Genomic DNA, 144,179 nt, shown 5'->3' with positions numbered 1-144,179 from the left:
TTTGAAAAATACTTGGGGGAGTGGTATAGGAACTGTACAGGATATATAAATGTGTACTTCATTTAATTTTGTAAATAATTAATATAAGCTATAAGGAGTATCTGGAAATAGAAGAATACTTTTGATAGTCTTCACAGGTGGTTGAGTGTACAGTAGTTTAGTTATTATTTTAGTTTGTGTGTGTGTGACCGAGCCTGGGTATGCCCAATAGGCCCTGTATTGTATTTTTTTTTACCATGAAATTACAATAAAAGCAACTTAAAAAAAAAAGGTTAAGGGACAAAGTACAGATAATCTGAAGGCCTTGGTGAGCACCTAGTACAGTCGCTATTGGTTCTCATAAGGTGTTGGGATTTAAAGCTGTAAGTGCTTAACCACTTAAGCCCCGGACCAATATGCAGCCTAAAGACCCAAGGTGTTTTTACAATTTGTCACTGCGCTGCTTTAACTGGTAATTGCGCGGTCATGCAATGTTGTACCGAAACGAAATTTGCGTCCTTTTCTTCCCACAAATAGAGCTTTCTTTTGATGGTATTTGATTGCCTCTGCGATTTTTATTTTTTGCGATATAAACGGAAAAAGACCGAAAATTTTGAAAAAAAATGATTTTTCTTATAACAAAAAGTAAAAAATATCGAATAAACTAAATTTTAGTCAAACATTTAGGCCAAAATGTATTCAGCCACATGTCTTTAGTAAAAAAAATCGCAATAAGCGTATATTTATTGGTTTTCGCAAAAATTATAGCGTCTACAAACTAGGGTACATTTTCTGGAATTTACACAGCTTTTATTTTATGACTGCCTATCTCATTTCTTGAGGTGCTAAAATGGCAAGGCAGTACAAAACCCCCCAAATGACCCCATTTTGGAAAGTAGACACCTCAAGGAAACTGCTGAGAGGCATGTTGAGTCCATTGAATATTTTTTTTTTTGGTCCCAAGTGATTGAATATTGACAAAATTTTTTTTTTTTACAAAAAGTTGTCACTAAATGATATATTTCTCACACATGCCATGGTTATATGTGGAATTGCACCCCAAAATACATTCTGCTGCTTCTCCTGAGTACGGGGATACCACATGTGTGGGACTTTTTGGGAGCCTAGCCGCGTACGGGGCCCCAAAAACCAAGCACCGCCTTCAGCATTTCTAAGGGCGCAAATTTTTGATTTCACTCCTCACTACCTATCACAGTTTCGAAGGCCATAAAATGCTAAAATAGCACAAAACCCCCCAAAATGACCCCATTTTGGAAAGTAGACACCCCAAGCTATTTGCTTAGAGGGATGTTGAGTCCATGGAATATTTTATATTTTGACACAAGTTGCGGGAATATGACAAACTGATTTTTCTTTTCACAAAGTTGTCACTAAATGATATATTGCTCACACATGCCATAGTTATATGTGGAATTGCACCCCAAAATACATTCTACTGCTTCTCCTGAGTACGGGGATACCACATGTGTGGGACTTTTTGGGAGCCTAGCCGCGTACGGGGCCCCGAAAACCAAGCACTGCCTTCAAGATTTGTGTGAGTGAAATCAAAAATGTATGTCCTTAGAAATCTTGAAGGTGGTGATTGGTTTTCGGGGTCTCATACGCGGCTAGGCTCCCAAAAAGTCCCACACATGTGGTATCCCCGTACTCGGAAGAAGCAGCAGAATGTATTTTGGGGGGGAATTCCACATATAACCGTGGCATGTGTGAGAAATATATCATTTAGTGACAATGTTTTGTACATTTTTTTTTTTTTTGTCATTATTCAATCACTTTGGATAAAAAAAAAAAAATCAATGGACTCAACATGCCTCTCAGCAGTTTCCTTGGGGTGTCTTCTTTCCAAAATGGGGTCATTTGGTTTTTTTGTGCTATTTTGGCATTTTATGGCCTTCGAAACTGTGATAGGTAGTGAGAAGTGAAATCAAAAATTTACACCCTTAGAAAGCCTGAAGGCGGTGATTGGATTTTGGGGTCCCGTACGCGGCTAGGCTCCCAAAAAGTCTCACACATGTGGTATCCCCGTACTCAGGAGAAGCAGCAGAATGTATTTTGGGGTGTAATTCCACATATAACTATGGCATGTGTGAGCAATTTATCATTTAATGACAACTTTGAGCAAAAAAAAAATATATATATATATATTTTTTTTTTCCCGCAACTTGGGTCAAAATATAAAATATTCCATGGACTCGAGATGCCTCTCAGCAAATAGCTTGGGGTATCTACTTTCCAAAATGGGGTCATTTGGGGGGGTTTTGAATTGTCCTGGCATTTTATGCACAACATTTAGAAGCTTATGTCGCACATCACCCACCCTTCTAACCACTTGAAGAAAAAGCCCTTTCTGACACTGTTTGTTTACATAAAAACATATTTTTTTTTTGCAAGAAAGTTAAGTTGAACCCCCAAACATTATATATTTTTTTAAAGCAAAGGCCCTACAGATTAAAATGGTGGGTGTTGCAATTTTTTTTCCCACACAGTATTTGCGCAGCGTTTTTTCAAACGCATTTTTTGGGAAAAAAATACACTTTTTTTTTATTTTAAAGCACTAAAACACACTATATTGCCCAAATTATTGATGAAATAAAAATGACGATCTTAGGCCGAGTACATGGATACCGAACACGACATACTTTAAAATTGCGCACAAACGCGCAGTGGCGACAAACTACATACATTTTTAAAAGCCTTTTTTTTTTTTTTTTTTATATATTTATTTCGCTTTTTTTATTTTATTTGTTAACTGTTCCTTCCATTTTTTTTTTTTTTTTTACCATTTTTATTGTTATCTCAGGGAATGTAAATATCCCTTATGATAGCAATAGTTAGTGACAGGTACTCTTTTTTTAAAAAAATGGGGTCTATTAGATCCTAGATCTTTCCTCTGCCCTCAAAGCATCTGACCACACCAAGATCGGTGTGATAAAATGCTTTCCCATATTCCCAATGGCGCCGTTCATATCCAGGGGGGGGGACATTCCCTCCCACTGAATGTAAAAGCAGTCTAGAGGCTAATTAGCCGCTAGGACTGCTTTTACATGAAAGCCGACCGCTGGCTGAAAAAAGGAAAATTTATTACCAAATACTTACCGTAATTTTCCTTTCCTGATAGGCTCCATGGCAGCATACGTGTGGGGTTAGCCCCGCCTCCATAACTACCCAATAGGACCCCTCCCCTATAAATCTTTAGCTGTGGGCTCTCAGCCTTGTTCCGTAACTATCCTACTCCACGCATTTTGGGAGGGACTCCTGCTGCCATGGAGCCTATCAGGAAAGGAAAATTACGGTAAGTATTTGGTAATAAATTTTCCTTTTTCCTGACTGGCTCCATGGCAGCATACGTGTGGGAAATAACTCACAAAAAGAAACCCGGGTGGGCAAAAATGCTGAGAAAATAAATTTATTTAACACTGTCCACCGACAGCACTTGTAAACCAAAACTCAAAGAAGACAAAGCAGCTGGTTCAATACAGTAGTGAGAGACAAAGGTATTAATTGAAGACCACGAAGCCGCTCTGCATATAACTTCAGGTGCGACATGACGTGAGGCTGCCCAAGAAGTCGAGATGCTCCTAGTTGAATGTGCAGTTACTGCCTCTGGAGGAGCCAGGCCCTTCTCTTTATATGCCCTCTGGATGGTTTGAACTATCCAAGTTGAGATGGATCTGATTGATGCCCGCTTTCCTTTGTTCTTTCCATGGAGAAGGACGAAAAGAAAGTCTGTTTGCCTGAAGGATTTTGTCATTTCTAGGTATAGATTTAATGTGCGTCCTACATCAAGGGGATGAACACTTTGATCTTCAGATAACCCAAAGGTGGGCAGGACAATTTCCTGATTTTCATGAAAAATGGATGTCACTTTAGGATTTGAGCCCAGCATAGGAATTAATACTGCTCTGTCAGGAAAGAAGGTCAGGAACGGTTCTTTTGAGCCCAGATTTCTTATGTCGGAGATCCTCTTAGCTGAAGTGACTGCAACTAGAAAGATGGTTTTGAGAGTAAGATCCCTAGCTGAAAGAGGCTTATCCGGATTAGAGCTGATCGAGGTAAGATAGTACAGAACAAGAGGCAGATCCCATTTGGGAAACCTCGGTTTTCTCTGTGGCCTGAGCCGAATGGCACCTTTGAAGAACTGGCGAACCAAGGGATGGTTAGCCCAAGAGATCCCCGTAAACGCAGAGATGGCTGAGACTTGCACCCGGAGAGAACTGACCGCTAAAGGTAAGACCAAGCCCGTTTGTAGGAAGCTAAGAATATCTTGAACCTCTGGGGAGCTAGAAGAGTTGGACCTCGAAGACATGTGGTCTGAAAATTTTGACCAAATACGTTCATACACTCTGTTAGTACTATCTCTCCTGGCGTTAAGAAGGGTTGACATGACTTCTTCTGGACAACCTAGTGCTTCAAGCCTTCCCCTTTCAAGAACCACGCCCTGAGGTGCAGACGAGCTGGGCATGGGTGCCATATTGAGCCTTGGGAGAGAATATCTGGTCTGGGGGGGAGAGGGATTGGGTCCCGATAGCTGAGGAGCGATAGGAGAGAAAACCAGGGCCTGTTTGGCCAAAAAGGGATCACTGCGAGGATTTCCGCATTCTCTGATTTGAGCCGGTGAAGGAACTGAAAGACCACAGGGACTGGTGGAAAGGCGTAAGCTTTTTGAAATCTCCATTGATCTGTGAGAGCGTCTATCCCATAGGCTTGGGGATCCCTGCCCCTCGCATAATACTTCATCAACTTGTGGTTGCACGGGGACGCAAACAGATCCACCTCTGGGGATATTCCCAAGGTTAGAAGCCAATTGAGCACATCTATGTGTAGGGACCATTCGTTGTTGTCCAACTGGACTCGAGATAAGAAGTCCGCTTGAACATTCTGAATCCCCGGAATGTATACTGCCGAGATGTTGGCCAGATTCTTCTGGGCCCAATTCATAATTGGTTCCACTTCTCGAAGTAGGGTCCAGCTGCGAGTTCCACCCTGTTTCTTTATGTAGGCCACGGCGGTCGTATTGTCCAGCCTGAGCATCACTGAAAAATTTGTCAATACATGGCTGAAGGACAGGAGTGCCTGAAAGGCGGCTTGTAGTTCCAGTATGTTGGAAACAATTCCGTGAGAGGGTGTGCTCCATCTGCCTTGAGCTATCTCTGAAAGGCAATGGGCGCCCCAGCCCAGATTGCTGGCATCTGATGTTATTGTGACCCAAGTGATGGGACGAATTGAATGGCAGTTGCGGAGATTCTTCCCCTGAAGCCACCATAGAAGAGATCCTCTCATAGATTGAGTGATCATGATGCGTTGACTCTTCCTGGAGGAGACCCATTGTTGGAGAAATCCTTTCTGGAATGGACGAGTATGCCACTGGGCCCATTTCACCATTGGAATGGTGGCTGCCATGGTACCGATTAACTTCAGACAATGAAGGGCAGATAGCTGAGGAGCAGCGAATGCTTTGCGGATCCTGTCTCTGATTGTGGCAACTTTTTCCTCTGGCAATGAGATGGTGCCTATTGATGTGTTAAAGAGGGCACCCAAAAACACTAGGGTTTGTGATGGGACTAGATGACTTTTCTCCAAATTTATCAGCCATCCGAATTCTTGAAGAGTGGTAATTACTAGATCCCTCTGTTCTATCAGTTGATTTCTGTCTTGGGCTAGTAGCAATAGATCGTCTAAATAGTGATGAAGACGAACTCCTTTCACCCACAGAAGGGCTACTACAGCTAGCAGGACCTTGGAGAACACCCGGGGTGAGGTCGTGAGACCAAAGGGTAGGCAGGTGAATTGTAGGTGCTGGTCGCCTACCGAGAAGCGGAGGTATTTTTGAAAACCTGTTGCCACCGGAACATGAAAATAAGCGTCTTTCAAATCTATTGACACTAACCAATCCCCTGGATGGATCGACTGTTGGATAGTTAACAGAGATTCCATCTTGAATTTTTCTTTCCGAATAAACCGGTTGAGATGAGTTAGGTCTATTACTGGTCTCCAAGTACCGTTCTTTTTCTGCACTAGAAACAAAGGGGAATACATGCCTTCGCCTCGTTCTGTTTCTGGTACAGTGACAGCTGCGCCTTGATTTAATAAAGAGTTCACGTAGGCCAAAAGGATTTGTTTTTTCTCTTCTGTGCCTGGAAGGTTCGTGGGAACAAACCTGAGCCTGGGGTCGCTGTTGAAAATCCAAGTGTGGCCTGACGAGACCGTCTTGATGGTCCAGAAGTCCTGAATAGAGGCCGCCCAAACATGCCGAAAGTGGGAAAGGCGAGCCCCCACCTGAAATGTTTGGGCGGGCCCAACCTCAAAAAGACTTCGTAGACTCCTGGCTATTAGAAGTAGTGCCTTTAGTTTGCTTCTTAAAGGGAGGTTGTCTGGACCTCCATGGCCTAGAGAATTCACGACTGGGTCTGTAGTTGCGTGTATCCCTCCAGCGATCTGTATTCTGTGCTCTGAAGAAGGTGCGTTTTTGATTCTGTAAACGCCTGTCTTGAGGGAGAAACCCCGACTTACCCCCCGTGGCCCGAGAGATGGCACTATCGAGTTTATTGCCAAAGAGGGACCCGCCCTCAAAGGGAATACGGCACCAGGCCTGCTTTGAGGCTGCATCCGCAGACCATGGACGGAGCCACAAAGCACGGCGGGCAGTGACTGCCGACAACATCACCCTGGCCACTAGGCGAGTAATATCAATAGAGGCCTCCCCCAAAAAAGCGGACGCTAGCCTAATTTCCTGGATAGGAGAGTTCTTAGCTGTATCTTCAGAAATGCTTCTCAGGGAATCATTAACACTGTCAGACCAGGCTTCTAAGGCTTTTGAGGCAGCTGCTACAGCCAAAATGGGTTTACAAGCAGACCCTGCTGTCAAGTAGATTCTCTTCAGGTCTGAATCGATCCATCTTTCCAAAGGATCTTTAAAAGAAACTGTGTCTTCCAAGGGAAGGGTTACATACTTCACCAAACGCATCAAAGCTGCGTCCACTGAAGGGGCAGTTTCAAGATGTGTGACATCTTCCTGTTTAAAGGGATATAATTTTGTAATCTTCGACTGCATAGAGCCTTTCTTATCAGGTTTACTCCACTCATTAGAAATAATGGCGCCTATCTCCGTAATAAACGGGAAGTAATGTCGCTCCTTGTTGAGCTGCTTAAAGAGTTTTCTCTGTTTAGGGGGAGAAGTAGCTGGATCCTCCAAGGAGAGGCAGCCGAATGGCTGGCCTGAGTGGCTGCGAATACTTCATGTAAATGTCCCTGATCCAATAAGGGAATCATTGGGTCTATAGGAGAGTCCTGCTGTACTCTAGTATCTCTCTCCTGCAGGGATTCGTCCACAACCCTTTTAACAAGAGCTTCCAGGTGTTTATCTGCACCTCCCCTTTCATTGGCTACTTTAGAGAAACAATGATCACAAAGGGATTTGTTAATAGACAGCGAAGCCTTGCACCCCCAGCAAGAGTTTTCTGATCTTTCATCATGGGGGGAGAGATGAGGAGTAATTCTACTAGAATGACCAGTTCTGGATGAACTATGGTGTCTGGAAGATGAGTGCCGGTGGTGTGATTTAGAAGACCCGCTGCGACCGTGGGACTCATTATGCTGTTGGTCAGACCTAGAAGGGCTGAGATAAAGAGAAAGAAGAAAGACAAATAGTCACACTATGCCCCTATACTCCACTCTCTTCCCCCCCAGCAGGTGCAGAAAACATAGTTTTCCCTTTAGCCATACCTGTTGAGGGAGGGCTGGCCACTGAGAGGCAGAGAAATGTCCATGTAGCCTTGAATAGACACTGTAACAGGAGAGTAAAACGTCAAGCAGAGAACATGAGCAAGGCTTAGCCAAGACTGAACCAGAACACTTACCCAGATATGAAAAGGACAGTACACCGGGAACCGCCGTACGAACGCACGCCCCCAGTGTACACATGTCTCTCCTAGTTTTTAAGGCCTGGGGCGTATGACGCCATGACAGCGTCAGCCGCAACCAGTGCGCGTGCGCGAGTCGAGCCTCGCGCATGCGCTAGCCAGACCTCGCTCGCGTGTGAGCCAAGCCTCGCTTTCAGTCCGGGTCTGTCTGTGCAAGGAACGCAGACAGAACCCGGAAGTCAGAGGGAGCAGCGGCTGGAACGCAAAGGGGACCAGCCACTCACAGGGCAAGTAACAAACAGGAAAAAAACAAACTACAAACATACACACTGCTGCCATGAAAAACGATACTGCTCACCATCACCGCCATGATCAATTCGGCCAGGGACACACACCGGTCTTTAGTAGATAAGGGCTACCTGCACCGCTAGGTATACCAGTCTTTGCGCAATAGTCTCCATAATCCAATCTTCAGCGCTACTCCATGCATTCCATACCCTGCTTAACAGACAAGGCTTATTGGAGAATTTAACCAACAATATTGGCCGCGCTTGATCAAAGGGATGAGTTGTGTGTTTTTTTTTTTTTTTTTTTTTTTTTTTTTTAGGTAGGAGAACCAAACACATGGTCCTACGGAGGAGGACAAAAAAGGAACAAGGCTGAGAGCCCACAGCTAAAGATTTATAGGGGAGGGGTCCTATTGGGTAGCTATGGAGGTGGGGCTAACCCCACACGTATGCTGCCATGGAGCCAGTCAGGAAAGAATGATACCAAGATGATGCCTAAACCCGCAGGCATCATTCTGGTATAACCATTCAAAGTCCAGCAACATACCAGTACGTTGATGGTTCTTGTTGGACATGTATTGTAACCTTTTTTTTTCATGCAGCCTGTTGGCTGAACGAAAAAAAGATTGATTGGTGGGTATGCCCACCATTAGAATACCTCCCTTCATCCACCCACTTCTAATGATGGGCATACATGCACCATTTATATATGCCGAAGCATGGGGGCATCCTCCCGCAAAAAAGTTATGCCGCGTACACACGGTCAGACTTTTCTATGCCGTGTACACATGGTCAGACTTTTCCACGGGAAAGCCTCCGTAGGAATGTCAACCATATGTACGCGGCATTAGGAGCAAAATCGCTCCTCCGCCCCTAATGCCCCCATGGTTCGGCATATATGCTCTTTTTTGAACTGTGGTGGTGAAATCAGCTCCTACAGCATTGGAGTCGCGGCTTTATATATCGTTGGAGCAAACGCTGTTGCTGTCAAGATAAATAAGTCCGCGCAACAGCTGAATGGCGTACCTGAAAACCGTAAAGTAAATTAGATACCTGAAAAGCAAGCATGAAAAAACATAACAACAATAAAACTTTGCAGAATAGAATACAGTAAAAAAGAGAAGAACAATAGAGAGAGAGAATAGAGAGGGAGAGAACAATAAAACAACAACAATTTTTTTTTTTTTTTTTTTTCCTTTTTTTTTTGTTTTTTTTAACACTTTTTTTTTGTAACTGTTCAACTTTTCGGTTCCAGGTTTGGGTCTCTCAAAATGCGATGGCATCTTGGGAGACCCTGTGTAAGTGAGCCTAGCCTGTGAAATGTTTTACCCTACGCTAATACTTCACTAGTGTGTGAAAGCGTTCAAAACATTCACCAATACAAAGACCAGGATCGGCAGGACATTTGGGACAAAAATAACGCGTGTCATGCCTAAATCCGCGCTTGGTACAGACACGACATCTTCTTTGGGGGGCTCTTTGGGCAGGGGTACTCTCGAGGGCATATGAAAAATGCCTCTCATGCAGTCGGCTTACTGAATTTGGTTGGGGATGGTGAGGTACAGTACCGCCTGGATCCAGGAGTTCTGTGATGCTATCCTTCTGGAATTGAAGGAAGGATCCATTCTGTCCTGAAGCTCTGTATAAGACATGAGCATTCAGTAGAGTCAATTGGAATAAATGTAGAGACACTTTTTTGTACCAGCGTCTCGTCTTGCGGGCAATATGATACGGCGCCATCAGCTGGTCGTTGAGGTCCACCCCTCCCATATTTCGGGTTATATTCGTGGACACAGAGGGGTTTCTCCACAACACCAGTCGCCGTACGAATTTGTACTGTCGTGTCTGCGTGAAGGGTGGTAAGAACGAAAACATTCCTATTGTCCCGCCACTTCACAGCGAGCAAATTTTTACATCTGAAGCAGGCTCTCGCCCCCAGCCTTAGATGAGAATCTACAAGCCTCTGGGGAAAGCCCCGGCGATTAGGTCGCACGGTGCCACATGCTCCAATCTGTTGATCAAACAAGTGACTAAAAAGTGGCACGCTGCTGTAAAAATTGTCCACATACAAGTGGTACCCCTTTCCGAATAAGGGTGACACCAAGTCCCAAACAATCTTGCCAGCGCTCCCCATGTAATCTGGGCATCCTTCCGGCTCTACCTGACTATCTTTTCCCTCGTAAACCCTAAAGCTCCATGTGTAGCCTGTGGCCCTGTCACAGAGCTTATAGAGCTTGACCCCGTATCTGGCACGCTTGTTGGGAATGTACTGCTTGAAAGACAAGCGGCCAGCAAATTTAATGAGGGACTCATCAACGCATACAACCTGCTGGGGATTAAACAAGGCTGCAAAAAGTTTGTTGAAATGGTTTACGAGGGGCCGAATTTTGTAGAGCCGGTCAAATTCAGGGTCTCCACGTGGACGACAAAGCGCATTGTCACTGAAATGCAGGAACCGCAAGATCGCCTCGTATCGTTTCCTGGCCATATGAGCAGAGAACACGGGCATCTGGTCAATTGGATGTGTGGACCAATACATCCGAAATGGGTGTATGCCCATGTTGAGGGTAAGGCCCAGAAAGGTCTTAAATTCGGAAACCTCAAGAGGTTTCCATTCTTTGGCAAGGAGAGACTGGGGATTAGCGGCGATGTAGGTATCAGCATATAAATTAGTCTGGTCCACAATAGATCTATAGAGATCTTCCGTGAAATACAGCGAATAGAAATCAAGTGGCATAAAATTCGCTGTATCCACCTGAATACCGGGTTGGCCAGTGAATGGGGGAAGTACGGGTTCTGCAGAAGTGGTGGGGACCCAATCAGGATAGGCGAATTCTGCAGGAAGGGCACTATGGGCACGACGGGCCTGTCTTTGTCTTCTTTTTGGTGGCAGCGGGACACTACTTGTGCTTGCCACCTCGCCAGCTTGAACTGCACTTATGGGACTCGCCACGTCTTACTGCAGTGCTGGATGAACGACCAGGGTGTACTAGGCCGCTGGTGCTTGCCAATCCACCAGAAGGAATAGCGGCGCTAGTACTGGCTCTCTGCTCCATACAAGGGTCCTGCGGTTCTTGCTGCTCAACAACATCAGAACGGGATCGGGTACGCCTGGCCTTAGCAGGGACCACAAATCCGTCGTCAGAGCTATCTGACATGGAGCCGCTGTCGTAAATAGGATCGTATTCTGAGCCAGATTCTGTCAGATGCGTGACCTCCTCTTCTTCACTATCTGACATGCTCAAGATCCTGACGGGCTCTTCACCAGTGTACATTCGCTTTGTCATTTTGGACTCTAAATTTAGTCGTACACTGGTGATGATTCACAGGTAAAAAAAGCACCTGACTATAGAAAGGAAAATGTAGAAAACGCTTTGAAAAAAACTGTTAGCGATCGCAGGGATCAGGCCTGTCTCTGCGAACGCTGCAGTTATGTGTCTTGTGTTTTTGAAGTGACAGTGATCGATCGATACTGCACTTGGGTGGGTTGGGCTGGGCAGAGGGGGAAAACGCAGGTGCTAGCGGGTATCTGGGCTGATTCCACTAACAATGCGTTTTTGGGTACCCTAAACTGCTGGGTACGCTAGTATAGATCTGATCAGATCAGGTATCGATCCGTTCAGATACTATACCACTAAGGGGGGTGTATGCTTTGCGAGTGGGTGTAAGCAGTACTGGCACTAACCTAACGGTGCCTGGGGCGACGCAGACCCTGACTGACGCTAAAATTTAATTTATATCACCCGCCGGGTGATCAGGGGGTTAAACCTTTATTGGGTTATATACGGCGGGTGCCCTGATGCTATAAACAGCAAACTAACTAACCAGCGTCAACCGTAACACTTATACGGTGATCACTGGTGAAAGGGTTAACTAGGGGGCAATCAGGGGTTAAAAACTTTATTTATGGGGGTACCTAACGCTATAGAACCTGGCGGCGAACCTCAAAAAAAACTAACTGCCTAGCGGCAACAGTGACACTAATACAGCGATCAGAAAATCGATCGCTTAGTGACACTGGCAATAGGGGGTGAAGGGGTTAACTAGGGGGCAATCAGGGGTTAAAAACGTTATTTATGGGGGTACCTAACGCTATAGAACCTGGCGGCGAACCTCAAAAAAAACTAACTGCCTAGCGGCAACAGTGACACTAATACAGCGATCAGAAAATCGATCGCTTGGTGACACTGGCAATAGGGGGTGAAAGGGTTAACTAGGGCGGTGATCAAGGGGTTAAACCTTTATTAGGGGGGGTAGGGGGCTACCCTGGACCTAAAGGGGGCTAAAACTAATTGCCCTAACATTTTTTTCTGTAACACTGACACTAAATGCAGTAATCAGAAAATAAATGATCACTGCATTCAGTGACACTGTTACAGGAGACTGGGGGGGGGGGGGGGTGATCGGCGGTGGCTGGAGGGGTTAAATATGCCTAATGTGCTGGTGTCAGTGTGCTGCTTGGTGGAACTTACTTTTGTGATGTCTTCTCTCCGCAGCGGTGGTCGATATGACCACCACGAGGAGAGATCACACACTTCCTCCTTCCTGTGTTTACACTAAACACAGGAAGAGGAGGGGGGGAGCGCTGGCATTGGCTGAGAGCGATCTCAGAGGGGTGGCTGAAAACGGACAGCCATCCCCTCATCCCGGATCGCTTCTGCAGCCAACGAAACCGCCGCATGTACCGGGGGGGGGGTCCATTCGGACCCCCGACCCACGTCAAGCAGGGCACGTATATATACGTTGATGTGCCTGCCTGTGCCATTCTGCTGACGTATATGTACATGCGGCGGTCCTTAAGTGGTTAATATGTGCTCTGTATTTAATTCTTTACATACGTTTATTATAATTGTTTTATGGGAGCTGCATTGCAGTGCTGAATGTTGACCGTTTCTGTTTGTAATGGTCTATGGAATTCTAAATAAAATTAATAAAAAAAGTAATAATAAAGCACAGCATTTTTTCCAGCTTTCTTTCACATGCTTACAACTGCGCCAGCGCAGCCTTTTCGGTTTATTTACTATGCACTAATTTTGCTTAACACTTAGTTGGCACCTGGTCTTCTAAGGTTGTTGCTGGAAACAACTCACTGATTGGCATACCTTGTCCTGATTTTCTATATGACCCCCCCCCCCATCCAGGATCTTCTTCCCCAGAGACAAATGTTTCACTCCATTCACATGCCTGGGCCTTGCATCCCAGGGTTAGCCCTCAATTCCTGCCTGTACAAGGGTCTTTGGGCTTTATGGTAGCCTCCTCTGTTGAAGCAGTGTCATGCTCCTAGTTTCAGGAAGCCTGCAGATGCAACATTGATTGCAAAACACTTAGCGCAGTGGTCCTCAACCTGGGGGTCAAATGATGATTTGCCAGGGGGTCACCAAATCCTGGGCTGTTCCTGAAGCCCGCACTGTTCTCGAAGGAATGGAGGAACAAAGAAAAAGCGAGAGAAAGGGGAAAAAAGAGAGAGCAAGAAAGACAGTTAGGGGGAGGGATGGGGGAAAAAACAAGGAATTAGGATAGAGAGAGATGAAAGGGAAAGAAAGAACAAAGAGAAAGAGTGGTACACCCTAAAATGTACTATAAGGGGTTTTAATACTGTACGAGTGGAAGGCACTCAGGAAGAGCTAAATGTCTGTGGGTTAGGGGCAAAAATTACTTGTCTTGCCTTGGGTGCTTTCAACCCACGCTATGAAAATAATTTTACTTTTAGGGGTCCCCACAACTTGGGAAATTTTATCAAGGGGTCACGGCCCTAGAAGGTTGAGAACCACTGACTTAGAGGCTTCTGGGTAACAACAACATCACTTCCTGCCTATACCCAAACAATAGCGAGGCTTGGCTCGCCCACTGACTTATCACCCCCATATATATATATGTAGTGCTACCCCCGCAGGAGCAGCTGATTTGGTGTTGGGATAGGCATATTGAGTTACCTTAGTGTGGCGTATGGGTGCAGTTGGAGAACAAAGCAGTGAGCGAAGGTCCAGACAGTGAATAAAGGGTTTTCCAATGCTTTATTCCAGGCCAAACACGGCCAACATCAACATCAAATGGAAAGAGCAGGTTGATGAAGAAAAGGGAGAACCTTGCAGTGTCAGGCCTGGATATTAATTGAGCAGTCTTTGCTCAATGGAGTACCAAAATTATTATTCGTCGCCACTCTAGTTGGAGTGGGTAAAGTGCCCCCGGACAGACCCCTCTCACAAGCCTGGCAGCTGAAGTGTCACTTAGGATTTGCTAGGAGGAACAGATCTCTCTCACAGACCTGGCTCTAGGGCCCCTGCCACAGGCCAATTACTTTAGGTGAGCTAGATGGATAAATGGAGCGAATCCTCCCAGCAGGTTTTAGCATAGGTCACCAGATGACAGCAAAATGTACCTGTCGACATTCCGGTCACCAGATCCCCGATTGGTTCACTCAAGCCCTGTTGGACAACCTGCCTCCGGGTTCCCCTCAAGCCAACCCCCCCCAATCGAACGGCACCCAGCCTGGGCTCCTCTCAATAGAACTGGGGACCCAGCAAGTGACTGGAGTCCCTTTTTACCTCCGGATGAGGGTTTGTGTAGACTGCAATTCCGGCCTGGTGGGCCGCGCTGGCGGGGTCCATGGAATGCGCGCACCCCGAAGGTGGATGCCGCACCTGGAACCGGGACCCCGCAAAAACTTGCCTAGCACATGACACCTGTCACAGATATACCCTCCCCCAGCATTCCCCATGAGGGAGAAGCTCCTCTAATTGGCTGCTGGGGAAAGTTGCTTTGCCAGAACCCCTCTGGTGCCAACTGCTGGCCAGGGACGGTATTGCATCCCTGGAGCACAGACTGATCCAGTGGACATTTCTGGAGTGACAGAAGTCCCAATTTTAGCAAATTGTGAATGGGGAAAAAAGTAACTCTCCCATTCCCCACTAACTTTAGCATAGTGCCCATACTGAAAGTAAGGGGGGGCGCTATATATATATATACTGCTGGAAAGGCTCTGTGCCAGCCTCCTAAGAAGTAATTATTGGCATACCGATCGGAAAGAGTTTCAGATTGAATCCCTATGAGTGGTTATCCCTTATATAAACCAAAGGCGTACATGTAGCTTGTTTCTGGTGAGTGACCATTTCAGAAGGTGGTGTCTTGACAAGTTGGTAGATAAATAGCTTTGTTCAGCCACAGATGAGGAATTGAGCACATGGCAAATAGCACTGGGACTGCATTTCTCTTTTCTTGCATTTAATGTTTTTTTTATTTTTATTTGGCATCATAATTGTTTTGGTTTATATTTTACTATAAAAGTTGCTGCCAAAATGAGCATACAAAGATGCAAATACATAAAAATGGTAAAACAATTGTAAAGGTGTACAGATGAACAGGTAGCTGCCTCGCAAACCTGAAACACGGATGCCAGAAGGGACCAGTCTCCCTAGTGGAGTGTGCCGTCACGGGGGAAGCCCCTTACTAGTGTACGCTAGGGGTGCAACGGATCAAAAAACTCACGGTTCGGATCGTTCCTCAGATCAGGAGTCACAGATCAGATCATTTTTCGGATCGGCAAAAAAAAAAATCTCCCCCACTGCAATATCCAAAATTCCCCACCCCCACCAACTATAGTACCCCCTCGGTGCAGACACCCGCTCCTCCTCTTAGTACAGTGACCCCCCCTCCTCTCAGTACAGTGACCCCCCTCCCAGTACAGTGACCCCCCCCCAGCTAGTACCGACAGACGAGCGGTGTGTCCCACGAGTGCGGGCGGAGGGCCGCCGCCGGGTGTACCAAGATAGCCGCGGCTCCGGAGCTAGGCCGAAGCCACAGCCTTTCCTAATGTTACAGCGGCGGCTCCAGAGCTAGGCCGAAGCCACGGCCTTTCCTAATGTTACAGCGGCGGCTCCGGAGCTAGGCCGAAGCCACAGCCTTTCCTAGCATTATGGTCGCGGCTCCAGCGGTAGGCCGAAGCCACGGCCATAACATTAGGAAAGGCTGCGGCTTCGGCCTAGCTCCAGAGCCGCCGCAACATTAGGAAAGGCCACGGCTTCGGCCTCGCTCCGGAGCCATGGCAATCCGCAGATCACAGTGTGTTCCGATCCGAAGGGGGTGACCCGTTCGATCACGGATCAACTGTGATCCGTTGCACCCCTAGTGTACGCCCGAGCAAGCGTCAGCCAGGGCCAACAGAAGAACATGGCAGAGGAGGCCACAGAGCCCAAAAAGTAGAGGCTGCAGTGGACAGGAACTTCCAAGGAGTACAACACATCCTGAGGATGCGACAGACACAAGGAAGGCAAGAGAAAAACTGATACCACCTTGGTATAAAGGCAGGGCACAGATAAGGAACCACTTTATCCTCTTGTTGCACCAAACAGGGAGACGTAGAAGAGAAGACCACCAGCTCAGACACCTGCCTTGCAAAAGCAATGACGACCAAGGAGGCAACTTCTTAATAAAGAGTAAGCAGGGAAATAGCCTGCATACTCTCCAAAGGCTTCCACAGAACCAGAACAATCAAATGCAATTCAAGTTGAATATTCGTAACGGGGTGCCAGACCCCCTGAATAAAGAAGCAAGTACATGACCAAGGGACGCTGAAGGAAAAAAAAAACCCACGACCAGTAGTGGCACTTGAGGCAAATTGACCAATGCCCTAAAAAAAGCAACACCCAGCCACTGAGAAGGCATGTGGACACCCAGAGCCCCACACCAGACAAAATAAGCCCTCCAGGTGCAATGATATATCGCTCAAAAAGCAGATTTGTGTTCCCCCTTATTGTTGAAGGCCCACCAACCTCAAAAAAGCCAGCTTGCAAGAGCCATGCCAACCAGGCCAGTAGACCGAACCCTGGGACTGGTTATCCTCCAAAGAGGCATCGACAGGGAGTGTCCATGACCAGCTGCCCCACAACGGAATACCACAGACCAGTCTGAAACCACTAGAAAGACCAGAATCCCAAGTGAGCAGCCAGGAGGAAGAAAGGTGTAAATGATACTATACTTATACCACCACGCATCTGTTGCATCCGCATGGAGGACCCACACTCACGCCTCAACCACGGCACCTCCCCACTAAGGTAGGACAGCAGGAGATCCCGATCTGATCAAAACACATCCAGACACAGGGATCCCATCGCCAGACAGCTGAGGAAATCTGCTTGCCAATTTACGATGTCAGGAATGTGCACAGCGAAAAGCCAGATTGAGCTTGTCTGCCCACCATGAGAAGCCTCCAGCTTCGCCGCCACACTTTCCGAGCCTTTTTGGTGGTTGACATATGCCACTGCTATGGAATTGTCAGATTGGCTCCTGACTGGGAGCCCCCAAAAAGCAGGTTTGTCCAGTGATTAGAGTTACACCCTTGAGTCGGTCTGGCTTGGGGATGCCCTCAGGGGGGAAAAAAAAACACTCTGATTCCATTCTGTGATCGGACACACTCCGGTTAAGGACCCATTTATCGGGAACAAAGGGAGTCCACAGGCCAGAGAATCAGCAAAGACAACTTAGGACCTATACTGAAGACTGGCCAGCAGCCAAGGCACTGAAGGGATTGGAAGGCACGGCGCAGGATCCAAGGATAACTCATGTACGTACAGCAGGCCCTGGACCAGCTGGTTCACCAGATTCACATGCACCCGATTCCATGTCCAGTGTTCAAACCCTGCTGCAGAAGCTTGGCCCATCAGGTAAATGGCTGAGACACCAGGGCCAGGGCCATGGCCAGGCCAGGCCGCAATGCTGACCATGCAGCGGTTTAAAAAAAAAAAGGGAGTGACAGAGTCTGCCCCATGGTCACAGGATTCATAAAAGAGGGCCACTCTGCTACCGAAAACACAGTTGCTTGTCAAACCATAAGCTTGTAAAATAAGCTGATTAATTCAAATAGACTCCGAAGCTGTGCGACCTCTCGTTGGGCCTCTGGGAAGCACAGAGAGATTCCCATTGCCAAAGCATGGCAGTTGTTTTTCAGGTGAAGCCCAATACCACAAAAAACATTTAAACTGAAGTGCTTGTCCCCCAGCATCTTAGGACTACAAAAAAAAAAAACAGTAGAAGGTTCCGTTTATCTGGATGCAAAGAAAGCAACACCCATTGTTGGCAGATCTGGAAGAAAACGGCAGGCTGCAGGTACCATTCCCCTTTGCACTCCAACATGGATAATACTCGCAGTCCAAAATGCGTCAAACATGTGACTTGTAGTGCTCTAGCAAAGTGTATTTACGTGGGAAGATGAAGTATCGCTGACCCTTTATTGATCTAGGTGTCGTCAGCCAACGCAATGGAAGAACCTGGTTCAACCGATGCACATGCCCTCCAAGAGGTCGCATCCTTTCCTGCCACTTTGTACAAGACAGATGCGGCCGCTATAACCCCGAGCAGCAATCATTGTATTCTGCTGGCCGGGAAGGCTCCCAGCGGCACCCCGTCAAAAGGACACAAAAGCGATGTGGAGGAAAATAGGATTTTTGGACTCACCGTAAAATCCATTTCTCTGAGTTCATGGACGGACACAGCATCCTTTGACAGTAGGGTTATATCTGCTTTCTTTAGGAGAGTTTAGGCAGAAAAAAAAAAAAGCACTTTAAGTGTTAACACATTCCTCAGTGCAGCTCCTCCCAGGGGGGGCATGCCCCCCCCCGGGTATAACCCACACCCTGTGCAAACAGCCTCAGTTCGTAACAAGCAGTACAAACAAGGAGGGGTGGGTGCTGTGTCCGTCCATGAACTCAGAGAAATGGATTTTAAGGCGAGTACAAAAATCCTATTTTCTCTTCCGTTCATGGACAGACACAGCATCCTTTGACAGTAGGGACGTCCCCAAGCAGTGTCAAAAATGTTGAGGGGTGGGAAAACACCACAGCAAACCAGGTTACACCCCAAACAAAACCAGCGTTGCTCAACGGAGGAACTCCAACCATAAACTGCCGCCTGTAACACCTGCGGCCGAAGGAGGCATCAGAAGATGCACTCACATCCACCTAGTAAAACTTTCTAAAAAGTGTGGACCGACGACTAGGTCGCTGCCTTACACCCCTGTAACACAGAGGCATGATGCCGGAAAGCCCAAGAGACCCTGATCGCCCGCCCTGGTCGAATGCGCCGTAACCCAAAAGGGAGGCGCCCGCCCCTTCAGGGCATAGGCCTGAAGCACAACCTGTCGGATCCACCTAGAAATGGTGGCCGACGAGACTGCCAGGCCCTCTTGTAGAACCAGCCACCAACACGAACAGTGAGTCCGACTTCCGGAACAGAACCGTAGCAGATAAGTACACTCGTAGGGCCCGAACCACATCCAGAGGATGTAAAGTGGCCTCCACCTGGTATTTCGGCTGAGGACATAAGGATGGAAGAACAATGTCCACATTAAGGTGAAAAGCCGAAACGACCTTTGGGAGAAAAGACGGCTGCAGCACCACCTCATCCTTATGGATGACCAAGAAGGGAGCCTTGCAAGACAAGGCCGCCCGTTCAGACAGACACTCGTCTGATCGAGGTAATTGCTACCAGAAAAAATCACCTTTTGTGACGTCAACAAAAAACCTCCTGAATGTCCTCAAAGGGAGCATCCTGAAGCACCGAAAGGACTAAATTCAAGTCCCATGGGGGTAGTGGAGGGCGCACCAGAGGAGCCACATGCCAGACCCCCTGAACAAACGTACGCACCAAGGAGTGCGATGCCAAGGGTCACTGAAAGTAAACAGCCAAAGCAGAATCTGACTCCTAACCGTTCTTAAGGCGAGAGCCTGAACCACTCCCTGCTGTAAAAACAGCAGAAGCCTGCACACCATGTACGAGGGTGCCAATTCATCTCCTCACACATAGAGATGTAGGCCTTCCACGTATGATGGTAAATCCTACGTGAGGTAGACTTCCGTGCACGCAGCAGGGTAGAGACCACCGAGCCCATAGGCCTCGGTCCTTCAGCCCCTGGCTCCCAACAGCCACGCTGCTAAAGCCAGCGACTGTAAAGCAGGGTGGATGATCGGACCCTGCTACAGAAGAACTTCTCTCAGGGGAAGACGCTAGGGGGCGTCTGCCACCAGACGCACCAGGTCCGCTTACCAAGATCGGGGTGGCCAATCTGCGCAGCAGGCAAGAAAGAAGCTTCAGAGGAGGGAAGGCGTAAATTAGGCGATAGTGACCCAAGGCACCAACGCTTCTGATGCGTTCGACCTGGCCACAAACCGTGGCACCTACCGATTGAGATGGGATGCTAGAAGGTCCACGTCCAGAGTGCCCCACTTTTGGCACAGACCCTAAAACACCTGCAGGTGGAGAGACCACTCTCCTTGGACTAGTGCAGTGCGACTTAGGAAGTCGGTGTGAAGAAAATAGACTTTATTCTGGACTTTCTCATAGGTTCTGTTTGTTTTTTAAGAACCCCTGGACCGATCTGGGTGAAATTTGGATATGTTGATCCCCCAGATCGGAGCTATCAGGGGATATGTAATTGTAGGGATACCTTGTGTGGAAAGGGGTGCTCCAACTTTTGGGAAACTTGGGGTGCTCTCTGCCTGGAGATAATTGGTTTATTCCTTAACTGATATCAATATCTCCCAGGCAGAGCTTGCTGTGATAATATCGTCTGCGGTGTCATGTAAATGAACTTTGGTCTGTCTCTCAAGAAGCATTTATTGTGTGAATTTCTATTGTTTAGCAGGTGAGAAGAGCTTATCTCTGCATCACCTCGTCTGGGTAACTGACCAGTAATTAACACATGTGGATTACATCGGAGATAGGACGTCTGTTTCCTTAGAGGTCGTTAGTAAAACCATTGTATGATGTTGTGTGAGGAGATTGTCATTGTTCATCTGATTACTTCAAGTATTCCTTTTGCTGTATATAAGACCTGCCTCTCATTAAAGCTTTTGCATATCTGGACACCCTTCATGAAGTCTTGGCTCATGTTTGGGGGGAACATTCATCTTGGAAACTGCATTCATCTCCACTATCCCCCTACCTTCTATGGTAGCGATAATCACTTATGCTCGGCGATTGAGGGACGGAAAGAAGGCCGCAGTACCTTACCCACTGCAGGTCTTAACAACTGGTGGCAAGCAGCGGGGTTGAATGGGACGCATAAAGACAGCAGGTGAATGGCCCAGCATTACGAGAGACTGAAGAGGACTACGCTAAAGGATCTGCTGGAAGCCCGAGGTCAGGTGGCAAGCAACAAAAAGAAAGCTACCCTCATAGCAGAACTAATGGAGGGGGACCAAACCAGCAGCATGGCGAATGTCAGCCAGGAGGAAGCAGAGTTCCAACAGAAGGTGATGTGGAGGCTAAACCTATATGGGCCAAATCCCCCACCAGAGATGGTGACGCAAGTCCTGGAGCAGGTGAGCGCAGAACGCAGAGCACAACAGGCAAGCGTAAACCAGGGAGACTCCGCTTCCTTAGCCGGATCTATAAATGGAGGGCAGTGGAGAAAGATCAACTATGCTGCGTTTAAAAGTTTTTCGGATGGAGAAATGGAAATTGACGCATACCTACAAGATTTCGAGTGTCAATGCGCTTTGGAGGGTCTGGAATCGGAGCAGTGGACCACGATTCTAAGCAGAAAACTCACGGGCCGAGCAGCAGAGGCATACCGAGCAGTTCCTGATACAGCCATACACGACTACGCCAGGGTAAAAGACATTCTGCTAGCCAGGTATGCCGTGACCCCAGAGACTTACAGGAAAAAGTTTCGGGCATTACGGAAAGGGGGCCGAGACTCCTACACCGAATGGGCTTTTAGGATGTATCGGGCGGCCCAAAACTGAATACAGGGCTGCCAGGCCACAACGCTAGAGGAGGTGCTACAACTCTTCTTGCTAGAACAATTTTTTGACCACACACCTGCAGACACCAAGGACTGGGTCAGAGACAGGAAGCCGGCCACAATCGAGGAAGCGGCCAAGCTGGCAGACGAGCATTACGAGGGAAGAAAAGGAGAGGCTAGTGGAAACCGCCCTCTGGTAAGGTCCAGCACCCCAACGCCAGGTACGCGGTACCACCCACGACACCCCCTAATTTTAACCGGAGACCGCCATTGGTATGTCACCAATGCAATCAGCCAGGGCACTACAAGATACATTGCCCTCAGCGGAGCAGAGGCAATTGGGAGCGGCCATCACCACCACCACCGAGGGCAGCCGCCCATCACTATCAGCATGAGCCGCTGGAAGACCACAGTCCTGAATCTGAGAAATGGACCGTACTACATGAGGTGAACCTAGCACAAGCCGAGGGGGACAACCGGATGCACCACAGACAATGGGTCACAGTAGATGGAAAGGAGGCTGAGGCACTACGAGACTCTGGGGCCACCCTCACGCTGGTGCAGCCTCACACCGTATCTGCGAAGGCACGCACCAACAGGACTGTTGCAGTAAGAGTGGCAGGAGGCGCCATCCACAAACTACCCACAGCCCAAGTGCAGTTAAATTGGGGCACCGGAGTCAAGCAGATGGAAGTAGGCATTATGTCGGACCTACCTGCAGAAGTATTGTTGGGGAACGATTTGGGGTGCCTAACTTCACAGCTGCTTACCCCAGATCCCGCTGGAACCTGCCCTGTGACTACCAGGGCGCAAGCCCGCCGAGCTGGACAGATGCACTCCGAGGAACCACAGGTAGGAACCGAAAACCCTGTAGTATGCCCTGACCCTATGCCCTTCTGGGGCACTCCACAAGACTTTGGCCATGCCCAGCAGTCAGATCCCACCTTAGCAGGTTACAGGAAGGCCGTAGGTACCCCTAAGGAAGGTAATGCTCAAGAGAACTTCCACTGGGACAAGGGACTGCTATATATGGTCACAGGGGGAGTGGGAAGTGGGGCAGCACAAGTTATAAAAAGGCAGCTAATTGTACCCCGCAAATACAGAGCAGAGCTTCTAAAGCTCAGCCATGATATCCCGCTAGCCGGACATCTGGGTATCAAGAAAACTAAGGATCGCCTTACCCAGACGTTCTTCTGGCCAGGGATATCAAAAGACTTGCAGACGTACTGCAGGACATGTGACACGTGTCAAAGGATAGGGAAACGGGGGGACCACCCCAAGGCCAAGTTACGGCCCCTACCTATAATAGAGGAACCATTCTACAGAGTGGCAGTAGATCTGATAGGGCCCCTCAACAAACCCAGCGCCTCCGGAAGGCGCTACATCCTCACGGTGGTGGACTATGCCACCAGATCTTTTCTCGAGTAGGATTCCCCCGGGAAATACTCTCAGATCAGGGAACCCAGTTCACGGCAACTGTCACTCAACAGTTGTGGCAGAGCTGCGGGGTGAAACCGTTATTTAGCTCCCCCTACCACCCCCAGACCAACGGCCTTTGTGAACGATTCAACGGCACGCTTAAGCAGATGCTTACAGCGTTCACAGAGTCCTGCGGTCAGTGGGAGAAATTTCTACCCCATCTCCTGTTTGCCTACCGGGAAGTGCCCCAGGCGTCGACTGGGTTCTCCCCCTTTCGAACTCCTATATGGGAGAAAAGTCCGGGGACCCCTGGACCTCCTACGGGAGCACTGGGAGGGCAACACAGGAGAGGAAGGGATCCCGGTTTTGCCGTACGTGCTGGAATTCCGGGACAGCCTGCGGGCACTGACCGAATCAGTTCGGGAGAGCTTACAGGCGGCCCAGAAACAACAGAAACAATGGTATGACCGGGGAGCACGAGATAGGAACCTGGAAGTAGGGCAAAAAGTATTAGCCCTCAGACCATCCAAAAAGGACAAGCTACAGGCGGCGTGGCAGGGGCTATTTAAAGTGGTGGAACGGATTAGCGACACCACCTATATTGTGGCCAAATGTTCGGATGAAAGGATCAGACGAGCTTTTCATGTGAACATGTTGAAACCGTACTTCGAGCGATCCGAGGACGTGGCCGCTATCTGTGCCCCGTCCACGGACGATACTGAAGGACTCCCCTTACCCAACCTGCTGGCAGCTAACCAAGGTAGCCTAGAGCAAGTTGGGTTGGGGGAGAAACTAAATCTCACACAGCAGACGGACGCAAAACAACTGCTGCAGGAACACGATGGGCTGTTCTCGGTCCGACCCGGATACACCTCCGCCGCAGTACACCGGGTGGAGACGCAGGGGGAGACCCCATTACGACAGCAGCCGTACCGTATCCCGGCAGCAGTACGGACCAGCATGTGGAAAGAAATCCAAGAAATGTTGGAGTTAGGAGTTATTGAGCCTTCCCAAAGTCCCTGGGCATCCCCAGTGGTTTTAGTACCGAAGCGAGACGGTACGATTCGTTTCTGTATTGATTACCGGAAACTGAACGACCGGACTATCACTGACGCATACCCCATGCCACGGATCGACGAATTGCTCGATCGCATGGCCAGCGGTCACTTCCTAACTACCCTGGACCTGTGCAAAGGGTATTGGCAAATTCCGCTAGACTCGGCCGCCATCCTCAAGTCGGCATTCGTCACCCCATTCGGGCTATACCAATTTCGGGTTATGCCTTTTGGGATGAAAAATGCCCCGGCTACGTTTCAACGGATGGCAGACCAACTTCTGGAGGGAATGCAGGACTTTGCATGTGCCTACCTGGATGATATTGCCATCTATAGCGGCACCTGGGAGGAGCACTTGACGCACTTGGCTTTGGTATTTAGGAGGTTACAAGAAGCCGGTCTCACCCTGAAACCCGAGAAATGCCATGTGGGCATGGCAGAGGTTCAATACCTAGGGCATAGAGTAGGGTCTGGGAAACAGCGCCCCGAACCCGCGAAAGTAGAGGCCATAGCCAATTGGCCCCAGCCCCGCACCAAGACGCAGGTATTGGCATTCCTAGGCACTGCAGGGTATTATAGAAAGTTTGTCCCGGAGTATAGCACCCTAGCAAAGCCCCTCACCGACCCGACCAAAAAGTCCCTACCCAAGCAGGTAGCCTGGTCCCCGGAGTGTGCAACAGAGTTCCAGGGACTTAAGACGGCTTTGAGTGAAGCTCCAGTATTGGCGGCCCCAGACCCTAACAAAACATTTCTCGTCCATACAGATGCCTCCATGTTTGGGCTGGGAGCCGTACTGAGCCAAGTGGGGGAAGACGGCATGAAGCACCCGGTGACATACCTCAGCCGCAAGTTATTACCTCGGGAGGTCAGCTACGCCACCGTGGAAAAAGAATGCCTGGCTCTAGTATGGGCCTTAAAGAAGCTCCAACCGTACCTTTATGGCCGTGCCTTTACCCTACTCACTGACCACAACCCCCTCATCTGGCTCAACCGAGTCTCTGGAGACAATCCCCGGTTGCTGCGCTGGAGTCTTGCGTTGCAGCCCTACAATTTTACACTGCAATACCGCCCGGGCAAGCAGAACGGCAATGCGGATGGGCTTTCCCGCCAAACCGACTTGGAAGTACAATTTTGACCCGGACATCCCCTAGCCAACCCGGCAGGGTCTAGGCGGGTATGCCGACCCATGGAACTAAGGGGGAGTATTGTGAAGAAAATAGACTTTATTCTGGACTTTCTCATAGGTTCTGTTTGTTTTTTAAGAACCCCTGGACCGATCTGGGTGAAATTTGGATATGTTGATCCCCCAGATCGGAGCTATCAGGGGATATGTAATTGTAGGGATACCTTGTGTGGAAAGGGGTGCTCCAACTTTTGGGAAACTTGGGGTGCTCTCTGCCTGGAGATAATTGGTTTATTCCTTAACTGATATCAATATCTCCCAGGCAGAGCTTGCTGTGATAATATCGTCTGCGGTGTCATGTAAATGAACTTTGGTCTGTCTCTCAAGAAGCATTTATTGTGTGAATTTCTATTGTTTAGCAGGTGAGAAGAGCTTATCTCTGCATCACCTCGTCTGGGTAACTGACCAGTAATTAACACATGTGGATTACATCGGAGACAGGACGTCTGTTTCCTTAGAGGTCGTTAGTAAAACCATTGTATGATGTTGTGTGAGGAGATTGTCATTGTTCATCTGATTACTTCAAGTATTCCTTTTGCTGTATATAAGACCTGCCTCTCATTAAAGCTTTTGCATATCTGGACACCCTTCATGAAGTCTTGGCTCATGTTTGGGGGGAACATTCATCTTGGAAACTGCATTCATCTCCACTATCCCCCTACCTTCTATGGTAGCGATAATCACTTATGCTCGGCGATTGAGGGACGGAAAGAAGGCCGCAGTACCTTACCCACTGCAGGTCTTAACAGTCGGCTTGCCAATTCCGTACTCTCGGAATGTACTCGGCCCACCGAAGGATGTGCGCAACCTCTGTCGCTGCAGCTGAACTCAGTGTGCCTCCCTGATGATTGACGTACGCCACGGCGTTGTCGGACTGGATCCTGACCGGTCGGCCCCGCAGATCCAGGGACCACCTGGCAAGGCACAGCTTGATTGCTCTAAACTCCAGAATATTGATCGGTAGGCGGGACTCCTCCTGAGTCCAGCGCCCCAAACGCCCCCCAACCGGAGAGGCTGGCATCTGTCGTGACCACTGTCCAGTGGCACGGCAGAAAACGACTTCCCGGTCCGAAGCACCGGAGACGCCAGCCACCACACCAGGGGAGACTTGACCAGTTGACTCAATTGAATCTGGTAATCCAGAGATGACGGAAGCTTGTCCCAACGTGACAGCCATTCCCTCTGTAGCACCCTGGTGTGGAATTGGGCATACGGAACCCCCTCGAAAGAGGCCACCATCAGACCCAGAACCCTCATGCAGAATCACAGAGATGACCACTTCTGGGTCGACAACTGCTGCACTGCAGATTGCAGAGTCTGAAGTTTCTCCGTTAGGACTAGTCCCAGGTATTCCAGTCCCTGAGACGGAATCAACACTGACTTCTGGACAATACAGAAGCCAGCCGAACTCTTGGAGAGTCTGACACGTGATAGACACGTCCTCTACTAATTTTGAGTCCAAAGAAGCTTGTAGGAGAAGGTCGTCCAGATATCCCATGATAACAAACCCCCACTGTCACAGCAGGGCCAGTATCGGGACGAGCACCTTGGTGAAAACCCTGTGGTGCCGACACCAAGCCAAACGGGAGGGTCACAAATTGAAAATGGTCCTCCCCGACCGCAAAGCACAGAAATCTCTGGCGCTTTGAACATATGGGAACATGCAGGTACGCGTTCATGACATCCAAGGACGCCCCTGATGGAGTGTCGCTATTACCGAGCGAAACGACACCATCCTGAATTTTTGCATTCTGACAAAAACAAATGAGGGCCTCGAGGTCCAGGATGGGACGGACCCCGTCCCTCTTGGGGACTACAAACAGATTGGAGTAAAACCCCTGAGACCGTTCCATCGAGGGAACTGGCACAATCACTCCCCCGACCAGAAGATCCTGGACAGCCCCTGACAGAGCGAACCGGAGGAAGCCAGAGGTTGGAGGGAAAAAAACCTGTTTGGTAGACAAGAGAAACTAACTCGTACCCCGAGGAAACCACTTCGCAACCCCAACGGTCGGAGAGGAGATACCTCCGCCGAGCCGCAAAGCTGGTCCCCCACCAGAGACACGGGCGAGGGCAGACCTTCAGGCAGAAGCACGTATGTCCACAGACTTGTTGGGCTTGCGGTACCAGGTGCGCTACTGCCCTGCAGCGGGGGTCTTAGCACCTTGCAAACCTTCCCCCACCGCACAGGGCGGGCAAAAAAAAAATGCTTGGGGGTTAGTAAAGAAGGTGAGGCCCCTAGCCCTTCCCAGACTATGGGAACAGTGTGCACTTACCACCCGAGGCATCCTTAATGATGCCATACAGGGATGCCCCAAAAGACCGCTCACCCTAAAAGGGTAAACCACCAAGGCCTTCTTTGAGGACCAGTCCGTAGACCAGCACTTCAGCCACACAAGGCGGCGCAATACCACCGCATAGGCAGAAGCCCCGGGAAGCAAGAGCGTACCAGGACCGACTCAGACAAAATCTTAGACCCAGAACTAATTGTTCAGCCATGTCCTAGCAGGTCTCGGAAGCCTCCAGCTCCTGCAGCAAAAACGTTGCCCGTACAGTCAGAGTCTGACACCAGAGCCCCGGCCAAAACCGGTCTCACAGCCGAACCCCCTACCGCGAAGATGGAGAGGGTCACAGCCTCCATTCTCCCATCCGCGGGGTCCTCAAAGGCAGGAGCTCCATTCACATGGTGGTTAGCTCAACCTGGACACAGGAGGGTCCACGGACGGAGGAGAGACCCACTTTACTAAAAAGGTCCTCCACAGAGGGATAACGGTCGCAATGCAAAAACTGTCTGCGGCGTATCCCATTCCTTGTACAACTGTCCCAAAAAAGGAACACAAGGAAAACATTGTCAGTGCGTGGCGGTTTGCGGGACCCAAAAGGGACTGGCACACCAGGTGCCCCCGCCACATCCTCAAGTACGGAGTACCACGCCTGCAGAAAAAACAGCTCCAACAATTCCTACCAGTAACCGACCCTGAATCAGAGTCGCTCTCACTGTGCGCGTGGGTTAAGCCCGCATCATCTGACAACACAGAGTGTCAGAGATATCCCCAGAAGCAGGCCAGGGAGGGCGGCGCTAATATACCCCCATCCGGCCACCAGTCGCTTCATGGCGAGAAAAAAATGCCACCGACATTGCCATAGCAGATGTGGCAGGGGCAGCAAGGGTCAACACAGGCTTACAGGGGAAGTAGTACCTGTCCAGGCTCCCCAATGCCCCCCTGCTGTGTCACCTAACAGCAAAGCAGAGTCACCCACGGTCACCTCCCGGCCTTACAGAGTATGGGGCAAGGAAAAACGCATATGTGGAGTCCGTGTGCCGCGCACCCCGAAAATGCAAAAACAAAAATGGGAAGGTCCCCCAGTGGGGTTTTTTAGCGGCATGATGTTCTCAATAAATAAGAGTGGTTGGATGATATTGAAGTTAAAATCTTTACTTGGTTTCAACATTAAATTACAATAAAATGTACAACATGGTTGGAGCATTTGTAAAATAATGTAGATAATATACATATAGTACACTCTGATTATACATGAAAATAAAAATGACAGTGGCAAAAATCAACAACAATACAATACACGTTACATCATGATTCAATTGTTTCCATATGAGTACCCCGACGCGTGTCGACCTAAACTGTCACGGTCTTCTTCAGGGAAATTGTACTCACTCAAGGGTTAATGAATTAATATGTAATCAGAGATGGTTGCGGAGAAGTAAAAATGATCCGAAGACCCCCATAGCAAGAGAAACCCCCGTTCCGCTTGACGGGAACCCACCAAACCGGGCTTACAAGGAGTCACAAGTGTGGACCATAGGGGGGAGGAGACGACCGGAAGACACATAGGCTCCATCCTAATGTATGTATGGAGGGAGCTGTCCCAGGATCACATGAGTATGGGGGCCCCCAGGGAAACTCACCCAGGTACCGCGCAGTCTGAGAGAAGCCTAAGTGTACAGAGAAGTCGGCTGTGCTGCGTTTGTCCCTCAGGCAGATTTCATTTCTGCAGCGCTAAAGCGGCCACACAAGGCCAAACGATTTCCAAGATGGCCGCCGAATGTGTAAAAAAACAGTCCTCGACCACAAAAAAATGGCCGCCGAGCTATATAAAGCGGACTCCGGCAAAATGGCGGCCGTTGCGCATTTAAGACAGTGACAGCAAAAAACAGTACAGCACAAAATCACCATAGCACACAAAAAGGCCCTGTAGTGAACCCACTCAGCCCCCGCTACGCACACAGTTCCAGGTGTACCAGAGACCCCAGAAAACCCCCCCTCACAGCCGCTACCCAAATGGGAAAGGAGGGAGAGAAAATAAGAGAGAGAGGAAAGCAGGGCAAGCCCTCAGTCGACCTCCCAGGGGAAAATTCCAGCCAGACCACTTACCTGAGCAAGGGGCCACTACTTACTCGTCCTGTGACCACCGGCTGGAGGTATCCCAGACAGAACCAACGTCCGCTAAACGGCATGGCTGTCGGCCAGACATACTGACAAAGCCATAAAAGACCGGTCATATGTGTGCCCTAGAACAAGATGTTCCCCTGGAGCAACGGGGCCTGCCGTGGACGTCCCAAAGCTAAGCTGAGGGCCGGACACGCTCGATGGCCGAACATGGGGAAACTACAAGTGTCAAGACCCAGCCTGCTGTTGATAGAAGAATCACAGGATTCAAAAATGCAGGAACAAAATAAAGAGCGGAAAAAAAAAAATCGCAAGAAAAAAAATCTCCAGAGTACAGGACTCCAAAAGTGCCTGACCTCTCCTTTTGTTAGGCAGGAAAAAACTGAGGCCGTTAGCACAGGGTGTGGGTTATACGCCCCCTGGAAGGAGCTGCACTAAGGAATGTGTTGTTAACACTTAAAGTGCTTTTTTTCTGCCTAAACTCTCCTAAAGGAAGCGGATATAACCCTACTGTCAAAGGATGCTGTGTCCGTCCATGAACGGAAGAGAAATTCTACCAACACTTACTGTGTTAATAGGGGGATCTTGATTTTTTTTCCTTCCACCTATGGTGAAAGGAAAAAAAAAAAGAAAAAAAAAAAAAGATTTATCTATGGCTTGCCTCAAATACTGGTTGTATGCCTGTTTTGTTAATCTAGAAGTATCTATATACTTTTACTCACCAGATTAGATAGGCAGATCAAAAGTCCTGACTTCACTGGTGTCAAGCTTGGTCAGTTCTTGCGCTTCCCGATTTTTTGCTCACAGAAATTAATTTTTCTAAAACTAAAAGCAATCTACCTATAACTACCTGTTACGCTCCATACAAGACCATAAGAAGTTGCAGACAATCCAGTACAAGTAGTTTTTTTTATTATTAAAGAAAATGTTAAATGAAACAATTTGAAAAGCCAAGTTTATTGTATGCATTTGGAAAAGCAAATCTAAATAACGGCTGTCAGAGGAGTTGCTGGCAAGTGCTTTCCTTGCAGAAGGAGTAATCAGGAGTGTGGCGACAGCATGTTGCTCAAATTTCAATATGACTGCTTTAATTAACCCTTCAAGTGCAAAAAGAATGGAGTGAGGGCTGTAAAATAAACAGGTGGTTTTTGCTCAGTTTGTTATAGAAATGATGTTAAGGCGACCTGCCAACTTGCAATTGTGTGTTCTTGAGTCAGGCACTTTTTGTTTTTGGAGAAATGGATCAGTCAGATGATGCAGTCCCTCCTTGGCTTCACTCCTTACTGCTGAACTATGCATTCTACATAACAAAGGCTAGACATCGACAAAGCAAGAACACAACCACGGCTTTTACCAGAGACACATCCACTCAATACTCAGCAATGAACGGATAATCCTTATGTTTTCTGGCTCTGCAGGATGAGAAAGAAGGTAAATGTATTTTATGCAAGAAAGCAAAAAAATCTTTCAAAATGTAATCTAGGTCAGAGCATTGTGTAACCTAAAAAAAATAAAAAAAAACACAAGAAAATCACTTTAAGCTTCTGTTGCTGGGTAAAGGAGTAAAAACTAAATTTAAGAAAACTGATCAGGAAAACAGAAATAAATCAAACCTTTGATCTAGTTAGATATTCATTATAAACCATGTTAAATATAGCTAGTGTAAGTACCAGAATGCAATTTGCCTAAGGAACATCTGAGCTTTGTGTTATTTGCCCACAAAAGGTGGATGCAAGCATTAGTTGGGCAAGTATTTTTCTTAAAATACATGTCCGATTCCCTTTAAAGGGTCACTAAAGGAAAAAAATGTTTTTGCTGAAATGACTGTTTATTGGGTATAGAGACATAAAAGTTAACCGATTCCTTTTAAAAATGATTAAAAATTGAATTTAATCTATCATATAATGTGCCTCTAGTTTCACTTTCGGTTTTAAAGGTACATACATGAAGTTCCGGGTGAGAGGTGAGTCGGGAAGACTCAGAACAAAAACAAACAAATCCAGGGCAGTGTTTTGTTTTTAAAATGAATCTGATTGGTTCTGAGGAGTTTTAGACACACAGTAATGACAGCTTAGACCACCGTGAAAATCTCCCAGTACCATGGTTATAAGGAAACAGGCAACCAGGAAGTGTGGAGATCACAGCAGAATTACAGCTACTTCAAAGCAAAAACGAACAATGAGGACATGAAACCAGTACTGCAGTAAGGTAAAGGAAGCTATTTAGCTAAAAAAAAAAAATTTCCTTTAGTGACCCTTTAAGGGGTTGAAGAATTTTTACCAGCTTCTGCCTGAACTTCTCAGGGTAGAAGGAAATCCTTCATAGCGCCATGATTGAAAACTTATATCTGTAGCCATGTGATAACCTATCATATGTTTCAAGGATTTAACCAACTTTGCCTCATCCCTCTTCCAATCTATTTTCAATGTTCACAATACACTCCTTCAGCAAAGTAAAAAATGACCAGGAAAAGCAAAATGAATACTTACGTAGACAATGCACAAACCCTCCAGCCCCGATCAAAGCTTATTATCTCTTTCATTTCTTCCTTAGACAGTTTAAAATCAAACACCTGCAGATGATATATAAACAATATGAGGGTTCATAAAAATTGATATTGCAACAGGACAATTCCTTCACTACCCCAAAAATACAGACAAGTTTCCATACCTGAAAATTCTCCAAAATGCGCTGAGGAGTTACAGATTTTGGGATAACAACCAAGTTCCTCTGAATAGGGAAGCGGAGCAAAACCTGAAATGTAAATCATATTAGCCAACTGTCTTCATAATCTTAACAGGACAGATGTCTTTTTATGTCTAGCGGCAATCTTCGATTTTGGTTCATTTAAATCCCTGGCGCCCAACCTGCAGTCCCTCGTCACTTATTGTGCAGGACTCAGGGGCCCTGCAGACAATAGTCTGGTTTTCCTTTGCCAAGGTGCTTATTTAAGGCAGAGATAGAAAACTTCTAGTGGCCTGACCCCTTGATAAAGTTTCCCAAGTTGTGGGGGACTCCTAACAGTAAAATTATTTTCGTAGCGTGGATTGTCGGCACCCAAGGCAAGTCAAGTAATTTGCACCCCTAACCCACGAACATGTAGCACCTCCTGAGTCCCTTCCACTCGTACAGTATTGAAACCCCTTACAGTACATTTTAGGATGTACCACTCATTTTCTTTGTTCTCCTTGCTTTCCCTTTTATCTCTCTATGAAAATGTATTTTTATTTTTTCCCCATCCTTCTCTCTAGTCTCTTGCTCTGTCTTATTCTTTCTTACATGTATTCTAATTTTTTCCTTCTCTTACTACTTGGGGGGGGGGGTAGAATGGGATGAGTGGTAGTGCTTGGGGGGAGTTCTGATCAGCCAAATTAGGTGCCCTTGATCAGGGTCATCTGCTGATCTGAGAACTGTAGTGGGGACTTTTAATGGAAACTATAATCAGAGGTAGTGTTACTCAATGCGTCTCCGACTTTGTGGCGTCTCATAGCAGTGACACCAATGCTCAAATCAGGAGATAGGGTCACTTCCAGTCCCTCCCACTTTACATTCCTCACCAGTTAGCGGACCTCTAGTCTCTACCCCCCAGCCATGCCATGAACTGAATGGGTGGCTGTGACGCGGCTTAGTGGGCGGCCACAGGCTCCAGGGACAGCCCTGCTGGGCGGCCGCGAAAAGTCTAGGAGAGCAGCGCAGGCTTCAGGAATAGCCCAAGATTCAGTGACCCCTGGCAAATCATCATTTGACCCCCAAGGGGGTCCCGACCCCCAGGTTGAGAACCACTGCTTTAGACTTAAGGACCGAGCCTCCGAGATTTGTTGTTTACAAGTTAAAAACATTTTTTTTGTGGTAGAAAATTACTTAGAACCCCCAAACATTTAAATTTTTTTATTTTTCTAACACCCTAGAGAATAAAATGGCGGTCGTTGCAATACTTCGTCACTCCGTATTTGCACAGCGGTCTTACAAGCGCACTTTTTTTTGGAAAAAAACAAACACACACACACACACCACCAGTAAAGTTAACCCTTTCTTTATATTTCAAAAGATAATGTTACGCCAAGTAAATTGATGCCACACGTCACGCTTCAAAATTGCACTCGCTCGTGGAATGGCAACAAACGTTTACCCTTAAAATAAAAAATAAAAAATTCTACCGGTTGCATGTTTTGAGTTACAGAAGAGGTCTAGGGCTAGAATTATTGTTCTTGCTCTACAGATAGTGGCGATACATCACGTGTGGTTTGAACACCATTTTCATATGCAGGCGCTGCTCACGGAAGCTTTCGCTTCTGCACGCGAGCTCAGCGGGACGGGGCACGTTTAAAAATAGTTTTTTTCCTTATTTAATTTTACTTTTTTAGAACAGTGTGAAAAATAAGACACTTTTATTCCTATTACAAGGAATAAACATCCCTTGCAATAAATAAAGCATGACAGGTCCTCTTAAATATGAGATCTGGGGTCAAAGGCCTCAAATCTGTGACGAAGGGCACGGGTATGATATTTCCCCACTGATCTTTTATATATATATAAAAAAAAATATATATATATATATAATAATAATCTTGCCCAAGAAATACCAAATTAAAGTACAAGTATTTTTTAAGGGGACTGTGGGAAGCAAAATTGTGGCAGCCCCGATTTCTAAAGGTGTCAATTTTGAGAGCTGTAATGTCTAGAAGTCTCATATAATGTCTTCAGTAGCATGACCCCAGTCTTCAAAGGCTATAGCATTTTTGCAGTCTCTGACCATCTCTTGTAACATGCCTGTATTTCTTTTTCTAGTCATATATTCACTGAACATTATATGTGGTACCTTTGGTGCTGTCAAGAGCCCTATCTGAAGCCCCCCTATATGAACAAAGGTACCGTCATCATTAAAAAAATAAAATAAATCACCTGGGCAGACGTCTTGTTATGTCTAGCAGCAATCTCTTTGATTTTTGGTTCATCTAAAAGGGATGGATCCTCTGGTTTGGCCCTTTAAAAACAAGATATGGTTCAATTTAGCAATTGTGCTTACTGAAAGAAAATGTAAAGCAGAGAATTTTATGACTACAAACCCAAGTTCTCAAAATTGATAGCAACTATAAAATCGCAAAAAAAGTGATAGCAGCAGGGAAGGGTGTTGATCAACAGGGGGCTAAATGCACACACAGCCCAGAGCATAAAGGCTATTGCAGAGATCTGTGACTGCATTATCAACCTGGAAAGAATCCAATTCAAGCTTAGGGTAAAATGGAAGATATTGCTGCAATAAAATTGAATTCCTATAAGAATTACATTGTATGAATTATTTAGAATTAAAGCTCAATTGCCTTATGTAACCACTTAAGGACCACCCACCGCATATATACTGCAGCAGGGTGGCCCTATTGCATGAAACTACGTACCTGTACATAGTTTTGTGCACAAGACACTGCGGGCACACCCACTGCACTGCAGGTGAGCCAAGAGAGGCAGAACGGGAATCTGCCAATGTAAACAAAGCAGACCCCCTTCAGAGAGGAGAGTACAGTGTGATAGTCTGTTCCTAGTAATCAGGAACAGCGATCTCTCTGTACTCCTAGTCAGTCAACTCCCCCCACGGTTAGAAACACCTCTCTAGAACACACTTATCCCCTTGATCGCCCCCCAGTGTTAACCCCTTCTCTGCCAGTGTCATTTATACAGTGATCAATGGATATTTTTAGCTTTGGTCACTGGTCCCAAAAAAGTGTCCAATCTGTCCGGCACAATGTCGCAGTCCCGCTAAAAATGATAGATCACTGCCATTACGAGAATTTTTTTTTTATATTATATAAATATTATATTAGTAATAAAAATGCCATAAATCTATTCCCCATTTTGTAGACGCTATAAATTTTGTGCAAACCAATCACACACTTATTGTTTTTTTTTTTTAACCAAAAATATGCTTGTAAATGTCTTTATTCTGAGAAATCCTCACTTCCTGTAACTCCACACAGTAATGCAAGGCTTTCTCCCTGGTGTGGAGTGTCATGCTCGCCCCCTCCCTTGAGGGGGCGAGCAGGAGAGTCAGGACGCCCACTAATACACAGCTCTTTTCTTTATCTGCAACGTAGAGAGCGTCCTGACTCTCCTGCTCGCCCCCTCAAGGGAGGGGGCGAGCACGACACTCCACACCAGGGAGAAAGCCTTGCATTACTGTGTGGAGTTACAAACAGAAGAACAGAAAGTGAGGATTTCTCAGAAGAAATAAGGACATTTAAAAGCAAAAATCGAAGGATGAGGTAAGTGAAGGAGGACTGCACTAAGGTAAAGGAAGCTATTTAGGAAAAAAAGGATTTTTGTACTCACCGTAAAATCCATTTCTCTGAGTTCATAGACGGACACAGCCTTCATTGACCTTAGGGTTATGCTTCTTCCTACCAGGAGATTTAGGCAGAATTCTACAGCACTTAAGGTGTTAAAAACCTTTCCTTAATGCCGCTCCTCCCAGGGGGCGTGGCTCCCCCAGGCATAACCCACACCCTGCTCTAGCAGCCTCAGTTCCTAACAAGCAGTACAAACAAAGGAGGGGTGGGTGCTGTGTCCATCTATGAACTCAGAGAAATGGATTTTACGGTGAGTACAAAAATCCTTTTTTCTCTTTCGTTCATAGACGGACACAGCCTTCATTGACCTTAGGGACGTCCCCAAGCAGTGTCCAAAAATTCGAGGGGTGGGAAAAATAACACAGCAAAGACAGGTTACACCCCAAACAAAAACCGGAGTTACTCAACGGAGGAACTCCAACCTTAAACTGCCGCCTGTAACACCCTGCGGCCGAAGGAGGCATCAGAAGATGCACTCACATCCACCTTATAAAACTTTGAAAAGGTGTGGACCGACGACCAGGTCGCAGCCTTACACACCTGTAACACAGAGGCTTGGTGTCGGAAAGCCCAAGAGGCCCCGATCGCCCTGGTCGAATGCGCCGTGACCCGAAAGGGGGGCGCCCGCCCCTTCAGGGCATAGGCATGAAGCACAATCCGTCGGAACCACCTAGGAACGGTGGCCGACGAGACTGCCAGGCCCTCTTGTAGGGCCAGCCACCGACACGAACAGTGAGCCCGACTTCCGGAACGGAACCGTAACATATAAGTACACTCGTAGGGCCCGAACCACATCCAGAGGATGCAAAGTGGCCTCCTCTTGGCATTTCGGCCGAGGACATAAGGATGGAAGAACAATGTCCACATCCAAGTGAAAAGCCGAAACGACCTTAGGGAGAAAAAACAGCTGCGGCCGCAGCACCACCTCATCCTTACGGATGACCAAGCAGGGAGCCTTGCAAGACAAGGCCGTCAGAACAGACAGACACCCGTCTGATTGAGGTAATTGCTACCCGAAATAAAATCACCTTTTGTGACAATAAACAAAAAACCTCCCGAATGTCCTCAAAGGGAGCATCCCGAAGCACTGAAAGGACTAAATTCAAGTCCCATAGGGGTAATGGAGGGCGCACCGGAGGGGCCAACTGCCAGACACCCTGACCCAACGTACGCACCCAGGAGTGCGATGCCAAGGGTCGCTGCAAGTAAAAACAGCCAGAGCAGAAATCTGGCTCCTAACCGTACGTAAGGCGAGAGCCTGAACCATTCCCTGCTGAAAAAACAGCAGAATCCTGTACACAACGCATGTACGAGAGTGCCAGTTCATCTCCCCACACACAGAGAAGTAGGCCTTCCATGTATGAGGAAAAAACCCACGTGAGGTAGACTTCCGTGCAGGCAGCACGGTAGAGACCACCGAGCCCAATAGGCCTCGGTCCTTAAGCCCCTGGCTCTCAACAGCCACGCCGCTAAGGCCGGTGGCTGTGAAACAGGGTGGAAGATCGGACCCTGTAACAGAAAATCAATTCCCAGGGGAAGACGCTAGGGGGCGTCTGCCACCAGACGCACCTGGTCCGCGTACCAGAAGCGACGCGGCCAATCTGGGGCAATCAGGACCGATAGAATCCCTACAGCTTCCACTCTGCGCAGCAGGCGAAGAAGAAGTTTCCGAGGAGGGAAGGTGTAAAGTAGGTGACAGTGACCCCAAGGAGCCACCAACCCGCCTGACGCGTCCACCCACAGGTCCTTAAACCTGGCCACGAACCGTGGCACCTACCGAAAAAGACGGGACGCTAGAAGGTCCACGTCCGGAGTGCCCCACTTTCGGCACAGACCCCAAAACACCTGCGGGTGGAGAGACCACTCTCCTTGGCCCAGTGCAGTGCGACTTAGGTAGTCGGCTAGCCAATTCCGTATTCCCGTAATGTACCCGGCCGATAGAGCCGGAACGGACCCTTCGGCTCACCGAAAGGATGTGAGCGACCCCCGTCGATGCAACAGAACTCCGTGTGCCTCCCTGATGATCAACCTACGCCACGGACGTGGTGTTATTGGACAGGATCCTGACCGGTCGGCCCTGTAGATCCAAGGACCACCTGGCAAGGCAAAGCTTGATTGCTCGGAGCTCCAGAACGTTGATCAGTAGGCAGGACTCCACCTGAGTCCAGTGCCCCTGGGCTGACTGGGTGCCCCAAGCGCCCCTCCCCAACTGGAGAGGCTGGCATCCATCGTGACCACTGTCCAGTGGCCTGCAGAAAAATGACTTTCCGGCCCGAAGCACCGGAAACGCCAGCCACCACACCAGGGGAGACATGATCAGATGACTCAATTGAATCTGGTAATCCAGAGATGACGGAAGCTAGTCCCATCGTGACAGCAGTTCCCTCCGTAGTACCCTGGCGTGGAATTGGGCATACGGAACCGCCTCGAAAGAGGCTACCAACTGACCCAGAACCTTCCTGCAGAATCGCAGAGATGACCGCTTCTGGGTCGGCAACTGCTGCACAGCAGATAGCAGAGTCTGAAGTTTTTCCGTTAGGAGAAAAACACTCCCGCCCCGGAGGAATCCAGGACTAGTCCCAGGTATTGCAGTCCCTGAGACGGAATCAACCCTGATTACAGGACAATCCAGAAACCAGCCGAACACTCGGAGAGCCTGACACGTGATAGACACGGCTCCACCAATGCAGAGCTCGGCTCCACCAATGCAGAGCTCGAAGAAGCTCGTAGGAGAATGTCGTCCAGACATCCCATGATAACAAACCCCCGCTGTCACAGCCAGGCCAGTATCGGGACGAGCACCTTGGCGAAAACCCGCAGAATGGGAAGGACACCAATTGAAAATGGTCCCCCCCGACCGCAAAGCACAGAATCTCCGGTGGTTTGAGGATATGCAGGTACACGTTCATGACATCCAAGGATGCCAGAAAATCCCCCTGATGGAGTGCCGCTATTACCAAGCGAATCGACACCACCTAAAAGTTTGCACCTTGACAAAACAAACGAGGGACTTGAGGCCCAGGATTGACCGGGCCCCATCCTCCGTGGGGACACAAACAGAATGGAGTAAAAACCCTGAGACCGTTCCAACGAGGGAACTGGCACAATCACTCCCCTGACCAGAAGATGCTGGACAGCCCCTGACAGAGCCAACCAGCGAGCTGGAGGAGGCCAGAGGCCAGAGGGAAAAAACCTGTTTGGCAGACAAGAGAGAAACTCAATCTTGTATCCAAAGGAAAACACTTTGCAATGCGAAGCCAGTCTCCCACCTGAGACACGGGCGGGAGCAGACCTTCAGGCGGAAGCAGGTATGTCCGCAGACTTGTTAGGCATGCGGTATCAGGTGCGCTGCTACCCCGCAGCGGGGATTCAAGCACCATGTAGACCTACCCCCACCGCACAGGGCGAGCGAAAAAAACGCTGAGGTAGGCAAGGAGGGTCCTTGCACAGGGTCCCTAGCCCTTCCCATACTGTGGGAACAGCATGCGCTTACCACCCGTGGCATCCTCAATGATGCCATTCAGGGAAGTCCCAAAAGGCCCCTTCACCCTTAACGGCCATCACCAAGGCCACCTTAGAGGTCCTTCTTCCAGCTCCTGCAGCAGGAGCTTCGCCCTTTTAGTCGGGGCTCGACCAGAGCCGGCCTCACCGCCGAACCCACCACCGTGAATACACAGACAAAATTCTCACCGCTCCAGGTGAGCCTCATAGACAATCAAGGGCTGTTGAACCACCAGGGTGCTGGCAATGCTGATGATAGCAAAAATACAAGGACGAAAGCTGGACAGCCGCACTCCAAAATTTCTTAAAAAAGAGATGTCTTTTATTTTCAACTGTGCATACAGTCACTGCAAACCCACAACAAACAGTATGGCCAACGCGTTTCGCACTGGCAGTCAGTGCTTAGTCATGGCTTCTTCCAGCTCCTGCAGCAGGAGCTTCGCCCTTTTAGTCGGGGCCCGACCAGAGCCGGCCTCACCGCCGAACCCACCACCGTGAATAGGGAGCGGGCCACGGCCTCCACTCTCCTATCAGTGGGATCCTGAAATGCAGGAGCCCCTTCCACAGGCAACGTGGTGGCCTTGCGCAGTCTGGACACAGGGGGGTCCACTGGCGGAGGAGAGACCTATTTTTTTTTTTTAAAGCCCCCCCAAGGGGGTAACGGGTTGCAAAGTTTTTTAACAAACTTTTTGCGGTGCATCCCATTCCTTGTATAACATATTGTCCAAATAAGGAACACAAGGAAACACTTCAGCGGTGCGTGGTAGTCTGCTGGTACTGACACGGAAGTGTCTCCGCCACATCCTCAATTTTTAGAGTCTCACGCACCGCAGAAACAAGAGCTCCAACAAATTCTTGCCAGCAACTGACTGCAGCAGAGTCATCCTCACTATCCATAAGGGTTAAACCCGCAGCCTCTGACATAACAGAACCAGAAAAAAAACAGTAATTCTGTGTCATCCCCAGAAGCAGGCTCAGGGAGGGGGCGCTTTTTTACCCCCCATCCGGGCACTAGCTGCTTCAAACCTGGCAAGAAACCCAGGACAGCCAACATAACAGATGTGGCAGGGGAAGGGGCGTTAAGGGTTAACTCAGGCATAGCTTGAGAGGGAGACCTGGCTCAGGTTCCATAGTGTCAGCGCTGAGTCACCCACCCTGCAAGGCAGGACAAAAAAAAAAAAAAACCCACTGGTCACCTCCTTGCTGCTATTGCAGAGCATGGGGGCCCCTGGTATTCACCACCCCACCCAGCTGCAGAGGGAGCTGAAAAAAACCTGAGGTGTGCTCTGATGTGCTGGCTGTGATGTGTCACCTCAAGGAAGATTCACAGCGTTTCACAGCACTAAAACTGTTACAGCACTAAAACTGGTAGAAGAGACCAGAGGCCTAAAAAACTGTTACAGCACTAAAACTGTACAAGATACCAGAGGCTGTGCTGTGTCTGTCAGCGTTACCAAGGAGATTTCCAAGATGGCCACTGTCTGAGGTAAAAATTACCTCATAGAACACAGCAGCACTGGCTGTGCTTTGTCACCTCAGGGAAGAATCACAGCGTTACCAAGGAGATTTCCAAGATGGCCGCCGTCGGAGGTAAAAAATCAACTCATAGAACACAGCAGCACACAGCAGCAACCCCCAGAGTAACAACACAGTCCCCCAACAACACACGGGCCCCGGTGGTAATAAAGAAAACCTAGGAGGCCCCCCTTCACAGCCACTACCCAGTCAGGGGAAGGAGGGAGAGGAAGGGGAGAGAGGAAGGCAGGGCGGACCCTCAATCGACCTCCCCAGGGAAAACACCAGCCAGACCACTTACCTGAGTAAGGGGCCACTACTTATCCGTCCTGCGACTACCCGGCTGGAGGTATCGCAGACAGAACCAACGTCCGTAAACGGCATGGCTGTCGGCCAGACACGCTGTGACACAGCCATAGAGACCGGTCATATGTGTGCCCTAGAACCGAAGTTCCCCGGCCGCCCCTGGAGCAACAGGGCCTGTCGTGGACGTCCCAAAGCTGAGCTGAGGGCCGGCACACGCTCGAAGGCCGAACATGGGTGGACTACAAGGGTCGAGGACCCAGCCTGTCACCCAGTCGGCTGTTGATAGAAGAATCGCAGGATTCAAAAATGCAGGAACAAAATAATAAAAAAGCGAGAAAAATCGCAAGAAAAAAACTCCAGAGTCCAGGAACTCCAGAGAGAGCTTGACCTCCTGTCGTTAGGCAGAAAACAAACTGAGGCTGCTAGAGCAGGGTGTGGGTTATGCCTGGGGGAGCCACGCCCCCTGGGAGGAGCGGCATGAAGGAAAGGTTAAGCGCCTTAAGTGCTGTAGAATTCTGCCTAAATCTGGTAGGAAGAAGCATAACCCTAAGGTCAATGAAGGCTGTGTCCGTCTATGAACGAAAGAGAAAACATTTTTTACCTTTACAACCCCTTTAAACTGAAGAAGACATTTTTTTTTCTTCTTTATTACATTTTATTGGATAGGTATAATGGCAAAAACGGAAAAGAGAAAAAAAAAAAAAGAAAAATTTTCGGCCTTTTATTTATAGTGCAAAAAGGTAAAACCGCAGGAGGTGATCAAATACCACCAAAAGCATCATTACTTTGCAGGCCATGGCGTGCACACGCACGTGAGGAGGAGGCGCGCCCGTAGGTGGGGGGAGTGAAGAGCGGGGAGTTTGCTGGGGATGAGGACGGGCCGTGCTGAAGGCAAAGCGGAGATGACAGCCCTCATCCGCACACCACACGCTGCCGAGTTGAGGGGAGCTCAGTGGGTACTATCTGCAGCGTAGCGGCGGGGACGGACAGCTGCACGAGACGGACCGGCCCAGCCCGTTCTACACCATTCGATTCGGCCGCACCGGGGCTCACAACGGCTAGTGAAATGGACGGGAGAGGAGGAGGAGGAGAGCGGGACGTGCAGCGGGAGGTCTGAATCTGCTTTGGATCACACGGCAGTATACATCTACCCACACCCACCATCACAGGAGAAAAGGTCGGCCCCCACCTCTTATTTTTATCGGCGGAGGTAAGGTAGAGAAAAGTCCCTAGGGGACGAAGAAGAGGAGGTAATGAAATAAAAGCTACTTTTACCAAAGTTGATCAAGGTCTGTTTAAAGGTCAAAAGGTCTGTTAAAGGTCTCTTAAAGGTCTGGTATCACTCATTTGCTGATTACCTACATGAAAAGTAAAATACACAAATGTTCCCTGAGAAGGTGATAAAAGCTACCCTAAAGCATTAAATGGCAAACCCCCCTAATTGAGTAAATGGGACTGTGTTACCCGAACAGACGGGGTGTACTGTAATGTAATGTAATGCATGACACAATGTATGATGCAAGGAATACTTAAGAGGAAATTGGAAGGACAGCAGGAAGATAGGGAGGAGCAATACAGTAGCTTAATAAGAACACATACAAATAACCCTATGAACTTGGAAGGGGTATCCCCCTCTCTCACATAAAGGCTCTCCTTACAGTACCTACAAAGGGATCCTCAGAAACTGGACTTATACAGGAAATGACTTTAAAACGTTAAGGTTCTTCTCGAGCTTCTCCCCCGGCCTACATTATCCGGGTAGATAGCTGGACATACGGAGACATAAGCATTTGGGAAGAAATCTTGGGGGGCCATTCGTACTCACTCTAAAAGGTGAGAGTGGAACTAGTTCATATTGAACCTGGATAGACTGCCATTTATTCTTTCTTTCCCCTTTTCCTTTATGTGTACCCTTATTTTATTTTTTTTGTTTTGTGTGTACCCAGCTGACTTAGCCATTGAGCTATATTACATACTGACACTGACCGGATGGGACAGGGTATGTCAGGTACCGTGAGACCAGGGGGAGCAGAAGACTAATAGACTGAGTGGAGCGGCATCAAATTTTTTTATTTTTTTTTGACAATCAGGGGGTATGTGTGAAATCATGTAAAAGTATGTTGCCAGCTTAGGCAGCTGTTGGTTGTGGTTGTAATACCATAACACTAAACTAGGTGGAACCCCCACATCCCTCTGAGAAGTACCCAGAATAGATAAAAACCGGCATACAGGTTTAGACCTGAAACTCCACTCATAACATATTGGGCGGCTGCTAGCCCGAAGGTCTACCCTGCCACAACGTATTATCTGGCCCTGAATAAGGGGAAATGGTATGTGCCCCCCTCCCGTATCTCACCAGCACTTATAAATAATCATCCACAGTAATCTACTAAGAGAAATTTTGAAAATTATTGGATATTATTAAATAGGGAGGAGGCCTCCAAAAATAGGGATAGGCACCCTGCCGGATATCTCCTAACCACTCCCAACCACTGCGGAAGGAGTGCTGGGGTAAGAGCGGAGAGGGGATAGTAGAAGGTCAAGCTGGGGAAGAGAATTAGAAGAAGGGACAATAATATGAGCAGAATGACAAGCAGATCTACAAAGGGGGGACCCCCGACAACCCCAAGTAACTTAACAACAAGCTCAATTAGACCATTTATGACTAAAGGAGAAAGTCCACGAATTCAAGGTCCCCAGGGAACAACAAAGCAACAACAAGCAAATAAAGACAAGAAGCCGGAAACCAGAAAACACCAGGGGGGAAATACCAGCGAAACATCTATGGAATTAAGAGAAGAAGGAATTATAGAGCGGGGAGCTGAAAGCAGCGGGCCAGAGGTACAACATACAGGCTCGCAGCCTCTAACAAAAGGAGAAATGGCAGAAATGCTGCTAAAAATGGAAATGGCGATCAAGAGTGAAATCAAGGGTGAAATACAGAACCTACGGTCAGATCTGGGCCACTTACTCGGCAGAATGGAAACAATTGAAGAATGATCAGAGAAGCAAGAACAAGAAGTCAAAGCATTAAAGGACCAAATAGACCAGACACAACTACAACAGAGACTTATCCTTTACAAAATAGAAGATCAGGAAAACAGAAATCGAAGACAAAACCTGAGGATAAGGTCAATCCCAGAGGAGAGGGGAGAAGATCTCAGGAAAATAATGCAGAAGATATTTAATCCCCTGCTGGAAAAACCAGTAGAAGACCCCATTAGGATCGAAAGGGTCCATAGAGTGGGGAATCCGCAAAGAGCTAGCTCGGAGCGATCAAGAGACGTTATAATTAGGTTCCGACTCTATGAGGACAAAGAAACAGTGTGGAAGAAACTAAGGGGTCAATCTCCGATAGTCTTTGAAGGGATAGAGTTACAGATATTCTCTGACCTATCAGTAGAGACCCTGGCAAGGAGACGAGTATTGAAACCACTTTTAAAGCGGATGATAGATCTAAACATTAAATACACTTGGGGATATCCGGCATGCCTAATTGGCACAAAAGACGGAAGATCTGCAATATTGAGATTTCCGGAGGACTTAGAAGAGTTCTGCAAAAAATTGGACATTCAGATACCCGACCTACCAGGATGGGAATAGAGGAGTAGGGGATAAGGGAGGAAAGGATGAGCTAATTTATAATAGCCTATTTCTCAGAACTTTTTCCTTTTTTTTCCCCCTGTTATGTCTTCTGTTCTGTTTTTGTTCTCTGTGGTGATTTCTTGGGGTGGTAGGGGAATTCCCCCCCCCCCCCCCCCCGCTCTACGATTAGACCGGAGGGGAGGCAATCCCGGGACCCCATCTAGAGGGAACTGGACCAGACATGGAGGATGGTTCAGAGGTCAATAATTGGCCTAGAGGGGAGGGGGGGGGAGTGGGGAGAGGGCGGGACGGGGGGGAGAGGGAGAGGGGGAGGGAGGATGAGGGAGGTGGGGGAGGGGAGGGTGGGAGGGGGGAAGACGGGGCCTATCTCACCAAAATAATCAGAAAAAAGGGAAAGACCAAAGATGCCACAAATTAAATGCATATCCTACAATGTGAAAGGTCTCAACAGTCCAACTAAGAGACACAAGGTGCTTAAGGAATTGAAAGGATATAAAGCAGACATTTCCTTTCTACAGGAAACCCATATTACTCTAGGATCGAATGTCAGACTATATGCCCATGACTTCCCTATTTGGTACTATGGAGATACTATCTCCAAAAGAGCCAGAGGGATAGCAATTGGAATCTCAAAAAGGGTACGGTTTGAATTAACCGATAGACTGACAGATCCAGAGGGGAGATTCCTTTTCCTGAGAGGAAAACTGGAAGGATTGGAATGTACTCTAGTAAATGTCTATGCTCCAAACGCCTTACCGATAAAATTCCTTCTGGGGATACTAGGGAAACTAACAGACTTCAGGAGGGGAAGAGTAATCATGGGAGGAGACTTTAATCTATGCATAAACCCAAAAATAGATAAAACGTCCCAGACATCGGGTGTTCGGAGTGCACAGTTTAGAAAGCTTAGGGACACTCTATTCAGGAGCCAATTGATCGATGCCTGGAGAGTCTTTAACCCCGATCAACGCGACTACACATTTTATTCCCCGGTACATGGGACTTATTCAAGGATCGACCACATACTGGTTGACCATAGGACTCTAGATATTGTGGTTGAGACAAAAATAGAAACCATGACGATTCCCGACCATGCCCCGGTCAGTATTATAATAGACATCCCAGGAAACCTGAGGCCTGAACAAAATTGGAGGCTAGAGGAACATTTGTTGATAGACGAGACCAGTTTATTAAGGGTAAAAAAGGAGCTGGAAGAGTATTTCAGGTTAAATGAGTCGGAGGAAGTGTCGGCCGCAACATTATGGGATGCCCATAAGGCAGTGATAAGAGGGACCCTGATCTCGGAGGGCGCAAGGAAAAAAAAAGAAAAAGATAGCAAAAAAGGAAAATTGATAGAAGAGATCTTCCTCCTAGAACAGGAACATAAAAAAATAGGGAAACAAAGTGATCTTTATCTGAACTTGGTCAATAAACGAAACGAACTAAAAGAACTTATGGATCAAGAAACCAGAAGGGAATTTAACTTAATAGCCAGGGAAAGATATATGTGGGGAAACAAAACAAATAAACACCTGGCAAGAATGGTGCAGAAAAAGAAATCAAAAAATTATATAGATAAAATTAAAAATGAAAAAGGAGAGATGATGCACAAAACAAAGGATATTGCGGAAACCTTTAGGCTATACTACGAGAAACTTTACTCGGTGGAACAAAAGAACGGGCAGGAGGGGGAAAAAATAAATAAAATGGTGAATTTCCTGAAGGAAGCAGGGCTGCCAAAAATAAGTAGAAACGAGGCATCAGTGATGGACAGACCAATATCAGAAAAAGAGATCAATTTAGCACTAGCGGGTACGGCATCAGGTAAAAGTCCGGGCCCCGACGGCTTTACCATATTGTATTACAAAAAATGCAGGGAGATTCTCCTTCCAAAATTATGCCAATACTTTAATGGACTGGGCAAAGACTTCGATTTAAGTAGGGAGGCTTCAGAGGCCACCATAACAGTCATTCCTAAGGAGGGTAAAGATAAAGGAGATTGCTCAGGGTATCGACCAATATCTCTGCTAAACACAGATACAAAATTGTTTGCAAATGTTTTGGCCGAGAGAGTGAAACAAGAAATGGCAAAGATGGTGCATCCAGACCAGACAGTGTTTATCCAGGGAAGAGAGGGGAGGGACAACGGAGTTAGAGCTCTATTGATAATTCAAAAAATGAAAGTGACAGAGTCCCCGAGTCTACTCCTGTCGATAGATGCGGAAAAGGCATTTGACAGGGTAGACTGGGGACTCATGTTACACACCCTGGAAGAAATGGGGTTCGGACAAAGGATGAGGGAGTGGATAACGACTCTATATCAGGAACCAAGGGCAAAAATAAAAATAAATGGCAGTCTATCCCAAGTATTGACAATGAAAAATGGAACAAGGCAGGGGTGCCCCCTGTCCCCACTCCTGTTTGTGCTCTCCTTGGAGCCACTGTTGTCTAGGATACGCAAATGCCCCGATATAAGAGGGGTTAAAATAGGAGAAGACGAACACAAACTCTCTGCTTTCGCAGATGATGTCCTCTTCTATCTAACAGATCCTAAAACCTCAATCCCAAAGCTATTAGACTTATGTACGCTATACGGAGAAATATCAAATTTTAAAATCAATGTTGCCAAAACCGAGATCCTGAGTATTAAAGTCAATGGATGGGAGGAAAGGGATTTAAAAATGAAATACCGCTTTTCTTGGGTAAAAGAACTCAAGTATCTAGGTATTCTGCTAGCAAAATCAATTAAAAAAATGTATGCGATAAATTTTATTCCCTTGTTAAATGAAATTAGGAGAGAAATAGGGAGGATAAAAAATAGACCAATATCTTGGATAGGACGAATAAATTTTTGTAAAATGGTAATTTTACCAAAAATTACCTACAAGTTTCAGATGATACCTATAAGCTTACCTGGAATACTCTTCTCAGCTCTCAAAAAACAGATCATGAACTTCATATGGAAAAATAAGAAACATAGAATATCTTTCCAGACTTTAAGACAATCTAAGAATAAGGGGGGATTAGCTGTACCGGACATTAAAACATATTACGAGGCTGTGGTATTGTCAAGGGTGGTGGAGTGGGCTAGGGCCAGTAAAGAAAAAAGGTTGGTTAATATTGAAAACGAAATGTCGAAGACAAGGCTGGACAAGATTATATGGAACCCACCCCAATATAGGGCACTTGATAAGAACACACATGAGATAACAAAAAATGCACTAAAAATCTGGGACACTAAGTATAAAAAAATAGAAAAGGAATTTAACTCACCATTATTAGCATTAAAAAATAATGATTATTTTGCACCGGGAAAATCACAGATCGGAGGAAATTGGATAAAAAAGGACACGATGCAATTAAGAGATGTAATTAAAGATGGGCACATAATAACACTACAAGAATTAAAAGGGAAAAAAAATTGTATTGAAATTAACGAATGGAGATACGGTCAGCTAGCCCACTTTATACAAAAACTGCCGCACCCATTAAGATCAGGGGAGCAGCTATCCGAACTGGAAAAAATATGTACGTCTGAGAAGGCCACGGGAACTATCTCAAAATTATACAAGATTTTGTTAAAGGTGGACGAGCGGACTGTTCTCCCATTCGTTAAAAAATGGGAGAGGGAAATTGGATCAAAAGGGGATAGGGCCACAATAGAGAAAATGTTGACACTGGTACACTCCTCGGCAGTAGACAGCCGTACAGCGGAGATGAGCTATAAATGTATGTCCGGATGGTACATGACCCCGGACAAGCTATCCAAATTTAAAGATGGACAAACGGGGGACTGTTGGAGGGGATGTGGGCTCCCGGGAACCATGGCCCACCTGTGGTGGAGGTGCCCTAAAGTCGCGGAATTCTGGAAAAAAATCCTGGGATGCATTGAAGAGATCACAAAAGGGAAAGTCAAGCTGGACCCTTGGGTCGTACTGTTTCATGGTGGAGAGGAAGGAATCAAAAAATATCGGAAAACTCTAGTCCCACACTTACTAAATGCGGCCAAAAGGATAATACCCAGAAAATGGCAGGAGGTAGAGTGCCCCTCAATCTGGGAATGGGTAGACTCAGTTGAAGAAACCTATAGAATGGAAGAACTGAGAGAAGGAGTGGAAGGCAATAACGTAGCTCAAGACAAGAAGTGGGATAACTGGAGGGCTTTTAAGAGATCTTGGAGTTATGCTGAAAAACTTAGGGAGGAGAACTAGAGATAACTTAAAAATAGAGAAGAAGTCATCAGAAGGCATTCAGGATTTTTTATGGTGAGATAGGGGGAGGGTGGGGGGGGGGGGGGTGAGGGGGAGGGAGGGAAAAGGATAAGAGGGGAATAAAAAAAAAAAAAAAAAACTGAATTCTCTTGTATTGGTATTGCTCATAAAGTAAATAACGAAAGAGCAACATATCCCAAAAAAAAAAAAAGGGAAAGGGAAAGGAAAAAAAATAAATAAATAAAAAAAAAAAAAAAAAAATATATACACATTGGAAAGAGAAAAGTAATTAAAGAAAAATAATTACACTAATGATGCGAAACCAGAATAGAGACGCTAAGGGCTGGCAAATCAGAACATGAGCGTATAAACGCACACTCTATGAGGTTGGAGTCTGAAGTGTATATAAAAAAAAAAAAAAAAAAAAATACCACCAAAAGAAAGCTCTATTTGTGGGGAAAGAGGACATCAATTTTGTTTGGGTACAGCGTTGCACGCTCATGGAGACTGTCAGTTAAAATAATGGAGTGCTGTATTGCAAAAAAATGGCATGGTCATTAAGGGGGTTCATCCTTCCGGGGCTGAAGTGGTTAAACCCAGTAATTCCATGCTTCCCTATGCAATGCAGACAGATCATGGCTGATGGTAAGAACTGCACATAGCTTCTTGAAAAAAATCAGAACGCCATAGGTGGTTTTGTGATGCTGAGCCTTCAAGACTAAGTGATGCTAAATTATATATATATATATATATATATATATATATATATATACATACATACATACATATATATACACACACACACACATACACACATATACCTATACAGCCTCTGACTTGCTGCAGCTTCTAAGTCAGCAATTTCAATACAGAAGAGAAACCTGTACAACTGTGCAAGAAAGACTGAAGGAAAAGCTGGAGTTCGGCTTCAAACATTGCCAGCATTGTGAGCATTTTGTTAGAGGGAAACAAGTCTACACTATTACACTACGAGGAGACAAACATTCCTTATATAAAGCCAGGAAGCTGATGACTGACCAAGACATTTAACCCAAATGGTGCGGTAAAAATGGAAAATAAGGAACGATGGGGGAATTGAGGTTTTGAGGGGGAAAAAAAGCCAGTCCCAAACAGCCAACTAATGAGCCTAGACCATTAAATACCCCCAAGCCGTTAGTAACAGTGTTGCATACTATAGTGATATCAATACACTCCTGAGAAACTGGAATCTACTGAAGATATTGGAACCCTACTGGCCTCTGCTGTAGCAGGCTCCACAGCATGGTAAGGATAGACGCTCGAGGCCCTGTTCAGGTCACGCCCAGGGCCTGATTAATGCGTGGAAAAAGCAGTGACAAATGAAAGTTTAAAGACCAAGCTAATTGCTCACATAACCCTAACCCATAATTATGAAAAGGGCATAGCTCTCAGGACAGGCTCTATGCATAAATTCCCTTGGATGTGGATCTCAATGACATTCCCTATTGTTTGATGCATTTATTTGGTACTACCGACTAATATCCTTTCCCCGGTTATTGTTGATGTGATTTTTTTTAAGCTCGATTGCTTGGTTCAGCGATACCCTTGTTGTTCTGTGTCCCTCGCTGTATGCATAACAGCATAACTCAAAAATGTAAAATCACAAGGATTTGTCTTACCAGGGTCGGTCTGGAGATCCCAAGGGGCTGTAAGCAGTCACTGCAATGCCTTTGGACTGGCAGTAATCGATAAGCTTCTGCTGGGTTAGGTAAGGATGACATTCAAACTATTGGAAGACAAAAAAAACTACGTTAGGCTTACCGGTAACGGTATTTCTATGAACCTTCCAGGACGGCACCCGAGAGATGATGGCTCCTCCCTGCAGGAAACACAATCACATGACAGTTTAAAAAGCCCCACCCTTCCCCTTGCTCCCCAGTATGTAATAGAGTAATCCTGAACTGGTTCACAAGGGACGTAGTCCTTATAGGTACTTACCTTTTCCCTCCACATAGGGCGGGAAGTAGGCCTGCCGTCCTGGAAGGTTCATAGAAATACAGTTACCAGTAAGCCTAACGTAGGTTTTCTCTTATCACCTTCCAGGACGGCACCCGAGAGGATAATCAAGTATACACAGGCCTACCTTCAGGGTGGGACCACAGCTTGTAGAACCTTTCGACCAAAGGCTAAGTCTTGCTGTGACAACATTTCCACACGATAGTGCTTCAGGAATGTGTGATGGCTGGACCAGGTAGCCGCGCTGCGGATTTGTTCCCAGGAGGCCCCTGCTTTCTCAGCCCAGGAAGTAGCTAAGGATCTAGTAAAGTGAGCCTTGATTTTAATGGGAGCTGTCGCTCCAGTGCATACGTAGGCTATGGATATAGCTTCTCTAATCCATCTTGAGATTGAGACTTGATGCCTGCAGTCCCTTCCTGGGCCCAGAATGTAGAACTAATAGGTGATTGGATCTCCTAAAACTCTTAGTTCTCTCTAGATAAGTGAGAAGACACCTTCTTACGTCTAAAAAATGAAATTTATTTTTTCTCGTTCTTTGGTTCAGAACAAAAAGGAAGGCAATATTATGTCTTGTGTCCTATTAAATAAGGATGCCACCTTAGGTAAATACAGGGGGTCTGCTCTAAGAGTGATCCTATCTGCCTGTACTCTCAGGAAGGGTTCTTTCATGGATAGCGCCTGCAAATACCCTACCCTCCTGGCCGAAGTAATGGCTAACAAAAAAGTAAATTTTAAGGTTAGAAATTTAAGGGAAACCTCTTCCAGAGGTTCGAATGGGTGTAAAGATAACGCCTCTAACACCCTAGTTAAATCCCAAGACGGACAACTATATTTCTGGACTGGAGAAACTCTTTCTCTAGCCAACAAAAAACGTCTAATAAGGTCCTCTTTAGCCAATCTTTTGTCAAGAAAGACTGAGCGGGCCGCTACCTCGACCCGAAGGGTACTAACTTTTAACCCCATGTCTACCCCATCCTGGAGGAAGTCCAGGATAACCGGGATAGAGGTTAAGGATACCTGTCTTTCCTTACCCCAGGAACAGAAGGTCTTCCACACTTTAAGGTAAATCTTTTGAGTTACTGGTTTCCTGCTCATGAGGAGAGTACTTATGACCTTCTCTGAGCAGCCTTTGCGTTCTAAGATCTGGCGCTCACTAACCAGGCCGCTAGCTGAAAGAATTCCGGCTTTGGGTGAAGTACTGGGCCCTGCCTGAGGAGATCTGCCCTGTATGGGAGTTTTAGTGGTTCCACTATCGCCATGGATCTTAGGTTTGCAAACCAAGTTCTTCTTGGCCACCATGGGGCTATCAGAAGAATCTGGCCTGGAGACCTGTTGAGTTTTTGAAGAACTCGCGGAATAAGCGCCACCGGCTGGAAGGCATAGGCCAGTCCGAAGCGCCAGGTCTGGGATAGTGCATCCAGACCCTCTAAATGTACTTCCTGGGAAATCGAGAAATACCTTTCTACCTTCCTGTTTTGTCGGTTGGCAAACAAGTCTATTTCCGGATTTCCAAAGCACTGGACCAGGGTTTGAAAGACCTCTAGGTTCAGTTCCCATTCCTCCTGCCTCAGCTGGTAGCGGCTGAGGAAGTCTGCTTCTGCATTGTTCGTCCCCTTTATGTGTATGGCTGAGATAGAGAGCACTCTTCCTTCTGCCCATTCCAAGATCTCCTTGGATAGTTCTAGTAGGGGACTGGATCTGGTCCCTCCCTGGTGACCTAGGTACGCTACTACTGTAGAGTTGTCGGAGCTTACTTGGACTTCTCTGCCCTTGATGTCTTCCTGGAAGGCTACTAGGGCTTCCCCCACTGCTCTGAGTTCCCTGTAGTTGGATGACCTGCAAGCTAGTGAGCTGTCCCATTGCCCCTGGGCATTTTTCTTTCCCAGGTGGGCGCCCCACCCCCAGGAGCTGGCGTCCGTGGTAACCTTCACTGGGATCCACTGTGCCCATGGTCGCCCTTCCTTCAGGTTTTGGTGAATTGTCCACCACCCCAGGGAGGTCAGGACCTGAGGGGTGAGCAGTATTTCCTGGTCTAAGGACTGTCTCTTTCTGTCCCATGAAGACAGGAAGAAGAAATGCAGTGTCCTGGCATGAAGCTGAGCCCAGACTACCGCTGGAATGCTTGCTGACATAAGGCCTAAGACTCTCAGAACGTTTCTTCTGGAGAGTCTGGGGTTCTTTATTAGGTCCCCTGCTGCTGAGGCTAGTTTTAACACCTTGTTTTCTGGCAAGAAGAGCCTCTGCTGCCTGGTGTCCACTATATATCCCAGAAAGGTCTTGACCTGTTCTGGCTTGAGGGAGGATTTTTCTTTGTTGACTATCCACCCTAGACTCTCCAGGACTGCTATTGCCTTGTTGGCATCCAATGTGACTTGGATGGCTGACTTTCCTGAAATCAGTAAGTCGTCTAGATAGGGTATAAGTTATATACCCTGGAGGTGCAAAAGTGCCGTTGCTTCTGCTAGGATTTTTGTAAATATCCTTGGGCTGGAAGTTAGCCCAAATGGTAGTGCCCTGAACTGCCAGTGGAGGATTTATCCTTCCACTACGACCGCAAACCTCAGGTACGCCTGGTGATCCACATGGATTGGCACGTGAAGGTAGGCATCTTTGAGGTCTAGGGTCACCATGAAGGCTTCCTTCATGAGGTTCTTTCTTACCGAATAGATACTTTCCATAGTAAACCTTTTGTATTCCAGAAACTTGTTCAGGTTCACTATTAGACGGTATTTTCCGGATGGTTTGCGAACTACGAATACATGGGAATAAAATCCCCGGTATTGCTGATCCTTTGGTACCGGCACTACCACTAGTTGTTCGGCTAACTCCTTTATGCCCTCTAGGAGGGCAGACCTCTTCAGGGTATCCCTGGGAAGATGCGTAACGGTGACCATGGAGGGGGGTGTCGTCAGGAATTCTAGACGATAGCCCTTTTGAATTATTAGGCGAATGTAAGGACTGTTCGAATTTTTTTCCCATTGGGGAAAGAATTGGGACAGTCGACCCCCCACTTTGATCTCGGCGTCACTTGGACTGTTTGTCGCTGGCTTTGGAAGGAGGGAAAAGCAGGTTGTTGTTCTTATTCCCTTTACCAAAGTTCCAACGCCTGTAAGGTTCCTTTTTTGGCTTTTTGTTTACCCTGCCCCTGGGGGCCTCGAAAAGTCTTTTTAAAACCTTCTTTTTTGGGTTTAACTGGACATTTTTTGCCTCTTTCTGATGACCTAGCCAGGACATCATCTAAGCCTTTGCCAAACAACAGGGAACCCTGAAAGGGGATGCCACATAGTTTACCTTTGGATGTTGCATCTCCCTCCCAAGCCTTGATCCAAACTGCCCGCCTAGCTGAGTTGAGGGCTGCTGTTTTGGCCGATGCTCTTGCAGATTCTATAGCTGCGTCTGCTAGGTAAGCAATCGCCTTCCTTATCACTGTAAGTGATTCAACCACCTCATCTGAGCCAAGTGCTCGGTGAGTGTTTCTACCCACATATTGGTATTCCTGGCTACACATGCTGCTGCTAAAGCTGGACTCAGTGCTGCTGAGTTGGCCTCCCAAGCTTTTCTAAGGAGAGATTCTGCTCTACGGTCCATCACATCCTTGATGTTACCCGCATCCTCAAAGGAGAGATCAGACAATTTAGTGACTTGCGACAAAGCCGCATCAAGTCTAGGGAGCTTAAAAAAGACCTCCTCGTCCTCCTGGGAGAAGGGAAACCTTCTTTTCCAGGTTTTTTGTTTGATTATTCTCCTTTCAGGGTCTCTCCATTCCTGTAAGAATAACTCCTTAAGGGACTGGTGTAGGGGGAATACCTTAGACTGGGTGTCACCCAAGCCCCTATAAAAACTTTATCCTGTGCCGAGGCTGGTTTAGGGGTTTCTGGAATCTCCTCTGTGGCGTAAATGGCCTGGAGGAGACCCTCCAGATCTTCCACGGCAAAGAGGTGTCTCTTTAGACGTATGTCTTCCTGAGACTGACTAATGGGGTCTCCATCTGCCTCTCCTGAGCTGTGCCTAGACCTGGGTAAACTTGCTACCTCACTTTCTTCACCCTCTACCTCACCCAGAGGAGGAATTTGTGAAGGTGTAAAGAAAGCACTTGGTCCCCTAGAAAAGGGGGTTTCCAGAGAGGAAGTGCCTTCCCTGGGGGCAAGTTCCTCTGTCTCGGTCTGTGCTGACTGCCCAGCTGCCTCCCAGAAAGCTCTCACTGTTGCTAACATTTCTGTTTGCATGGATGCAAGAAAATTCTTCATCATTGCAGCAGCCTCCTTTCCTGCTAGAGTATTAATACATTTGTAGCAGAAGGGTTTAGAGTAGGATTTGGGGAGCTTCTCTCTACAATTCCCACATTTTTGAGGAACTATGCCCTGTAGCGGCAGGAGACTGAACTGAGGCCTCCTGGGCTCCGCTGGGGGATTCTGAAAGACATGAGGTACACATACATTATTCTGTCTTTCCCCAAGACTGCTGGCTGTACTGGGGAGGAGAGAAAGCAGACGAGAAGGGGGCCAGATCCTGCACTGGCCGTTCCCTAAAAGTTTGGGAACTCACTGCCTTCCTCCTCTCTTTCCAGGGGGAGTAGTACTTACCGACCCCCGACCTGGATCTGCCAGCGGTCGCGTCTGCCTTTCCGTTCTCTTCCATGAGGAGGGTGACTCGGTCCTGGCTGCCAGTACTCCTAAACGAGCTGTCCGCAAGCCGACCTGTCCACCGCCCAACGCTGTTCCACGTTGCCGACAGGAACTTCCGGGTTACGCCGCGGGGAACCGCCCACTTCTTGTGATGCGGTTCCGGTTCTCAGAATGAGGCCTGGAGCGTGGCGTTTTGAGTTTAGAAGACCCGGGAACAGCAATTCGAATGGCGGTGGTTCAACAGCACTCAGTGATGGCTCACCTCCCCGCGGCTCAGAGCACTGGCGTGTGTACTGGGGGCGACCTGTGAGTTTGAACCGAAGTCTACAGGTTAGTTCAGCCCTCCCCGGCCTCCCTAAGACCTGTCTCACAGGGGTACCTTCGACCCTCCCCGGTCTCTAGGTTTTCCTTAAACAAAACAAACGTGTCGCTGTGTTCGGAGAAACACAATCAATACTGGGGAGCAAGGGGAAGGGTGGGGCTTTTTAAACTGTCATGTGATTGTGTTTCCTGCAGGGAGGAGCCATCATCTCTCGGGTGCCGTCCTGGAAGGTGATAAGAGAAACATGAGTTATCCAGGTAGACAAATAAAAGTAATAATCTAATGCTCCCATCAGCGATATCAGTAATGTTCTAATGCTCCTATCACTGAGATCAGTCAACATGTAATGAAATGGTGCAGATAAGTATGTTTAGGCTACAATACTCTACAAGAAAATGGTAACCGATTGCACACAGGACACCAAAACGTACCCAGTTAATGGAAGATGGCTTCAAGCTCTGCTTTTCACCCGCAGAAGAGGTTCCTCAGATGCATTTCACACCCTAGCTGGCTTAATTGCCTCAACAATTAAGTCCATTTGAGCTGAAGCCATCTTACATTGGTTTAGTTTCGGTCACAGTGAGTTAGCATCCTGAGTAATCATTTCCCATAGCATGAATTATCCATGTTTTATTTTTACTGGTGAATTTTGCTTTTGGACAGCAGGACAACTCAAATTCAGAAAACACATAAAAATCAGCGAGTACCTGATGGACAGCTGGTTTGTGTTTCAAGTTTGGCTTATTCAACAACCGCTCAATTTGTTCATGGTTGAAGTTAGATATTCCAATGGCTTTCACCATCCCAGCATCCACAAGCTCCTCCATTGCCTGGGGAGGGAGATAGGAAAAAGTTAAGACAAGCAAACAGGTCTCAGCTCTTAACTTACTTTTAATGTTTTGTCCAGTTTTGAAGCTCCCAAAAAGGAGCATAAAGTATCCATTCATACATAAGCTGAAAATGTACAATTTGAGGAGATGGAAGCATACACCTACCTCCCATGTGTCCAAGAAGTCTGTTTCACTTTGGACCACAAGTCCTTGCTCATCAGTGGGAAATAATGCATCTCCAGCCTGCAAAAGGCATATAAAATATAGACCTTAGTTTTGAATATTGACCCATTTCACTTTTAAAAATACAATCTTTAAGGTTGGCCCCTGCTTCTACATACACTGTCAGGTCTGGTTTAACCGGTTTCCAACCGCACTATAGTCAAAATATGGCTACAGCACAATATATATATATACATACATATACATATACATACATATTGTAATAGTCAGGGTCCCGGTCACCATAAAAACGCAGCAAAAACGGACACAGAGTCTGCATGTCAATGGACTGCAGAACTTCACAGAATAACTTTAAAATGGAGAAAACTGTTTTGGCAGCTTTCTCCGGGTTTTGCTAAGTTTGAATGGGGCTGTGTGGTTTGGAGATCCTGCAGAGACTTGGGCGGGATGGGATCTCTGGCCCTGTGTCCAGGTCTTGGGAATAGCCAGCAGGTTGGGTGTTCAGGTGAAAACAGCCAATATAATCAGGTACTGGTGAGAACAGAGTGGAGAGGAAGGTGGAGTGTGTGCAGCTGGCTGCTGGTTCAACACAGTGTGTGTGGAAAGCTGTCTGCCCTGGAAGACTACATCCCTGGTGTGGGGGGACTTTGTGCCTGGCGGACTGGGAAGGCTGGTAGACCTGAGATGGCTAGCGAGTCCAAGGGGGCTGGAGGAAGTCCGGAAGTCTGGGAGACAGTAAGCTGGAGAATCCTGTTGAGGCCAGGAGTGGGCCAGGTATAGCAGGTACTGCAAGGCTGAGTGAGCCTGGGAGCCAGGAGGCTTGGTATTTTGTTTCTATGAACATTACTGGAGAAGAACCCCTGCGTGGGAATCCTGTATGTGAACTGTTTATTTTTGCCTTTAAAATAAAAATGGGCTGCCATGCCCTCAAACCTAACATCTGACTGCTGTGGACTCGCTGAAAAATGCATTTACCATTGAGTTAAACCCCCAATGTTTACAATATACATACACACATATATATACACACACACACACATAAGACGTCCTTCCACGTGCCCCCTTGGGTGCACTTCGGGTGTGCTCTGCGACTACTGTGTCCTTCAGACACAGCTAATCACAGATCGCGGTAAAGGGCCAATCATAATAGCCATTTGATCCAATCACAGCTGGTCACATGCAAACAGACTAGTCGCCATTGGCATTGCTTTTCTCACATGCTATGTCTGCATAAGGAAAGGAAAGCAGATAGCCGTCAAATTGGACAGGGCACAGTGTACATTGTTTACACTTGTAACCAGGGCACTGATCATCAGTGCAGCCCATCATGAAGAACATTTACTTTTTTGCTAAATTTTATAACAAACTAAGAAAAAAAAATTATAAAAAATTCCCCAAAATGTTTGGTCTTTTTCGTTTGTTTAGAAAAAAAAAATAAACCCAGTGGTGATTAAATTCCACCAAAAGAAAGCTCCATCTGTCTCAAAAAAATTAGTTTGGTTACAGTATTGCATGACCGCGCAATTGTGTTTCAAAGTGCGACAGCGCTGAATGCTGAAAATTAGCCTGGGCTGAAAGGGGGTGCAAAGTGTCTCATATTGAAGTGATTAACAGCCCTCATCCATGAACAGATCATCTTCTGAATTCTAGCACAACAAGACAAATGTTTAACTTCTTTAAAAACCTGAGGGCTGGATGAAAACAGACTTTTTACATCGGACTATCTCTGATGTCATGTTTAGGTCTAAAAAAAAAAAGGGAAACGACCTGAAAGTACTTGAAGATAAGTAAATGGACAAATGTCAGCTTACATGTATGCCTATAGACTTACATGAAGCTTCCAAATAGGTTCACCTGAAAGGGGCATTAACCCCCTTCATGACAAAAGAATAAAACAAATCTAATGCCCAAACAGTTTGGCACCTTTGACTAGGGTTAGTAAAACTGTACAAATCACCACAATTACTTAAGTGTATCCAGGTGAATTATACCTTGTTTTGTTTCAGGGCAAAGTGGGCTTTTATTTGGCGGCAAGTGGTAATGGACATTTTCTGATTTTTATTTATCAAAGAAAACTTACACATATTTTTAAAAAACCCAAATAAGTTTTCCTAACATTATTTGTTGTTGGTTCCCATAGTAGGGACCATAAACTGTATGCATTTTGACTTTTAAATAATTTTTGTTTTATTTTTACACACACACACATACACACACGTTTATAATTTTCTCCTTTAGCAAGAAAAATATATATAGTGCATCTTTTTCTCCATTCAAGGAGGAGAAAAGCGAGGGATGGGGTGGTCTGTACAGTGACTGATCACTGCGATAGCCAATCAGAGGCAATCAGGAATTGGGCCTCTTGATCATTAGAATGAGACCCAAAACGTTTGGCAAGTGTGCACTTTCAACACAAATGCTGCTGTGGATACATAATGACCCACTTCCTTGAGGCCGCAAGCAGGTGCAAGCTCAGCGGGAAGAGGTTAATCTCCTCAGCTAATATACCCCCTTTAATACTACAGTGTCAGAAAACAATTACTTAAAGGGGTTGTAAAGGTTTGTCTTTTATTTTCTAAATTGGTTCCTTTAAGCTAGTGCATTGTTGGTTCACTTACCTTTTCTTTCGATTTCCCTTCTAAATGTTTTTTTTCTTTGTCTGAATTTCTCACTTCCTGTTTCTCCTCAATAAGCTTTCCACCATCATCCGAGCGGTGGAAAGTCATTTAGAACACCTTACTGTGGAGGAACAGGAAGTGAGAAATTCACACAAAGAAAATAAAGAAAAAGAAAGAAAAACATTTAGAAGGGAAATTGAAGGAAAAGGTAAGTGAATCGACAATGCACTAGCTTAAAGGAACCTATTTAGAAAATAAAAAACAAACCTTTACAACCCCTTTAAGCATAAACATTTACTGTTTGTTTACTTTCATGTGATGACTTCCAAGCCATGTTCTTTGAATTACAAAGCTCAATGAAAAACAAAGTTTCCCGTAGCTAAACCAGGTTATAATATAAGAAACAGATGGTGTAAAGAAAACTTGATTGCAAACAAAATCTCTCACTAGGTCTGCTAAGGATCTTTTGAGAGCCTGTGTACAGGTTCATGTATGCTTTAGTACCTCCAAACATACATGCAAATAAATACCTTAAATCCTGTTGGCCAGTGGATCAGATACAGGTCCAGGTAACCAAGCTTCAAATCAGCAAGTGCTTTCTGACAGGCTCCTTTCACCAGAGACTTCTCGTGGAAAGTGGACCATAGCTACAAATAGAAGACAATAGCACTCAGTTGCAGACAGAAGACCTTTCATAAGAGTAACACGAGACTGTCGCTGCTGACACCTCCTTTTGGAATTCCTAGTTGCATAGCTGTCAGTTGACACTCTTCCCGCCATACCTTTAGATCACTGACCCAAAACATTGAAAGGCTTCCAATTTTTCTCTGACCTTCCTGATGGGTGTAGTTGTTCTAGGTGACAGACGCAAAAGTACAAAATGTCAGACAGGCAGCTAGCATTTTTTTGGCAAGTCAGCAAAAATTCAGTATTGAGTGGAATCAGGTGTCAGGCTCTTATTTCTGAAATTCCACTGCAAAATTTTAGTATATTCACAGCAGAAGAGAATTATTCAGGAAAGCATTTGTTGGAGAGTACACAGAACCTGGACGAACAGGAAATTCTGGTGGAATTCTCACAGCTGTCATCTCAAAGAATTCTGAATAAACTTGTCATCAACCCTTTAAAAATGGATACTTTAGGTTTGGATTGTGTGGGCCTCTCGCAGATCAGCAAGTGTGTGCTCCACTCAAGATTAGTACTTGTTGCCCCTTGTTTAACACTTTCCCTACCGAGTCATTGTAAAATGACGTCGGCGGGAACCAACCCTCCCTCCGGGTGGACATCATATGACATCCTTGCCTCTTCCGGGCGGCTAGGGGGGCGCGCGCTCCCCCGCCGCATTGCTTGGGACCCGGTGCGCGTGCCCGAGTTGTCCGCCGGGCACCCGCGATTGCCCGCACCATGGATCTGTGTGTGTAAACACACAGATCCATGTCCTGTCAGCGGTGAGGAGACCGATGTGTGTTCCCAGTACAGAGGAACACATATCGGTCTCCTCCCGTTGTAAGTCCTCCTCCCCCCCTACAGTTAGAACACACTTTAGGGAACATATTAACCCCTTCAGCGCCCCCTAGTGTTAACCCTGCCAGTCACATTTGTTTACACAGTAATCAGTGCAGTTTTATAGCACCAATCACTGTATAAATGTGAATGGTCCCAAAAATGTGTCAAAAGTGTCCGATATGTCCGCCGCATAAAAAAAAACAAAAAAAAAAAACGCAGAGGTGATCAAATACCACCAAAAGAAAGCTCTATATTTTTACAAATCTAAAAGTTTTACCTTGCTGGTGATGAAAAGGTCTTCCCTTTTCACGACACCCTCTTTGATCTTCTTCTGAATGCCCGCTCCGACTTCGTTCTCATTCTGATACACATAGGCGCAGTCCAAATGCCTGTACCCCGCATCTAAAGCTGCCTCCACGGCTGCTGTCACTTTGCCTGGTTCGGACTGCAAGAAAAAAATATATAAATGTCATTCGTGTTTTGCCTCAAAATTTTTATTTTGGGCAAACAAACAGATCCTGGTCCCTTAAAGCAAATTAAACAGCATAGTGCTTGTGCCGTGTAATCTGCCGCCCTCTAAACGAAAAAAAAAAAAAAAAAAAGCTGAGTTAGGCTTACCGGTAACTCCTTTTCTGAGAGTCTTCCAGGACAGCCCATGAGACCTAGGGCTCCTCCTACCAGGACAGAAAACCCCCACCAGATAAAAGGGCGGTCCTCCAGGCCCCATGTCAGTCTTCGAGAACCGTAGGACTACCCTGAAAAACATATGCATTAAAACACATAACTTCCATACAACAAACCGGGTGGGAATCCGGCTGTCCTGGAAGACTCTCAGAAAAGGAGTTACCGGTAAGCCTAACTCAGCTTTTCTCTCAAGCGTCTTCCAGGACAGCCCATGAGACCATGAGCCAGAACTTACCAGTCTAGGGTGGGACAACTGCCTGAAGGACCTTTCGACCAAACGCCTGTTCTTGAGCGGATAGCAGATCCAGGCGATAATGTTTAATAAAGGTCGAATAACTGGACCATGTGGCAGCTTTACAAATTTGTTCCGGTGAAGCACCAGCCCTCTCAGCCCAAGACGCAGCCAAAGCTCTTGTTGAATGCGCTGTAACAAAAGGTGTAGGAACTTCTGATTTTATAGGATTCTGAGATGGCCTGCTTAATCCATCTAGCCAATGTGGCTTTAGATGCACTTTTACCCTTGTGTGTACCTGAAAAAAGGACAAATAAAGCGTCTGTCTTTCTGAAGGCCTTGGTGACCTCCAAATATACAAGAAGGGTTCTTCTTACATCCAAAAAACTAAATTTATTTTCCTGATCACCCTGTGGCGAACTACAAAAGGATGGCAGTACAATGTCTTGTGATCTGTGAAATGTAATAGCTACCTTAGGCAAAAAACCTGGATCAGTTTTTAATACAACTCGATCCTCCAAAATCGCGAGGAAAGGCTCCCTCACTGATAAGGCCTGTAACTCGCTTACTCTACGAGCGGAGGTAATAGCTACTAAAAAAATTGTTTTTAAGGTAAGTAATTTAACAGAAATATCTTCTAAAGGCTCAAAAAGGAAACTCTACCAGAGTTTGAAGTACCAGGGACAGGTCCCAAGTTGGACAACTTCTTACCACTACTGGCCTGGCCCTTGAAATGGATTTTACCGTGGGATTTTCCAAAAGAGAAAACTGGAGGAAAACGCCGATAGCTGCCGCCTGTACCTTCAAGGTACTAACTGAAAGACCCTTGTCGACACCCTCTTGAAAAAATTCCAAAATAGAAGGAACATCATGCGTTGATCTTTGGTTTTCAGACAACCATGAATTAAACTTTTTCCAAACTTTGGAATAAATGGCTCTAGTGACTGGTTTTCTGCAATTTACCAAGGTTTTGATCACCTTGTCAGAAAACCCCTGAGCCTTCAGTATCTTCTCTTCAGATACCAAGCTGTCAAGCTTAAGGAAACCACCTGTGGGTGTGACACTGGACCCTGCGACAGCAAGTCCTCTCTGTTCTGAAGTCTCAGTGGAGGCTCCGAGACCAGAGACTGTAGCAGGGAAAACCATGGTCTCTTGGGCCAGAAGGGGGCGATCAGAATAAAGTCTGTTTCTTCTAGGAGAAACTTCCGGAATGAGTCTGATCGGCGGAAAGGCGTAGCAGAGGTCGAAGGGCCACGGATTCGCCGGGGCATCTATCCCCAGTGATCGATCCTCTGGGTTTAGAGAAAAGAACTCCTCTGTCTTGCGGTTGTCCAGATTTGCGAACAGATCAGCTTCGGGACAACCCCATTTGTTGGTGATCTCCAAAAAGACTTCTGGATGAAGCGACCAATTGTCTCGCTCCACCCTGTGGCGACTGAGGTAGTCTGCCAGACTGTTTTGCGTCCCCTTCAGGTGCACTGCTGAAATTGAGCCTAGATTTACTTCTGCCCAAGACAAAATTTCTTGTGCAATTCCTTGAAGAATTCGACTCCTCGTGCCTCCTTGTTTGTTGAGGTACGCCACTGTCGCAATGTTGTCGGACAGGATCTGGAGATTGTGACCCCTGATCTCCGATTGAAAGGCTTGCAGGGCTCTCTGAACCGCTAGTAGCTCCCTCTGGTTCGATGAAGCTCTCGCTTCCTTCAAGGACCATTTCCCCTGTGCGACCTGGTCTTTGAGGTGGGCTCCCCATCCCCAGGCACTTGCGTCCGTCGTGATCCTCTTGGATATCGAGATGGACCATGGCAGGCCTTTTGTTAGGTGCAGATTTTTCCTCCACCACCACAAACTTTTTTACCTTGGTAGGTAACCAAACTTTTGACTCTAGGGACCTGGCGTCTCCATCCCAATTTTCCAGAAGGAATCTCTGCAATGGTCTCTGATGGAATCTTGCCCATGGTACCGCAGGGAAACACAAGGTCATGAGACCTACCGTCCTTGAAATTTCCCTCAGCGAGACCAACTGTTTGGTCTGTAACGCTGACACTGCTTGTACCATCTTGGAGACCTTCTCTTCTGGGAGAAAAAAACGTTTTGGACTACTGAGCAAAAGTCGTAACCCAGGTACTTCACCTTCTGGGCTGGATCTAGGGAAGACTTTTCCCCGTTTATCAGCCAGCCCAGGGATTGAAGGAAGTCTAGTACAGTCTGAAGATCTGCTAGTAATTTTTGGTGGGATTCTGCCACTATTAATAGGTCGTCCAGGTAAGGGATGATAGTTATCGCCTTTAACCTTAGTGGAGCCAGCGCCTCCCCCAATACCTTTGTGAAGATACGTGGGGATGAGGACAGACCGAAGGGGAGGGCCTGAAACTGAAAGTGCCTGATTTCCGTTCCCATTTTTACCGCTATTCTCAGGAATCTCTGGAATGGAGGGTGGCTCGGGACATGTAGGTAAGCATCCCTTAAAACCAACGTGGCCATAAAACAGTTTGGGTAAAGCAGATTCTTGATAGAGAACACTGTCTCCATCCTGAAGTGCTTGTACCTGATCGATCGATTTAGAGACCGAAGATTCAGAATGAGCCGATACTTCCCTGACGGCTTTCTGATGACAAAAATGTGGGAATAAAACCCTTTGTTCTGATCTGACCGGGGAACAGGAATCAGGACCTTTTGGTCTAACAAATCTCCTACTTGGAGACCCAGAGCTCTTGCTTTCTCCCGATCTTTGGGAGGAGAGGTGATCAAGAGTCGTTCTGGTGGCTGGCAGGAAAATTCTAGCCTGTACCCATTTGCCACCAGATCCAGGATGAAGGGACTTGAGGTGACGGCTGCCCATTGTGGGAGAAAGGCCCTCAATCTTCCCCCCACTGGCAGATGCTGGTCACTGTGGTTTGGCGGGCTGCTGAGGTGTGTTAAACAAAAAACACCTCCTCTACCCTTGCCTTTGTACCCGGTCCAATGTTTCTTGGGCCTATTGTCCTTTTCTTTAGGACCCTGTTGTCATGGCAGGCCTTTGTTTTGGCCACGAAAAAAAAAAATTCTTTCCGTCTGCTTTTTCTTTTCTGGAAAGGCCTTTTTCCTATGGGCCGTGCGTTCCAGAGCCTCCTGCAAACCTGGGCCAAAAAGATGATCCCCGGTCAGGGGAAGCCCACATAATCTTAACTTAGATGCTGCATCCCCAGACCATGTTTTAAGCCAAACACTTCTTCTGGCTGAGTTCACTAAAGCTGAAGTCCTGGCTGTCATTCTTACTGATTCTGCAGAAGAATCAGCCAAAAAACCCACGGCACTAAAAAGGAGAGGAAAGGATTTTAAAATCTCTTCCCTAGAAGTACCTGCCAAAAGATGGGTTTGGATCTGTGTAAGCCATTCTTCCAAATTTCTGGCTACACAAGTGGAAGCCAAAGCTGGTTTGAGATTCCCCATAGCTGAATCCCAAGCTCTATGAAGAAGGACATCGCTTTTTTTGTCCATAGGATCCTTAAGCGTACCCATATCAAACGCCAGGTCCAAATTTTTTGAAACCTTTGAAAGAGGAGCGTCTAACTTTGGGTTCTTGTTCCACGGTAGCGCTGCATCCTCATCAAATGGAAACCGTCTTTTTAGGTTACCAGAAAAGAAAGGTTTTCTCTCTGGATTCTCCCACTCCAGTTTGATAGTATCAAGGAGGGAATCGTGCACTGGAAAGTTTTTACTTCTTTTTGTGCAACCCTTTGTACATAAGGTCATGTTTGGACATTTGTACCTCCTCCTCCTCCTCCATTTCAAGGGTAGTATAGATGGCTTTTAACAAGTTATCCACATCTTCCAGAGACAATTTAAACCTTGAGCCCCTAGAGGATACTCTATCCCTAGGCTCTGTATCTGACCCCGAGTCTTCCGGAGAAGAATGGGTAGATTTGGCTTCAGCCTCAGAGTCTTTACTCTCTACGCTCACCTGCGGGGTGCTAGCAACTAAAGCCTTCATTTTTGAAGATGTACCCTGTTGGGGAGCCTGCATTTTGTCAATTAGATTTCTAAATGAACCAAAAGTAGAAGCAAGCTCATCTCTGACCGAAGTCAACATTTTTTGACATTTTTTGGTCACTGGGTCATCCTTCACTAAACCATCTATACATGTGCGACAAACTGCTTTGCACCAAGTGGAGCTCAGTTTGTTACCGCACACTTTCTTTTATGTGGCTGCGCTTGGGATTTGTCCTGGGTCTTGCCCTGAAAGACATAAAATAAATGACCCCACTAAGTAACAAACCACAAAATAAAATACTCCATCACCACGTGCAGGAGAAAGGAAAGTGTGTCCCCTAACACCAAATCCTATGATTGGGAGGGGGGGGGGGTGAAACGCTCATCAGGATAGCGAAAAAAGTCCATACTTAAAGCTTACCTGAGAGGTGCTGGTGTTGGAGACTGCATCTGCCTGAGAAGGAACTGCAGGAGAATCCATGCCGCCCGTCTGGTATTCTAACAGCCTGTGCTGCTTCTACCAGCGATCACCAGCAAGCCATTTAAAGCTCTTTTTCGCGCCGTTTTGGAGACTGGAACCGCGTCTCCGGTGCCCGATGATGACGTCACGCGACCTGGAAGAGACCCCGCCGGATCTTCCTATGGGCCAGCTTGGAGCGCAGAAGCTCCGCCCCTCAAGCGCCAGTGACTTCCTGGAATCCCAGCACGAGACAGCCATGCTGTGTGCGGGACCTGTCACCACCAAACGGCTGCAGCTTGCGCTATGACGCTAAGGGCCCGACGCCATCCCGGTCCTGGCCCTCTCCAGGCACAGAGAAAAAAGGCAGCAGATTACCACCTCTCCAGTGGACACTGCACATGGCACGGAGGTTAGTTAAAAATAACAAATACCCCTTGAACGGCCATTAGAGCCCCTGCCCATGAGACCTAGGGGACCAGGTTCCTGAAACATGTTACCCCCCGTCCGGAGGAAACACTAATACTGACATGGGGCCTGGAGGACCGCCCTTTTATCTGGTGGGGTTAACGTGTTTCCTGTCCTGGTAGGAGGAGCCCTAGGTCTCATGGGCTGTCCTGGAAGACGCTTGAGAAAAAAAAAAAAGGATTTTTGTACTCACCGTAAAATCCATTTCTCTGAGTTCATAGACGGACACAGCCTTCATTGACCTTAGGGTTATGCTTCTTCCTACCAGGAGATTTAGGCAGAATTCTACAGCACTTAAGGTGTTAAAACTTCATGCCGCTCCTCCCAGGGGGCGTGGCTCCCCCAGGCATAACCCACACACTGCTCTAGCAGCCTCAGTTCGTAACAAGCAGTACAAAGGAGGGGTGGGTGCTGTGTCCGTCTATGAACTCAGAGAGATGGATTTTACGGTGAGTACAAAAATCCTTTTTTCTCTTTCGTTCATAGACGGACACAGCCTTCATTGACCTTAGGGACGTCCCCAAGCAGTGTCAAAAAATTCGAGGGGTGGGAAAAAATAACACAGCAAAAACAGGTTACACCCCAAACAAAAATCGGAGTAACTCAACGGAGGAACTCCAACCTTAAACTGCCGCCTGTAACACCTGCGGCCGAATGAGGCATCAGAAGATGCACTCACATCCACCTTATAAAACTTTGAAAAAGTGTGGACCGACGACCAGGTCACAGCCTTACACACCTGTAACACAGAGGCTTGGTGTCCAGAAAGCCCAAGAGGCCCCGATCGCCCTGGTCGAATGCGCCGTGACCCGAAAGGGGGGCGCCTGCCCCTTCAGGGCATAGGCCTGAAGCACAACCTGTCGGATCCACCTGGAAATGGTGGCCGACGAGACTGCCAGGCCCTTACTGGGACCGGACACAGACACGAACAGCGAGTCCGACTTCCGGAACGGAGCTGTCGCCGACAAGTAAACTCGAAGGGCCCGAACCACATCCAGAGAATGTAAAAGTGGCCTCCTAAGGATGGAAGAACAATGTCCTCGTAAATGTGAAAGGCCGAAACGACCTTCGGAAGAAAAAAAGAGGGCTGCGGGCGCAGCACCGCCTTATCCTGATGGATAACCAAGTAGGGGGCCTTGCAGGACAAGGTCGCCAGTTCAGACACTCGTCTGATAGAGGTAACAGCTACCAGTAAGACCACCTTCCGCGACAGAGTCAGCAAAGGGATCTCCCGAATGTTCTCAAAGGGAGCATGCTGAAGCGCCGAGAGGACCAAATTCAAATCCCATGAAGGCAGTGGAGGGCGCACCGGAGGGGCCACATGGCGGACCCCCTGCACAAACGTGCGAATCAAGGAGTGCGCCGCCAAGGGACGCTGAAAGTAAACAGCCAGAGCAGAAATCTGACTCTTGATCGTGCTCAAGGCAAGAGCCTGGTCCACACCCCGCTGCAGGAACAGCAGGATCCGGGACACCACGTAAGTACGGGGGTGTCAGTTCATCTCCCCACACAGAGATGTAGGCCTTCCATGTATGAGGAAAAAAACCTACGTGAGGTAGACCTCCGTGCACGCAGCATGGTAGAGACCACCGAGCCCAATAGGCCTCGTCCTTAAGCCCCTGGCTCTCAAAAGCCGCGCCGCTAAGGCCGGTGGCTGTGAAACAGGGTGGAAGATCGGACCCTGTATCAGAAGATAATTTTTCAGGGCAAGACACTAGGGGGGCATCTGCCACCAGACGCATTAGGTCCGCGTACCAGAAGCGACGCGGCCAAACCGGAGCAATCAGAACTAATAGAATCCCCACAGCTTCCACTCAGCGCAGCAGGCGAGGAAGAAGCTTCCGAGGAGGGAAGGTGTAAAGTAGGCGATAGTGACCCCAAGGAGCCACCAACGCGCCTGACGCGTCCGCCCACGGGTCCTTAAACCTGGCCACGAACCGTGGCACCTACCGATAGAGACGGGACGCTAGAAGGTCCACGTCCAGAGTGCCCCACTTTCGGCACAGACCCCAAAACACCTGCGGGTGGAGAGACCACTCTCCTTGGCCCCGTGCAGTGCGACTCAGGTAGTCGGCTAGCCAATTCCATATTCCCGGAATGTACCCGGCCGATAGAGCCGGAACGGTCCCTTCGGCCCACCGAAGGATGTGCGCGACCCCCGTCGCTGCAACAGAACTCCGTGTGCCTCCCTGATGATCAACCTACGCCGTGGCGTCATCGGACAGGTGACCCGTCGGCCCTGTAGATCCAGGGACCACCTGGCAAGGCAAAGCTCGATTGCTCGGAGCTCCAGAACGTTGATCAGTAGGCGGGACTCCACCTGAGTCCAGTGCCCCTGGGCTGACTGGGTGCCCCAAGCGCCCCTCCCCAACCGGAGAGGCTGGCATCCGTCGTGACCACTGTCCAGTGGCCAGCAGAAAAATGACTTTCCGGCCCGAAGCACCGGAAACGCCAGCCACCACACCAGGGGAGACATGATCAGATGACTCAATTGAATCTGGTAATCCAGAGAAGACGGAAACTAGTCCCATCGTGACAGCAGTACCCTCCGTAGTACCCTGGCGTGGAATTGGGCATACGGAACCGCCTCGAAAGAGGCTACCAACTGACCCAGAACCTTCCTGCAGAATCGCAGAGATGACCGCTTCTGGGTCGGCAACTGCTGCACAGCAGATAGCAGAGTCTGAAGTTTTTCCGTTAAGAGAAAAACACTCCCGCCCCGGCGGAACCCAGGACTAGTCCCAGGTATTCCAGTCCCTGAGACGGAATCAACCCTGATTTCAGGACAATCCAGAAACCAGCCGAACACTCGGAGAGCCTGACACGTGATAGACACGGCTCCACCAATGCAGAGCTCGAAGAAGCTCGTAGGAGAATGTCGTCCAGACATCCCATGATAACAAACCCCCGATGTCACAGCCGGGCCAGTATCGGGACGAGAACCTTGGCGAAAAACCTGCCGAATGGGAAGGACACCAATTGAAAATGGTCCCCCCCGACCGCAAAGCACAGAATCTCTGGTGCTTTGAGGATATGCGAACATGCAGGTACACGGTCATGACATCCAAGGATGCCAGAAAATCCCCCTGATGGAGTGCCGCTATTACCAAGCGAATCGACACCACCTAAAAGTTTGTGACAAAACAAACGAGGGACTTGAGGCCCAGGATTGACCGGGCCCCATCCTCCGTGGGGACACAAACAGAATGGAGTAAAAACCCAGAGACCGTTCCAACGAGGGAACTAGCACAATCACTCCCCTGACCAGAAGATTCTGGACAGCCCCTGACAGAGCCAACCGGCGAACCGGAGGAGGCCAGAGGCCGGAGGGAAAAAACCTGTTTGGCAGACAAGAGAGAAACTCAATCTTGTACCCCAAAGAAAACACTTTGCAATGCAAAGCCAGTCTCCCACCCGAGACACGGGCGGGAGCAGACCTTCAGGTGGAAGCAGGTATGTCTGCAGACTTGTTAGGCATGCCGTATCAGGTGCGCTGCTACCCTGCAGCGGGGATTCAAGCACCATGTAGACCTACCCCCACCGCACAGGGCGGGCGAAAAAACGCTCGGAGGTAGGCAAGGAGGGTCCTTGCACAGGGCGAGGTTCCTAGCCCTTCCCAGACTGTGGGAACAGCATGCGCTTACCACCCGTGGCATCCTCAATGATGCCATTCAGGGAAGTCCCAAAAGGACCGTTCCCCCTTAAAGGCCATCATCAAGGCCTCCCTAGAGGACAAGTCCGCAGACCAGCTCCTCAGCCACACAAGGCGGCGCAGAACCCTGCATAGACGTAAGCCCCGGAACGTATCCATGGCCGCCTCGCAGAGAAAATTCTGACCCTGAACTATCGTTCAGCCAGGTCCCAAGAGGACTCGGAAGCCCCTTCTTCCAGCTCCTGCAGCAGGAGCTTCGCCCTTCCAGTCGGGGCCTGACCAGGGCCCCGGCCAGAGCCGGCCTCACCGCCCAAACCACCACGGTGAATAGGGAGCGGGCCACGGCCTCCGCTCACCTATCAGCGGGATCCTGAAATGCAGGAGCCCCTTCCACAGGCAATGTGGCGGCCTTGCGCAGTCTGGACATAGGGGGTCCACTGGCGGAGGAGAGACCTATATTTTAAATCCCCCTCAAGGGGGTTAATGGGTTGCAAAGTTTTTTGACAAACTGTGGTGCATCCCATTCCTTGTATAACATATTGTCCAAATAAGGAACACAAGGAACCCTTCAGCAGTGCGTGGCGGTCTGCGGATCCAAACGGTACTGACATGGTGGGGTCTCCACCACAAACTCAATTTTTAGAGTCTCACGCACCACAGAAAAAAACAAGAGCTCCAACAATTTTTGCTGACACTGCAGCAGACATCCTCACTATCCATGTGGGTCAAGTCCGCAGCCTCTGACAAACCAGAACAAGATTCCATGTCAGAGACATCCCCAGAAGCAGGCTCCAGGAGGGGGCGCTTTATTACCCCCCATCCGGGCACTAGCTGCTGCAAACCTGGCAAGAAAACCCAGGATAGCCACAGAAACAGATGTGGCAGGGGAAGGGACGCCAAGGGTTAACTCAGGCCTAGTGGAGAGGGAGACCTGGCTCAGGTTCCACAGTGCCAGCGCTGAGACACCCCCCCTGCAAGGCAGGACAAAAAAATCCCCACTGGTCACCTCCCTGCAGCTAAAGGAGAGCATGGGGGGCCTCTGGTACTCACCACTCCACCCGGTGCAGCGCGGTCCGAGAAGGACAGGGTGTGCTGAGAGCCAGGGCTGGATTAACAATGGGGCTGATGGAGCTGCAGTTCCAGGCCCCTTTCTCAAGATAGGCCCATTTGCCCAAAAAAAAAATATATATATATATTTTTTTTTAAGAATTTTTTTTTTCTAAGATCGAATTTGGGGGGTTGTAGCTCGATGACCAGAGGTCACAGAAACCCCACATTTGGGGGTAGGCATGGGAAGAGCTACCCCACAACTGGTTAAAATATGGGACGGCTATCATTTATGGTTCCGGAGATACGGGCCTGCTTGCACAGCCTGTCAGAAGCTACATTCAGAGCGGCCAATATAAATACAAGCTGACACACTACAGCAGACTGATAGGATCACAGTGCTTATAATAATTATTTGTATATTACTCATGGTAATAAACCCCTTGCCACCCAGGCCAATTCTGACACTTCTCTACTACATGTAAAAATCATCATTTGTTTTTTGCTAGAAAATTACTCTATGGTGGTCTTTGCACTTTTTATGTTGCAGGGTACAGAGCTGCACGATTCTGGCTAAAATGAGAATTGCAATTTTTTTGCTTAGAAGATAGATCACGATTCTCTCACGATTGTTGCGGCGTAACATCATCTTTCACATTAAAAAAAAAAAAAAATGGGCTAACTTCACTGTTTTGTTTTTATGGTTTTTATTATTCATTGAAGTGGGAAAATGCAGTGTGACATAACATATTGCAGCAATAGCCATTGTATTCCCTAGAGTCTCTGCTAAAATATATATAATGTTTGGCAGTTCCAAGTAATTTTCTAGCAAATAATATTGCTTTCTAACTTAAGAAACAAGTGTTGGACTCTGAGGCCCCATACACACCATAGAATCTATCCGCAGATAAATCCCATCAAATGGGTTTCTGCGGATAGATCCTATGGTGTGTACACGCCAACGGATATTTATCCGCAGATAAATCTCCCCTGGAATGGATTTCCAGCAGATAAATATTTGTCGACATGCACAGAATATCTATCTGCTGGAATCCATTCCAACGGATGGATCCGCTCGTCTGTACAGACTTACCGGATCCATCCGTCCAAAGGGATTCCCCGCACGCGCCGTAATGAATAGACGCATGCGTGGAATTCCTTATATGACAGCGTCGCGCCCGTCGCCGCGTCATAATAGCGGCGACGGCGCGACACGTCATCGGCAGAGGATTTCAGCGCGGATTTCAATGCGATGGTGTGTACACGCCATCGCATTGAAATCCTCTGAAATCTTAGAGAGGATTTATCCGCGGATACGGTCCGCTGAACCGTATCTGCGGATAAATTCTATCGTGTGTATGGGGCCTAAGTGGTTAAATTTAGTTACAATGTTAGTTAGTTACAATGTTTCATTTTGTTTACAAACTTCGCAGACTGCCCAGATTTGTTCTTTACACACAGAAGTGTATCCCTTTGATCTAAGAAGGAAGTGTCAGTTACAATGTTTCCTGTTAAAAAATTGGCAGACTGCCCAGATATTTTCTTTTGACAGCTGAAAGTCTCTCCACTTGTTATATGAAAGAATCAGCAAACTCTGCATTGAAGATCGTCAGGGGGGTTGAATCGAGATCACGATTTTTTTAACGATTAATTGTGCAGCTCTAGCACGGTATTTGCGCAGCAATTTTTCAAACATGTTTTTTTGGAAAAAAATGTTTCATTCATTTAAAAAACAGTTAGTTAGTTAAGTTAGCACAATTTTTTTTGGTATCCTAAGCGATGCTTTACATTTTTTTAGGTTACATGTTTAGAGTTACAGAGGAGGTCTAGTACTAGAATTATTGTTCTCGCTCTAACGATCGTGGTGTATGTAACCTGTGTGTATCTGGCTCTGATACTACCAGTGCCTACCCAGCCACTGACTAGTATCTCTCCCCAGCCTGTCCCCACACACCCTCTCACCTGCTGACCTGTGGATGGGGGAATCACTCCTGCAGTGTTATTGTGTTCTGCCAGTGCGTACAATGATCAGTGTTGCTAACTTTAGCTGGCAGCACTGATTGTTTTAAGAAAAAAAAAACAGGCTGGTTGTACTCAAGTTGATTAATAGATTGACTTGTGTAAAACCAGCTAGCCCATACATAGATTGACTATGGCTGGTCTCTGCATAATTGGCGTAATTTCAATCCATGTATGACCCGCTTAACCACTACTCAGTCCCTAAATATCCTTCCACTCCTGTACATAGTGCTCACTGTCATACTCTCCACACTCCTCTCCTGTACATAGTGCCCACTGTCATACTCGCCACACTTCTCTCCTATACATAGTACCCACTGTCATACCCTACACACTCCTCTCCTGTACATAGTGCCCACTGTCATACCCTCCACACTCCTCTCCTATACATAGCGCCCACTGTCATACCCTTCACACTCCTCTCCTGTACATAGTGCCTGCTGTCATACACTTCTCTCCTGTACTTAGTGCCCACTGTCGCACCCTCCACACTCCTCTCCTGTACATACTGCTCACTGTCATACCCTCCACACTCCTCTCCTATACATAGTGCCCACTGTCATACCCTCCACACTCCTCTCCTATACATAGTGTTCACTGTCATACCCTCCACACTCCTCTCCTATACATAGAGCCCACTATCATACCGTCTACATTCCTCTCCTGTACATACTGCCCACTGTCATACCCTCCACACTCCTCTCCTGTACATACTGCCCCATCATACCCTCCACACTTCTCTCTGGTACGTACTACCCTCTGTCATACCCCCTAATGTCATACCCTTCACACTCCTCTCCTGTACATAGTGCTTTTTTCCGTACCCTTTGTACTCCTCTCCTGTACATAGTGCCCACTGTTAGACCCTCCACATTCCTCTCCCTCACCTGCACATACTTCCCACTTATATACCGTCCATACTCCTCCCCTATGTCGCTTACCCACAAAAACAGTTCTTTAAAATTATACTGAATATCCTCAATGTTACCAGCTCTAGAATGGACACACTTTTGTTAGTTCAACTAAAGGAAATATCAGTTCTCATAGTTGTTCTGCCCCATTATTAGTACTCATTTAATTTTGTGATTACTACTATGATCTATAGAGGAACATCGGGGATCTCAGCTACTCTAAATATAGCACTTATATAAAAAAGTGGCCCTGAAAATATTTTTTAAATGTTGGCAACTGTGCACTTAGGCACTGCCCAAGGTCCACCGTCCACCGGGTCAGTAGGGGGCCCCATGAGAGGCTCCTGGGATCCTGTGATAATAAAGCGGTAGTAAACTTTCCTGACATTACTACTTTTTAGAGGCCCTGGGATAGGTTACACAACGTACAAGTATGCACAGCATATTAGCACATTAGTGTACACTTCAATTTTCAGACTGAGCCCTCCAGTGCTGCGATGAATCAGGCGGGGCCTGGACACTTCCATCTTCACCCGGTCTTCCTTCGGGGTTCTGTGCCTTTGGTCACTTGCCTTGGCTGGGCTGCGTTCATGTCATTCCCACGCATTTATTTATTATTTATTACACCCCATTCACACCTCCGCGACAAAGCGCCCGACGCCGGCCGCTCGTGCCGCTGGAGGGGAGAATTCCCATTGCTGTCTATGAGATGGTTCACATCTCATAGACGCCGTACACCTGCGGCATGAAAAAAAGTCCCGGACCCTTTTTTTCAGGCGGCATTGGCGTTCGGCCATACAAAGCAATAGGAAGGATTTGTAAAAAAAAAGTTACACTATTCGCGGCAAAATACGCCGCGTACGCGGCGTTACTTGTCGCGGAGGTGTGAATGCAGCCTAAAAGGCCCCAGCAAAATCCTCAGCACCAGGCCCATGATGTTCTTAATCTGGCCCTGCTGAGAGCCATGCAGCAATGTGTCTGTTTTTCCCTGAGACACAGCCGAGGTGATTGCAGCGCCAACAGCCGCCACACGAGGCAGACGAAAACATGGAAAATGGCCGCCGAATGCTGGAAAAACAGCACAGGACTACAAGAAAATGGCTGCCGGGCTATATAAGGCTAGGCTCCGGCAAAATGGCCGCCAAATGACGCAGATTCTGACGACGTATATGTGCAGGAGGCGGTCCGGAAGTGGTTAAATGGAAACATTACATTCAGCTGGGGCTCAGGATCATTCAGGGTGCATCGAACTCGCATAGAGAATTACTACAAATAGTGGGTGTAAAAAGAAGGTGTCTGCCGTTGCTAGAGTTTAATAGCCCAAAGTTGGAGACAGCATGCTAATACTCCAAAATGCAGGTTAGAATGCACTGCATCAATAAGGTCTGACACTGAAGTAAAGGCAGGAGACTATGGTGCCTTAAAAAAACGGTTTCTGTGGAGACAGAATAACAATGTGTCACCCCCCAGGCTAGCTGCTAAAGTCCAGTGGAGTCTGTGTATGACAATCAAAGTCTAAGGCCCCTTTCACACTGGGGCGGGGGGGGGGGGGCATTTTTAGCGGCGCTATACTGTCAGAATTGCGGCAGTATTCGGCCGCTAACAGTGCGGTTTTAACCCTGGCTATCGGCCGGAAAAGGGTCAATACCGCCGGCAATGCGCCTCTGCAGAGGCGTATTACCGCAGTTTCCCATTGCTTTTAATGGAAAGGAGCGGTAAACACACCACTCCAAAGAAGATGCTGCTAGCAGGACTTTTGGAGCGGTCCTGCTAGCGCACCGCTCCAGCTCCTCAGGCTTTCGCACTGAGACTGCAGGGCAGGAGTTTTTTCAGGCGGTATATAGGCTCTATTTTTAGCGCCAACATGCCTGAAAAACTCCTCAGTGTGAAAGGTGTCCAACTGAGAAAGGGCGATTTAGATAGTTGCTATGTAAAAATCAATTCAATAAATGATGTAGCGAGACAAAGGAAGAAAAAGTTGTCCATCCTCCCAAGACACTAGCAAAAAAACAAAACAAAAAGGAGGCATTCTGGGTTGGAGAGAGGTTATACTGGAGGCATTCTGGGTTGGAGAGAGAATATACTAGGGCCTGGGTTATTAGTTTTGCCAATGTCCAATCCTCCTGTAGGCAGCAGTATAACCTGAATTCCTGTGTCTTTCAATGGACAAGAAAGAAAAAGCTTTACCATGGGCTTCGCGACAGATTTAAAAAATAAATAAAAAACATTAGCATTCCAAAAGCAATGAAGCAGCAAAACACATGATGTACACGATTCATACATTATCAAAAGGGAAGTGATGCTTCCTTCCTAAACACTATACAGGGAAAAATTGCATATTTTTGAAAGAGGAAGAAAGGGAGGGGAGAGAGTCAGAGAGAGTGAGCGAGTCAGAGTGGAATATTGAGTCACCTGTAAATTCTAGGGCTGCAAGCAACGATTTTCATAATCGATTAGTTGGCCGATTAAATCGGATAATAGCCTTTAAAAAAAATAATTTTTATATATATATATATATATATATATATATATATATATATATATATATATATATATATATATATATATATATATATATATATATATATATATAATCAGTTTTAAAAAATTTGGGGCCAATTTGTTGTTGGGCAGATTACAAAACACAAAATTGCTGCAAAAACACATTACATGCTTTTCTGCAGCTTCTCCATTGAAGTATATTGAACCCAAAGAAACAAAATGGCACAGTTTTGCGTTAAATAGTCCTCTTGCCCTTTCCAAATACGCAGCAGCTGAAAAAAAAAAAAAAAAAAAATCATGGCTGTGAACATGTCCCATAGGAAAACATGTAAATGAACTGTAGCGTGTTCCTGCAAAAAGCACCAAAAAACAGAGGTGTGAACCCAGGCCTGAGATGTTTAGTAACATAATTGGGTTAAAAAAACAAAAGCAAGTACAAAAAGAGCAAATAAGAGATTGGGGAAAAGCATGAAGTGGTCATACGCCCTGCTGATAAGGGGGGGGGGGGGGTTGGTCATTCTCAGTCGGAGTGACTTCAAGCCCAAACAGAAGTATCAAAAACGTCTTGAGAAATACGTCAAGAAGGGGAAGGATATGGGGATACTTGGCAAGGAAGAATCGGAGTACCTAGTGTCCCAACTCCACCAAAACCCCTTTCATGTACTATACACCTAAGATCCATAAAAAGTTGATCAAACCCCCTGAGAGGCCAATCATCAGTGGAATAAACACCATCTTGACACCCTTCTACAACCCCTAGTGAAGCAGGGTCGATCGTACCTAAGAGACAGTCTCCAACTCATACAAGAACAGAGAAGTTGAGGGAGCAGAAACTTTTTGCTGGTTACCATAGACGTCAGCTCTTTGTACACAAGTATCGAGCAGGAGGATGGACTTACGGGGGTTGCAACAGCACTGCATGGAAAAACAGCATACAAACAAGAACAAATTCAGTACATCTTGGAGGGATTACAGATGGCGATTGAGTGTAATTACTTCTGGTATGATAAACAGTATTATGTACAGACCATGGGGGCTTGCTATACCCCCACCCCCCCAGTGTGGCCAATCTCCTGATGAACATGTGGGAGGACGAGTACATTTACAAAGGAGACTATCCGGAGATCAAAATGTGTCGGAGGTACATTGATGATCTCATTATCCTTTGGGATGGTAGTTGAAACTCTCCAGTATTTTCTTGTTGAGCTTGACAATAAAAGGATTTTTGTACTCACCGTAAAATCCATTTCTCTGAGTTCATAGATGGACACAGCCTTCATTGACCTTAGGGTTATGCTTCTTCCTACCAGGAGATTTAGGCAGAATTCTACAGCACTTAAGGTGTTAAAACCTTTCCTTCATGCTGCTCCTCCCAGGGGGCGTGGCTCCCCCAGGCATAACCCACACCCTGCTCTAGCAGCCTCAGTTCGTAACAAGCAGTACAAACAAAGGAGGGGTGGGTGCTGTGTCCGTCTATGAACTCAGAGAAATGGATTTTACGGTCAGTACAAAAATCCCTTTTTCTCTTTTGTTCATAGACGGACACAGCCTTCATTGACCTTAGGGACGTCCCCAAGCAGTGTCAAAAAAATCGAGGGGTGGGAAAAATAACAGCAAAAACAGGTTACACCCCAAACAAAAACCGGAGTTACTCAACGGAGGAACTCCAACCTTAAACTGCCGCCTGTAACACCTGCAGGCGAAGGAGGCATCAGAAGATGCACTCACATCCACCTTATAAAACTTTGAAAAAGTGTGACCGACGACCAGGTCGCAGCCTTACACACCTGTAACACAGAGGCTTGGTGTCGGAAAGCCCAAGAGGCCCCGATCGCCCTGGTCGAATGCGCCGTGACCCGAAAGGGGGGCGCCAGCCCCTTCAGGGCATAGGCCTGAAGCACAACCTGTCGTATCCACCTGGAAATGGTGGCCGACGAGACTGCCAGGCCCTTACTTTGACCGGACACAGACACGAACAGCGAGTCCGACTTCCAGAACGGAGCTGTCGCCGACAAGTAAACTCGAAGGGCCCGAACCACATCCAGAGAATGTAAAGTGGCCTCCTTCGGGTTCTTCGGCTGAGGACATAAGGATGAAAGAACAATGTCCTCGTTAATGTGAAAAGCCGAAACGACCTTCGGAAGAAAAGAGGGCTGCGGGCGCAGCACCGCCTTATCCAGATGGATAACCAAGCAGGGGGCCTTGCAGGACAAGGCCGCCAGTTCAGACACTCGTCTGATAGAGGTAATAGCCACCAGAAAGACCACCTTCCGCGACAGAGTCAGCAAAGGGATCTCCCGATTGTTCTTAAAGGGAGCATGCTGAAGCGCCGAGAGGACCAAATTCAAGTCCCATGAAGGCAGTGGAGGGCGCACCGGAGGGGCCACATGGTGGACCCCCTGCACAAACGTGCGAATCAAGGAGTGCGCCGCCAAGGGACGCTGAAAGTAAACAGCCAGAGCAGAAATCTGACTCTTGATCGTGCTCAAGGCAAGAGTCTGGTCCACTCCCCGCTGCAGGAACAGCAGGATCCGGGACACCACGTAAGTACGGGGGTGCCAGTTCATCTCCCCACACAGAGATGTAGGCCTTCCATGTATGAGGAAAAAAACCTACGTGAGGTAGACCTCCGTGCACGCAGCACGGTAGAGACCACCGAGCCCAATAGGCCTCGTCCTTAAGCCCCTGGCTCTCAACAGCCGCGCCGCTAAGGCCGGTGGCTGTGAAACAGGGTGGAAGATGGGACCCTGTATCAGAAGATCATTTTCCAGGGGAAGACGCTAGGGGGCATCTGCCGCGTACCAGAAGCGACGCGGCCAAACCGAAGCAATCAGAACTGATAGAATCCCCACAGCTTCCACTCAGCGCAGCAGGCGAGGAAGAAGCTTCCGAGGAGGGAAGGTGTAAAGTAGGCGATAGTGACCCCAAGGAGCCACCAACGCGCCTGACGCGTCCGCCCACGGGTCCTTAAACCTGGCCACGAACCGTGCCACCTACCGATAGAGACTGGACGCTAGAAGGTCCACGTCCGGAGTGCCCCACTTTCGGCACAGACCCCAAAACACCTGCGGGTGGAGAGACCACTCTCCTTGGCCCCGTGCAGTGCGACTTAGGTAGTGGGCTAGCCAATTCCGTATTCCCGTAATGTACCCGGCCGATAGAGCCGGAACGGTCCCTTCGGCCCACCGAAGGATGTGCGCGACCCCCGTCGCTGCAACAGAACTCCGTGTGCCTCCCTGATGATCAACCTACGCCAAGGCCGTGGCGTCATCGGACAGGATCCTGACGTGTCGGCCCTGTAGGGACCACCTGGCAAGGCAAAGCTTGATTGCTCGGAGCTCCAGAACGTTGATCAGTAGACAGGACTCCACCTGAGTCCAGTGCCCCTGGGCTGACTGGGTGCCCCAAGCGCCCCTCTCCAACCGGAGAGGCTGGCATCCGTTGTGACCACTGTCCAGCAAAAAAATGACTTTCCGGCCAGAAGCACCGGAAACGCCAGCCACCACACCAGGGGAGACATGATCAGATGACTCAATTGAATCTGGTAATCCAGAGATGACGGAAGCTAGTCCCATCGTGACAGCAGTTCCCTCCGTAGTACCCTGGCGTGGAATTGGGCATACGGAACCGCCTCGAAAGAGGCTACCAACTGACCCAGAACCTTCCTGCAGAATCGCAGAGATGACTGCTTCTGGGTCGGCAACTGCTGCACAGCAGATAGCAGAGTCTGAAGTTTTTCCGTTAAGAGAAAAACACTGCCGCCCCGGGGGAATCCAGGACTAGTCCCAGGTACTCCAGTCCCTGAGACGGAATCAACCCTGATTTCAGGATAATACAGAAACCAGCCAAACACTCAGAGAGCCTGACACGTGATAGACACGGCTCCACCAATGCAGAGCTCGAAGAAGCTCGTAGGAGAATGTCGTCCAGACATCCCATGATAACAAACCCCCCGCTGTCACAGCCGGGCCAGTATCGGGATGAGCACCTTGGCGAAAACCCGCCGAATGGGAAGGACACCAATTGAAAATGGCCCCCCCCGACCGCAAAGCACAGAATCTCTGGTGCTTTGAGGATATGCGAACATGCAGGTACACGTTCATGACATCCAAGGATGCCAGAAAATCCCCCTGATGGAGTGCCGCTATTACCAAGCGAATCGACACCCTAAAAGTTTGTGACAAAACAAACGAGGGACTTGAGGCCCAGGATTGACCGGGCCCCATCCTCCGTGGGGACACAAACAGAATGGAGTAAAAACCCCGAGACCGTTCCAACGAGGGAACTGGCACAATCACTCCCCTGACCAGAAGATCCTGGGCAGCCCCTGACAGAGCCAACCAGCGAACCGGAGGAGGCCAGAGGCCGGAGGGAAAAAACCTGTTTGGCAGACAAGAGTGAAACTCAATCTTGTACCCCAAGGAAAACACTTCGCAATGCGAAGCCAGTCTCCCACCCGAGACACGGGCGGGAGAAGACCTTCAAGCGGAAGCAGGTATGTCCGCAGACTTGTTAGGCATGCCGTATCAGGTGTGCTGCTACCCCGCAGCGGGGATTCAAGCACCATGTAGACCTACCCCCACCGCACAGGGCAGGCGAAAAAACGCTCGGAGGTAAGCAAGGAGGGTCCTTGCACAGGGCGAGGTCCCTAGCCCTTCCCAGACTGTGGGAACAGCATGCGCTTACCACCCGTGGCATCCTCAATGATGCCATTCAGGGAAGTTCCAAAAGGACCGTTCCCCCTTTAAGGCCATCACCAAGGCCTCCCTAGAGGACTGGTCCGCAGACCAGCTCCTCAGCCACACAAGGCGGCGCAGAACCCGCAGAACGTATCCATGGCCGCCTCGCAGAGAAAATTCTGACCCTGAACTATCGTTCAGCCAGGTCCCAAGAGGACTCTGAAGCCCCATCTTCCAGCTCCTGCAGCAGGAGCTTCGCCCTTCCAGTAGCCCCGGCCAGAGCCGGCCTCACCGCCCAAACCACCACGGTGAATAGGGAGCGGGACACGGCCTCCACTCTCCTATCAGCAGGATCCTGAAATGCAGGAGCCCCTTCCACAGGCAATGTGGCGGCCTTGCGCAGTCTGGAAATAGGGGGTCCACTGGCGGAGGAGAGACCTATATTTTAAATCCCCCTCAAGGGGGTAACGGGTTGCAAAGTTTTTTGACAAACTTTTTGTGGTGCATCCCATTCCTTGTTTAACATATTGTCCAAATAAGGAACACAAGGAACCCTTCAGCAGTGCGTGGCGGTCTGCGGATCCAAAAGGTACTGACATGGTGGGGTCTCCACCACAAACTCAATTTTTAGAGTCTCACGCACCACAGAAAAAAACAAGAGCTCCAACAATTTTTGCTGACACTGCAGCAGACATCCTCACTATCCATGTGGGTCAAGTCCGCAGCCTCTGACAAACCAGAACCAGATTCCATGTCAGAGACATCCCCAGAAGCAGGCTCCAAGAGGGGGCACTTTATTACCCCCCATCCAGGCACTAGCTGCTGCAAACCTGGCAAGAAAACCCAGGATAGCCACAGAAACAGATGTGGCAGGGGAAGGGACGCTAAGGGTTAACTCAGGCCTAGTGGAGAGGGAGACCTGGCTCAGGTTCCACAGTGCCAGCGCTGAGACACCCCCCCCCTGCAAGGCAGGACAAAAAATCCCCACTGGTCACCTCCCTGCAGCTAAAGGAGAACATGGGGGTCTCTGGTACTCACCACCCCACCCGTTGCAGCTTGGTCCAAGAAGGACAGGGTGTGCCGAGAGCCGTGCAGCAATGTGTCTGTTTTTCCCTGAGACACAGCCGAGGTGATTGCAGCGCCAACAGCCGCCACACGAGGCAGACGAAAATATGAAGATGGTCGCCGAATGCTAAAAAAACCCAGCATAGGACTACAAGAAAATGGCCGCCGGGCTATATAAGGCTAGGCTCCGGCAAAATGGCCGCCAATGGCGCAAATTTAAAAAGACAGTGACTTTTTTTTTCCAGCAACTGTCACACAGAAACACCTCACAGCACACTGCAAAGGCCCAGAAGTGAACACCACAGCCCCCTGCAGTGACACACACACAGCCCCTGCTACACCCGGGCCCAGTGAACATGAGCCCCAGAAAAAAAAAAAACCCTCACAGCCGTCACCCAAAAAGGGAAGGAGGGAGAGGAATAAGGGAGAGAGGAAAGCAGGGAAAAAACCCTCAGTCGACCTCCCAAGGGAAACATTCCAGCCAGACCACTTACCTGAGTAAGGGGCCACTACTTACCTGTCCTGCGACTACCCGGCTGGAGGTATCCCAGACAGAACCAACGTCCGCGAACGGCATGGCTGTCGGCCAGACACACTGTGACAAGGCCATAAAAGACCAGTCATATGTGTGCCCTAGAACCGAAGTTCCCCGGCCGCCCCTGGAGCAACGGGGCCTGTCGTGGACGTCCCAAAGCTGAGCTGAGGGCCGGCACACGCTCGAAGGCCGAACATGGGGGGACTACAAGGGTCGAGGACCCAGCCTGTCACCCAGTTGGCTTTTGATAGCAGGAACAAAATAAAAAGCGTGCAAAATCGCAAGAAAAAAACTCCAGAGTCCAGGAACTCCAGAGAGAGCCTGACCTCCTGTCGTTAGGCAGAAAACAAACAGGCTGCTAGAGCAGGGTGTGAGTTATGCCTGGGGGAGCCACGCCCCCTGGGAGGAGCAGCATGAAGGAAAGGTTTAAACACCTTAAGTGCTGTAGAATTCTGCCTAAATCTCCTGGTAGGAAGAAGCATAACCCTAAGGTCAATGAAGGCTGTGTCCGTCTATGAACGAAAGAGAAAATAGATTTAATCTCACTTTCACTGGCAAATTCAGTACAGAGAGTATAGAATATCGGGATTTGGAGATTTACAAAAATGGAACAGTATTGCATACAAAGACAGACATTCTTTAAAGAAACTGACCGCAACGGGTACATCCCGGTCTCAAGCCGTCACTATCCAAAATGGAAGGCCAATATTCCTAAAGGGCAGCTGCTGAGGCTGATAAGAAACTGATTCACATGATAACTATGAAAGTCAAGCACAGACGATCTTGGGGAGATTCAAAGAAAAGGTATATACACACCTAAAAGTCTGGACAAATTAAAGACAGAAATCAAAGATCTATTGACGCAGAAAACTAAGACAACTAAAAGCCAACGCAGCTTTGCCTTTATTACTGGATTCAACACCCAGTACAAAGAATTCGAGACCATCTTGAAAAAATACTGGCCTATTTTGAAAGAGGATTGTATCCTCACCAAGACCCTCCCTAATAAGCCTTTGTTTATATACAGAAAGGCCCCCTCCCTCAGACACCATCTGGTACATAACATTATCAACCCGCCGAAAAAAGTGGAGATATGCCCTGAGCTTAAAGGGTTTTATAAATGCCAGAGATGCTTGGCATGCAGGACGAGCAAGAAGCAACCCTGTAGAAAAATCTAGGACAGACCAAAAAGTTTACAAAATCAGGGACCTAATCACCTGTAATACTACCCATGTAACCTATATTGTTGAGTGTTCGTGCCACCTTCAATATGTTGGTAGGACCACCAGGCCATTGCGTATTCGGATACGCGAACACATCAATATTCGTAAAGGGTTCCCCAAACATAATCTATCACGCCACTTTGAACAGTTTCATCAGAAAGATCCATCTGGCCTCGTATTTTACGGAATAGATATGGTCAAAGACAACTGGAGGGGGCCCAACAAACAAACTGCCATCTCCCAAAACGAAACGAGTTGGATTTATCGTTTGGGGTCCCTTGTGCCACATGGCCTCAACATGGACATTGACCTCAATTGTTTCCTAGCTAACCCTTAAAGTACCAGCATGTCATTATAGACAGATCACTTACCCACAGTCTAGGTGGAGGGATGGGCCTCGGGGCTATTGCCAGCCCTCGCATGGGCTCTGTGGCACTGGAAACGCAGCCACCCTACCCATCCCCCACGCTGACGGCCACTTCCCTAGCCTTCAACACTATTCACATCCCTATATGGGCAGCTTCCCATTTTAGACCTATCCTATAGTTTTTATAATTCTAATGTTCTTTTCTCCGATTTCCCCTACCAACCCCTCCTCATTGGTTTGCATAATAAATCGGGGTCTTCCTCACTACTAATATAGGGCTATGCCCATATTTCATTAGTCACATATATTAGCACGTTTTAATTGGGCGCCTATGCTGGCATCATATTTGGGCACTTATCAATATTTATGCTTGTGCACAACTTTATAGATATATTATGCTTCACAGCACTATCATACATTGGGGTCACTACAATGACCTATATGACCACTGTTTAGAATTATTATTCACTTATCTTCAATTTTAATTAATTATTTTCAGCTTAGTCTGCGGATGGTACATGCTGTTGTATCTGATTGAGTTATCTGATAGTTAATATAGGAATTGTATGGCACTTGCTATATTCCATGAAATGTGGGTTGTCACACCGTGCTGCGGTAATCAGTACATCCTAAGGGTAATTCGACCCCCCTCCAACCTTCTCTATTGAAGCTGACGGCATCACGGTATTTGGATTGGCTGACTGTCCAGGGGGCGGGTAAATGACGCGGCACCCATTTATACCTGCAGCTGATGGGTGCGCAGACACACCTCAGAAGACAAATCATTATCGAAACGTACGTCAGGCGTGTACGCGCATACGTCACTTCCGGGTCAGCGTCAGGTGGTTGTAGCTGGAGCGCACGCTACATACCGCCGCAAACACGCTTTGTACCCATAGTGTTACTACACGCTGGCGAATACTTTTTTCTTGTTTTTGTTTTCTGTTAGTTTCCCTTTTATGCTAACTGTTCAGCCTGTATCTGTTTTTAGCTATCTATAGCCACTCCTTAGAAGAATGGTATTCCCTTACCGCAGGCTATGATATACATATATTTTAGGGCCGAAACAACTAATCGATTAATCGACAACTAATCGATTATGAAATTAATCCATTATCGATTAATCGGCCAGTAACATAATGGGGTTAAAAAAAAAAACTAAAATTAGCCCTTTATAGTACAAAAAAGCAAATGGCTGCTGTAAATATTTCTCACTGTCCCACAGTAAAAAAATGAACCCCTTACAGTAGGGATTATTTGCTCTTTGTGTACTTATTTTTTTTTTGTTTTTTTTTTAACCCCATTATGTTACTAAATATCTCAGGCCGCGTTCACACTTCTGTTTTTGGTGCTTTTTGCAGAAACACACTATGATTTTTTTCAGCTGCTGCGTATTTGGAAAGGGCAAGGACTTTTTAACGCAAAACTGTGCCATTTTGTTTTTTTTTGGTTCAATATACTTCAATCGAGAAGCTGCAGAAAAGCATGTAATGTGTTTTTGTAGCAATTTGTGTTTTGTAATCTGCCCAACAAATTGGCCCAAATTTTTTTTTTAAATGCAATTTTTTTTATTTTTAAGGCTATTATCCGATTATTCTAAACAATAAATCAGCCAACTAATCGATTATGAAAATAATCGTTAGTTGCAGCCCTAATATATTTTAAATACATTTTTTACCTGTTTAAAAAAACGTCATTGCCCTATTGGAGTCCCCTTTTTTCCTCTGAGGCACGGAGGAAGCTGGGCTGTGTACATTGCTCATTGGACAGCCGATTCGTGGAATATCAATTGGGAAGCTGCAGAACGTGTGAGCAGAGGAGAGGAGCAGTGATCCAAGGAACCCGTGTTACACACCTGTTACCCCTAGCTGGGAGTACCATCTGGTGAATTGGGAACCCTGAGGGGAGCACCGGGACCACTTCGCATTGTGTTATTTATAGGAGCACTTCCTCCACATCAGACAGCCCTGCTGGACTCCATATATATTGCAATACTATTGATTAGAGGTCGACCGATATATCGGCCGGCCGATATATCGGGCCGATATTCAGTCATTTTGGAGAAATCGCCGATTATTATCCAAATGTGGCCGATATTTAGCAGATCTGCATCAGCAGAGTGTGGAGAAGGAAGGAGGAACATGGGGTTCCCCCTCCCTTCTCCACACTGTCTGCAGAGCAGTGCCGTGTGTGTGTGAAACACTAAGGAGATAGAGAATGGAGCTGTCGGACTGATGTCGGGGTGGGCGGGACCCAGCTGTCCAACACCAGCCAATGGGATGAGATCATTGGCTGGATAGCTGCCCGCCCCGGGTCCCGCCCACCTCCAACATCACGATGAATCTGAGCTCCTCTCTCTCTCTGCTCTCACAGCACATAATGTAGCTGATAATGTGTGAAACTCTCTCTCCATACAGTTTCACATGGTGCTGCAGAGAGAGAGGAGCTCAGATTCATTGTGATGTTGAAGGTGGGCGGGACAGCTATCCAGCCAATGATCTCATCCCATTGGCTGGTGTTGGACAGCCGAGTCCCGCCCAACCCGGGTCCCGCCCACCTTCAACATCACAATGAATCTGAGCTCCTCTCTCTGCAGCACCATGTGAAACTGTATAGAGAGAGTTTCACACATTATCAGCTACATTATGTGCTGTGAAACCTGCCAGTGCCATCTGCTAATGCCAACCAGCCAGTGCCATCCAGTGCCACCTGCCAATGCCATCCAGTGCCACCTGCCAGTGCCATCCAGTGCCACCTGCCAATGCCATCCAGTGCCACCTGCCAATGCCATCCAGTGCCACCTGCCAATGCCAACGCCATCCAGTGCCACCTGCCAATACCATCCAGTGCCACCTGCCAATACCATCTAGTGCCATCCAGTGCCACCTGGCAGTGCCAATGCCATCCAGTGCCACCTGCCAATGCCAACTAGTGCCATCCAGTGCCACCTGCCAGTGCTAACTATTGCCATCCAGTGCCACCTACCAGTGCCATCTGCCAGTGCTAACTTCTGCCAATTAGTGCCACCTGCCAGTACCAACCAGTTTCACCTGCCAATGCCATCCAGTGCCACATGCCAATTAGTGCCACCTGCCAGCGTCACCTTAGTGCCACCTGCCAATCAGTGCCATCTGCTATTGCCAATTGGTTCCATCCAGTGCAACCTGCCAGTGCCAATTAGCGCCACCTGCCAAAAAATAAAAAAATCGGCCTAAAATATCGGCATCATATATCGGCCATCGGCCGCCCCAAATTCTAAATATCGACATCGGCCAGAGAAAAACCCATATCGGTCAACCTCTACTATTGATGTTTACAGACGTTTATATCTTGTATGGTGTTTGGTGGACACTGACCTATTGTCCCCTTTCTAGCAGTTTACAGACCATCTTTCTTTTTTATACCGCTATCGGACTCCTACTGGAACTGCTGATTATTAGGCACCACACAACAGAGCTGCATCCTGTTGTTACCCAATAGAGTGATTTGCCATATGTATATGCAGGTCTTTTATGCCATTATAGAGTGGGGGGCAGGCACTCTCTAACTACATTATACTATATGGTTGGTGATTTGAGCTAGCACTTACACTATCCTTTCGATATATTTATTTTGTTTGTGTTTATCTATTCACTTAGTTGTTCCACGTCCACCCTACTGTTGGGTGTCTATTGACTCAATACATTTGGGTTGCACTGGGCATACTGTACTCTTACCTACCTAGCTTCTAGTCTCATGTTGCAAGGTACCTATTGCTTATAGGTGCACTTAGGCAGCGCCATTACCCCTACCCACTATCACTTTTCATATCTACCCCCTTCACAGGGGACAGACACAGGGGGGCAGCAGCCTATTACTTATAATCCCAGCGCAGGTTTCCACTACATATTTAAATAATCGCTAATGTAAGGGGTTAATTTTTTTACTGTGGGACAGTGAAAGTCATTTTTACCGTAGCGATTTGCTTTTTTGTACTATAAAGGATCGATCAGACTGCACTGATGGCAATGGTAAGGCTGCATTGATGGCAATGGTAAGCCTGTGCGTGTTATACGCTGATAAATACGGTATATCCAAATAACACGCCCAAGCTCAACCTTAGTCCTGAGCAGCGCTCTGGGATTTGTTGGGGCCACAAAAGAGATATATACAGTATATCCAAATAACACGCCTGAGCTCATCTCTTCACCACACACAGCTACGAAGGCAAGAGAATTCTCGTTGGGCAGGGTATTAGTGCTCGGGCAAACACACTTAGATCCAATTTTATTGGTTCAAAGACTGTCAGGCAAAATGGTTGGCCCTCAAGCATGTTCACGTCATCAAATGTGGCCCTCTTTGAAAAGTTTGGACACCCCTGACATAAGAGAAGCTGGACTGTGTCCTCAACTATTTCAGGATATGGAATTTACAGGCAAGTCCACGTTTCTTTTTATCTTAAAGGACAAGTTCACCTTTCTGAACATATTTAGGGTGTAACATGTTCAGCATCTGCTTGCTTCCCCCCCCCCCCCCCTTGTGACAGTGGCCTGGAGATCTTCCCCATGCACCTGGTGTCACAATTCAAAAAGAGCATGGCCATGTGGGCAAATTAATGAACTACAACTACAGTCATCCTTTGCAGAGGACGGCCTGTAGTTCTCAATAAACTGATGAGTGCTCTAGGTAGTTCATTGCGCTTCCTGTCATTCATTAAATGCCTGTTCGTACCGTGGCATTTAATCGTACAGAACAGACCACAGTCTTGATGCTCAGATCCAGGGACATCTCCAAGGAATAAATAATAGGGGTGGGAAAAAAAAACAAAAAAAACAACGCAAACAGAACTGTGCCAACAGGCCCAATAAGGAGGGTCAACAAACCCAACAGATTGCTGCTGAAAGAACCTTGTTGCCAAAAACTGCAACCGAAGAAGATTGGATATCCACCTGGTAGAATTTGGAAATGGTGTAAACAGAAGAGCAGGTGGCGGCTTTACAGAGCTGAATCTTGATGTTAGAATGCCCAGGGACCTCCTTTCATCCTAGTGGAGTGAGCACGTAGTAGTGCAAGTACTTTTATGGTGTAAATGCTTGAGATGAGTTGTGTTATCCACCTAGCAATGGTGGATCCTGAAGTAGGAAGTCCACTGTAAAGTCTTGAGGGCAAGACAAATGACAGCATCAGCCAAGCACCCAACGTGCTTCACATTGGGGGCGTGGCTTTGCTGGAGCCAGATTGAGGCTGTCATTTAACATATCCACAGGGTTTTGCAGCAATATGTGGCGCATAAGACTTTTTTTTTTTGTTATATCATTTGAACAAGCTCTGTCCTTGCCAGCACTCCCAGTGTTGTACTACATGAGAGGACCCAGCTGACACCTTGATCAGCACCCCCCCCCCCCCCCCATTTGTCTGGTTTCAAAAAAAATGCATAGCTTGTTCCTATACAAACATCCAAACTGTAGTTGAAAATAGTGAAGAGTTACAGAAAGTGAAACACAACAAAAACAGTGCGAGTAAATGAGGTGAAAAATGTAGGGCATGACCCAGCAATGAAAGGGTTTAACACCACAGGGGCATATGACTTAATAGTGTGAATTTATGATTCTTAAAAAAACATGCCTGAAAAAAAAAAAAAGCACGTACTAGAGTCTTGAACTCAAATTAAAGTGCTTTTACACCAACACCCATGAATAATTAGATTAAAGCATCAAAGACTGAGAACAGTTTGTTTGAATCCAGAGACCACAACACATTAAAGCATAGAATTTTTGATGGTCAGCTTTAATCTTTTACAGCGTCAACAAGCATCTGACCACAAACAAATGTATGTTCCCAGCAACACTACAGATCCAAGTCACATAACCTTCTGAAGGTTTAAGTGCAAAGAAATATGCAACTAGGATATTTTCCAAAATTAAAACTAAAAGTCAATAAAATGTGAATGTTAAAAGGGTTTGTAAACCCTCATGTTTTTTCACCCCCCCCCCCCGCTTTACTTACCTGAGCCCCGAATTTCCCTCGGTGGGGACGCGCTGTCCCTCTCTCCATGGGGTCCCAACTCTTGATTGGATAGATTGATAGCAGCCATTGGCTTCCGCTGCGCTCAATCAAATCCAATGACAAGGGCTCTGGGGCCCGAGTCCGGCATTCGTGTCCAGACGCAAATGCTGGATTTGGAAGCGTGCCTGCAGGGTAACCCCCCACCCCGGGAGAGCGCTTCTCCTAGGAAAAAAGAAAAAAAAAAAAACACTGCACCAACTCTATAAGCCAGCTATGATACCGAAAGGAAAAATGTTCAATATGAATGAAAACATAAAAAATTAAATTTAAAATTGAAAAATAAATAAATTAGTCCAAATAAATGTCCTAATGAGTATGAAACACAGGGTATGCAGCAGGAATCTTTCAGCTGAATTCTGATAACACCACAGTGAAAGGTATAACAAATCAGTGAGACCACCACCACATAGATAGCCTCTTACCAGATTGCTAAGAGGGAATAGCCTTGAATGAATGAATGAATGAATGAATGAAAGACTTATATAGCGCGGCACATGCGAACTGAATCGCCTCTGGGCGCTTGTTGTTCCTGTCTCTTGACATCAGAAGAGCAGAGTTTTGATCCGTCCTCTGAATGCCAGGTGGTTTTCCTCCAACCGAATGCTGGTTGGTAAAGCATTCCATAGTCTAGAACCTTGGAAAGCAAACCTTCTTTCTCCTTTGGACTTGTATCTTGCTTTAGGTACCTTAACCAGATTTTGGTCGGTGGATCGCAGAACGCGATTGGAATTATGGAGTTCTATCTTGTCGCAAAGATATTGCGGAGCCTTCCCATGGATGCACTTATGCGTCAGACAGAGTGCTTTGAATGCAATTCTGTCCTTTACTGGCAACCAGTGAAGGGTTCTCAACGAAGGTGAGATTGATTCCCATGGTTTTTTCCCAGTCACAAGTCTGGCAGCCGTATTTTGAACGACTTGCAGCCGAGAGATTTGGTACTTTGGGAGTCCGAGGTAAAGGGCATTTGCATAGTCCAGTCTGGAGTTCACAATTGTTCCCACCACGACTGCTACGTCTTCTTTGGGAATAAATGGAATAAGTCTGCGTAGTAGGCGCAACAGATGGTGAGATCCGCTGACTACTGACCCTATTTGTGCATCCATTGTCATGTAGGTGTCGAAGATGACCCCGAGACTTGACTTTGGAGCTAGGGGTGATGATTTGGCCCAGAATGGGCGGGGGTGTCCAGGTTGGTGCCAGTTGACTCTTGCGGCTGGCGTGAAACATGAGAAGTTCTGTTTTAGAGCTATTGAGTTTAAGATAACTCTTAGGCCGGGTACTCACGACCAAACATGTATGGTGAAAGCGGCCCGTCGGACCGTTTTCACCATACATGTCTGCCAGAGGGCTTCTGTACGATGGTTGTACACACCATCGTACAGAAGTCCGCGCGTAAACAATACGCGGGGCGTGTCCGCGGTGTCGCCGCGTCGATGACGCGGTGTCGCCACGACAATGACGCGGCGACGTGGGCGGCCCGCCTTTAAAATGCTTCCACGCATGCGTCGAAGTCATTCGACGCATGCGAGGGACGGCGGGCGCCTGGACATGTACGGTAGGTCTGTACTGACGACCGTACATGTCCGAGCGGGCAGAATTCCAGCGGGCTGTTTTAAAACAAGTCCAGGAATATTTGTCTGCTGGGAAAAGGCCCGGCGGGCAAATGTTTGCTGGAATTCGGCCCGCTCGCGCCCACACACGACCAAACATGTCTGCTGAAACTGGCCTGCGGGCCAGTTTCAGCAGACATGTTTGGTCGTGAGTATGGGGCCTCAGTCATCCAGTTTTCTATCAAAGAGAGACATTTCTCTAAACTGAGATGATGATCCTTTTTGTTGCAGATGCGGAAATACAATTGCGTATCGTCTGCATATGAGTGATAAAGTAGTTCTTGGCTACTGATGATTTCAAAGAGAGGGCGAAGATAGATGTTGAAAAGCACTGGCGACAGGGGGACCCTTGGGGGACTCCACATGACACCGTGCGTTTTTCTGACGTGAAAGATCCCAATTTCACTGTTTGTGATCGGTTTTCTAGAAAGGAGGAAAACCATGGTAAATCACCTTCTGCGACTCTGGCTACCTCAGCTAGCCGCGTCAGTAACAGTTTATGGTCTACCGTGTCAAAGGCTGCGCTTAGGTCCAGCAGAACCAGGAGACAGGATTCTCCTTCGTCTGCGGCCTCAAGAGCGTCGTCCCATATTTTAAGTAATGCTGTTTCCGTCCCGTGATCGGGACGGAAACCTGATTGAAATGGATCGAGTAGATTATGGGTATCTAGATGCTGTTGCAGCTGTTGTACCACTACTTTCTCCATTACCTTGGAGAGAACATTTAGGCCTGTTATGGGACGGCGATGGGTTGGGTCTTTAGGGTCTAGGGTAGGTTTTTTCAAGATGGGCTGGATTGTGCCCTCTTTCAGCAGGGAGGGCACTGTGCCTTCCTTAAATGACTGGTTTATAAGCTGCGTGATAGGTGGTGCCAGGATGTCGGCACATTCCTTCAGCAGTTTAGTAGGGATAATATCATTAGGTGCTGTGCTGTTTCGCAAAGTACCAATGATAGTTTTTGTGGCATCGATGGAAGTGGGTTCCAGAGTGAACATTGTTGACTGTGGAAAGTTTTCGTGGGTGTTTGGTTGATTGAGGGGGGGGTTGAAGGGGGTATTGTTTTGCAGAATGCTTTCCCGGATTCCCTCAATTTTGTTGATGAAGAAATCTGATAATTCATCGCAAAATTCTTGGGAATCTGAATTGGGGGCTTCAAGACATCCTGGATTCATTGTCTGGGTGACCATCTTGAAGAGTTCGCGGGGGCGATTTAAGGCGCTGTTGATAGCCATAGAAAAATGATGTTTCTTGGCTTTGAAGATTTCTTTATGGTATTTTCTTGTTATTGCCTTGTAGATGAAGAGGTTTTCCTCTGAAGCGCTTCTTTTCCAGGCGGCTTCCGCCCTTCTGCGCTCTTGCTTCAGTAGCGACAGCTGGTTGTTGAACCAGCCTGACTTGTTTTTCCGGATGCGGGCTTTGCGTTTCGGTGCTACTAAGTTGGCTGACTGTAGTAGGGCTGCATTTATGGCATCCAGTGTATCTGAGGCTGTTTGGTGTGGAGGAATTGTTTTGATTTTACTTCCCAAGATAGATTTGAAGAGTTCCGAATGGAGCTTCTTCTGAGATCTAGTCCAGTGTATTGTCACCGGCTTGGGTGCTTTTATCAATGGGGGAGTTTTGGAAATTGTGAATTTGATTGCATGGTGATCTGTCCATGGCAATGGTTCATTTTCCAAAATACTTATTTTCAGATTTTGTCTGAAAATTAGGTCGAGCGTGTGACCTGAAGCATGTGTGGGTTCACATACTAGTTGCTGTAGCCCTAATCCTTCCAGATGGTCAATACAGGCGTCAGCAACCGGATCCTGTGAGGAGTTGGCCCAGAGATTGAAATCCCCGAGCAGCAAAAGGTGTTTGCTGTTAAGGGTATAAGTGGAGATAAACTCCGTCAATAATGGTAGAAGCTGCGATTTTGGCCCGGGTGGCCTATAGCAGAGGAGAATGAGAGCGGTCTCCTGGGGGTTTGTTTGCAGTTGAAGAGTAAGGGTTTCCATGAATGGAAGAGGATTTTGAAGGACCGGCTTAGTGATTGCAAGGTGAATCTTGTGGATCACTGCCAGGCCTCCTCCTCTTTGCCCTATTCTATTTTCCGTAATAATAGGATAGTTCTCTGGCACCAGTTCTCCGAGAATGGTGTTACAGTCGGCAGAAAGCCAGCTTTCTGTAATAAAGAGGCAGTCTAGATCGTATTGTAGTATGAAATCGTGGATTTCTAATCAGTGTTTTACTGCCGATCTTGTGTTGATCAGAGCACATGATATGTGCTTAAGCTGGGATGAATGGCTAAAACTTTTGATAGTCGATCGTCGATCGACTCTCAAAAGTTGCTCTGTTATTAAGGCTTCTTTGGTGATGGTTGGTAATACTGTGGCGAATCGCCTCAGACCCCAAATAGTTTCTGCAGAGTATTGCTGATTGGCCATAGTCGCCAGTCGCTGGGGGGGGGGGTGCAAGTGTTTAAGTGGCGATGGAGCGAAGATCCACTGAATCCTCTCTCCTGGCTTGGTCCAGAGGAAGGCAAAAAAACCCTGGCCGTGCTAGGCCAATGTGCTGCGGCAGGGAAAAAAAATTCCTTCCTGATCCCTAGAAAGGCGATCGGACAATCCCTGGATCAAGTACTGATTGGTTTGGAGGGGGAAAAGAGGGGGGTGAGAAGTGTCTTTGTTGCTGGGGTGTACCAAGATGGCTGCCAGGCGAGACACAGGACCCAGGCTAGGGGGGGCTGTCAGCTGGGTGAAATGCTGGCTATGCTGAGCTGGGTTGCTGATCGGGGGATGGTGGGGTCCTCCAGGGGTAAGGGGGGGTAGTCTGGGAAATTCTGGGCAGTTTGAAGGATTTTGCTGGGCATATGGGCGGCGCGCCGCGGTCTTTCCTAAGACACGGCGGCCGCGAAATGGCCTCGGCTGGCGCGGATGAGGAGAAAGGCGTCGAAAGACGCAAAATTAAGCCAGGGGGGTGGCGGAGGGATGCCTCAATCGTGGGTGGCCGTGGGTAGCCGTATGGGGGGCGATGCGGGGTAAAGACGAGGCAGAGAGCCGCAGTGTGGGGCCGGTGTAACGGCTGTCCTGAAAAGGACGGCCGTCAATGGTTCCCGGGGGTGGAAGGCCCTGAGAGACAGGGTCTTACCTGCGGAGAAGAGGGGGTCCAAAGGGAGGAAGGAGCTGGTCCTAGAGGCTGATGTTTACCTCGTGCAGCACGGGGTTTGCACAGCCTGCCTGCCTAGCCTCTGTCTGTCTGGTCCCTGGGTGAGAGCAGATTCGATGCGGAAGGTCCGGAGCGTCCTACTCCACCTACTGACTGACCAAGATACACCGCTCTGTGTTAAGACACAATCCGAGGGAATCCTGATCAAATCATCCAAGGGAAAAACATCCAAGGGAGAAGAGCCATCTATCCAGGAAATCCAATCTTCCACAAAAGAGTGGCAGCCCTTCCACTTAGAAATCACGTAGTCCCCCAGAATAGAAACAAACTTTAAGCATAAAAACAAGTGCCGCCCGGCAACGAGAGCCCTTCCTCGTTCGAATTGAGCGCAGTAGCGTCACTGAGTGCACATCCCAGGCGCGTTTCGTCATAGATTGACGTTATCAATGGCTTCTACTAGGGTGTTATCTGATGCAGGGGGGGGGGAGCCGCTGAGGGACCGCAGAAGTCTGTTCGGGGCCACTCTGTGCAAAACTAACTGCACAGGGGAGGTAAGCAAGCAGCTTTACAACCCCTTTAAGACTCATTTACACTTGAGGTGGGGGAGGGAGTACAAAACACTCAGCTGAGTCCCCCCCAACTTCTCCCCCTTTATGCAGAGGCAGCGGCCAGGGGCGTACACATGCTGCAGTCATAATGCTTTGCAGCTGAAATACTAGGGCTGCGATGTATGTCGTTGCAGCATGCTAGTGCAGCATTTTGGGGGTTAACAGATGGTGTGGTGGTGTCATTTTGCCTCCTTACTGCCTGTACAACGCCTCTAAAAAAATGATTCGAACACAGATCTCTTTTCATAGGAGCATCAGTCCTTGCAGCAAGCATAAACGAGGGCATGAGGGAAAGTATAGTTTTTCAGTAAGCACACACTGCATTGTTAAGATTATTATTATTAGGGTGCTTATATAGCCCTGTCAATTTACATGTACATTCACATCAGTCCCTACCCTCAAGGAGCTTACAATCTTAACTTGGGGTGTGGGAGGAAACCCACGCAGGCACAGGGAGAACATGCAAACTCCAGGCAGGTAGTATCGTGGTCGGGATTCGGACCAGCAACCCTTTTTACTGCTAGGCGAGAGTGCTACTCACTATAACACTGTTGTAGCGTTTATCTAAAAATAGGATTTTTGTACTCACCGTAAAATCCATTTCTCTGAGTTCATAGATGGACACAGCCTTCTTTGACATTAGGGTTACGCTTCTTCGTAACCAGGAGAGTTTAGGCAGAATTTAACAGCACTTAAAGTGTTAAAACCTTTCCTTCGTGCCGCTCCTCCCAGGGGGCGTGGCTCCACTAGGCATAACCCACACCCTGCTCTAGGAGCCTCAGTCCGTAACAAGCAGTACAAACCAAGGAGGGGTGGGTGCTGTGTCCATCTATGAACTTAGAGAAATGGATTTTACGGTGAGTACAAAAATCCTATTTTCTCTTCCGTTCATAGACGGACACAGCCTTCTTTGACATTAGGGACGTTCCCAAGCAGTGTCAAAAAAATGGGTGGGAAAATAACACAGCAAACCAGGTTACACCCCAAACAAAAACCGGAGTTGCTCAACGGAAAAACTCCAATCATAAACTACGGCCCGTAACACCTGCGGCTGAAGGAGGCATCAAAAGATGCACACACATCCACCTCGTAAAACTTTGAAAAAGCGTGGATTGACGACCAGGATGCATCCTAACACCGCTGTAACACAGAGGCATGATGCCGGAAAGCCCAAGAGGCCCTGGTCGAATGCGCCATAACCCGAAAGGGGGGCGCACGCCCATTTAGGGCATAGGCCTAAAGCACAATCCGTCGGAACCACCTAGGAACGGTGGCCGACGAGACGGCCAGGCCGTCTTGTAGGGCCAGCCACCGACACGAACAGTGAGTCCGACTTCCGGAACGGAACCGTAACATAAATACACTCGTAGGGCCCGAACCACATCCAGAGGATGCAAAGTGGCCTCCTCCTGGCATTTCGGCCGAGGACATAAAGGATGGAAGAACAATGTCCCCATCAATGTGAAAAGCCGAAACGACCTTAGGGAGAAAAAACGGCTGCGGCCGCAGCACCACCTCATCCTTACGGATGACCAAGTAGGGAGCCTTGCAAGACAAGGCCGCCAGATCAGACAGACACACGTCTGATCGAGGTAATCGCTACCAGAAATAAAATCACCTTTTGTGACAATAAACAGAAAACCTCCCGAATGTCCTCAAAGGGAGCATCCCGAAGCACCGAAAGGACTAAATTCAAGTCCCATGGGGGTAATGGAGGCCGCACCGGAGGGGCCACCTGCCAGACCCCCTGACCCAACGTACGCACCCAGAAGTGCGATGCCAAGGGTCGATGCAAGTAAAAACAGCCAGAGCAGAAATCTGGCTCCTAACCGTACTTAAGGCGAGAGTCCGAACCACTCCCTGCTGTAAAGACAGCAGAACCCTGTACACCACGTAGGTACGAGGGTGCCATTTCATCTCCTCACACACAGAGATGTAGGCCTTCCATGTATGATGAGAAATCCTACGTGAGGTAGACTTCCGTGCACGCAGCACGGTAGAGACCACTGAGCCCAATAGGCCTCGGTCCTTCAGCCCCTGGCTCTCAACAGCCACGCCGCTAAAGCCGGTGGCTGTGAAACAGGGTGGAATATCGGACCCTGTAACAGAAGATCAACTCCCAGGGGAAGACGCTAGGGGGCGTCTTCCAGACGCACCAGGTCAGCGTACCAGGAGCGACGCGGCCAATCAGGATTGATAGAATCCCTACAGCTTCCACTATGCGCAGCAGGCGAGGAAGAAGCTTCCGAGGAGGGAAGGTGTAAAGTAGGCGATAGTGACCCCAAGGAGCCACCAACGCGCCTGACGCGTCCGCCCACGGGTCCTTAAACCTGGCCACGAACCGTGGCACCTACCGATAGAGACGGGACGCTAGAAGGTCCACGACCGGAGTGCCCCACTTTCGGCACAGACCCCGAAACACCTGCGGGTGGAGAGACCACTCTCCTTGGCCCAGTGTAGTGCAACTTAGGAGGTCGGCTAGCCAATTCCGTACTCCCGGAATGTACCCGGCCGATAGAGCCGGAACGGACCCTTCGGCCCACCGAAAGGATGTGCGCGACCCCCGTTGCTGCAACAGAAATCTGTGTGCCTCCCTGATGATCAACCTACGCCACGGCCGTGGCGTTATCGGACAGGATCCTGACCTGTCGGCCCTGTAGATCCAGGGACCACCTGGCAAGGCAAAGCTTGATTGCTCGGAGCTCCAGAACGTTGATCAGTAGGCAGGACTCCACCTGAGTCCAGTGCCCCTGGGCTGACTGGGTGCCACAAGCGCCCCTCCCCAACCGGAGAGGCTGGCATCCGTCGTGACCACTGTCCAGTGGCCTGCAGAAAAACGACTTTACGGCCCAAAGCACCGGAAACACCAGCCACCACACCAGGGGAGACATGAGCAGATGACTCAATTGAATCTGGTAATCCAGAGATGACGGAAGCTAGTCCCATCGTGGACAGCAGTTCCCTCCGTTGTACCCTGGCGTGGAATTGGGCATACCGAACCGCCTCGAAAGAGGCCACCAACGGACCCAGAACCTTCCTGCAGAATCGCAGAGATGACCGCTTCTGGGTCGGCAACTGCTGCACAGCAGATAGCAGAGTCTGAAGTTTTTCCGTTAGGAGAAAAACACTCCCGCCCCGGCGGATCCAGGACTAGTTCCAGGTATTCCAGTCCCTGAGACGGAATCAACCCTGATTTCAGGACAATCCAGAAACCAGCCGAATACTCGGAGAGCCTGACACGTGATAGACACGGCTCCACCAATGCAGAGCTCGAAGAAGCTCGTAGGAGAATGTCGTCCAGACATCCCATGATAACAAACCCCCGCTGTCACAGCCGGGCCAGTATCGGGACGAGCACCTTGGCGAAAACCCGCCGAATGGGAAGGACACCAATTGAAAATGGTCCCCCCCGACCGCAAAGCACAGAATCTCTGGTGCTTTGAGGATATGGAACATGCAGGTACACGTTCATGACATCCAAGGATGCCAGAAAATCCCCCTGATGGAGTGCCGCTATTACCAAGCGAATTGACACCACCTGAAAGTTTGCTTTTTGACAAAACAAACGAGGGACTTGAGGCCCAGGATTGACCGGGCCCCATCCTCCGTGGGGACACAAACAGAATGGAGTAAAACCCCTGAGACCGTTCCAACGAGGGAACTGGCACAATCACTCCCCTGACCAGAAGATCCTGGACAGAGCCAACCGGAGGAGGTCAGAGGCCGGAGGGAAAAAACCTGTTTGGCAGACGAGAGAAACTCAATCTTGTACCCCAAGGAAACCACTTCGCAACCCCAATGGTCGGAGAGGAGAGACCTCCACCGAGCCACGAATGTGCAAAGCCAGTCTCCCACCCGAGACACGGGTGGGAGCAGACCTTCAGGCGGAAGCAGGCATGTCCGCAGACTTGTTAGGCATGCGGCAACAGGTGCGCTGCTGCCCTGAGGTAGGGATTTAAGCACCATGTAGACCTACCCCCACCGCACAGGGCAGGCGAAAAAAAACGCTCGGAGGTAGTCAAGGAGGGTCCTTGCACAGGGCGAGGTCCCTAGCCCTTCCCAGACTGTGGGAACAGCATGCGCTTACCACCCGTGGCATCCTCAATGATGCCATTCAGGGAAGTCCCAAAAGGACCGTTCACCCTTAAAGGCCATCACCAAGGCCTCCTTAGAGGACTAGTCCGCAGACCAGATCTTCAGTCACACAAGGCGGCGCAGAACCACTGCATAGATGGAAGCCCTGGATCGTATCCATGGCCGCCTCGCAGAGAATGTCTGACCCTGAACCAATCGTTCAGCCAGGTCCCTAGAGGACTCGGAAGCGTCCCCTTCTTCCAGCTCCTGCAGCAGGAGCTTCGCCCTTTCAGTCGGGGCCTGTGCCACCAGGGCCCCGGCCAGAGCCGGCCTCACCGCCGAACCCACCACCGTGAATAGGGAGCGGGCCATGGCCTTCACTCTCCTATCAGCGGGATCCTGAAATGCAGGAGCCCCTTCCACAGGCAACGTGGTGGCCTTGCTCAGTCTGGACACAGGGGGGTCCACTGGCGGAGGAGAGACCTACTTTTTTTTTTCTTTTTTTAAAAGCCCCCCTCAAGGGAGTAACGGGTTGCAAAGTTTGACTTTTTGCGGTGCATCCCATTCCTTGTATAACATATTGTCCAAATAAGGAACACAAGGAACACTTTAGCGGTGCGTGGCGGTCGGCAGAACCCAAAAAGTTACTGACACGGTGGTGTCTCCGCAACATCCTCAATTTTTAGAGTCTCACGCACCGCAGAAACAAGAGCTCCAACCAATTCTTGCCAGCAACTGACTCTGCAGCAGAGTCATCCTCACTGTCCATGTGGGACAAGCCCGCAGCCTCTGACATAACAGAACCAGAAAAACAGCGATTCTGCGTCAGACATCCCCAGAAGCAGGCTCAGGGAGGGGGCGCTTTTTACCCCCCATCCGGGCACTAGCTGCTTTAAACCTGGCAAGAAACCCAGGACAGCCAGCATAACAGATGTGGCAGGGGAAGGGGCACTAAGGGTTAACTCAGGCATTCATCTCCTCACACTGGAGAGGGAGACCTGGCTCAGGTTACATAGTGTCAGCGCTGAGTCACCCACCCTGCAAAGCAGGACAAAAAAAACCCCACTGGTCACCTCCTTGCTGCTATTGCAGAGTATGGGGGCCCCTGGTACTCACCACCCCACCCGGTGCAGCGCGGTCCGAGAAGGACAAGGTGTGCTGAGAAGCCACGCAGCGATGTGTCTGTCTTCTCAGACAGATCCGCGGTCTTTTGCAGCGCCAAAGCCGTCACACGAGGCAGACGAAAAAGCAAGATGGCCACCGAATGCTGAGAAAACAGCATAGGACCAAATGGCCGCCGAGCTATATAGAGCGGGGCTCCGGTAAAATGGCGGCCGTTGCGCAGCATTTAAAAAGACAGTGATACAGCAAATACCAGCACAAAAAAATCACCTCACACACATGAAAGGCCCTGTAGTGAACACCACATCCCCCTGTAGTGACAACACACAGCCCCCGCTACACACATACGGGTCCGGGTGTATACGAGACCAGAAAAAAAAAACCCTCACAGCCGCTACCCACAAGGGAAGGAGGGAAAGTAATAAGGGAGAGAGGAAAGGCCTAGGGTGGGATTGAAGGTCTTGCGGGAGCCATGGGGGGCTGGCGCTACCTGACTGGCGTAAGTACTACTTGGCCGGTCAGTTGGTTTTTGTACATAGGTGGCTGTGCTCGGATGACTCGGCTACTATTTTGAAGGCAGCTCAACTGGGCTCCTATGAATCCCTCCGTCTGGCTATACATAGGGGTACGGGTCGGGATCTCCCTCTTACTGACTCTATGAAGGCTACTGTTAAGGCTTGGGAGGAGGTGGAGAAGTTAGCTTGTCCAAGTTACAAAGGGTTTTCCCCTTCAACCCCCCTGTGGATGAACCCGAAGCTACAACAGTTCTATAATTTTGACGATGCGGTGGGGTGGGCATCTAAGGGGGTTAAACTGCTTAAAGATATTACTCGCGATGGGGTACTCTTGACGTTTGATCAACTGAAGGCCAAACATGATCTTCCCAACACACAATTTTTTCGATATCCTTGACTGAGACATGCATTTCAGACTCAGTTTGGGACACAGTCGGTTGAATCTTTCCCTTCTAGATTAGAGGACTTACTTATGACAGAAGACTTGCCCAAGACCTTGTCAGTGACGTATAAAGAGTCATTTAAAACCAGCCCCAAGGCATTACTCAAGTGCAGAGAGCTGTGGGAGGCAGAAGTTCCAGGTATACAGGGCGAGGAATGGGATGACATGTGGGGCCGTCCATTTAAATATTTGGTGGCGGCTAGGGACTGGTTGATTCAGTTCAAGTTTCTACATAGAGTGTATTATACCCCTGCCAGGTTGACCTCGATTTATCTGTTGGTGCCCTCAGAGTGTTGGAGGTGTACGTTTGCTCCGGCAGATGCGCATCATGTGTTTTGGGGCTGCCCCCAGATCCAGCAGTTTTGGACTGGGGTCACCTCCTGTATAGCGGGGGTTTTGGGGTTACCTATCCCACAAGAAATTAGTGTCTGTTTGCTCGGCCTGGTGGAGGAAGTGGTCCCTTCTAGGGCTCACAGAACATTAATCAGTATCTTACTGTTCTATGGGAAAAAAGCTATTTTACTCAAGTGGAGGAGTCAGGGGGCCCCGGAGGTTGCTTTCTGGAAAGGGCTGGTAAATGCTATGCTTCCCATTTTATAAGGCGACGTACTTGTCTCGGGGGTGTGTTGGGAAAATTGAGAAGGTATGGAGGGCCTGGTATGAATCGGATTTGACGGTTGGGTAGTGGGGAATGATCTCTGAAGCATGAAGGTTCCCGTATTGCGCAGTCAGTTAATCCAGGTGCATCGGGGATAGCAGGTTGTGTCTTGCATTGGGGAGGAGGCTTCTATTAATTATGATCTAAGATGTGGTTTGAAGGGGGGGAGGGAACTGAGTAGGGAGGGATGGGGTTTAAGTTGTAGCACTGCTATCTGTGATGGCAAAGGTTTACGTTAGTATGTAACTGGTCATGTTGACGGTTAGGTAAGCTTGGTGTCGTGCCAAGAAATGTATATTTTGTTATGTCCAAAACTTTTAATAAACAGAAAATCAAGAAGAAAAAAAAGGAGAGGGGAAAGCAGGGAAAAAAACCCTCAGTCGACCTCCCCTGGGAACATTCCAGCCAGACCACTTACCTGAGTAAGGGGCCACTGCTTACCCGTCCTGCGACTACCCGGCTGGAGGTATCCCAGACAGAACTAATGTCCGTAAACGGCATGGCTGTCGGCCAGACACACTGTGACACAGCCATAGAGACCGGTCATATGTGTGCCCTAGAACCGAAATTCCCTGGCCGCCCCAAAGCTGAGCTAAGGGCCGGCACACGCTCGATGGCCGAACATGGGGGGACTACAAGGGTCGAGGACCCAGCCTGTCACCCAGTCGGCTGTTGATAGAAGAATCACAGGATTCAAAAATGCAGGAACAAAATAATAAAAGCGAGAAAAATCGCAAGAAAAAAACTCCAGAGTACAGGACTCTAGAAGTGCCTGACTCCTCTCCTGTCGTTAGGCAGAAAAAGACTGAGGGTGTGGGTTATGCCTGGGGGAGCCACGCCCCCTGGGAGAAGCGGCACGAAGGAAAGGTTTTAACACTTAAGTGCTGTTAAATTCTGCCTAAACTCTCCTGGTAGGAAGAAGCATAACCCTAATGTCAAAGAAGGCTGTGTCCGTCTATGAACGGAAGAGAAAATACCCTGACTGCCTCTGTTTTCATATTATTGTAGTAAAAGGTAAACAGTTATTGATCACTCCTAGAAACAGGGACGATTACCCCAAAAAAAAAAAGTGATTCTGCCAAAACAACCTCAGCAGAAGAAGTTGACAATCTTCATACAATAATTTGGAAGTGGTAATAAACCCCAACATGTACCCAGTGAAGTGACCAGATGATACACAAATCCTCCAACATAAACTGTACCCGTTAATCTGTAGCATCTTTTCAAAGTGCATAAATCATACAGCTTGTGGAAATTACATTTTACAGAGCTCAGTGAAGAAAGCCGATTGGAGGGAAAGGACACAACCCCCTTCACAGAGCTGAGGATGTCAATTACAGGCTGTGAGTTGGAGCTCCCTCCCATCACCTTTTTACCTCTTGGTGTCAGGAAAACTTGTCAGACGTGATTTTCACAGATCAGAGGGGAATCGAGGTAGCAGATAGAATTGCCATTTAGTGCTCTGGATTATAGCGGTATATGCTTTGTTCATATTTCATGCCAGAGGTTTACAACCACCTAAATCTTTACATAATCATTTGAAGAGCAAAATAAGATTTATGTGCTCACTGTAAAATAAATCTTTGAGGGGGGAAGATCTGAAATGAAAGGACGCTCTGCCGATTTCTATCATCCAATCACATGCAAGCAAAAATGCAGTTTTGTATTTTGCTTGCATGTCCCCTTAGGTCAACAGCAACTGCAATTTCAAGTGCACAGTGGATTTGCCTTTAGTAAATAACCCCCCCCCCCCCCACCAATTTTTGATAGCATTACTGAGCCCATGCAGTAATGTCGATCACAGAATCCCGCCTGTTTAAACAAAGTGCTGTCTGAGGATCACAGGCATCCAATATTGCATTTTAGCTTTGTCCCCTATTGGGGGAGTCCGCTACTGCCTGGCTGAGCTCGTCCAATGTCAGGGGGGCATTTAATTCCTGTTTAGCTATAGGGGAGAGGGAGAAGTTTTAGAGGGCCCAAAAATTCCCTTAGCCATGCCATCGGGTAATTGATCTTACTCTGATACAAGTTGCTATAGAAAGTACCAAATGATCTCAATATGTCACGCTGCTCATTCGTACAGGTACCCTCTGGCGTTGTAATAGAAGAAATAAAATTAGTGGCATTCTAAGAACTCATCATGTCTGCCAACATGTGACCCGTTCTCTCCCCCTCCTCAAAACCGCTGCATTTAGAGTAAAATCTGGAGTGTATAGATTCATCTAGGGCTGTTCGCCTATACATCAATCGGGCCTCTTTCCATGCTGAGCGATTGGAGGGGGTACAAAAAAGAATATATATTGCGCATACCCAAATAACTAAAAACAATAATAGCTGCGTCTCAAGGATGTCATACAACATCAAACAGATATGGAAAAAAAAGGGGAGTCGCGCTAGTAAACCAATGTGGAAAAAAGGCACCAATAGGTGTCAAATGTGATGATAGTAATTAGTGTGTGAGACTAATATAATGACAACAAAAATATTGTTACAGCAAGAATATTCTACAGTTATAGTACATCTTGATGAACCATAGTGCAATAAAAAAGAAAAAGTGAAGCCAGAAGGCTTAAAAAGAGTCCCAGAGTATGGTGATGAAAATGACAGTGGATCCTAGGTGCCAGTTGTATCCATAACACAGTAATCAGTGCAGACAGGAGACCTCCACCCACGGGTAACACGGACTCTTACCAGAGATCAGAATAAAACCAGCATATATGCAGAAATCCAAGCTCCACTGCAGGGCCAGAATCAATCCTTCAAATAGTGATGAAGCCTCAATGATGATTGTCTCCACTCAGCAACAGCAGACTCCAAACCATAAGAAGAAAGCCAAGGAGAGCACATAGCGTAATACTGCATATAGGTTTATTGGTAGATGAACAGATTGCGTACTTACATAAAATCTTTAAAAAACGAGCATGTAGAGGACTTAAAAAGACACAGCCGGCCGGCCTGTGTAGGAGCGTACGCCCGGGATATCTGGGTCCTTACACGAGTAACGCGGTGACGTCAGGGCGTCTCCTCCCGACGTTTCGTCACAACAGGGACGTGTTCACGGGGGGGAGGGGGTAAGATCTTGAATATATTGAGCCTCCCTCTGCTGCACTTCAGTCGCTAGGTTTTCCAACGCTACATTCGATTTTTTGTGGACCTTGATGGCTTTGAGCAACACACCCAGTTTAGTCATGGTGTCCCAAACATGGGGGGAGGCAGAGCCATCATTAATGTGAAAAAATTCAGGTAGGGCCTCACCCATGGAATCCCCCTGGGCAAGTACCTGCAACCAAAAAGCAGGAACCTACCAATTAGGTTTAGTCCTAGGTTTAATTCTGTTTAGACTTAGAGTGACCAGGAGGGGAGGGAGGGTGATCCGACAACCCCTTTGTGAAGAACTGTATATTAGACACATGGCAGAAATAAGTCTGTGCCCAAAGAGGTCTATTCTCAGGTCTGATAGGTACTGGAGCAGCATGAGTAAGCATGGGACAGTGGGTTCTCAAGTCATGCAATCCCAGTTCCCTGCACTGCCTTTAAAAGGGAGTCTCTACCCCGGTTGCTTATCCATGCTGGGATTGTATACCACTATTCAAGTCTCTTACAGCCAGCAGAGGAATCCCTGGGTAATCTGCCAAAAATGCACCTATCCTGGGGATCTATCAAAGTCTGAGCAGGAAAACTAATTTGAAGGAAATGAATATGCTAGACGCAGGGATATGCAATTAGCGGACCTCCAGCTGTTGCAGAACTACAAGTCCCATGAGGCATAGCAAGACTCTGACAGCCAGAAGCATGACACCCAGAGGCAGAGGCATGATGGGACTTGTAGTTTTGCAACAGCTGGAGGTCCGCTAATTGCAGAAGAGGGTGCTAGAGCCTCTGCCATAAGCGGAATATAGAATGGTATTGAGTAGAAAACATTCTATTCTGCAATAGAGAGACAGTGTCATGTGCGTCCCTGCAAGTAGACAATGGATGGAACAGGTTGAGACAGTGCTTTAAACGGGGCACACTTTTTAGCCATTCTCATAAGTGAACATAAGACCCAGATTAGGCAGGGCAACATACTCACAGAACCAGTGACCAGGTGTCCTCTGATCCTGCTCTTGTATAAATATAACAGTTCTTGAAAACAGTAGAAGCATGTGTAGCACAGTACAGTTCTTGGTAAATTTGTACATAGCGTTTCTCCAATTGCAACGATCTGGAGCTTAGCACAGTAGAAAGCGCCTATTCAACATCCGCAAACTGAGCTCTTAGCTTTTGGACTTTTTTTTTTTCTCAACCGACTAAAATGTAAAAAAAAAAAAAAAAAAAAAAAGGATCCATTCACATCAATATTTCCCTAAGTGTGGGAGAGAGGATCTCGTCTCCATCTATGAAGCATTTTTAGGAGAAAACGGACGTGGCAAATTACCCGGAGGCAGGGGTCTAGCAGGGATTCTGTGTGCGCTTTCCACCGCAAAGAAGGGAGTGAAGTTTTGCTTATCAAAGTCATCCCAGCAACCATTGCTCAATAAACTCAGTGGGGTTCTTGCCTTCCAATACGCTCAGGAAGGCCCAGAATACGCACGTTTCTTCTGAATCTATTTTCTAAATCATCATTGCGATTAGTTTGCAAGCCCACTGCTTTTAGATTATGCTGGAAAGGGCCCCATCTCACCCTCGGTTGCTCACCTCCCTGGAACTTAGTAGTCAGGGAGGCAAGAGTATAAATAACAGTTTTGCACAGCCATGAACATGTCTTTGAGAGATGGCTCCTCTGTTGGGCCAGGTAGAGAGGCCTGATAGAGAGCAGGCCCATTCCTCCTCTCTCAGCCTCCAGCCACTCCACCATGCCATTACCCCCTTATAATGCAGCAGCCAGCGGTCTCTCCGTGCCTGCCTTCCCTGATGTTGCAGAGGTGATCCTGCCAGCAGAGGGAACCGGGGCCACACTCCATGCAAAGTGCCCCAGCCACTCTAAAGTATCTCTGCGCAGCTAGAGCGGGTCAGCGCCATCTTGAGGGCCTGCATCAGCCATTTTGCAATTGCCCTGGTGAGCGGGTGACGCTGCAGTGACGTTCCCACTGCATAGCCACTCCAAGAGAAGGCAATTTTGGGGAGGGAGAGTTCCGGGAGATGCCTCTTTAGCTGGTTTAAAGCATGATGTCGGCGGGAGCTCAGGAGAGCGCGTTCGCTGACATGCCAAGCCTAGCCATGCCCTCTGTAATTCTCATTTTTTAGCAACAGCAGCTATGGGGTGGAACTGGTAGGGAATCCCCAATCTGTCGGATGTAAAATTTACAGCAAAATCTGAAATATCTGATGACAATATGCAAACCCAAACCTTGTTTATTTTTCTTCAACAGGTTCAACTTTGCTGACATCATAGCCAAGTGCTTCTCATCAGTATACCAATCACTGTACCTCAGTGCCCAACCAGAGTGCTCATCTGGGACAGGTGGTGAGTGAGGGGTTTACCTCTGAAACTGGAGAGATTAATCCTCCAGTAACATTTAGTACATTTCTAGTTAAACTTGCACTTTTATTTTTTATTACTCAAATGAGCTGCAGGCTGGGTCGTTGCATCCGCTCTCACAATTTGAAAATAGCGCGGCAGTCCGCCCACATCACTATTCACAGTTTTCTTAGAATGAATGCCAACGAGTACTGCCAGTCACTGCAGCTGACGACTTGTAGATCTTTTTTTTTCAAATAACAATTTTATTAGACACAGGGTAACCCCCGAGTCTTAGAGGAGACAATACAAAAAGAAAACTTCAGAACATTAGGAAAAACAGTGCATATGGTATTGCAGCACATTACAAGGCAGACATCAGGGGGGGGCCCGGCGGCTCCCCACGTAAGCGGCTAAACCACCAGCACATTCTGCCTGAAGTCGATACATAGCATACAAGAAAAAGAAAAACTCTTGAATAATAGAGACAGAAAATAGATAAAGGGAAGGGATCAGAAGGGAAACGAAGAAAGAACAGGTAGGGGAAATGCAGATGCAGGGAGGTAGGGAGAGAGAAGGCAGGAAGGGGTAAGGGGAGGCTCGACCCGTGGCTCAGGGCGGATCCTCATGGCGATGCCAATCCTCCCAAATCTCGTCATGCTTCTCCAATCTATCCTGCAGCCTAGCTGTCATTTTCTCCATTAGCTCGACATCCTTAATCCTGGCGTACAGGTCAGTTTGAGAGGGGGGGGACGGGCGCTTCCAATGGAGAGCGACCAGGCACCTTGCGGCCGTTAATACATGCCTCATCAATTTTTTGGAGGGTTTGGGGATCTGCAGGGGTGACACCCCTAATAAAAATAGTTTTGGGGACCAGGGGACCGGTACTCCCAGGAGGCGAGACAGCAATTGCTGGGTTTCCGTCCAAAACGGTACTATCTTGGGGCAGGTCCAGTATATGTGGTACAAAGTACCCTTGGCTCCCTGACAACGCCAACACCTATCGGAGCTGGATGGATATATAGCATGGAGAACATCCGGTGTCATATACCAAAAATACAGTACTTTATAGGCGTTCTCCTTGTACAGCGTACAGAGAGAGCTTTTAGCTGCCTGAGACCAGATCGTCTGCCATGTCGCCTCCGGGATCTCCTCCCCAAGCGCCTTTTCCCAACGAAGCATGTATGCATGCTTACCCATAGATGGGAAGGAGCGAGAGTTTAACAGCCTATATATGTCTGATATCAACCCGCGGCGAGCAGATCCCTCCAGTACCAGTTTTTCGAAGGGTGTTGGCGCCGAAAATTGGAGCCCAGGGGCAAATGATTGCGCATAGTGTCTTATCTGCAGATACCCATAGAACACCTGGCGAGGTAAGTTGAATTTTTTTTGCAAATCAGAGAATGAGCGCAGTTTTCGGGTAATAGGGTCCACTAAATGGCCAAAGTGGAAGAGGTCACGCGTTGCCCAGGGTGACGACATCTGGTGGGTCAGACCGTCAGGCATCCTGGGGTTGAACAGGAAAGATGTCAGAAGGGACCTCTCCGAGCTCAAACCATACGCCAGGGACAGCCTACGCCAAATCGTCCTGAGGTGGAGCATGGGTCCTAAAAGTCGGCCCGGGTCCACCTCCGCGCTCGCGTTCCACAACAGGCTATTCGGGTGCGTGGGGGCCAGCCATATTTTCTCAATTTCTGTCCATTTGTTATAGGAGCGCTGGGGGAACCAAGAGGTAATGGCGCGCAATTGGGCTGCCTGGTAATATTTAAGCAAGTCGGGGAACCCCAATCCCCCGTCGGTGCGGGATGCTGTCAGGACCGTTCGGGGTATCCTGTGCCGCCCATAATTCCAGACAAAGCGTACCAAGTCCGCTTGAAGCTTACGTAGATCCGCATATGGGACTGGGACAGGCAACGTCTGGAAGAGGTAGAGGAGTTTGGGGAGGATGACCATCTTAACAGAGGCCACCCTACCCAAAAGAGAGATGTGATGGGCCCTCCATTTCTGCAAGAGTTCTCTTATGGACCTATAGAGGGGGGGGAAATTAGCCTTATATAAGGTATCGAAAGACGGGGTGATCTGCACACCCAAGTACTTCAGACCCGCTGTCGCCCAATGGTAGGGGAAGCATTGTTTTAGATGTCGGACCTCCTCGTCAGGGATGTTAATGGGGAGAGCTACCGACTTTGCCGCGTTTATCTTATAACCCGATAGGGACCTATATAAATCAAGTTCCGCGTGGAGGTTAGGAAGGGAGATTCTGAGTTGGGTCAGGGTCAGTATTACGTCGTCCGCAAAAAGCGCCATCTTAAATTCCCTACCCCGCACCGGGACTCCCCGAACGTCCGGGTTCCTGCGAATAGACGCCGCCAGGGGTTCTACGCATAGTGCGAAAAGAAGCGGCGAGAGCGGGCATCCCTGGCGTGTCCCATTGGCTATCGGAAAAGAAGGAGAATGGGCAAAGGGGGTCTTAACCTGAGACGTAGGGTTCGTGTAGAGGTGGCGTATGGCCCGGAGGAAGGGGCCCCGGAACCCCATGTGTTTTAGCGTGGCAAACAGGAAGGGCCAGCTGAGGCGGTCAAACGCCTTTTCTGCATCTAGACTGAGGACCAATGATTCTTGGCCCTCCCTGTTTACCACATCTATCAGGTCGATAACCCGTCTTGTGTTGTCCCCCGCTTGACGGAGGGGGACAAAGCCTACTTGGTCCTTGTGGACCAGGGAAGGGAGAACCACATTCAAACGCAACGAGAGGAGCTTGGTAAATATTTTTAGATCTGAGTTGAGTAGCGCGATTGGCCTGTAACTAGCGCACGCAGAAGGGTCTTTGTCGGGTTTGGGGATCAGTGTTAGGAACGACCGTTGCATGTCCGTGGGGATGGGGGTCGACTGAAGGAAGGCATTAAACAACTTACACATACGCGGGAGGAGGATGGGGAGGAACGTCTTATAGTACTCATATGGGAGGCCATCCGGACCAGGGGATTTATGTGCAGGCAGTGTCTTAATGGTGGCCGTGAGTTCCTCCTCAGTTATAGAGGCGTTAAGGGAAAGAAGGTCTGCAGCCTGGATCCTGGGGATTCCGCTGCATTCCAAGTAGTCATGCAGGCGGTCAGCGAGAACGGGAGACGGAGGGTCGTGCGGGATATCGGGGTCGCTGTATAGGGCCGTGTAAAACTCCTCAAAGGCACGAGCTACGTCCCGAGGGTGGGTCAGGAGACGGCCTGCCCCGTCTTTAATCTGGTGGGGGGTGGTCATGTGGGAGCGTTCCGATAGCTTACGTGCCAGCAGGGAGTGGGCCTTGTTTCCCTTGTCGTAGTATTGTTGTTTCAGTCGGAGCAGGGCCTTCTCCACCTGGCCTAGAGCCAGATCTCGGAGTGTTGTGCGCAAACAGACTATCCTTTTAAGAAGGGGTATGGATGGAGAAGTTTGCAGTTGGATCTCCAGGTTCCTCAGGTCCCTCTCCGCCTGTACCTTAGATGCTCTGGCATCTTTTTTCATGGCTGAGGAGAGCGCCACGCAGCGCCCCCGAAGGACCGCCTTGTGGGCCTCCCAGAGAGTGGCCTGGGAGACATCCGGGGTGTCGTTTTCAACAAAGTAATGTTGTAACGTCGACTCCAGCTCCAACTTGGAGGGGCCATACTGGAGCAAAAAGTTGTTCAGCTGCCAGTGACATGGCCTTAGGTTGGGGGCACCCAGGTCCAGGGTCATGACCACCGGGGCGTGATCCGACCAGGATATCGGCAATATCCGGGCCTCCCTAGTAACGCGAAGGGTAGCGTTGTTAACGAAAAAGTAGTCTATACGGGAGTGCATGCGGTGTGGGGCCGAGTAAAACGTGAACTGTCTGTCCCCCGGGTGAAGGGCGCGCCATGTGTCAAATAGGGCATAACGTCTTGTGAGCTGGCGGAAAAGTTTAGAGTCCCTGTGGGCTCGGGTTTGCGGGTCAGAGGGGTTCATTACCTGGCGGTCAAGGGTCACCGACTGAGATAGGTTAAAGTCCCCGCCAATCAACAGATATTCATTAGGCGTCCGAAACAGGCGCGCGAGTACCCTAGAGAGAAAGTGAATCTGGTGGGTGTTAGGGGCATATAGGGTGCACAAGGTGATGGGTTGTGTTTGCCAGAGGCCTCTCAGGATGATATAGTGCCCCCTTGGGTCGATAAACGACTCGGAACACGTGAAGGGAGAACCGTGCTTGAAAAGGATGGCCACTCCCGCCCGCTTTCGGGGATTAAACGCCTGGAAAACCTGGGGGTATTGTCTGGCCGCAAACGCAAAGGCGTCTCCCTTGTTGAAGTGCGTCTCCTGAAGGAGGACAATGTCTGCCCCAGAATGCCTGATCTCCCTCAGGGCAAGGTGCCTCTTCCTATTCGAATTTAGGCCGTGGACATTAAGAGATACTATCTTAGCCATAGTCAAGGGTATATGCAAACAAGAGGCTACTTATCTGATCCAGTCGCGGGGTCACAACGGGGTTCACCTGAGGGGGGCGCCAGGACGCAGGAGCCGATTGGGTATCCGCCAGAGGCACGAGCCGGACCGTGAGAGCAGGGAGAGGGAGGGAAGGAAGGAGGAGTGAAAAGAAGGGAAGAGGAAGAAAAAAAAAGAAAGACAACAGCATTAAATGCACAACAATCAAGGTAACATAGTGCAAAAAGGGTCCGAATGCACCGCGCCACTCAGGACCCGGAGGGTTCCAATAAGTCCTCCCGACCAAGACCCCCCAGAAGGGGGAGGGACCAGGCCGGGGGGACATAGAGAACAGTTTCAATCAATAAACAGAGAAATGCAATCAGGTATCAAGGGAACTCTGGAAGGATAAACCTAAGGGGGGACAGGTGAACGGGAGAGCCGGTAGTCACGGGTCTCCAACAGTAAGTGCCCAATGAACAAACGGGTGACTAGTTAAGGGCCTAGGGGGGACTGCTAGTGTGGTTAACGGGGGGGAACCTGCCAAAAGAGTGACCAGGATGGGGTCCAGGGTCAACAGTTTTCAGCCATGCCTGGGGCCGGTGGAGACACGTGGGGAGCCCCAGGCATGGGGTCTTTTGGGTGGAGGGACCCTTTGCCAGACCGAGGGTGGCGGCGGTGGCGTTGCCACCAAGTCCCATTCTTGGAGGCGGGGAACAGGGATGTCCATAGTTTCGCAGAACGCCTCAAGGTCTTCAGGGTAGCGGAGCACCGCCGATTGTCCCTGCCGACGGGCAGTGAGGCTGAAAGGGAAACCCCATCGGTATACTATGTCACGTTCCTGCAGCGAGAGAAGGAGGGGTTGTAGGAGTCTGCGCTTCTGCAGGGTTATCCAAGACAAGTCCGGGTACAGCTGTAGTTGAGAGTTGCCAAGGACCACCTTCCTGGCGGTGCGGGCTTTTCGCATAATGTCCTCTTTCAGGGGGAAGGAGTTGACTTTGCAGATGATGTCGCGAGGTCTAGAAGCAGGGCCCTTAGGCCGAAGGGCGCGGTGTGCCCGATCCATCTCTATCGGCTTGTTCGGGGGCTCGCCCAAAAGATCGTTAAAGAGGGTTTGAAGGGTATCATGTAGGTCCTCGGGGCCCTCCGACTCAGGCAGGCCCCTAATGCGGATGTTGTTCCTGCGCCCCCTGTTGTCCAAATCCTCCACTTGGCGCTGCATGTCTCTAAGCATTAAACGATGGTCAGCGCCTTGCACCTGAGTACGATGGACCGCTATTTTGGTTTCTTGGATTTCCTCCTCCGCCATTTCTACTCTGTCAGAAAGGTGCTTAAAGTTGGCATGGAGAACCTGGATCTCAGCGCGGCAGGCTGATTTGACCTCCTCAATGAGCAGCCTGAAGTCATCTTTAGTTGGCATGGCCTGGAGGTACGCTTGCCAGGGTGGGTGCTCAGGAAGGCGAGGGTCAATCCCCTGATGGGGCTGGGAGGTTTGCTGAGGGGGGAGGGGACCCTGCAGTAAGTTCAGGGGGGCCTCACGCCGGACTGGGATCTCGGGGTGCAGCTGGGGCACTGAAGAGCTCAGCCATTCTGGGGGGTGACCTGGGGAGGAAGGGGGGGGCGCCTGTCTGTCCGCAGGCACCCCAGCCGGGGAGCCAACCATTCGGGCGTATGTTGTTGCTGGATCTGTTCCCCACACAGCAGGCCCGGGATCCATGCCCTGTGATAGTCTCTGAGGCTGGGGGGGAGCAGGGAGCAGGAGGGGCGCAGACTGTGGCCTGAGTGCACCAGGGAGTACTGCTTGTAAGGCCCCCGGTGCCCAGGCACTATCATGGACTGGCAGGGGGGGAAAGTCCTCCGATAAGGCAGGAGAGGCAGGGGAGTCAGGGCTCCCAGAGGTTAGGCCCGGATCCGAGGCCGTACGGAACAGCCTGGGGACAGTCCCTGAGCACTGTGTGTGCGGGGTCTCACTGGGGCCTAGTGAGGCCTGCCTAGATTCTTGCGGCGGCGCCGCCTGTGGTTGCCAGGACGGGGGTGAACTCACCGCTCCCGGGGCAGGTTGGTGGGGGATCGCTGGTCCCCAGATGGTGTCCGATGGTCCGCCGGAGAGAGCGGGTGGCTGAGGATGCGTCCCGGACTGGGACCTCGTGGGGAAGCCCGGCGCCATCTTGGATTCCCCGCCGCGAGGCATGGGGGGTGGCGAAAAGTACCCACGGAGGGTCGCAGAAGTTCCGGGCGGTGGTTGAGAGGACCCCCGGACCCTGGAGGATCGGGTGCGCCTGGATCCACCCATAAAAGCGCCGTCTGTGTCCCCGCAGCAGGCCGTTTCACTGTGGGCTGTGGAGGAGCTCAGTGCTCACACGTCCATACTAGGCAGCTTCCGGACACGCCCCCCCGACTTGTAGATCTTAATGAACTATGGGGGCGCTGGTGAGCACTCTCGTAGTCCCCCGATTTTCCTGCTCTCGGGTGCCAGCCTGTATGAGGTACGGGCAGACAGCTATCGTAAGTGCCTGCAGGATCCTAAAATCTGCTGTTCGCAGGTTCAATGCTTTGCAGGCTCCTTCGAAAGATTAAAAAAAAAAAAATATATATGTGCTTTAACGAAAAAGGGTAAACCTATACTTTAAAGGGTCAAAATAGCTGGCAGGTTCACTTTTAGCCGAGTTGCTAATCATTTTTGCTGATCTATGATAACCAATAGATGCAACCAATTCAAAGCCATTTATGAAACATAATATGGAACAGGAAAAATATGACCCGGTCTGGAAGTGGTTAAATGTAATTGCATAATTCTATAAGGATGGCTTTTTAGGTCCTGATCTGACAGGGAGGGGGAGAAGACAGGGGACACAGGAGATGGATAATTGACACAGCAGAAGCACTATGCATTATATTATGCTTTAAAGGAAAAGGATTTTTTATTTTTTTTGCGTTACAACCACTTTAGGATCATTGAACATACCGTAAAAAAATAAGACATCCCCCGAAAATAAGCCCTAGTGTGTTTTAGGTTGCCAAAATTAATATAAGACCTGGGCTTATTTTCGGTGAAACACGGTAAAAGCACACCCATCACTGGTCATTGCATGTATACAGGTAGGCCTTGAAATCAGCAGATAATAAACAAGAGACAAAACTAACTGCTGTGTAATGCGATTGCATAGCCACAAGCCACTTTACAGAATCTGCCCATTCCAGTCACAATACACCAGTAAAAGGCTTAATAACCACAAAATGCCTTGTAATCTGCTAACGATTTGGAGTCGATTCACACACTCAAAATTTAGGGATTTTGAAAACATTATGCAAAATGTAAAAGAGCTATTTTGGTCATATTTATTCTATGGAACACAGGAGTGCAGTCCATTCTGAACTCCTGTGAACTGTTAAGCTGACAGCAGGCTTAAGTCCAATGTCAGAGCCGACCCAGGTTCTGAAAAGATCCTGACCATATGGTTGGTATCCACCCAGAAGCCTGGATCGGCACCTGGATCCGCCTCTCAGGGATCCACTGAGAGCCTGAGCCAGTCCTTCCCATCCTCTCCACAGCCTAGCGCTCCTGTGAGCACTGGAGGGGAGAGCAGAGAGTCATCGACAGTCACCACTCTCTGCTCAGAGCGGAAGGAAGAACTGAGCAATCAGTGGTCTCACTACAGAGTCGTGGGGGGAAAGATGCAGCATCGGATCGATGATGCATCCACCTAGTTAGAATTTTATTTTTTAAATCCCAAACTGCTTTCAAGTGCAACACTCACCCCATGTGGACGCAATCACATTTTTTTGTCATAAACATATAGCAACCTATTTTAAAGCAAACATTTATACCTAAACACAAAATTCCACATCCCAAAACATCACTGCTTCGTTTGTGCAGGAAAATGGTCTTTTGTGAAATGACATTTTATCCCTCCTTCCTCCTGGTTCTCAAAAGCCTTACATCTCCCCCCTGGGAAAGCCACATTTTGAGTGCCTTCCAAGGAGATCTTGCCCATGTTGCGTGTGCAGCGTATGGGACCTGGGTTGGTTTTACTATTCTATAACAGCCTGTACAAGATCTCATAGGTACCGTATTTTCCGGCGTATAAGACGACCCCCTAATTTTCAAGGAAAAATTCTGGTTTTGGGATATACTCACTGTATAAGACTACCCCCTTCTTACTAGTCTTTCTGGAAGCTGAGGGGTAGCCGGAACAACCGCTGACAGAAACAGGCTTTTTCAAATCTCACTGTGCCATTACATTACATGCCTCGACTGTGCCATTACACAGTGTACACGCCAGCGGATCTGTTTCCGCGGATATTTCTCCCCTGGGATGGATTCCAGCAGATCGAATATTCGCTGACATGCAGAACAAATCCATCTGCTGGAGTCCATCCCAACGGATGGATCCGCTGGTCTGTATAGACTCACCGGATCCATCCGTCCGAAGGGATCCCCCGCATGCGTCGTAATGATTCGACGCATGCGTGGAATTCCTTATATGACAGCGTCGCGCACGTCGCCGCGTCATAATCGGCGCGACACGTCATCGCCAGAGGATTTCGGCGCGCATTTCAATGCGATGGTGTGTACACTCCATCGCATGAAAATCCGCCGAAATCCTCGAGAGGATTTATCCGCAGAAACGGTCCGCTGGACCGTATTCGCGGATAAATTCTTTCATGTGTATGGGGCCTTAGAGCCCCCAACAAGGCTTCGTGGGTAGTTGGGTGATTAGGTATCTCTGGGGGGGAGGAGACGAAAATTCCAGTTGGTATCCCCCTCTTATGACCACCAGGACAAACTGGTTTGGGGAGATTGATTCCCATTGCGGGAGAAAGGTCCCCAGTCTTCCTCCCACCCTGACTAGAGAGTCATGGGTTCTTAAGGGGCTGGACAGGAGGGTGAAAAATCACTCCACCTCTGCCTTTGCCCTTGGGGGTCTAAACCCTCTTTTGGCCTGCCGGTTTGGACGCCCCCTTACGTTTTTGCGGACGAAACCCCTTTCCTGTCTGTACCGAGGTTTTCCGTTTAGGAGGAAAGGCCTTCTTTTTGTCCGCTGTGCGGTCTAGCACTGCTTCAAGGTCTGGGCCAAAAAGCAGGTCACCTGTGAAGGGAATAACACACAACTTTGATTTAGAGGCGCTATCGCCAGACCAAGTCTTGAGCCAGAGGGCCCTTCTGGCCGAGTTAGCTAGAGCAGCCGATCTGGCTGACATGCGGACTGATTCCGACCCCTTGCAGGATAGTAGGGAAGGAAGATAGAATAGTTTCCTTTGCTGTTCCTGCTTCAATATGCTCTTGAATCTTAGAGAGCCAATGTTCCAGGCTGCGGGCTATTACCGTAACGGCTAGTTCTGGTTTTAGATTCCCGATAGTAGAGTCCCAAGTTTTCTTCAATAGGGAATCCATTCTCCTGTCCATGACATCAGACAGAACCCCTATGTCCTCAAACGCCAGATCTGTATTTCTGGACACCTGGGAGAAGGCTGCGTCTAATTTGGGGTTTTTGTTCCAGATAGACAAAGGATCCTCTGAGAAGGGGAATCTCCTCTTTAGGGATCTGGAAAAAAAAAGAAAAAAAAAAAAAAAAAGAAAAAAAAAGGGGTTTCCTTTCAGGATTGTGTAAACTGCCCCTAAGAGGTCCTCTACCTCATCCAGTGACAACTTATACCTGGAGGGCTTCCTGGACTCCCCGTCCCGGTCCTCTCCATCTGAACCCTCTTGGGAATCAGAGGTGGCACTATCCGGAAGAACCGGTTCCACCTGGGAAGGGCCTGCAGAAACATCTGCCATAGCTGCTGCGGGTATGACAGGTGCAGGGCCCTGAGCCTGTGGCTGGGTTGTAACCTGGGTGGGAACAGCCGGAGGCTGTAATCTTTCAAACAGGGATTTAAATAAGGAGAAGGTGGACGACAGCTCTTTTACTGAGGATGTGAGCCCTGATTCCTGCTCTAACTCACTCTCCCTGACTAAGGATTGTATACAATCCTTACACAGGACCTTAGTCCATGATTCTGGGAGGACATCCCTACAGGAGGCACATTTCTTCCTTGAGCTGTGCCTTCCACCACCCGTTTTTTCAATGGCCTTCTGAAATACAGATAGGGTAGAAAACAACATTCTTAGAAAAACATAAAATTGGTTACAACCCTGGGAGTGCACCTAGCCCCCTATAATCACTGGGACTAAGGACTCCCCCTCCCCTGGCCACCCAGGGGGCTTGCCTCCCCATGCATTGAACCCTACCTGGAGAGGCAAACCTAAGCTAGAGAGTGCCCCTCCCCAGGGTACTCTTACCTTAGGCTCGCTGGAGGTAGCGTCAAGTTGTCAGGGCTGGCTCCGGAGATGCTGCTGACATGACTGCAGGTGGCTGCTTGCTGAAGAGCCTCACTTCGCCTGTGCGAGATCCGACTCCCTCCAGCGTCCGCCCAGGCCTCCTATCAGCACCGTGACCCGGAACCGGAAGTCGCGGTGCAAAGGGGAGACATCCGCTCCACGCCGGAAATGACGTTACCCGCCGTCCGGCCCACCTCGGTTCAAAAAAATGTGCGGCCTGTATTAGCAGAGCAAGCCTCGATGTCTCCCTCGCTGCGCCCCAGTGGACAGAATAGGGGTCCCCCGCAACCAACAGCCGCGCTCGGCGAGGATGGGGTGGCTAATGGTGGGCATGCACCGCACCTAAGATTCAACTGAAAGCCTCTGCTTTCTTTAAGGTAAGACAAACGGCCTCAGTCCCCTGACTGATTCGGCCTAGGTTCCTAAGCACAGTGTCTCCCCACCGGAGGAAACACTAATACTGAGGTCTGGCAGGGGAAGCAAGAAATTTATGGGCTGGCGCAGTGTTTCCTAAAGGAAGAGGAGGAGTCTATCTCTCAATTGTGGGCTGTCCTGAAAGACGTAAAGGGAAAAAAAAACCTACGTTAGACTTACCAGTAACGGTATTTCTATGAACCTTCCAGGATGGCACACCTGAAAGATGAGGGCTCCTCCCTGCAGAAAACACAATCAATTGACAGCTTTTTATAAGTCCCCACCCTTCCCCTTGATCCGGAGTATGTATTAAAGTAATCCTGAACTGGTTCACAAGGGACATTGTTCCGTATAGGTACTTACCACCTAGCGTTTAGCTTGCCTTTCCCTCCACATAAGGCGGGAAGTAGGGCTGCTGTCCTGGAAGGTTCGTAGAAATACCGTTACTGGTAAATCCAACGTAGGTTTTCTCCTATCACCTTCCAGGATGGCACACCTGAGAGGATAATCAAGTAAACACAGGCCTAACTTCAGGGTGGGACCACAGCTTGTAGGACCTTTCGACCAAAAGCCAAGTCTTGCTGTGACAACATTTCCACACGATAGTGCTTCAGGAATGTATGATGACTGGACCAGGTAGCCGCACTGTGGATTTGTTCCCAGGAGGCTCCTGCTTTCTCAGCCCAGGAAGTTGCTAAGGATCTGGTTGAATGAGCCTTGATATTAGCTGGAGCTGGGACCCCGGCGCGCACACATAAGCCCCGGAGATAGCTTCCCTTATCCATCTTGAGGCTGAGGCTTTTGATGCCTGCAGTCCCTGAGCCCAGCATACAGAACCATTAGGTGATTGGATCTCCTAAAACTCTTTGTTCTCTCCAGATAAGTGAGAAGACACCTTCTTACATCTAGACAATGAAATTTCTTTTTTTTTTTTTTTTAAATACATTTTTATTGGAATTTTCACAGTACATTGGAGTAGGGCAGAATAATTTGATCCGTACACAGTCATGTACAAGTAAAGAAAAATATAAAATAGAAATAAACGCACAATTAAACCAACGGTACAGTGATTACCTGTATAACAATGTTACATTAGCAGGAGGATGTGACAGTATAAAACCTAGTGCTTGAAGGAGCGGAAGCAACATTTGGAGAATTAGAAATGTAATACGGAGCTAAAACAATGAAACAAACAGTAACCTCGGATATTAAACTGGCTGCTGAGGTGGCAATGGGTGATATTCACAGAGAAAAGGTAAGAAGGAGTCACGAACGTCAAGGAGTAACTAGCATATGGTGCCATGGTTCAGGGTGGCAGAAACATAGAAGGGTCAGACAGATTGGATACTTTGAGGCTGCCTAGCGAGTTTGCAAGGTTCTGTTTGAGATACCAATCTGTATAGCGGAATGGTTGCATGAGTGTTTGCAAATCCTCTTGGTCGAAGGAATGTTCCATGAATTTTCGCCATCTCGTAAAGAATCGTGAGGTGGACCGAAAGTTCATCACGATGGTGTCCAATCTCTCCAGATAGAAAAGTGACATGAGGGCTTTTTTCACCGCTGGTAGTTTTGGCGGTGATGGGTTGATCCAATTATACATTATAGTCCTGCGGGCCACCAGAAGGCAGACCTGCGTCCAGTGAGAGATGGGAAGCGAGCTCTTTGTCGATGGCGTGGTCGGGGGTGGGTCAGATCCGAATAGGCATAACAGGTAATGTCTGGGGACCCGTATTTTGGCAATCCTGTAGATAGAGGAAAAAACAGAGTCCCAGTATTTAACAATAGGTTTGCACTCCCAGAAGCGGTGGAGCAGCGTGGGGCGAGGGGTGGAACACCAAGGGCACCGCTCCTGGGTTGGTTCTGCTTTGTTGATACGAAAAGGGTAGTATGCTCTATGAATAATTTTGAATTGGGTCTCACGCCATGTTTCCGAAATTCCGAGTTTGTGCACTCGCCTGTAACCTTCAAGCATTTTCTCAGAAAGGCTCTCATCTTCAAATATTTGGGACCATTTCTGAAAGGGCTTAAGACGATACTTGGCAGACTGATGTTCAATAAGGTGAGAGTATAGGGTGGAGATGGAGTAGTCATTCCTGCGTAATACAGCATCAATAAAGGACTTTTGCAAGGGATCAGTCCCAGGGCTGTGGCATGAGCGTAAATAACTGACCAATTGGTGGTAGGAGAAGGCATGTGTCGCTGGTAGAGAGAATTCCCTTGACAGGGTTTGAAATGACTTAAACTTGCCAGGGGCATTGAGATACATTGATGAAATGTTGGTAAGGCCCCTAATGTTCCACTGTTCAAAGGCTTTGTGTAGAGTGGACGGGAGGAACATTGGGTTGCCTAGTATTGGCAGGTGGCATGAAACGCTGGAGGGCAACCCCAGCAGCCTCCGCACCTCCCTCCAGGCTATAACTGTATCCTTGATGAGTACACTTGACCTGAGGCACGTCGGTAATTTGTTGGGATTCGAATGAAGAATGGCTGGTAGAGCATATGGGAAGGTCCAGGCACCCTCGAGCACGGTATTGGGCAGGCCCGCCCCACCCTCAGACTTCGGGAGACATAGTTTTTGCAGGGCAATGCGTGGTTTCTTGCGAAACCATAGGAAGGCAGACAATGCTTTATGGATCTTTGTTACGTCAGAATGTTTCAATAAGAGAGGTATGGTCTGCATAGGATAGAGTAGGCGTGCAAACGACACCATTTTAAAGAGGTGACATCTCCCAAAGAGTGAGAGGGGGAGGGCCGCCCAAGCTTCCAGCTCCTTCACAATTTTAGATATTAACGGTGGGAAGTTCAGTGTATATAAAGTGGAAGGTTCTCGGCCGATGTGAATGCCTAGATATGTAATGTGGTGCGCCGCTATGGCAAAGGGGGATTGAAGTCGCCACTTGGCAGCCATTTTGGGCTGAAGCGGTAAAATTTCGCTTTTGTCAAAATTAATCCGAAAACCAGAACACAGTCTGAAAGTATGAAATAGTTGCCGTAACCTGTCAGGGGTTGTGTAGAAAATAACAATATGTCGTCAGCAAATAGGGTGGAACGGAGAGATTGGGGACCTATTGTAATGCCACTGACCCCGTCCGGGGAATTGAGTAGTCGTGATAAAGGCTCGATAGCAATATTGAAAAGTAGAGGGGAAAGGGGGCAGCCAAGTCTTGTTCCTTTCGTCAGGGGGATCGTGTCAGAGATAAAGTCAGGGGTGACCAGGCACGCAGTAGGGGATTCATACATTCGCTGTAGAAAACGCACAACTGGACCCGAGAAACCAAAATCTGTCATCACCCGGAACAGCCAGGACCAACTGATATTGTCAAAGGCCTTCTTGGCATCAAGTGACAATATGGCAACGTCTTGGTCTGGGTTCATTTTAGCATATTCCAACGCCATTAGAACCTTCCGTATATTTAGAGTGGCTGAGCGTCCCTGGACAAATCCTGACTGTGCCGGGTGTAGCATAAAGGGAAGTAGGTGGGCCAAGCGGGACGCAATAATCTTGGATAGTATTTTTTTCATCCACATTGATTAGTGAAATTGGGCGGTATGATCCCGGAAGCGAGGGGTCCTTACCTTTCTTGGCCAGCAATCTAATATGTGCCTGCGTGCCCGTAGGGAGATAAGGGCCCCCATCCCACATGTTTGCATATACATGCTTCAGTGTATCAGGAATAAAGTCTTTAGTTAGTTTGTAGAATTCGGCCGTGTAACCGTCCGGGCCTGGAGCTTTAGCAGAGGTCAAGAATTTGATCGTCTGTTGGATGTCTTCAACAGTTATGGGTGCGTTAAGAGCAGCTAAGTGGTCCTCTTGGAGTTTGGGCAGTCGTACCTTAGCCAGAAGGGCTTCGGCAGCGGGCTGGTCAGTCGGATCTGCCGAGTACAGAGTTGTATAATAGTCAACCAGTATTTTACTAATTTCAGTAGGCGAGGTAACCATGGTGCCAGCTGGATCCTTTAGGGCAGAGATATGGGTGGGCCGCCTTGGCCCCGTGCATAGCTTTGCCAGCAGTTTACCTGCTTTGTTACCAAACCTATGAAATTGTAAATTAGAATAGGAGTTTTTAACCAGTTCTTGTTGTTTCGGCCCAGAGGTCAAATTCTCGTTTGGCTTTTCTCCACGCGCGTATGTTATCAGGCGTACGGTGAAGTGTAAGTAGTTTGTGCGTAGAGTGTCACTCGCTAGCAGGTAATGTTGTCTGGCATTCCTAAATTGGGTGGTGTAGGAGATTATTTTCCCTCTTAGGAAGGCTTTACCAGCCTCCCAGAACAGGTTTGGTTCCGTAAGGTGTGGTTCGTTAGTAGAGGTATATTCCGTCCACGCTTCATAAAGCATGTGGCGGAAGTCCTCATTATCCACCAGGTATGAGGGGAAGCGCCATACGCGTGAGGGAGAAGAAGGTTGGGGATTAATCAATTGGACTGCAATGGGGCTGTGGTCTGAGATTCTGGCGTCAGCGATTTCCGAGTCGCATAGCAATGGGAGAAGTGTGGGGGAGGCAAAAAAGTAATCGATGCAGGAAAAAGAGTTGTGAGTAGAAGGTATAATCCCGGTCCGTCGGGTGTGCTAACCGCCACACATCAATTAAGTGCATGGAGTCTATGGCATGTGTTAAGAGCGTCGGGATCGAGGTCGGCTTGGCATGTCCGGTCGTTTTATGTGCAGTGTCGCCTACTCGGTCAAGTGTCGTGGACATAACTGAATTAAAGTCCCCTCCCACTAAATGTAAAGTACTCGGGGCAGCCAGTATCCAGGCCACCAAGTCCTGAAAGAACGAGGTGTCCGGCGAATTGGGTGCGTATATGTTAGTGATGGCTACGTCCTTGCCAGCTAAGGTCAGGTGTAGCGTGATTTTACGGCCTATCAGGTCAGTCTGAACGTCCTTAAAAGTGTGTCTCAGGTTTTTATGTAGGAGGTCCGTCCGAGGAGCAACGCGACTCCGCTTGTATGGTTGTTTGATCAGGCTGCCAGGCTGCTTGCGGGATGCAGAAGAAGTGGCCGGTGATGAGGAGGAGTCCTCTGCAGAGTTGGTGTGATCCATTCCGGCGTCGGCCGACGCAAGGTAGCGATCCGCTTCTTCAGGCGATGAGAAAGTGAGGTGCTCCCCTGACGTAGTTTGGATGCGCAAGGTGGCCGGATACGCCAGGGAGAATTTTACTTGATCACGGTGCAGAGCTGTGCAGATTGCGGAGAATGCCTTGCGCTGTTTCATCACCTCGATGGAGTAATCAGCAAACAGCAGTAGTTTTGATCCATCCAGCGAGAGGGAGCGCGTGCGGCGGAATGGCTGCATTATAGCGGTTTTATCCGCGTAGTTCAGATATTTAACAATGACATGTCTGGGTTTGGTGCGGCTCTCCATGTATTGACCGATGCGATGGGCGCGTTCCACCGTGCAGGGTATGCGGAGTCCCAGTTGCTCAGGGATAATTTTAGCACATATGTTAGCGAGCTGGTTGTTAGCAACTGATTCTGGCAGTCCAATAATGCGCAGATTGTTCCTCCTGGAACGATTCTCAAGGTCGTCTAACTTGCTCCATAACTCCCTGTTTTCAGCGGTTATGCGAGCTAAAATGGCGGACTGAGCAGTGGAATCATCTTCCAGGGAAAATATTCTGTCCTCTGTCTGTGCAATTCTCTGGGCTTGTGACTGCACTTCCAGGTGAAGCTGCTCAAGCCCCCTTTGTACAGCGGCATCTACTGTGGCAGCTAGAGTGGGTCCCAGCAGGGCGACCACCTGATGGGCAATGCCCGCTGGTGATGCGGGGTCAATTGCCTGAGTGTCCGGGGCAGTGTGCGGCTGAGGAGATTCCCCCGTATGCTGCGAGGCCGCCATCTTGGCTGTGCCTGGAGCCGCATCTCCCGCGGGAGGTGTGGAGGAGACCGCTCGAGCGTATGATCGCTCTACAAAGCGATCCATATGCGCCCGCTCTGGATCGGGGGTGAAGGAGGGACACCTCGAAGCTCTGGCCGGGCTCTGTGGCAGAAAACGGGAGGATGGCGGCGGGAGCGGTGTCTGTCTATCGCCCTCTCATGCGGCGCCGGAACCGGAAGTCAAATTTCTTTTCTTTCTTGTTCTTTGGTTCAGAACAAAAGGGACAGCAATATTATGTCTTGTGTCCTATGAAATAAGGATGCCACTTTTGGTGGGTACAGAGGGTTTGCTCTGAGAGTGATCCTATCTGGCTGTACCCTCAGGAAGGGTTCCTTCATGGATAGCGCCTGCAGATCCCCTACCCTCCTGGCTGAAGTAATGGCTAACAAAAAAAGCTAACTTTAAAGTTAGGAATTTAAGGGGAACCTCTTCTATGGGTTCGAATGGGTGTATAGATAACGCCTCTAACACCCTAGTTAAGTCCCAAGGCGGACAACTACCTTTAAGGATTGGAGAAACTCTTTCTCTTGCTAACAGAAAACACTTAATAAGGTCCTCTTTTGCCGATCGAGATAGACAGAGGGCCGCTATCTGGACCCGAAGGGTACTGACTTTTAACCCCAAGTCTACTTCATCCTGGAGGAAGTCCAGGATAACCGGGAAAGAAGTTGAAGTCACCTGTCTTTCTTTACCCCAGGAATAGAAAGTCTTCCAAATTTTTGAATAAATCTTCCTAGTCACTGGTTTTCTGCTCAAAAGAAGGGTACTTATCACCTTCTCTGAGCAGCCTTTACGTTTCAGGATCTGGCGCTCACTAACCAGGCCACCAGCTGGAAAAATTCCGGCTTTGGGTGAAGTACTGGCCCCTGCCTGAGGAGAGCCCTGTTCGGGAGCTTTAGTGGTTCCGCCACAGCCATGGACCTTAGACTTGCAAACCAAGCTCTCCTTGGCCACCACGGTGCTATCAGAAGGATCTGGCCAGGCGACCTGCTGAGTTTCTGAAGGACCCGCGGAATCAGGGCCAAGGACGGGAAGGCGTATGCTAGCCTGTAATGCCAGGTCTGAGTCAGTGCATCTAGACCTTCTGACTGTAGTTCTTGGGAAATCGAGAAATATCTCTTTACCTTTCTGTTTTGCCGGTTGGCAAACAGGTCTATTTCCGGATTTCCGAAGTGCTGTACCAGGGTTTGAAACACCTCTGGGTTCAGTTCCCATTCCCCCTGTCTTATCAGCTGACGACTGAGGAAGTCTGTTTCTGTATTGCTTGTCCCCCTTTATATGTATGCCAGAAATGGAGAGAACTTTTCCTTCTGCCCAGGATTTCCTTGGATAGTTCCAGTAGGGGACTGGACCTGGTCCCTCCCTGGTGACCCAAGTAGGCTACAACTGTGGCGTTGTCGGAGCTTACTTGGACTTCTTTGCCCTTGATGTCTTCCTGGAAGGCTTTTAGGGCTTCTCCTACTGCTCTGAGCTCCCTGTAATTGGAAGACCTGCGAGCTAGTGAGCTGTTCCATTGCCCTTGGGCTTTTTTCTTTCCTAGGTGGGCACCCCACCCCCAAGAAATGGCATCCGTGGTAACCTTTACCGGGTTCCACTGAGCCCATGGTCGTCCCTCCTTTAGGTTTTGGTGAATTGTCCACCACTCCAGGGATGACAGGACCTGAGGAGTGAGCAGTATCTCCTGATCCAGGTACTCTCTTCTTGTCCCAGGAGGACAGGAAGAAGAAATGAAGTGTCCTGGAATGAAGTTGTGCCCAGACTACTGCTGGTATACTTGCTGACATAAGGCCTAGGGTTCTCAGAACATTTCTTCTGGAGAGCCTGGGGGTTTTTATCAGATCCCCTGCCGCTGAGGCTAGTTTTGCCACTTTGTCTTCTGGCAAAAAGAGCCTCTGCTGCCTGGTGTCAACTATGTAACCCAGAAAGGTCTTGACCTGCTCTGGCTTGAGGGAGGATTTCTCTGTATGGATTATCCAACCCAGACTTTTTAGGACTGATACTGCTTTGTTGGTATTCAACATGACCTGGGAGGCTGACTGTCCGGAGATCAGTAGATCGTCCAGGTAAGGTATGAGGGATATACCCTGAAGGTGCAGAAAGCCACTGCCTCCGCTAGGATCTTTGTGAAGATCCTTGGGCTGGATGCTAGACCAAACGGTAGTGCTCTGAACTGCCAGTGGAGGACCTCTCCTCCAACCACTACTGCAAACCTCAGATAAGCCTGGTGATCCATGTGAATTGGCACGTGTAGGTAGGCATCTTTGAGGTCTAGAGTCGCCATGAAGGCTTTCTTTATGAGGTTCTTTCTTACCGAGTAGATACTTTCCATAGTAAATCTTTTGTATTCCAGAAACTTGTTCAGGTTTCTTAGATTTACTATCAGACGGTATTTTCCCGATGGCTTGCGGACTACAAATACTGTTGAGCTTTCGGTACTGGTACTACTTGTTCGGCCAATTCCTGGATACCCTCCAGGTATGGTTTAACTGGAATTTTTTTTACCTTTCTCTGATGACCTAGATCAGTGTTTTTCAACCTTTTTTGTGCAAAGGCACACTTTTTTCATGAAAAAAAAAAAATCACGAGGCACACCACCATTAGAAAATGTTAAAAACACTTGTTACACTTTTAAATTGACTCATTCCATTGCAGACATGGTGATTTAATATTTCTTTTATATATTATAGATGGGTTATTATTGATAATGATAACTGTATACTTCAATAGTGCAGTTTGGCCGCAGCGCAGGTGTAGCGGTTTTCATGTGGTTTCTCATAAACTTCTATTATGTCTATTCATTTTTGGTACATTTTCTGAAAGCACACCAAAAATGAGGGACATAATTTTAACAGGAGTCACTTTTGGGCACAGATTGAGCCAGGAAATAAAGAGACATATATTGGATTGTTTTAACATGGACAGTAATCTACCATATATTCTTTTTTAAATGTCTAAAGAATATTGTGACCCAACCAGTCAATAGTGACTCATTTCTATTAGGGTTGTCCCAATACCGATACTAGTATTGGTATCGGGACCGATTCCGAGTATTTGCGGGAGTACTCGTACTCCCGCAAATACCCCCGATACCAATATAGAATACAAACCCCCCCGCCGCCGCCGCCGCCGCCGTGACGCCGCATCCCGCCGCCATTCGCCGCCGACTGTGTAATACGCCGGGAACATTACAGCTTTGAATAGCTGTAATGATTCGCACCGCGCATAGACACTCCCCCTCGCTCGGGTGAACTGTCCAATCCCGAGCAAGGGGGAGTGTCTATACGCAGCGCGGCGCCAATCATTACAGCGATTCAAAGTTGTAATGTTCCCGGCGTATTACACAGTCGGCGGCAGCGGGGATGCAGGTAAGCGGGACATGGCTGCACGGGGGGAGACGCTGGATGGGGGGAGACGCTGGATGGGGGGAGACAATGGCTGGATGGGGGGTGACAATGGCTGCATGGGGGGAGACAATGGCTGCATGGGGGGAGACAATGGCTGCATGGGGGTGACAATGGCTGCATGGGGGGTGACAATGGCTGCATGGGGGGAGACAATGGCTGCATGGGGGGAGACAATGGCTGCATGGGGGGAGACAATGGCTGCATGGGGGGTGACAATGGCTGGATGGGGGGTGACAATGGCTGGATGGGGGGATACAATGGCTGCATGGGGGGTGACAATGGCTGGATAGGGGGTGACAATGGCTGGATGGGGGGTGACAATGGCTGGATGGGGGGTGACAATGGCTGGATGGGGGGAGACAATGGCTGGATGGGGGGAGACAATGGCTGGATGGGGGGTGACAATGGCTGGATGGGGGGTGACAATGGCTGGATGGGGGGTGACAATGGCTGGATGGGGGGAGACAATGGCTGGATGGGGGGTGACAATGGCTGGATAGGGGGTGACAATGGCTGGATGGGGGGTGACGCCGCATCCCGCCGCCATTCGCCGCCGACTGTGTAATACGCCGGGAACATTACAGCTTTGAATAGCTGTAATGATTCGCACCGCGCATAGACACTCCCCCTCGCTCGGGTGAACTGTCCAATCCCGAGCGAGGGGGAGTGTCTATACGCAGCGCGGCGCCAATCATTACAGCGATTCAAAGTTGTAATGTTCCCGGCGTATTACACAGTCGGCGGCAGCGGGGATGCAGGTAAGCGGGACATGGCTGCATGGGGGGAGACGCTGGATGGGGGGAGACGCTGGATGGGGGGAGACAATGGCTGGATGGGGGGTGAAAATGGCTGCATGGGGGGAGACAATGGCTGCATGGGGGGAGACAATGGCTGCATGGGGGGAGACAATGGCTGCATGGGGGGAGACAATGGCTGCATGGGGGGAGACAATGGCTGGATGGGGGGTGACAATGGCTGGATGGGGGAGACAATGGCTGCATGGGGGGTGACAATGGCTGGATGGGGGGTGACAATGGCTGGATGGGGGGTGACAATGGCTGGATGGGGGGAGACAATGGCTGGATGGGGGGAAGACAATGGCTGGATGGGGGGAGACAATGGCTGGATGGGGGGTGACAATGGCTGGATGGGGGGTGACAATGGCTGGATAGGGGGTGACAATGGCTGGATGGGGGGTGACAATGGCTGGATGGGGGGTGACAATGGCTGGATGGGGGGAGACAATGGCTGGATGGGGGGGTGACAATGGCTGGATGGGGGGTGACAATGGCTGGATGGGGGGAGACAATGGCTGGGGGAATACATTGCTGGATGGGGGTGACAATGGCTGCATTGGGGGAGACAATGGCTGCATGGGGGGTGACAATGGCTGCATGGGGGGTGACAATGGCTGCATGGGGGGAGACAATGGCTGCATGGGGGGAGACAATGGCTGCATGGGGGGAGACAATGGCTGGATGGGGGGTGACAATGGCTGGATGGGGGGAGACAATGGCTGGGGGAATACATTGCTGGATGGGGGGTGACAATGGCTGGATGGGGGGATACATTGCTGCATGGGGGGAGACAATGGCTGCATGGGAGGAGACAATGGCTGCATGGGGGGAGACAATGGCTGCATGGGGGGAGACAATGGCTGCATGGGGGGAGACAATGGCTGGATGGGGGGAGACAATGGCTGGATGGGGGGATACATGGCTGCATCTGTGGGGGGACATCGCTGCATTTGGGGACACATTTTTAAAAAAGTATCGGTATCGGCGACTACTTGAAAAAAAGTATCGGTACTTGTACTCGGTCCTAAAAAAGTGGTATCGGGACAACACTAATTTCTATGATTAGCCCTGGCTAGTGAGTTGTTAAATGAGCCTGGCTCTTGAAAGGCCTTCCAAAGAATGTGATTTAACCCCCCCATGGTGTAATGAGGGGGGGGTGGAGAGTTTGATTGTTTATGTGATTTCTGTAACCGGTTATACTGCACATAAGGAAGCTAAGAAACCATTAAAAGTTAGTTCATATTTTGACGCAGTAACAGAGCTTGTCAGTCTCGTTATTGAGGGAATTCTTATGAAATGGATCGGGTCTGCCTGTTGGTTGGAGTGTCGATAAGCTGTCTTGAATGGAATATCGTGAACGGATTTAACCCCTGTCCCATTTGGGGTTCCGTTACAATAATATAAGTCTGAGAAACCACATGAAAACCGCAGGTACATTGCGCTACACCTGCACTGCGGCCAAACTGCAGTATTAAAGTATACAGTTATTATCAATAATAACCCACATAGCCCATGTAAATATATTACATTTAAAATAAATCACCATGCCTGCAATGAAGTGAGTCACTGTGAAAGTGCCAAGTGTTATGTATTTTTTTTTATTTTATACACATCATGCCTGCAATAAAACTATTCACATTCAAAGTGACGTACAAATACTTTCACCTCTATTTCTCTCCCGTTCTTCCCCCTCAGGGAAAAGCGCGCCAGGCAGAGTCTGATCCCGGAACCCGCGGCTCTCACGTCACACGCAACAGTGCGTGCGCCCGACCCTCCCATAGCAACCGATGACGTATTCGGTTGGCAAGACGCGGTCGGGATGCCCGCACAGCTAGCACAGCTTCCCGAGTGTCGGAAAGTGAGTTTTACACAGCGGATTGGCACCGCTAGCCGTTACATCAGATAGCAGCCATAGCTGCCTATATTGGGGGTCATTTTGCCACGGCACACCAGGGGACTCTTCACGGCACACCAGTGTGCCGCGGCACACTGGTTGGGAAACGCTGACCTAGATAGGACATCATCCAGGCCTTTGCCAAACAATAGTGAACCCTGAAAGGGAATGCCACAGAGTTTACCTTTAGATGTCACATCTCCTTCCCAGGCCTTAATCCAAACAGCCCTTCTTGCTGAATTGATTAAGGCTGCCGTTTTAGCTGAAGCCCTTGCGGACTCGATTGCTGCATCCGCCAAGTAGGCAACAGCCTTCCCTATCACTGTTAGGGACTCGATAACCTCCTCAGAATCTGTATTCTGGGACATGTGCCCGGTAAGCGTCTCCACCCATATATCTGTGTTCCTGGCTACACAGGCTGCTGCCAAGGCTGGACCCATGGCTGCTGTATTAGCTTCCCAAGCCTTTCTAAGGAGGGATTCTGTTATGCGGTCCATCAAGTCTTTGATATTGCCAGCGTCCTGAAAGGAGAGCTCAGACAACTTGGTGACTTGCGACAAGGCCGCATCAAGTCTAGGGAGCTTAAAAAAAGGTCTCCTCATCCGACTGGTGAAAGGGATATCTTCTTTTTCAAGTTTTTTGTCTGATAATTCTCCTTTCAGGTTCTTTCCATTCCTGTAGGACTAGCTCCTTAAGGGATTGGTGGAGAGGAAACACCCTGGATTGAGTGTTGCTCAACCCCCTATAAACTTTATCCTGTGCTGAGGTTGCCTAAGGCTTAGGGGTTTCTGGGATCTCCTCTGTGGCGTAAATTGCCTGGAGGAGACTGTCAAGATCTACAGCGAAGAGGTGTCTCCTTCGTCTCATATCCTCCTGGAGCTGGCTAAGGAAGTTTCTATCTGCCTCTCCCTCTGAGCTGTGTCTTGATCTGACCTGACTTACTATATCACTTTCCTCTTCCTCTGTCAGACCTAGAGGGAGCATTTGTGAAGGTGGGAAAAAAGGTACTGGGTCCCCCCGAAAATAAACTTTCTCGAGAGGATGTGCCTTCCCTAGGGGCGAGTTCCTCTGTGTCAGGATTCTGTACTGACTGCCCAGCTGCTTCACGAAAAGCTTTAACAGTTGCTAGCATTTCCGTCTGCATGGATGCAAGAAAAAACTTTTCATCATTGCATTCCTGCAAAATTATTTATGCATTTATAGCAAAAGGGTTTTGAGTGGGACTTAGGGAGTTTATCCTTACAGTTCCCACATCTCTTAGAGGAACTATGCCCTGTTGCGGCAGGAGACTGAACTGAGGCCTCCTGGGTTCCGCTGGGGGATTCTGTAAGACATAAGACATAAAACATAATATTACTCCGTCTTCCCCTGAGACTGCTGGTGAGACTGGGGAGAAAAAAAAAAGGGGGTAAGGCGAGATGGAATCCAGATTCCTGTTCTGGCTGTTCCCTGAAAGTCAGGAACTCCCACTCCCCTTCCTGGCTGTCGGTACCTCTGGAGGGGCTATCCACAAGCCGACCGCTTCCACCGCTCCACGCTGCCGTTCAGGCACTTCCAGGTTGCGCTGTGGGGAACTGCCAACTTCCTGTGACGCGGTTCCTGTTTCTCTCAGTGAGAGGCCTGGAGCGCAGTGCTCCTAGTAGGAAGCAAACCCCGGGAAGGAGAGAGCAATTCAATGGTGGCGTTTCTTTTTGCACCTCAGCGATGGCTCGCCTTCCCTGCAGCTCAGAGCGCTGGTGCACGCCTGGGGCGACCTGTGAGTGGATCAAGCTCACAGGTTAGTTCAGCCCTCCCTGGCCTCCCTAAAACCCTGTCTCAACAGGGGTACCTTTCGACCCTCCCCGGTCTCTAGGTTTAAAACAAAAATGTCGCTGTGTTCGGGAGAAACACAATCAATACTGGGGATCAAGGGGAAGGGTGGGGACTTATAACAAGCTATCAATTGATTGTGTTTCCTGTAGGGAGGAGCCCTCATCTCTCAGGTGTGCCGTCCTGGAAGGTGATAGGAGAAAAAAAAAAAAGTTTTTTTTTTTAAACTTCTCTCTTTATAGCTCAATAAAAAAAAAAAAAAGACTGCAGAGGTCATCAAATACCATCAAAAGAAAGCTCCATTTGTGGGGGAAAAAAAAAAAAAATTAAATATTTCATTTGGGTACAGTGTCGCATGACCGCGCAATTGTCATTCAAAGTGTGACAACGCTGAAAGCTGAAAAATGGCTTGGGCAGGAAGGGGGTGAAACTGCCCTGTATTGGGGTGGTTAAATTGGAATCAGTGGGAAGAATACTAATTAGATTGGTGGAGGTGTCTCTTTGATCTGTCACGGCTCTTTGGTGTCAATATCCACGTTTAACCACTTGGGATCCGCGCTATGGACGAAAGACTTCCACAGCGCGGCTCCCAAGTGCCGAGTGGATGTCTTTGGACGTCCTGCTTGTTTACATTCCCCGTGCGCGCCGCTGGGAAACAACGTGCCCGGCGCATCGCTCGGGAGCCGATGCGTGTGCCTGGCGGCCGCGATGTCTGCCAAGTACCCGCGATCGGCGGTGACAGCAGGGACGTGGAGCTCTGTGTGTAAACACAGAGCTCCACGTCCTGTCAGGGAGAGAGGAGACCGATCTGTGTCCCTTGTACATAGAGACACAGCATCGGTCACCTCCCTCAGTCAGTCCCCTCCCCCCACACAGTTAGAACACACCCAGGATACACATTTAACCCCTTACTCACCCCCTAGTGTTAACCCTCTTCACTGCCAGTCACATTTATACAGTAATTAGTGCATTTTTATAGCACTGATCGCTGTATAAATGTGAATGGTCCCAAAATTGTGTCAAAAGTGTCCGATACATCCGCCGCAATATCGCAGGCCTGTCAAAAAAAAAGAAAAGCCAATTTTGTTTGGGAGCCACTTTGCACGACCACGCAATTGTCAGTTAAAGCGACGCAGTGCCGAATCGCAAAAACTGGCCGGGTCCTTTACCTGCCTAAAGGTCCGGGTCTTAAGTGGTTAAGTAGCAGTTTATTTTTTGATTTATGGTGTGTATATCTCACATGTAAAACTGTTATATGGTCACCTACAGTTTTACTACTAGTCACACATCGATATTTTTTTTTTTTTTAACCAAAAAATGTTATTGTCATACAAACCGACAGTACAGGTATACAATAAATTGTTCTAGCATACAGAGCTAATCTGGACCCGAAAGCCCTCACCCGGATGGGGGGGGGGGGGGACATGAGCCGTGACTGTACGCTTTATTCTAATAAATGCAAAGTGAAAAGAGTCCTTAGGACCATAGTCTATAACCCAAGCCATGCCCGGGTGTCTGTAAACCTGCAGTACAATACACAACAGTAGGGGAGAGGGAGAGAGAAAAAAAAAAAAACAAAACACGGAGCAGAGCGAGGAGAGGAGTAGAAGGCCAAAAGAGGAGAGTAGGAGGTCCACGCAGGAGGGGGTCTTACAATGATAGTAATGCAGTATCAAACCTAGAAGGGTGGTAGTATGTAATTCAGGGCTGCCAAACCCTAAGAAACTTGTCATGCGTGTCAGAAAGGACAGCCGTTAGTTTCTTGTTAACCATGACATCGTTCAGGTGGTTCTTGATTACCTCAAAGCTAAGTGTGGGGGTTTTCCATGCTCTCGCAATTGTCAACCTAGTTGCTGTAAAGACTTGCTGGGCTAGTTGCCTTTCTGGACGTAATAATTCCATAATGGGCTTACCAAGGAGAGCTACATAAGGGTCCCTTTTGACATTAATCTGAAATAGATTGCGGAGGAGTGTAGATATTTCTTTTTTTGATAGTGCTGTATATTTGCATTTGATCGATCTCGCTCTCCACACACACACACACACACTTATGAAGGCACACCGGCTAATCCATGGAGGATACAACAGTGACAGGGTGTAGAGAACACACAGATATGGAGACATAGAACACTATGGGGTTGATTTACTAAAAAGGAAAATAGACTGAGTATATGAGGTGACACTATTTCACTTTGCAAAGAATACCCAATCACATGCAAAGGGAAATAAAAAAAAATAAAAAATGCATTTTTGCATACACATGATTGGATGTTGGAAGTTAGCAAAGCTTCCCCTCATTTACTAAGCTCTGGGGCAAATGTCCTTGCAGAGTGCCCAGTCTATTTGCCTTTATAAATCCATCTCAATAGGGTTGAGTTACTGCAAATCAACCGCATTGATACAGAACACAGACACTGAATATAGATATACAGGTGATTACAGACCATATACATGGAGTAGATATAAGAAGTGATGTGTGTTTTTGCGATGTGTGTGTGATATAGTGGGGGGGGGGGGGGGGGGGTCAGTCATTTCCTATAAATAGGAGTTATAGAGGCAAAGGGGGGGTCCCTGTCACACACAGGCAGGCCTCTGTAGGGAGGGGGGATTCCATAGAGGACAGGGTGGCACGAACCCAGAATAGCCCTCACCTGCCATGTGCCCAGGCCCAGGATAGGCATCTTGATCCCGGTGCAGAGCTCCACAAACAGCGGTCCCTCCATGTCTTCAGCAGCTCTCAGATGACTGACTGACTGACTTGCTCAAGCTGCAACGGCTCTTTGTAAAAACTAGGCTTGGCTACTGAATCACTGAATCGAATCAGTGAATCAACTCACTACAGAGTTTGAATGAATCGAATCATGAATGTGAATCTGATTCAATTCATTGTCAAAGATCCTCCCCTTTCAGGATGTGTAGGGAGCTGAAAAAACCGCAGCCTCAGCTCATGATTTGTAAAATTATCTATAACATGATTATGTGAGCCATCAAGACTTCAAGTTTCTGAATAAATCACAGAGCACACAAGGTTCTCTTTTGTATGTCTGTGTGTGAAGCAGGCAGCAGCAGCTAGTCAAGTCCAGTCTGTGATGACACTCAGGAAGAGAGCACACAAGTATCAACGTTATGTTTTGTAACATGAGCTGTGTGTGCCAGCAGTATAACTCCTGATCTATGAGTGACTCGTCTGAGCACAATAGGTTCATGAGCTGTGTGTGAGCCAGGAGAGCAGTATAACTCCTGATCCATGAGTGACTCGTCTGAGTACAATAGGTTCATGAGCTGTGTGTGAGTTAGCAGAGCAGTATAACTCCTGATTCATGAGTGACTCGTCTGAGCACAATAGGTTCATGAGTAGTGTTGAGCAGAATACGCCATATTCGATTTCGCGATATATCTCGAATATATATTCGAATATTCGAGATATATTCGCTAAATTCGAATATTCGTGATATTTTATCGAAATTAAATGATTGCGATTTTTCGCTATTGCGAATGCGAAAATAATTGCGATTTTTCGCCAACTGCGGTAGGAGCACTCTGATTGGCTCAGAATATTCTTGATATTTTTTTGAAATTTCGCAAAATGTGAATGCGATATTTATTGCGCAATTTCGACAAATGCTGTAGGAGCACTCTGATTGGCTCAGAATATTCGTGATATTTTATCGAAATTTCGCAAAATGCGAATGCGATATTTATTGCGCAATTTCGACAAATGCTGTAGGAGCGCTCTGATTGGCTCAGAATATTCGTGATATTTAATCGAAATTTCGCAATATTGCGAATGCGATAATTATTGCGGAATTTCCCCAAATGCTGTAGGAGCGCTCTGATTGGCTCATTCTGAAATCAAATATTCGAGATATTTTAGCGCAATTTCACAAAATGCGAATGCGAAATTGATTGCAGATATTTCGAAAACTGCTGTAGAGCACTCTGAAATCGAATATTTGTGATATTTTAGCGTAAAAAATATTGCGATTGCGATATATATTGCGAATTTTCGATCGCGCATGCGCAATCGTGCGAACAACACGCGCCCAACACGCGACCATTTCCTGGACCCTTGCCAGTTTCCAACTTTATGATCGCAATAGCAGATTAGCAGAATGGTTGGAAGCAATTTCACACTCTCTGAGGAAAAGATGCTGATTTGTGTAAGTATTTTGACCACTGTTATTTCATTATCTTTAACTGCATTTTAGTCTAGTTTAAAAGTTAGTATATAAGATCAGATATTAGTATTTCCCAAACAATGTGTCTCCTGTTGTTACAAAACTACAACTCCCAGCATGCCTGGACAGCTGCAGACACCCTGGTTGGTAAATGTGTATTTAGGCACTTTTCTTTTTTATTTAGCATAATGAATTTAACATTTTTTTGGACATAGGACGTATGCGAACGTCCTGACTTCAGGGTCCTCAAGGCCCAAGGACGTTCGAATACATATTGCCCTTTAGATGTTGCAGAACTACAACTTCCAGCATGCCTGGGAATGCTGGCACTTCTAGTATTGTAAGTTCTGCAGGCCCACATTTTTCAGACCTTTATGCACGGGTCTCTAAACTGTGGCACCCTAGATGCAGCAAAAGTAAAATTCTTAGCATGCACTGACAGACCGTGGCTGATGGGAGTAGTAGTTTTGCAACAGCTGGAGGTGGACTGGTCTTGAAACCCTGAGTTAGGTAACAAACCCGTAGTGTTTTGCAACCATTCTGCCTCCAGCTGTTTTTTTTTCTGTTGAAAAGCCTGTGGCGTGCAAAACACAACCCAAAAACTCCACCCGGTGCAGGGAAAAATGTGCACACACCTAAAGAGTGACATCACAAAAAACTGCGACGGGTGCATACGTCAGTGGTCCTCCGAAAAGGTCCCGTCTCTGATCCCCCGGGGCGTTAGGCTCCTGACAGGGAAAAGAGTTACTGTGGTCCATACAGCCGAAGCCATATGGACCCATCTTGGTCCAAGCAGCCGAAGCCACAAGGACCCAACATCCTCGGAGGGACTGCCGAAACAGAACCCTCCTCGGTGAGGCTCCTCCGAAGGGAGACCCCATGAGACCGGTGAACCTAACCAGAAGGCCGAGTCTACCAACTCCCAACACTTTCAGAGACCGGCCCGAGGACCAGCACCCTACTCGCCACACATAAAGTGCAAGCACCAAAACAAAAAGAGTGACAAACAAAACAGAACACAGGGAAAAATAATAAAAGAAAGTGGGGAAAAGGAAGATGGGAGAGTAAGGAAAGTGACCAATGTGAAATAATTCTGCCTCCAGCTGTTGCAAAACTACAACTCCCTGCATGCAACTGGCTGCAATTACCCCCCCCCCCCTCTCCCCCAATGTGAATGTACAGGGTACATTCACATGGGCTGTGGCTTACAGTGTGCTTCTAGCTGAAGCAAATTTGGCGCTGCAGCTCAAACCCTCAGCGGGAAACTACTGTGAACCCCATGCCCCTCTGACTGTACCTTAAAAACACTACACCACACTAAATATAAATGAAAAAACAAAACATATACACATACCCCTACATAGCCACCCTCACCTCCACATTAAAAGAAAACATCTTGTACGGCACTGTTTCCTAAACGGAGCCTACAGTTGTTGCAAAACAACTCCCCGTTATTACCGGACAGCCATTAACTGTCCAGGCATGCTGGGAGTTAAAGTATAATTGTTGTACAGCTGGTGACGGTGAGCTACATGGTGTATCAGAGCATGCTGGTAGTTGTAGTTGTTAAATAACATCAACTCCATTATTTATTCAAAATTAATTCATCAAAAAGTCAAAAGAAACAAACATATTATTGTTCCTATATAAAGATAGGGATGAAAAAAAATAATCTATTGTACAGGCCCATTATCAGTGTCCACAAATAATTATAGTGGTCAGATGAATAGCAACGCATATCTCCCCTATACGTGTTTCCTGTGCTGTTAATCATATATACATAATTATGCAAATGATAATGCCTGCTATTAGGCTTGGCTACTGAATCACTGAATCGAATCAGTGAATCAACTCACTACAGAGTTTGAATGAATCGAATCATGAATGTGAATCTGATTCAATTCATTGTCAAAGATCCTCCCCTTTCAGGATGTGTAGGGAGCTGAAAAAACCGCAGCCTCAGCTCATGATTTGTAAAATTATCTATAACATGATTATGTGAGCCATCAAGACTTCAAGTTTCTGAATAAATCACAGAGCACACAAGGTTCTCTTTTGTATGTCTGTGTGTGAAGCAGGCAGCAGCAGCTAGTCAAGTCCAGTCTGTGATGACACTCAGGAAGAGAGCACACAAGTATCAACGTTATGTTTTGTAACATGAGCTGTGTGTGCCAGCAGTATAACTCCTGATCTATGAGTGACTCGTCTGAGCACAATAGGTTCATGAGCTGTGTGTGAGCCAGGAGAGCAGTATAACTCCTGATCCATGAGTGACTCGTCTGAGTACAATAGGTTCATGAGCTGTGTGTGAGTTAGCAGAGCAGTATAACTCCTGATTCATGAGTGACTCGTCTGAGCACAATAGGTTCATGAGTAGTGTTGAGCAGAATACGCCATATTCGATTTCGCGATATATCTCGAATATATATTCGAATATTCGAGATATATTCGCTAAATTCGAATATTCGTGATATTTTATCGAAATTAAATGATTGCGATTTTTCGCTATTGCGAATGCGAAAATAATTGCGATTTTTCGCCAACTGCGGTAGGAGCACTCTGATTGGCTCAGAATATTCTTGATATTTTTTTGAAATTTCGCAAAATGTGAATGCGATATTTATTGCGCAATTTCGACAAATGCTGTAGGAGCACTCTGATTGGCTCAGAATATTCGTGATATTTTATCGAAATTTCGCAAAATGCGAATGCGATATTTATTGCGCAATTTCGACAAATGCTGTAGGAGCGCTCTGATTGGCTCAGAATATTCGTGATATTTAATCGAAATTTCGCAATATTGCGAATGCGATAATTATTGCGGAATTTCCCCAAATGCTGTAGGAGCGCTCTGATTGGCTCATTCTGAAATCAAATATTCGAGATATTTTAGCGCAATTTCACAAAATGCGAATGCGAAATTGATTGCAGATATTTCGAAAACTGCTGTAGAGCACTCTGAAATCGAATATTTGTGATATTTTAGCGTAAAAAATATTGCGATTGCGATATATATTGCGAATTTTCGATCGCGCATGCGCAATCGTGCGAACAACACGCGCCCAACACGCGACCATTTCCTGGACCCTTGCCAGTTTCCAACTTTATGATCGCAATAGCAGATTAGCAGAATGGTTGGAAGCAATTTCACACTCTCTGAGGAAAAGATGCTGATTTGTGTAAGTATTTTGACCACTGTTATTTCATTATCTTTAACTGCATTTTAGTCTAGTTTAAAAGTTAGTATATAAGATCAGATATTAGTATTTCCCAAACAATGTGTCTCCTGTTGTTACAAAACTACAACTCCCAGCATGCCTGGACAGCTGCAGACACCCTGGTTGGTAAATGTGTATTTAGGCACTTTTCTTTTTTATTTAGCATAATGAATTTAACATTTTTTTGGACATAGGACGTATGCGAACGTCCTGACTTCAGGGTCCTCAAGGCCCAAGGACGTTCGAATACATATTGCCCTTTAGATGTTGCAGAACTACAACTTCCAGCATGCCTGGGAATGCTGGCACTTCTAGTATTGTAAGTTCTGCAGGCCCACATTTTTCAGACCTTTATGCACGGGTCTCTAAACTGTGGCACCCTAGATGCAGCAAAAGTAAAATTCTTAGCATGCACTGACAGACCGTGGCTGATGGGAGTAGTAGTTTTGCAACAGCTGGAGGTGGACTGGTCTTGAAACCCTGAGTTAGGTAACAAACCCGTAGTGTTTTGCAACCATTCTGCCTCCAGCTGTTTTTTTTTCTGTTGAAAAGCCTGTGGCGTGCAAAACACAACCCAAAAACTCCACCCGGTGCAGGGAAAAATGTGCACACACCTAAAGAGTGACATCACAAAAAACTGCGACGGGTGCATACGTCAGTGGTCCTCCGAAAAGGTCCCGTCTCTGATCCCCCGGGGCGTTAGGCTCCTGACAGGGAAAAGAGTTACTGTGGTCCATACAGCCGAAGCCATATGGACCCATCTTGGTCCAAGCAGCCGAAGCCACAAGGACCCAACATCCTCGGAGGGACTGCCGAAACAGAACCCTCCTCGGTGAGGCTCCTCCGAAGGGAGACCCCATGAGACCGGTGAACCTAACCAGAAGGCCGAGTCTACCAACTCCCAACACTTTCAGAGACCGGCCCGAGGACCAGCACCCTACTCGCCACACATAAAGTGCAAGCACCAAAACAAAAAGAGTGACAAACAAAACAGAACACAGGGAAAAATAATAAAAGAAAGTGGGGAAAAGGAAGATGGGAGAGTAAGGAAAGTGACCAATGTGAAATAATTCTGCCTCCAGCTGTTGCAAAACTACAACTCCCTGCATGCAACTGGCTGCAATTACCCCCCCCCCCCTCTCCCCCAATGTGAATGTACAGGGTACATTCACATGGGCTGTGGCTTACAGTGTGCTTCTAGCTGAAGCAAATTTGGCGCTGCAGCTCAAACCCTCAGCGGGAAACTACTGTGAACCCCATGCCCCTCTGACTGTACCTTAAAAACACTACACCACACTAAATATAAATGAAAAAACAAAACATATACACATACCCCTACATAGCCACCCTCACCTCCACATTAAAAGAAAACATCTTGTACGGCACTGTTTCCTAAACGGAGCCTACAGTTGTTGCAAAACAACTCCCCGTTATTACCGGACAGCCATTAACTGTCCAGGCATGCTGGGAGTTAAAGTATAATTGTTGTACAGCTGGTGACGGTGAGCTACATGGTGTATCAGAGCATGCTGGTAGTTGTAGTTGTTAAATAACATCAACTCCATTATTTATTCAAAATTAATTCATCAAAAAGTCAAAAGAAACAAACATATTATTGTTCCTATATAAAGATAGGGATGAAAAAAAATAATCTATTGTACAGGCCCATTATCAGTGTCCACAAATAATTATAGTGGTCAGATGAATAGCAACGCATATCTCCCCTATACGTGTTTCCTGTGCTGTTAATCATATATACATAATTATGCAAATGATAATGCCTGCTATATTTATGCAAAAAAGGTGGCGACCGAAATGGCAGGATATAAAATCTGTCATGTTACCCCTGTCATTGATTAATAAGGCGAGAATGCTTCCACTTGTTGAATACCATACATTTACGTCATATATCCATAAGGCTTTAAACAAAAGTATTACAATATACTTTGTTCTTCATCTTGCAGAGGTTCCTAGAAAAGGGGTATGATCAGCTCCGCAGGCAGCCTGAGAAAAAGGCCGTGGTCAGCGCCCTAATGACCGACTTAGGCGGCCAACACAATCGCCTGGCGATTGTCAAGAAATGGTCTGACCTGAAGAGGCGCCACATGGACCAGGTCAGACGTATTCGGGATAAATATCATCCAGGTAAGTTATTGGTGACAGTTATGTTTTTGTTTTTCCAAAGTGTATTTTGTGCGTGAACGAGAGAGAGAGGAGCCGGCCTGCAGGAGTTAAGAGGCCTCCCCCAGAGGCAATCTGCCACCTTTCTCCATGCCCCGGGTGGCAATGGCAGGTGTGAGGGGGTCCTCCCACACAGACCGTCCTACCTGCTCCGCTTCGAAGCCCAACGAGGCAGAGGGACTCCCTATAAAGGAGTGAGAGGATTTGCCCGCTCAACCAGCCCCGTTAGTCCTTCGCCTCTCTTTTTAGAGACCGCGTGGTCAGAGTGCGTGCATGTTAACCCAATTTCGAGTGCGTGTGTAAGTGTGGTGGTTTTTGTTGGAGGGGGGTGGGCGTACTAAGCGCTGTCTTACCACGCATAGCACACCCACCGGGGGCGGGGCTGAGACCACCAAACTCAATTCACATGTAGCCGAGAGCGGGATCCGAACCCCTAGCTGCAGAGGTGAATCGCTTGTCAGCGCAGTGGCAATCGCGTTGAGCCACCGCAGCTCCTTTGGTGACAGCTATGTAAGGTCATATGTAATTCATGTAAGGTCAGATGTTGTTAACCAAGACGCCATGTTGTGGTAACATATATCACCACCAGCCAAGGTATTCATAGTACTGTTGAAAAAAGACATGGGACAGCAGACAGGAACACAGAAGTTATGTGGGAACATACTTTTCCCATTGCTTTGCATGGGACTTTAAACAA

At 48.1% G+C, this 144,179-nt stretch overlaps 1 protein-coding gene across 1 annotated transcript; it reads right to left on the bottom strand.

The window, feature by feature from the left end:
* Positions 1-30,842: 30,842 nt before the first annotated feature.
* LOC120932851 (aldo-keto reductase family 1 member B1-like) lies at positions 30,843-136,651 on the bottom strand. The gene is made up of 10 exons (XM_040345638.1): positions 136,557-136,651; positions 61,784-61,951; positions 60,531-60,647; positions 57,365-57,442; positions 57,077-57,199; positions 51,086-51,192; positions 34,850-34,931; positions 32,618-32,701; positions 32,437-32,519; positions 30,843-31,359 (listed from the first exon to the last, which is right to left on the bottom strand). Exons 1-10 carry the CDS (start codon positions 136,626-136,628, stop codon positions 31,317-31,319), a joined length of 957 nt encoding a protein of 318 aa, XP_040201572.1. The 5' UTR covers positions 136,629-136,651; the 3' UTR covers positions 30,843-31,316.
* Between the last annotated feature and the right edge of the window lie 7,528 nt (positions 136,652-144,179).

The sequence above is a fragment of the Rana temporaria genome, chromosome 3 (genome assembly GCF_905171775.1).
Source record: "Rana temporaria chromosome 3, aRanTem1.1, whole genome shotgun sequence".
Taxonomy (NCBI): domain Eukaryota; kingdom Metazoa; phylum Chordata; class Amphibia; order Anura; family Ranidae; genus Rana; species Rana temporaria.
The sequence above is the reverse complement of the archived record's forward strand: the minus strand, read 5'-3'. Positions and strand labels throughout refer to the sequence as shown.

Coding starts and splice junctions, on each gene's coding strand:
- LOC120932851 (XM_040345638.1), bottom strand. CDS start 136,628: ATGGAGGGACCGCTGTTTGTGGAGCTCTGCACCGGGATCAAGATGCCT. Junction 57,443..60,530: donor ACTGGCCAACAGGATTTAAG/GTATTTATTTGC, acceptor TGCCTTTTGCAG/GCTGGAGATGCATTATTTCC. Junction 57,200..57,364: donor ACTTCTTGGACACATGGGAG/GTAGGTGTATGC, acceptor CTCCCTCCCCAG/GCAATGGAGGAGCTTGTGGA.